The 122,399-nt window shown below is 41.3% G+C and overlaps 1 protein-coding gene and 1 pseudogene across 2 annotated transcripts; one reads left to right on the plus strand and one right to left on the minus strand.

The window, feature by feature from the left end:
- Window positions 1-35,782: 35,782 nt before the first annotated feature.
- On the minus strand, window positions 35,783-118,035 carry LPGAT1 (lysophosphatidylglycerol acyltransferase 1). Of its 2 annotated transcripts, XM_028125743.2 has the most exons (8): window positions 117,815-118,035; window positions 116,668-116,932; window positions 79,340-79,458; window positions 75,241-75,336; window positions 71,491-71,764; window positions 68,066-68,192; window positions 42,967-43,073; window positions 35,783-40,553 (listed from the first exon to the last, which is right to left on the minus strand). In XM_028125743.2, the coding sequence occupies exons 1-8, from the start codon at window positions 117,935-117,937 to the stop codon at window positions 40,402-40,404; spliced, it is 1,263 nt and encodes a 420-aa protein (XP_027981544.2). In that variant the 5' UTR covers window positions 117,938-118,035; the 3' UTR covers window positions 35,783-40,401. The 2 variants fall into 2 exon arrangements, with proteins under 2 accessions (XP_027981544.2, XP_087873330.1); XM_088017204.1 differs by lacking the exons at window positions 35,783-40,553; window positions 42,967-43,073 and adding an exon at window positions 53,457-53,647.
- On the plus strand, window positions 108,303-109,426 carry LOC114225904 (cyclin-dependent kinase 1 pseudogene; annotated as a pseudogene).
- Window positions 118,036-122,399: the final 4,364 nt, after the last annotated feature.

Raw genomic sequence — 122,399 nt, forward strand, 5'->3', positions numbered from 1 at the left:
GGGAGGAACAAATGAAGGGACAAACAAAAGAACAAAGCCATACCTCAATGCCCTCAGCTTCCCTTTTAATGTTACATGAAAGACCCACTAGAGGGCTGTAAATCACTGTATAGTAAATGAGGAGAGTCCATCATGCACACCCGTCCACCTGCAGGGGCCTGTCCTGACAGGAAACTGAGATTTGCATATTAACATTTCACACCTCAGACAAATGCTTTGTGTGTCTTCTTTCCACAATTCCCAGGAGCAATCTGAAGTCAGGGATTATGGAAATTCTTTAAAGGGCTTAATAAAGGTTTCTAGAAAGAAGAAAAAAAGGAGAGATCCTTTGTTTATAAAAATCAGAAGCTAAAATATGTTTCTGAAAAAATGTGCATGACATCGTATGTGCTGAGTAGATAACCATGTTCTAGAAAAAAAGAATGAGGTGTTATGGAGACTGGCCCTAATAGTGACACACTATTTCATATAAACAGAAGGGCAAGATGCAAGCTAAGAGACAGCTTTGGATTTAACATCAGTCAGCGAGGGAAGAATATGATGAGAAGCAGTTCATCTTTGAAAACCAAATAGTGTTTAGTTCTGAGCTCTACCACATTTCAAAGAGGGAGAGTGTATCCAAGGCTGACTTGTGTTCAATATAAACTTTCCGACAGAGAGCCATTCACAAATTTTACATGATTTTTCATGATACTTGTAAATTAAGGATATCCGTTATCTCTGAGAATATTGAGAATGTAAATTGGTAAAAAAGAATGTTAAAACTAATCTCAGATGCTGAAGCCATAACATGTTTCTAAAGGACTTCAGCAGCTTCTAGAGAGCACTCCCGATTCTCCTTTCAGGAGGCAGCAGAGTGAAAGTGTAGAAGCAGGGGGTTTGATGTCTAGAAGCCCCTTTCGGTTTTGCTGAGCTGTGTCTTCCAGGGAATCCGTTCCACCTCTCTGGGCCCTATAAAATGAGAGCGCGAAATTAGATGACCTTAAATGACCCTTCCAGCTCGACACGTTATGATTCTATCTCACTTTCCAGAACATTCACCGGAACTGCTGTCAGAGCCAGAACACTGGGCTATTGAGCTCTTGGTTTGACCCCAGGTGACAGTTTTTATTAAGTAGCTATGTCTGCATTAGATTTTGCAACATCCCCTCTCTTCTTTCTTTACCTTTACCAGCCATACTGATTGAACGACAGACACAGTGAGAGGCCCCCCTGGAAACGTGAGACAGGTGTAAATCAGCTATCCCTACGCAGTGTGATCATCACGCTCCAGAGAGCTTTCCCTAAATGTTCTGGGAGCCCAGGAGGAGGAGCCCGGATCTGGTGAGGATGGCAGGGAGTGCCAGTCAGGGCGAATGTTCCCAGAAAGGTGGCATTTGAACTACATCTAAAGGACGAGTGGGAATTATGAGGAAAGGAACTGTGGGTAAAAGCAGGGAGGTGAAGGATGGGCTGCAGGTGGTTATCTTGTGAAACAGGTGGTCAGACAGGTGAGCAGGATGACCCGAGGGCGGAGGCAGTTTTCTGCTGGCGTCCCCCGTGGAGGCTTTGAGCAGACGCTCATTACCAGAATGTGCTCTAGGAGGGTCACTCTGGGAACAGTGTGGGGAATGAACGTGGGGACGGGAATGCAGGTGGTAAAACCCAGGGGGTAACGATACCAACGGAACTGAAGGAGAGGCTGTGGGAACAGAGAAGATGGGGGGGTGCCCAGACCCGTCTGGGAGGTAGATCAGATGAGGCACAGCCATCAGTTGTGTGTACGTACGGGAGGAAAGAGGACAACTCCCAGCTTGAGTGACCAGACCGCTGGTGGTGTCCTCGCTGCAGGATGAGATGCCGGGGGAGGAGTGGGCGGCGGGGGGGGCGGACTGAGCTCATGTTCAGCCCGAGGGCATCTGGGGGAGCTGGCCAGTGGGCAGTCAGACATGAAGCTTCAGCAGAGTGGTCTGGGCTGGGGACAGAGAGCTGGAAGTAGGTGGTGACAGAAGCCAGGTGTGGGGATGAATATGCCCCGAGAGTGGCAGAGTGATAAGAGAAATGGTCAGGGAGCCTGGAGGGTATACTGGGCACGAGGAAGCAGAAGAGCCAGCGAAGGACACCAAGGAAAGTGACCAAAGAGGTAGGAAGCAATAGGGAAATAACTTGTAACCCAGCTTCCAACCCGGGAGATGGTTTTTAAAAGTGTGGGCATGGTCCAAAGTGCTGGATATTGCCGAAAGAGCAAATAAAGTTAGGGCAGAAATGAAAACACGGGATTTGGCCATTTGGAGAGCCTAGGTGACCCGCCTAGGAGCATTTTCTTTTTTTTTTTTTAATTTTTATTAGAGAGAGAAATAGTGGGGGGTGGAGGGGCAGAAGGAGAGGGAGAGAGAATCTTAAGCAGGCTCCACTCCCAGCACAGAGCCCAACGTGGGGCTCGACCCCATGACTCTGAGATCATGACCAGAGCCAAAAATCAAGAGTCAGATGCTCAACTGACTGAGCCACCCAGGCTCCCCGCCAGGAGCATTTTCAAGTGGAGTGGTGTAGAAGTGAGAAGGACCAGATGGTGAGGGCAGATAGAATGTGTGTGTGTGTGTGTGTGTGTGTGTGTGTGTGTGTGTGTGTGTGTGTGTGTGTGTGTGTCCATCCTGCAGGGCCCTGCCTTTCTGCCTGGCCCTGGCCCCAGAACGAGTGGCCTTCCGCCCTCCTTGCCCCACTCCCCTGACATCAGCCTGCAGCTCACAACAGGTCACCTCACGGAGATCATGGATCTTCACAGCATACACCTTCCCTGCTGGCCATGGATGAGGTTCCACGGTAAAGGCACAGACCACGACGAGCAGCACGCGCCCCCCCCCCCCACCACCCCGGAGGGCTCAGGAGGGGCAGCGTTGGCCTGCCTTTGCTCAGTGAGGAGGGTTCACAGGAAGTCAGAGGAGGAAATTTTGTTCTGACTTTCAGGGGAAAGAACCGAAAGTCTAGACACCAGCCTGGGTCTGTTCCACGGTCAAGGCGCATAATGAACTCCCACGCGCCTCCCGTCAGCAACCAAATTGAGTCTGGATTCAGTCCAGGAGAAAGAGTCCCCACACCCTTTTTTGTTGTTTCTCAGCACTCATTCTTTGGCCAAGCCTTGCAGGAGGGTAGCCTCCGTGCTGTAGCCTTTAGTCAGGGAGGACAACCCAGGGAAGATGCAGAAAGGAAAGCCTGCAGCCACAGGGCTCCCACGGTGACTGGTCACTGAGCTCGGGCCAGGCCCTGGGCCCGCACCCATCCCATCTTGCAACTGCCCATGGGGAATTCACAGATGAGGAACTGGAGGCGTAGAGACGTGAACTGACTGACTTAGGGTGGTGGGAGGCAGCTAAACCCCAGCTAAACCTAAACCCCAACTGGGGTCCAGCCACCAAGCGATCAGGATCTTGACAGCTAGTTTGTGTGGCTGGCCTGGTTTTGACCAGGTCGGAGTGGATTTAAAAAAAAAAAAAAAAGTCAAGGGCAACAATCCAATGTCTAGTGTAGGTTTTGTTTTAACAGGTCTGCCACGAGGCCTGGCTTCTGCCCACTGACCAGACCTTGCCACCCTTGCTGGAGCCCAGAGAGCTCACCTACTGCAGCAGTGGGACGTGGCGAGAACTGCTCCTGAGCCACATGGACCTGAGGCGGCCGCCCAGCCCCGCACGCACAAGTTGGGTGAAACGGCAGGCTGTTACCCACGGCCCCAGAGCCCCAGGCCCCTCCCCTGGAGAAAGGGGGCACAAGGCCTCCCTGGCGGGGTTTCACCCAGGGTTAGATGAGATCCTGGTTGTAGTGTCTGACCCGATGTGACCGTTCTGCTAACTGCTGAGGCTCCATGACAGGTTTGTTTTTTTTTTTAAGATTTTATTTATTTATTTGAGAGAGAGAGCACAAGCAGGGGAAGCGGCAGGCAGAGGGAGAAGCAGGCTCTCTGCTGAGCAGGGACCCTGATGCGGGCTCGACCCCAGAACCCCAAGACCATGACCTGAGCCGAAGGCACACCCTTCACTGACAGAGCCAGCCAGCCGCCCCCCTGCCAGGCATCTCTGCAACCTCCAGCCTGCCTGCCCTGGCCAGCATTTCGGGCCGCAAACTCTGCCCCAGATGACTCGGCTCCTTCACCTGCCCTCTGCCTTGCCTGCTCCCAGGTGGCACTCTGCCCCGGGCAGGTTCCCAACGTGACATTTGAGGGCATTTGAGGCAAGGGGAGCAAGGGGGAGGCACAGCTGTTTTCCAAGTGGTTTTAAATTCACTTCCCCATTGATGACAGCTGTAAACGCCTCCCGGGTGCCTGCCACCCTTCTTCTGCTGTGCTTTCTCTTTCATTTTCTTCTCTTCCCTCCTCACTACTTGTCCAGGGCAGACAGGGAGCCGAAGGGAGCTGAGGGGAGGAGAGGCCCTGGTCTGTGGCCCTTCAGAGCTGATTCCCTCCCTCACAGGCCTCAAATTTCAGAACTGGCCTCCCTCCAGTCTGAGACACGCTGCAGAGACCCCATTCTTCCTCTCTTATTTTTTCAGGAAACATCTGGAAACTCCTCTGGGGAGATCTGCCACATGGCCTCTAGTGAACTTTAGACTCTTGTATATTCTTCCAGAGCTCTTCATTTGTTGGATGTTATGAGAAATGACATATACATCTTTCTCCCAAATACATAATTTGAACCCAAAGCACAATGTTCTTAGAGAACCCAACATGTGAAATCAGAATTTACCACACAAGTAGTTTAGGGAAGGGGATTATTTGTGACACAAACCACTCAAGTACTTTGTGAAAGTACTTGCTACTGATTATTTTAAATGCCCGTCTTCTAGAGTGTTCTTAAGACATGGTTTCATTTGAAAGGTACTCTTTGCACTTTTGTTTTTTTCCTGGAGCAATTTTGTGGTGCACAGAGACAGGACCTAATTGGAGGAGGGTTTTTTTTTAAAAGATTTTTATTTATTTAGGGCGCCTGGGTGGCTCAGTTGTTAAACGACTGCCTTCGGCTCAGGTCATGATCCTGGACCCTGGATCAAGTCCCGCATCGGGCTCCCTGCTCAGCAGGGAGTCTGCTTCTCCCTCTGACCCTCCCTCCTCTCATGTGCTCTCTCTCTAATAAATAAATAAAATCTTAAAAAAAAAAAACATTTTTATTTATTTATTTAATTGACACACAGAGAGAGAGAGAGAGAGAGAGAGATAGCGTGAGAGGGAACACAAGCAGGGGGAGTGTGAGAGGGAGAAGCAGGCTTCTGGCTGAGCAGGGAGCCCGATGAGGGGCTCGATCCCAGGACCCTGGGATCATGACCTGAGCCGAAGGCAGTTGCTTAACTAACTGAGCCACCCAGGCACCCCTGGAGGATGGTTTGGTGACTGTCAATGTATTACTCTTCAGGCCTGTGCCCGGCTATTATGTCATCACGTTACCACCCTCACACTGCCCTCCACCCTGGACAGCAGTGGAGGGCCGTCCTGGAGCGTCTGGTGAACTGAGGCCACAGTTACACCTGTGGCATGACTGATGTGGCCCGTGGGGAGCCAGGAATGATCAAGGCCACTCATCCATGTCACACACTGGGCTACTCACTCTTCTTCACTCTTCACCACATACCCATAATTGGAAATGTTGGTTTATTCCCATTTTTCAGGAAAGAAAACTGAGGCTCAGAATGGTTAAGCCTAAGACCTCAGACCACCATCCCAGTTCTCATCTGAAGAAGAGAAAGCAGAAAGGTGCCCACTCACACTCCAGATTCTTGGAGGTCTGGCTCACTAATCTCTGAGAAAGCCTCCCACACCTCCCCCAGACCACTCAGAAACTATGTCACTCTTGCAAGCAGTCTGGTTAGAATGAGGGCCTATGGGGGGAACATGTCGGGGGGCAGCATGAGCCTGGTTCGTGGGAGCGCTGTCAGCCCGGGCGGCCACACATGGGCAGGCATTTGTGGGCACATGTTTGTGCACACAGCAGAAGGGGTGCGGCTGGGGACAAGGGTCGTTTCTAGAGATGGAAAAGCTGTAGCCTCCTCACGGCCTCACCACATAAAAATGGAAGCCAGACAAAACCTGAACGCCCGGCCCACAGCAAGTTCTGCCCTCAGCAGTGAGCCAGTGCGGGGGGACTCCCTGAGAGAGATGAGAAGGGCCGCCCTGGGCACTTGAGGCTGGGGCAGTAACAAGACAATTCAGCATCGCCTGTTTGCTTGGGGACCCCAGCTGAAGGCAGTGACCCCCCCCCATCCTGCAGTTTCATCTCTGCTCCCAGCCTCCAGCCATCCATGACATGAGAGGCCCAGCAGTGTGCTGGGTGGTAGGGGGGCCCTGGCCTGGGCTGGAGGCAAATAGGAGCAGGTAGCCAGGCAGGAAAGGGGGGCACCTAGAAGCACGTCAGGGGATGTAGGACCCCTGAGGAATCCAAGTCGTAGAGCGAGACCCAGTGACATCCCCACAGTGACACGTTAATGCAGAACCTGGATCGTTTCCATGTGTGGCAGAATTTTACCTGTGCTAATGATGAGGAAGGGGTTTGCTGTGCACATCATGAGAGCAAGATTATGGAGAAGGGGGTTCCATAATTCCCTTCAGCAGCTCTGCAACTTCCTAGGCCTGTTTCTTCCTTTGTGGGGGGAAAAAGGGTCCCCAGTACTTAAAATGTTCAAGGGCATCAAAAACAAGGCGTGACTAAGAAACTGCCAGTCTAGGGACCCTAAGGAGCCATGACAATGACAACTAATGTCATGTGGCATCCTGAATAAGATCCTGGAACAGAAAAAGGACATTAAGGTAAACAAACAAATAGACAAAAAACCCTACAGAAATCAGTATCAAGTATGGACTTCAGATAATAATGTAACAATATTAATTCATTCCTTGTGACGGACAAACCACACTCAAGAAACCTGTTAACAGTAAGGGAAACTGGGTATAGGGTATATGGGAATTCAATTTCTATAAAATGAAAATTCTTCAAACATAAAATATTTGTTAAAAAAAAAAGTCAACCTGCTCTCTAAGGTCTCTGAACTGAGAATTTTGTTCTCCTTGACCAAATGTGGATTTCCAACCCATCCAGTTTGGCAGCATTTTGGAACTTTCAATGACTAATAATGTGCTAATAACAAGTGGCTCATTAAAGGAAGTCCAGCAGGGGTCCTGCAGGTCCTTTCTGTCGCTGTCAGTGAAACTGTGCCCATAACACAGTGACCAGTGACCAGAATGTAGCTGCTCTTCTGGGCATTGACTGGGTGCCCACCGAGGCACCCCAACCCTGAAGACCAGGTATTATGATGATCTCTGCTTTACACACGAGGAAACCAAGGCTCTAGAGGTTCATTTGCCAAGGTCAGACCACCAGAAAATGCCAGGGCCAGCTTTGCCCTCAGTTCTGCCCAACTCTGAAGTTCATTTCCAAACCGCTGCTAGAGAAATAAAGCTGCATTGATCTTAACACATTTGGTAATTAAGAAGTCTCTCTGTACCCCAGCCCAAAGGGTACCGTTTCCAAAGCCACATACTCGGAGTTTTACTGTGTCCCCAAAATTACTGTCTGCAGTCTTTGTGGTAAGAGGCTTCTTGGAACAGCGAGGTCCCGGGTCTCCAGGGAACCTTCTGGACCCTCATGCCCCAGCTGACCCTGTGAAGGGGCAGGTAGACACTGACCCCCTTCCTGCCCAAATCACAGGGCATGGGGCAGGGTGGAGACAGGACCGAACCCACCAGTAATGGCCACTGACTGTGTGGCATTCTCCAGAAACCACCTGGGCAGGGAGGCCGGGGGGACTTACGTGCTGGGCCTCATCAGCGGCCATTGGCATGAGGGGAAGAAAGTGGCCCTATAAGAACTGGATACAGGCATTTTGTACAGATACACCAGCACACATCTGAATGTGATTTTTAATGATCTTGTAGCCTCTGACCACTGAGCCCAAATGACATCACGTGAAATCAACACCACCCGAAGCCGGCTCATGTGGGACTGGGAGCCCTCCCCCGTGCTCCGGCCTCACATGGTTCTCTCATCCCTGTTCCTTCCCTCTCCGGCTCAGAGCTCAGCCTTCAGCGCTCAACCCTGCTTCCCCGTGACCATGAGTTTAATCTGCCTTCCCTCAGTGCTTTGCCAGTGCTTTGCGCTGAACTCCACGTATAACATCTCGTTTGTGACTTTGTAAGCACTCTTGAGTCTTTTCCAGGAGCTCTCAAGGCTTCAGCTAAGCTACCTGTATGGGGACACAGGCTTTGGGTAGGGCATCCTGGCTTGCCTGGAGCTGACCCGGGTTGTGGAGCTGAAAGCCTCGCGTCCCAGAAAACCCCTCCGTCCCACGCAAATGGGGACAGTAGGTCACTGTGCACTCCAGCCTGCTCATAGCCAGAGCAGTGTTGTTTGTAAGCGGTACAGACCCTTGGGTGGGGTCCTCAGACAGCGACCACAGCATCCTCTGGGGCTTATTAGAAATGGAGACTCTCAGGCTGCACCCCAGCCCTGCCTTTAACACAGAGCTCAGGTGACTCCCGTGCAGGTTCAAGTAGGAAACAATGACTTCCAGCCTCGCTTTGCTCAGAAACACAATGTGGACAGCGTCTGCTTCTGAGGCTCCTTTTCCTGGGAGCCCCCGATTAGACCTGAGCCCAAGCTCTGGGAAGGCCAGGAAAGCGCTCGACCAATTTGAAACCATCCCAGCCATGAGCAGCTGGTCGGCGACAGCCCCTCAGGGAAGGCTCCCGTGGGGCCAGGAGGCCTGCAGGGCAGGGCAGCCGGCCTTTGTCCCTGAGAATGCAGGGGAGAGCAGAGGCAGAGGACTGGACTCCGCTCTAACTTAAATATGGAAGACAATGAATGCGTCAAAACGTTGGCACCTTAACTCTGTGTGATTAGCAGGAAGGTATTTGTGACGCCTCATGGCTGATCTCAATATCCTTTGGTTCTCAACTTAAGTGTTGATCAGAAACCCTATGGGGCTTGTTTTCTTAAAAACAAAAAGGCCAAGACCACCCCTGGGACCTCCTGCTTCAGGGTCTCTCGTGAGGGGCCAGGTTTCTGTGATCTGGGGAAGTCCCCCAGGTGGTTCTGAGGGGCATCCAGGGACCAGAACCCGCTAGAAGCTGAGCCTGCACCCCGCTCAGCCCCACCTTCTCTCTGCCATCCTTCCTGTCACCAGATGAGGGTGCCCTTCCCTCCCTCTAGAAAGCACTGAAGGGACGCCGGGACCCTCACCTATATGGGCCAGCACACACTCTTCTGGCGGGGGGGGGGGGGGGTGGGGAGGGTGGGAGAGAAGAAGTGGATGGTGAGAGACTAGACTCTGGAGAGTCCAAACCCTTGGGGTGCTTAGATGCACAGTGTCCAAAGACAGAAACCTTGACCCCAGGACTGAAAGGGTATCAGCAAACTCCTGCTTTCTGGGGACAGACATGCTCCTGAACATGCCCCAGGACCTGACTGACCCTTGAGCTGGGTTTTGAAGGTCAGGTAGGAGTTAGCCAGGGAGCTGAGGCCGGGGTGGTGGGTAGTGCCATAGGCATAGAGAACAGAGGGGCAGCCCTGGTGAGTGTGAAGATGCTACTCTAGCAAGAGGCTGAAGCGGGCCTTAAAAGTTCTTGAATCTTGGGAGTTATGCTCCATCCTGACGGTGACAGGGAGCTACTGAAGGGTTCTCAGCAGGAGGAAGGGGAGCGTCTTCAGATGTGCAGTGACACAGATCACCTCAGGGTCGGAGAAAGATTTGATGCCCAGAGGCAGGGCATCCAAAGAAGAGGTTACTGTGGGATCCAGAGCATTTGAAGGCCCCTAAACCAAGACAACAGCCATAGAGAGGAAAGGACACCCTCTGGTCATGTTTAGAAGATAGAACGACTGGGACAATGTGGCTTGAATGTGCGCAATAAATGGGAGGGAGGAGTGGAGACAGACGCCCAGGTTCCTGGATGCGCTACCTGGCGAATGACCGCGCCGCATGGACCGCCGCCGGAAGGAGGGGCGGCCTGTGGAGGAGCTCAGGCCCTCCCACCGGAGATGCCTTCGTGCAGTGGACAGACGATCTGGGGAGGAGAGGAATAGAGATCTGGAGTCAGCAGCCGGTAAATGACCGTGTGGCAGGCAGGGAGGGTGGGGTGGAAGGGGGGGTCCCGGGCAGGCGGACCCCAGCCACGCAGGATGTGTGGGAGGCAGCTGTCTACTTTCATGACTTTGGATTCTGTTGAACCCCAAACTGGCTAAATTCTGCCTACAGCCATGAAATTAGGAATGGTGCCAGGGGTCAAAAGCAGTTCTCCACTAAATTGTTTGTTTTATGTAATTATTGGTGGCTGGTTTCATTAGGAGTTGTTGGTAAAAGACTTAAAACTGCATTTACTGAGGCTGCTTGAATGAAAAAAGGAAATTACAAATACAGAAGCAAGTTAGAGGAGTCCCCCATTCCCCACGCCCTGTGCCATGATGGGCCTTTGCAGGAAGTGAAGAAAGGTCTGGAATGAGCGCACCTAAGGCCGGAGGAAAGGCCCAGAAGGGTAGCACTGCAGCTGCTCAGCTGGCCCCACGGGGTCCTTTCTTCCTGTGCCACACAGAAGAGGTGGCAGGGAGGAGGCGGTGTTGTAATTTGCACCCAGGACAGGAAGTGCCGGAAAGGGAAGTCTGCAATGCCAGCACGAGCCGTTTGTTCCTGCGGCCACTTTGGCTCTGGCCAGGGGTGCGGTGGGCAGGCTCACAAGGCAGCCTGCTGGGGGAGGACAGCCATCTCCAGCTGCACCTGTGGGGTGGGGCTCGCCCCCCCGGGCCCCCTGATCGCTCAGCCCTCAGCCCTTATCTATGCACCCCAGGGAGCAGGTGCACCTACGAAAGCATGCCTGGGTGTGAGCCTACGTCCACTGCTTGGGGCCAAGCACCTTGGGTTTTCCCACAGTCTCACTTTCACTCCTAACCTATGTTCTTTCCTCAGGGATTTAAAGGAGGAACCAACTCTGCTGACAACCAGATCTTAGACTTCCGCCTCCAGAGCTGGGGGACAATTTCTTGATTAAGCCGCCCGGTTAGTGGTATTTGTTAACGGCAGCCCCAGCAGCCTAATACACCTCTGTCCGGATGTCCGCATGGACGGGCCACACCAGGCGGCGCCTTTCATGCCTGTGAAGAGCTGACCTCTGTCGAGAAGGAAGAGGGGGCCGTTGCGGGTCCCAGAACAGTTTTTCTTCTCATGTATCTGTCCGGCTGACTTAACATTCCAGCTTCTCAGCAAGGCACGCTCACTCCTACTCCCCAGCCTGTCCCTGACTCTGAGTTTGTTCACTTATTCATTTGCTGGTCCACTGTCCGTTTGTTTATTTGGGCATTCCGTTCATTTTGCTTGTCTGCAGTCGGTGAGCCAGCCTGTTCTAGATGCTGGGCATGCTGTGGGGAAGGAGGCAGACAGAAGGCCTGTCCTCAGGGCACTTTCGTGGCAGTGGGAGGCCGGGACATGAGCAGTGTCAGCCAAGTGCTGTAGTTGCAATGACAGGAGCAAGGTGTCCAGGAGCAGCTCTCTGGCAGTCCTGATGTCCCAGCCAACCCTGACCCTGACCCCCCTGCTTCTATGTGAGCATAAAGATGGCTCAGGTGTGTATAAACAGCCTTCTCATGCTGCCAAGTGTTCTGCTAGTCATGAAAAGTTGTGCATCTTGAGTGTAGATGGGGACCTTGGTGTGTGCCTGCTCCCTCTGTGAGCCCCGTTTTTGGGAGAGGAACGAGGGACTCTCTGGCCCAGGTGGCATGGATGTGTGACACCCCCCGGGGCTGGATGTTCTAGATAAAGACCACAAGGTGACAACACCAGAGGGTCGTCAGAGACTCGGGATCTCTGCAGGAGGTTGGCGGTCACAGGTGTCATGCAGGGCAGGGAAACTCAAAGTGTGCCTCCTGGGATCACCAGTGCCACCTGGGACCTTTTGAGAGATACAAATTCAGGCTCCACCCCAGACCTACTGAATCTGGAACTCAGGGGTGGGGCTCCCCAGGAGTTGATGCACCTGGAAGTTGAGAAACACTGGGCCTGGGGACGAACATGGCTCTGGGGACAAACGGGTCCAGTTTGAGAATTGGCCTTCTGCTTACTGAGGTTTTGTTCTCTTATATTTAATAAGGGCATTAAAAAAAAAAAGCACCTAACTTCTCCCACTGACTTCTAAAGTTGTGAATAGTATATTAGATAATGCATGTGCGTTTGGGATCCAGTACAAAGACAGGAAACACTAGCTAGTTATTCTTTTATTATAATTATTATTCTATCTGCTTATGGAGAGCAGGCCTTCCTACCCAAAGCTTTGGAGCATCAGGAACTGGTTAGAAACCCTCAGCGTGACCCTAGCCCTCTCTCACAATGGCTGCCTGGCTGGCTCAGTGCTCTCTGCCACCCAGCAGAACTGGGGAGGCTGCCTCACTCAAGGCCCTAGTGGCCTGAGGGCTTACAAGCCAAGAGTTGTCCGGAATCTGGGCCCCAACTTGCTCCAGGAAGTCTGGCCTAAGATAAGGCAACACCATCATCACCCCACCAAGCTCAGGGCCTCTGCAGGATCCAAACAAGGAAGCCTGCTGGCATTTTGGGGAGGAGAAGTTCTGAGGGGAAGAAACAAGGTGATCAATAGGTATGTATATGAACTGGGGGTGGGGGGGGGTGGGGATGGCCATAAAGATTTCCTAGGAGCCCAGGCAGTCCAGAGCTCCAATACCAGGGAGGGCAGGAGTAGGGTCTTAGAGTTCCTGTTGTCTCACCGACGTCTTGATTAGGTCGTCCCTTTGAGCACCTTGATTTGTGACCCAGAGAGTGGGAGGTTGTTCAAAGCTGTAATACAGCTGCGTGCTTGAACCAGCTTTGCCACTGCTGGGGAATAGTTGCTCCGAGCAGTTCAGAAAGGCCAAGGGAGACGTGCACACTCAGCGAGCTCATGCCCAGAACGTGCGTTTCCTGCCCTGCCCTGCTCCTCCACCAGGAAGTTTACTGGGTGATGCTGGACGTGGGGGTGGGGGCAAGGCCTTAACACTCCCAGGCCTGCTCACGTGCCACAACAGAGCCAAAGACAGGCCGAGGTGGGGCCCACACACCTCGTCGGAGGATGGAGGCTTTTCCCTAGCTCCTTCCCACGATTCCCTGGGCGGTAATCCCGGTGTTGGACCAGCATGTCTGGGTCACGAAGAGGCTGGGATACAGTGGCCTCCCCTGAGGTCCAAGGGCTTTGGCCCTGTCTGCGCGGCTGACACCTTCCTGGTCTGCTCTCGACCTCGGCCTCCCTCTGCGGTGGGCTTTGATCCCTCTCCCAACCGTGACCCACCACAACCCCTGCCGAGATAACCAGCGACATTCCCCCGTTGGCTCTCCTGGCTTCCCCTCCGGGGCTCACCAAACAGGGTGAGAACACTAACACCCCAGCAAAAGACACGCCTTGCCACTGACAAATCAGAGAGAGGAAATAAAATGTTATATGTTCCTGACAAGCTTACGGTCAGATACATGTTTTCCTCCGCTCATCCTTGTTTTTATTATTTATATGTCTCTTGTATTATCTGGATTCTTAAAAACGATCTAAAGTTGTTTATGAAAAAGACATTTTTGGTGGTAATTTACTTCTTATCTCAAAGGGGGATGAAATGTGGGGAAGAAAATCAACGCCCAAGTTAGGGCACAGTCACGGCTAAGACACATGGAGAGGGATGGGGGTGGGGGGCGGTCTGTGCTGAGTTGACCATTGTGCCCATTCGGGTTCTTGACCCTCCTCTTGCTTTCCCATCCCTGCCCCCTTTTCCCCTGTTCCCTCCCCTAGAGAGGGGGGCAGATGCCACTTGGGGAGGGACATTTCTCTCCCTCTGCTCCTCAAAGGTAAGGGAAGAGCTAAGGGAAGCGCGTGTAGGGATCCGCTGGGTGATGTATGCGAAGGGTTCACACGGGGGCCGGCCACCTGAGGGCCCTGTGTCAGCTCTTACTATTACTAGTGTTTCATGTTGAGCAGGGTGGGAAGGCGCAGGTTAGAAGATGCACTTTTCAGAGAAAAGGGACAGAGGTGATAGGATAGGATGGGGAAGTGGGGGGGGGGGAGTTGTTCCAGGACTTTGGGAATCTATGCCCCAAGACAGAGGAATCCCTTAAGGCTCGTTGACCCGAACACCTGGGTCCCAGCAGAACTGCTGAGTCTGCCAATTATGTGGACTCTGATCATTTTGAATTTGTGATCATATATATACAGCAGGCTGGAATTTCTGAGTCTTTTACCTAGCAGAAGGGTGAGCTGAACTCAGATAGGTCGAGCGCAGGGGAGATTTTTGAATTTCTTAATGGAATAAACTACCTCCAAGCCCTGCAACAGGGTTGCTGGGAAGATGGTTGCAAATTGTCTTACCTTCCAGTTGAGTAGAACCTCAGAGCAATTTTTAAAAACGTATTCATAAAAAAAAGCCTTATGAAACTATAAGTGTAATTACATGTAATAAGCAACCGTATTTAATGGGAAAAAAAATCACATCCTTGAAAATCTGAGTATGGTCCCCCGTTACGTTGGGATATCACCATGGTGAAGCCCGGGGTCCTGGACTCTCTCCTCCTCATAGCACCACCCACCACCCCCCCATGACTTCAGGACAGCAACTGAGCAGAGCCCCCCAGTCCTGGGGAAAGATCCAGCTGCAGCTGAGCAGCAAAGACTAATGAAACAAAAACAAGGAGATTACTCCAAGGGGTTTTAACAGCATCTGTTGGACCAAATGTTTTCTGACGTTTGTCCCCATTCTCTCCGGATCTTGCTCCAAGGACTCTAATGACCTCATTCCCCACTGATTTGCCCTCCAGCCAGACTGCAGGCAAGCACGTGCAGTCTCTGGAGGCAGGGGCTGAGGAGTGGGGACAGGCTGCCTCCTGCCCTCAGGGTGTGTGGACGACTGGGAGTCAGCTAGCATGGTGCCTGGGGGTGAGGACTGCGGGAGCCCTCAGCCCCTTCCCCTTCCCTCCGTCCTCCATCGTCAGGCTGTGGTTGCACACCAATGCTGGGAGCACTGGAGATAGCGGTTCTTCCTCTCTGTTCTGTAGCTTTATCGGGTTTAAGTGACATACGATACACGGCTCACATTGGAAGTGTGCACTTTGAGAGGTCTGACATATGCGTACACCCGTGAAACCACTACCAGGAGACACAGATCCATCCTCCCTCCCCTCCGCACCCCTGTGCCCCTCCCAGGCAACCACGGATCTGCTTTTTGCTGCTATACCCAGCTGTAGAGCAGCTGGGTTATAGAATTTTATATAAACGGAAGGGTACATTATGTCCTTCTTCAGTCCAGACTCTTTCGCTCTGCATCTTTATTTTTTGAGATTCATCCCTGGTCATGTGTATCACTCATTCATTTCTTTTTAATTCTGTAATTTGTTTATCTATTCAAGTGTGGATGTGCATTTGTGTACAAGACTTTGTGTGGACAGATGCCTTCATTTCTTCTGGGTAAATAGCTAGGCGTGGAATAACTGGATGGTATGATAAGTGCATGTTTATTTAAGAACTTACCTCACTGTCTTCCAAAGTGGTTGTGCCATTTTATGTTCCCACCAGCAGCACGTGAGAATTCCTGTTGCTCTGCATTCTTGCCGACATTTGCTGCTGAGGGCCTTTAATTTTATACCTTCTAACAGACGTTCAGTACTATCTTGTGGTTTTGATTTGCATTTCCCTAACTAATGATTTTGAGCCTCTTTTCATGTGCTCATTTGCCATCTGTATACCTTCTTTGGTGGCTTGTCTCTTTGAATCTTTGTCTCTTTTTAAAATTGGGTTGTTTTTTATTATTGAGTTTTGAGAGTTTTTAAAAATATGTAACTAAACATGAGTCCTTTATCAGATATACACACCACAGTCTGTGACTCGCCTTTCTGTTCTCTCTTTTTTTTAATTTATTTTAATTTTTTTAAAAAGATTTTATTTCTTTATTTGACAGAGAGAGAGGTAGCGAGAGCAGGAACACAAGCAGGGGGAGTGGGAGAGGGAGAAGCAGGCTTCCCGCTGAGCAGGGAGCCTGATGCTGGGCTGGATCCCAGGATTCTGGGATCATGATCTGAGCGGAAGGCAGACGCTTAATGACTGAGCCACCCAGGCGCCCCAGCCTTTCTGTTCTCTTAACGGGGTCTTATGAAGAGCATAAGATTTCTTTCTAAGAAGTCTAATTTATCAATATTTACTTTTATGGATCGCGCATACGTGTCATGTCTAAGGAATCTTTCTTCACAGAAGGTCACAAGGCTTTTCTCTTACGAGTTCTTCCAGATATTTACAGATTTGGTTTTACATTTAGGTTTATGATCCGTTTTGAGTTAATTTTTATGTATGCTGAAAGGCACGAATCCAAGTTTATTTATTTGTGTATGTATATCCAACTGTTGCAGCCCCATTTGTTGAAAAGACTATTTTTTTTCTTCACTGAATTACCTTTGCACCTTTGTAGAAAATCAGTTATACATTTGTTTCCTAGGACTGCCTAATAACATACCACAAACCTGGGGGCTTAAAACCACAGGCGTTTATTCTCTCACAGTTCTGGAGGCCCGGAGTCTGAAATCAAGGTGTTGGCAGGAAGCACTCTCTCCAGAGCCTGTGGTAGCGAATTCTCTCTTACCTCTTCCAGCTTCTGGTGGCTCCAGACATTCCTTGGTTTGTGGCAGCATAACCCCAATCTCTACCTCTGTCTTTATCTGGTCTCCTCCCCAAGTATCTCTCAGGATCTTCCCCACTTCTTATAAGGATACCTGTCATTGGATTTAGGGCCAATCCTAAATCCAGGGTGTTCTCATCTTATGATCCTTAACTTAATTACACCTGCAGAGACCCTTTTTCCAAATAAGATCACATTCACAGGTTCCGGGTGGACATTTGCTTTGGGGAAGGGAGGAACACAAGTCAGCCCGCTACACGCATCTATGTGTGGGGCTATTTGGCTACTACCGTTTTATGGTAAGTTGTGAAGTCAAGTAGTGTTAGTCTTCCAACTTCGTTTTTTTTCAAAGTTGTTTTGGTTATTCTAGTTCCTTTGTATTTCCACATGAATTGTATTTATTTATTTATTTATTTTTGAGAGAGAGAGAGAGAGAGAGAGAGAGAGAAAGAGGGAGGGAGGGCAGGGGGAGAGGGACAGAGAGAATCTTAAGCAGGCTCCACGCCCAGCTTGGAGCCTGATGCGGGACTCGATCTCACAACCCTGAGATCACGACCTGAGCAGAAATGGAGAGTCAGATGCTCCACCGACTGAGCCACCGAGGTGCCCCTCCACATGAATTTTAGAATCAGCACGTCCATTTCTACCAAAATGAGTATTGGGATTTTTTTTTGAGATTGTGTTGAATCTATTTGGGGAGAATTAACGTCTTAACAATATGGTGTCTTCCAAACTATAAATGAGGTATGTTTCTCCATTTATTTAGATCTTTAATTTCTCTCATCAGTGTTTTGTAGTTTTCAGCATGAATGTCTTTCACATCTATGGTCACGTTTATCCCTTTTTCAGATATTTTGATACTATTGAAAAGGGTATTGTTATTTTAATATCAGTTCTGATTGTTCATAGCTAGCATATAGAAATGCAATTGATTTGCAGATATTTACCTGTATCTTGCAATCTTACTAAACTCACTTACTAGTTTAATGGCTTTTTCGTAGAGTTAACAATCAGATTTTCTTCATATCATCTGAGAGTAAAGACAGTTTTACTTTTTTCTTTCCAATAGGGATTTCTTTCCCTTGCCTTATGCATTGGCTGGAATCTCCAACACAATAACAATGTTGAGAGTGGATGGTCTGATGTGCACCCGACCTTAGGGAGAAGACATTCTGTTTTTCACCATGAAGTATGATGTTAGTTGTAGGTAGAGTGACCAATCATCCCAGTTTTCCCAGGACTGAGCGGTTTCATGGGCTGCACCACTCTCAGTGCTAAAACTGGGATATACCCAGGAATATCCTAGGACAATTGTCATCCTAATTGAGGGTTCTGGGCCAGTTTCAATGAAGATTTTTTCTTCTCATTCTGGGTTGTATTTTTCTGTTTCTTTGCATGCTTGGTAATTTTTTATTGGATGCCAGACATTGTGAATTTTACTTTGTTGGGTGCTAGATACTTTTTTATTCCGATAAATATTCTTGAATGGGTTCTGGGATGTAACAATTTTATCCTTTCATGCCTTTAACATTTGTTAGATAAGATGAAAGCAGTATTTCGTCTAGGGCTAATTATTTTCACTACTGCAGTAAGATCCTTCTGCGTACTCTACCCATAAATTATGAATGTTTCCAGTCTGACTGGTGGGAATAGGGAGTATTCCTGGCCCTGTGTGAGCTCTGGGTACTCTTCCCTTCATCCGTTTGGGTGGTTCTTTCCCGAACTGTGAGTAGTTTCCTTACGTTTGGGTCAGCGCTCTGCTTAAAACTTGGAGATTCCCAGGGTTCTTTCTCCATGCAACCCCCTCCTCCTCAGTATCCTCTTGTGTAGTGTAGCTGTCTGGGTCTCCCCAGACTTGCAGCTCCTTCTCCTCACTCACAAAATCTGCTGGGCTCTGCCTCAGTTTCCCTTCCCTGCATCATGGCTTAGAAATTCTCTCAAGGCAGTAAACTGAGGCAAACGTAGGGTTTGCTTGCTGTGTTTCCCACCTCTCAGGTGTCCTTGACCTTTGTTGCCCCACGTCCGTTCTTGGAAGCCATCATTTCCCGCATCCTTCCATCGGGCTAGGAGCTCCCAGAAGGTGGGGACTGTGCTTGCTTCATCAGGCTGGGTGCTCCTGGAGAGCAGCAAGACCTCTGCCTTCTTCCTTATCCCTCCTTCAAAGCATGTTTTAGCAGATAGTTAAGACCATGGCATTTTACTCATGGTTATTCCTTCCAGGTACATGTTTGCTTCCATGTGACACAGATTAAATTACAGTCCCTTGAGATTGCCCCTTCTTCTCTCAATGGTTCCTGAGACCACACATCCTTTAGGAAGTCTTCCTGGATGGAGTGAGATAGATGACAGGTCTCCTTGCCACACCATCTGCCCATGAGTTTATGAATCCTTTTCCCCTGGTTTGCCACTCTCCCTAGAGTGACTCCTAGAACTACTGTCCCCAATCCCCAATCTTGGGTTGCCCCAGGAAGGTTTTAATCAATCTTACCAGTTCTGTGGGAATATATGGGGGTTATAGTTGAAATGACATTAGGAAATATTGCTGGCCATATCCCATTCATGAAGAGTCACAGAGCATGTTAAGATTTTAAAGGCGCTGATAAATATTGTAGTAGAGGAAAATGTTTGCTTTGTTTACACATATTTTCTAAATGTATTTGATTCCAGTAACTTTTCTTTGATCTCAGAATCTCTCTGGACTATTTATTGTTCTTAGGAACATACTTAAAGGAACACTAACCCAAATCATCATGAACAAATGAGAGGTTCTCCTCTTCTGTGTCCATCTCTTCCTAGAGAACAGATGAATGTTTGTTAAGCAAATGATTCAAAGAAAGAATTTGAAATCATTCTCAACAGCCTGTTCGGATTTTATCCTTACAGAGCAGGCTGGTTTTCCATGGGATTCTCTGGAGCCTCACTCACAGAATGTTCAGTTGCCTCCTCTTATCCTGTGTTCTTTGAACCCGTTAGTCATTTGCTCCTATTTGGAACTGGTTTGGTGTCACATGAGTAAGGCTGGGGGCACAGACTGATAAGAACACAGATGAGAAGGGCAGGACCACACCATTGCACAACTTTAGGGGGCACCCTTCATGCCGGAATTTATGTGACGGGCACTCCTTCAGAGTCATGCAACACAGTAGCCCTACAAAAGGGTTTGAAAGTAGACTGTAGGCTTTCTCATTTCTAGATCTCCGAACATACCATTGTTTTGTGTGGAATGCTATTCTGCACATTCTCTTGTCAAAATCCTACTCCAGTCGTAGCTAAATGCCACTTCAATGAAACCATCCTGGGTTCCTCAGGGGGCATTAGTGTCTTCTTTCTCTGTACTCCCATGGTCTTACCAGAGTCTGCCTTTGAACATGATTAATTGTGTCCAGGCCTTCCTCCTTGACCAGAGTGTGCATTTCATGAAAACAGGGACTGTGTCTTACTCATTTCTGTATCCCTAGCTCTTAACACAGCACCCGGCCTGGCAGAAGCTGACAGATGGTTTAAGGGGCGAGTGAACAAATGAGCTGAGATTCCGTGGAAGCGCCAAAGATCAGACATCCTCAGCTCTTCTGGGAAAGTCTTTCGTGTAGCCTACACGAGTTCTTCAGGGGCTCAGGGCTGGCTGAGGAGGGAGAAGGGGGTCTGAGACATTAAGGTACGTGTATCAGTTCCGGACAAAGCCAGGGATGTGGTGAGACTCAGCTCAACATCCAGCCAGCTGTGTTGATGTTGTCATGTTCCTGGACATTAAAACCTGGTAGATTTTGTCCTCAATGTCCTCGCCTTCCAGCACACATGACTGGAGACATTCATGTGTGCACAGGGACAACTTAGGCAAACACAGGAATTATCACACGTGGCCACATCCACAGGGAGATATGCAGATGTGCACTTGGGTGGCTGGCCATAGAGATGCATGAGGCATGCAAGAACCCACATACATACACAGGCTCGGCAATCTTTGAGAGCCCAGAAACATAGTGAGTGTGATAACAGGTAGTTAAGGGTGGGGAAGTGAGAGCCCTGAGCAAACAGATGGGCTGTCTTTTGATAACCAAAGCCAAAGGAATCTTGGAAAGACTGAACACCGAACTCCTCCCCGCCTTCCCTTCCTCTCTTCCAGAGAGTTCTGGGACTTAAGGCAACAAGCCAGCAAGATCCTTCCAGCATTGCCTGTCCTGTAAGGAACCACAGTGTCTAATACGCAGTCGGTGGAACCAGCAAGCATCCAACTTGCTTGGACCCTTCCTGGCACAGCTCTGCACCGAATGGCAGGGAGGCCTCTGGGAAGGGGGCAACTTCAGCTAATCCCCTCCTCTGGGCCACGCCCCTGCAGTGGTCCAGCTAGATCCAGCCTCCACAATGGTGCTTACACATTGTCTGTGTCTTCCGGTTGCTGTCCTTACAGTCACAGTGCCTGTGTGTGCGGGTGGGTGGGTGGGTGGGTGCACGTGGTCTGTCTGGTCAGGAGCTCCCAACAGCTTCTCTCTCTTGAGCAAAGACCATGCCTCCCTGGGCTCCTCTAGAAGGCACTGCTTTCTCCTCAGCTGCATATGCTCTAAGGGCCCCAATTGAGTGTGGTTTCTGAGTTGGGCTATTGCACTCTCAACCCTCCAGATCATTTGGGCAATCCTGGCTGCAGAGGGCTTTTAACATGGGGCCCTGATGAGCCTCCAGACTTCAAGTTTCAATCTCTGGCAGGCTCAGAGACCACAGGCCGGGGAAGCAGTCCCCGGCACAATCCCAGCTGCAGCACCCAAAGGGCAGAGTCCTCTCGGGTTTCTTGGCATATCTGACTCACTAGGGAGTTGTTGAGAACCTGAGGTTTCCTCCATAATTTACATCTATGCTCCTCCTGTGACAGGATCACATGGCCCCAGACAAAGTCAGCAAACACGATCCCAGGGAACCTGATCTCCTGGGTCCAGTAACAACAACAAAGGGAACAATGCCAAGGATTGCTCTGAGCTCTGGCCAGCCCCTGGGAGGTCTGGACCCCGCTGGAGGCCAGTGACCTGATAGGGCCACTCAAACTCAGCAATGGCCTTACTTGCTGGGAGATGGAGGATAATTGAGAAAAAGGCAACCAGCTGCTCTGGGAGGCTCAGGGAGAAGATGGAGGCTTGGTTTTGCCCAACCCCACTAGCCTGTGGGGCTACAGAATGAGCCGTATGGTGGCATAGCTGCTCCATTCCCCACCCCATCTCTGTCCTTGTCTAAACTGAGTGTCTGCTGGGTCTTCTTGTCCCCTGTCCTCCCCTCTGTGCTCCAGGCCCATCCCCTCCCCTGGTTCCATGCCCAGGTTCTCCTATGTCCTCAGCCCTCTCTCTCCACTGGCTCCATTCCCTCAACATGTAAACACACTCACAACTTTGGAATCTCCCAATAAATCCCCCTTGCCCCTCCAGTCATCACCCTACTACTCTCCTTCCCTCCTTGGATAAGCCACTGGAGACAGACTGAGGGCCTTCCTCACTGCCTACTGCCCACAGCCCACTAGCCTCCACCTGTTCCACTGAAGCAGCACCCCCCCCCATGACTAATAAACCCACAAACACTCCTGGGCACCTGAATGTTCCACAGACAAGCTCTGAACTTGCTATTTGTTCATCAAAAGTTTTAAAAATACCTTCTTTGTGCCAGGAATGGAGGTATAATGTGAATACAATTAGGGCCAAGAAGCTTACGATTTGACAGTAAGCAGAAATATGAACCAAGCAGAACAGATCTGATTGCTGAGGGATACAATTGAAATATGCCCAGAAACTTATGGGAACCCAAGGGAAGTGCAGAGAACCAGGAAGGGAGGAGCTACTGGTCAGATGAAACTTTCTGGGGGAAATGGATTAGAACTGAGTTTTGAAGGATGTGTAAGAAGTGGATAGAAGAAATTGGGATTTAGGCTAGAGGAGTTTTTCATTTTTTTTTTTTTTTAAGGGGGGTGAGGGGCAGAGGGAGAGGGAGAGAGGGAATCTTAAGCAGGCTCCATGCTCAGCGCAGAGCCCAACGTGGGGCCCAATCTCATGACTCTGAGATCGTGACCTGAGCTGAAATCAAGAGTTGGATGCTTAACCCACTGAGCCACCCAGGTGCCCCTGAGTCTTTTGGTTTTAAAAGTGACAGGATGAGTTTAAGCAAGCCAGGGACAACTGGCTGAAGCTGGCCTTAGAGCTCACAAAGCATTCAGACTTGCTGCTCTCCTCACATCATCTCTGTTGTTTCTTCCTCTGTGTTGAACTCATTCTCTCCTAATCAGTTAAGCGTCCTTCATGTTTCAGGGGACAGGAGGACCAGGGCCACAGGAAATCCTAGGCTTATATCACCTCATTTGGTTGTCCCCAAAAGAAAAAAGAACGCTACCAGCACATATATATATATATATATATATATATATATATATATAAAATCCCAGAGGAGGGCTCTGATTGGCTCAGCTTGGGTCTTGTGCCCATCCTGGGCCAATCACAGAGGAACGGGATACCCTGCTTGACCAGGCCTAGCTCTCCTCCCCACCCCTGGGGCCAGTGGGCAGGATGCGATTGGTAGCTCGATCAGGACACCATGGAATGAGAAAGGAGAGGTAATCCAAAGGAGAGTGTACTGAGAACACAAACAACAGATGTTCGTAACAGAGCACTTTCTAGCCAGAGAGAATCACACATACAAAACTATACAACAGCCATGGAATGTGTCTCAGAATAACTAGGAGTTTTATATAGCTGTATTTAAGGACGAACTTAGGGGAGTGACAAGAAATAAGCTTAGAGGAGAAGAAAGAACTTGGAGGGCCATATGTGCTAAACAAGAGTTTGAATATTATCCTAAAAGCGATGGAGAATCTTTGGAAAATGTTATGTCAGATATTTGCACAATCAGATTCTTGTGTTTGAGAAGAAAAACCCTTTTGCCCGTAGACCTACTCTTTCCCTTTCTTCCCGATTTCAGTCAATGGCATCCCCGTTCCGCTAGTTCTGTGAGCTAGACATCTGAGGGCAACACTTGGGGTCATCTCCCTCAGTCAAGTCCTTCCTGGAGCTTCTCTCCCCGTTAGCCAGTCCTTTCCTTTCTGTGACACTGCCTTCATTCAGGCCTGGGTCTGTTCTTGCCGGGACTGCTGTGGTGGGTCCTGCTGATGTAGACCCAGGAGGGAGGTTTCCGTGGCACAGCCCAGGCTGGGTTAGACCTGGTTCTCTCTGCTTCCATGGTGCTCACGGCTCTCACAACATTCATGCCGTGGCACTCTGCGTGCCACCTGGCTCTGACCGTAAGCCTTCTACGTATGTGCTGTGAGGCCTCTGGAGCACGAGCCCTGTTTCTCAGTTCTTACCCCAGCAGCACAGAGAGGGTCCAATACACTTAGATGCTGGGTCAATGTCTGTTGATTAATGAAAAGACAGATAAATTAATGAACCCCACTTCCCGCCACTAAGAGATCAGGCAAACATAAAGGCACCGATGGCTGAAAAAAGACAAAGTTTTAAGGCCTTGGTGAAGCTCCCTGAAACAAGGGTGTTTGCCTCATCAACTTGCAATGGTCGTGTGCTTTCTCTCTATCCGTATAGGCTTCTTTCCAGTTTCCCTCTCTCTATCCAGCTCTCTACCTTGTCTAGCCCTGCATGATATGGAACTGAAATCTGTACTCTGTGTGTGTGTGTGTGTGTGTCTGTATGTGTGGGTATGTGTGTGTGTGCACAAAATGCTTTTTACTACCTGTTTTAATTTTTTTTCTTTCTTTTTTTTTAAAGATTTTTATTTAATTTTTAAAATTTTCTTAAGTAGGCTCCACACTGGGCATGGAGCCTACTTAAGAAAAATTTAAAAAATAAAAATTCACTACCCTGAGATCAAGACCTGAGCGGAGATCAAGAGTTCAATGTTCAGCCAACAGAGCCAACCAGGCGCACCACCTATTTTAATTCTTTTAAGTAAATAATTTCCATACTTCGGGACCTTATGATTAGTATCACTTCTTGAAACACATTTCACATCTGATCATGTGAAGAGTCTGAGTTTACCCCTGGGAGCTCTTAACTGAGGGCTGAATTATAAGGAAGGATTGCTCTGTGCACACCCCAGCTGGGAACCCACGGCCAGCCAACATCAGGGTCAGGGAAGCACACAGAGCAGCCCTTCCCAGCCCTCCCTGAGGCTCTTTGGCTCCTTGGTCCAGAACTCACCTTCTCAGGAAAAGCTTCTCAGACAGCCTGCCCCACTCCAGACACTCCTCTCTCTGGCCCCAGACTCATGGTCTTGTCTCTTCCTTGCTGGATCCGCTGTGCCTGCCCGCTCAGGAAGTCGGTTGGCCTCATGCTTTGGAAAGACTGCCAATCCTTGCTTTACACTTTCTCATCTTTCCTTCCCTCCATCTAGGAGTTTCGTGGGGGTGGTGGAGGAACAGGCTACCTCCTTCATCTATCCATCTCCCCACCTCTGTACTATCTGGTTCCAGCCTGGGCTCAGCCACCCAACCTAATGGCTCACAGGCGCTTGATGATCAGATTCTCTTTCATTCTCCCCTGAGACTCCTCGGGGAGGTGAGAAGAGGCTGCTGTCTGACCTGTCATTTTAGCTGCCTGGAGCATCTGTACGTGCCTCTGTTTGGCTTCAATTCTGGTCTCTCCCAGGTGGTGTGGAAAGTGTGCGTCGGCAAGAGTCAGAAACTCTGACTTAAACCATCAGACCTACCACCAATTAGCTCTGTGTCCTCGGGGATCATTTATGCCCCCTGGTCAGTCTGCTCATCCATTAGATAAGAGGGCACGATCATTCATCCTTTCGTCTTTTGTGATGACCGAGGAAGACAAGTGCTTATAAAGGGTGCGCAAATCGTAGGTTTCCTTCCGTGGCACACATTCCCAGTGTGATTTTACCCCTGGTGCTCCTGTCAGTGGAACACTAGATTACAAGTGGCTTCAACCATGAAGACATGCCTTGTCTCACACGTCAAGAAGCCTGGAGGGAATTCCAAGACTCAGCAGCTTGACAATGTCCAGGCTCTGGCTTAGCTTCTGTACGAGGCTCTTGGCTTTCTTCTTACTAGATGCCGTAGCTGGTCCTGGGCTCAGCCTCTTACGCCAATGGGTCGAAGCAGGAAGGTGTGGGCAACAGGGGGCCTTGCTGATAAGGAGAAGGGAAGAGACTCCCTTGTCTCTCTCTTTGTTTTTATCAAGGAGGAAGCGCTTTTCCAGAAGCCCCCAGTGGACTATCTCTGATTCTCTTGGCCAGGACTGGGTCACACGATGAAGCTGAGCAGTGGTACAGGCTAAGATTCTAAACCAAACATGGTTTGGCCATGGGGTCGGGAGGAGGGTCCCTCTGACACACAAGAGAAATTGGGGCTTAAGCAGCATGGCAGGTGGGGGGCCCGTCCTGCAGCCCCCGCCCTGTCCTCCCCACCTCATTCCAGGCTCTGCGTGTTGGGCCCTGCCTTGCTCTTCCTTTCTGGTTCCTGCTGTTCCCTCCAAAGACATCTTGCCATTTTTGTCTTCCTTTCCTGGTACTCAAAGTCCACTCCCTCCCCTCCTGACCCACCGTACCCCGTACCTTCATGCACCAAGCCCATCGCCATCATGGTGATAATGACCTGCGCCTCCCGCTAGTTAGAAGCTGAGTCTTTCTCTTTTTGTGCCGACTTTCTCAGATGATCTGGAAAACATTTCAGCATCTTCTAGCCCTAATGGCTGGATGTGTGCTGTGGAATCATATCAGAAAGTCTCCCCCCCGCCCCAGTAACAATCCCCAGCATTTACACGGTCCCAGAGCATTTCGCTCACCCTTGCACAGACCCACGTAATCTATCTTGACCCCCGTGGGAGCCCAGGAGGCAAACAGGCGGGCCAGCGTCATAACCACCTGTGTTGGATGAATCCCAGGAGGCTCCAGGAAATCAAGGAGCTTGCTCAAGGCCATGGGGCTCCTAGCAGCTGGGTCTAGAGCGGGGATTCCGGGCTCCGGCCCTGACTGAGGGCCTTTTCCATTGCACCGCAACTCCGAGACAACTCACAACCGGCCTGTTTAGATTCCAGACAAGCAGGAGTTTGCCAAGCTCACGAGTTCCAAACAACAAAGCCCCTGTGTGTGCCAGGAAGAGAGCGTAGGAATCAGGTCTAATGGGAAGCCAGGCACAGGGCGGCAAACAATGGTTTTTATATGTCACATCGACATCGAACTCCCTTGGTTTTGAAAATTTCACTCACAGACGTTTTATCTGATGTCTCAGCAGCCCTGTGAGGTGGAGACGGCAAGGCAGATGACCGCGGTACATGGGGAAATTGAGGAAATGCGACCTCGCTGGCTAGAAAGAAGCTGAGCTATGACCTCAGCCTGAGATTTCTATTTCCCAGGCCTGGATTCTCTCCGCTCACACATGAACACTAATCATAAACCCGCCCTTCTGCTCGCAGGTTCAGGGGTTCTGGGCTTGTCAACTTGTCAACTCATTTCTCAGAACAATGCAGAAGGCAGCTAGGGCCTAGAAAGTCGTTTCAGGGAAATGTGGCCAAGGGAAGAGGGCCTCGGGGAGGGAAGGAAGGGGTTGGCAAGAGGCTCAGAGCAGGCCTGCCGAGCCAGCAACCTTGGCTGAGCCCAGGCCAGCCTCAGGCAGGCAGCCAGGTGGAGTTTCAGAGAGCGTGTGTGCAGGAGGGGACAGAGGGGAGGGTGGCGGGGTCCCCAGGGTTCTCCGGTCAGCAGGGAAGCCTTACTCGGAAACTTTTCCTGGGCTTCGCGGCTCCTTCCCTAGAAAGCCTCTGGGGATCAGCCTCTCCCCTGAAGCCCTTCATCAGGGCCACAGCCAATCTCTGTGATGCCATCCGGGATGTGTCAACATGCTGCCCTAAGGAGAACAGAGCCTGTGTCCTTCCCCGCCCTCTCCCCTTTTCCAGCCCATTCAGGAAGCACGCTCCATCAGCAGCAACAGCTGACTGGCTCTAGCCTGCCCTGCCTTCTCCTGGGCTCTGGGCCTGGGGAAGACAGTAGCTCCAAGAACGAACAACTGCAGGCATTAAGGAGGAACCCAGAGACCCACGGGGGAACAATGCAAATGACTTTTTGTCCACAGATCTCATTGCCATCCCCTGCTCCCAGATTCCATTGAGAGCTGGTCCTTAGCTAAATCTCGTGGCCCACGTACAGACATGTTGGGGGTCCCTCCCTCTATTCCCTGGGCCCACTGTCTTTTCAGCTGCCCTGGTGGTAGCTGGCTCTGGTGTGCCCGGGACTTACGCTCACCTTGGGCACATCCTACCTGAAGCCCACTCCCTGAGTCTTTTTGCTTTTGGCCCTGGGGTTTCTCCAGTGCCAGGGGAGCCTCTCTCACCCACCACAGGGACTGCCCAGAAGTTTGGGGAAGTTAATGGCCACAGGGGCAGCCTCTAATCAATGGGGGAATAGGAGGTGATGCGTGAATGCCCACCTTCCTGCAGAACTGAGCTCCCACTGCCCACAATGGCAGCATTGATAATGCCAATATTCACTTTTCCTCGTCCCTTTTTCTTTCCTCTACGCGCTCTCAGATCCCGGACTCATTCTAAGAATCATGTTCCAAATAAACTATCTGCACCCAAAGCCTTATCTCAGGCTTTACTTTTGAGGGAACCCAAGTTGGGGCACCTGGGTAGCTCTGTCGGTTAAGCATCCGACTCTTGATTTAGGTTCAGGTCATGATCTCAGGGTCGTGAGCCCGAGCTCCACTTCAGGCTCCGCTGCTGGGTGTGGAGTCTGCTTGGGATTCTCTCTCTCCCTCTCCCGCTGCCCGCACCCCACCCCCGCTTGTGCATGCTCTCGCACGTTCTCAAAAACAAACAAAAAAGGAGGGAACCCAAACTAAGACACCTCTCACTTGGACGAGGTGTGTGATCATCTCGCCTACCTGGGCTGCTGTAGTTCCCAGCAACCTTGTCCCCTCCTAGATGGGCTCAGTGTGCTTTTACTAAGGGCGATAAAGGAGAAGAGGCTGCAGCCCGGTGATCCATTGACCTTCCTAGACCAGGTTCCCCTGCCACTGTACCCTTCTCTGAGCAATTGTACAGAAGCCCCCTAGAAAAAGCGTAAATCACAGCGGTTAAGAGACCAGACTCTGAGGCCAGACACCCTGCATCTGAATCCTGGCTCTGCCATCATTCGTGGGGTGATTTGGGGCAAGTCACCTAAGCTCTAGGTGTGATTTCATACATCTGCAAAATAGTGATAGTATCACCTACCTCGTGGGGTTGTCGTGAAGGTGGTGACGTGCTCAGAGTATTTCCTAGCACACGGGAGTGGTATGTGTGTTTGCTACTCTTACCTCCTCTTCCATAAGAGTCCCTTGTGCAGTGCCTTGGGAGGAGGAACAGAGCGGGGGCAGAGGCCCCCCAGTGGTCTGGCTCCTTCCCATTGCTCACTTCCTCCTTGGTGGCCCTGGTGGCAGGGCTGACTTCATAAACGTGTGACCTGCCCCTGTTTTAATGCTCTGTAGTTGCCATCTTGAAATTCTTAGAATTTTTGGACCAGGGGCTCTGCGTTTTCCTTTTGCCCTGGGTCCTACAAACTATGCAGCTGGTCCTGCCCGGTGGCTTAAATTGTGGGGAGAAGGCTCTGTGAATGATGAGAGCAAAATGAGCCCTGTCCTCTGGCCAAGCTGAGCTCATGCTTTCTTCCCCCCTCCAAGCGCGACAGAAGATGCAGGCACAGTGGCGCTTTCATCAGAGTCCTTGTGACGGACAATGAATGGCTCATGGCAGGGAAGGCAGTAGGGGCCAGCTGGTCCAACCCTCAGCCAGAGTTGGGTTCTCCCACCCACCCCTGGCACAGGCTCACCCAGCTTCTTTGTGAATTCTTTCAGTGACAAGAAAGGATCCGTTTCATTGTTGAATCTATTTGTAACTGCTGCTCATTCTTGTGGAGTGTTTCAAGTTCTCTGAACCCGTTCACGAGGATTATCTCACTGGGTTGTCACCAACCCCCTGTGTGACAGGCATTTTCTAAGGAGTAGAAATTGAGGAAATTATAACTTCCAGATTAGCAGCCCTTGCTGCCCACACTCAGCCTCCCCCTTCCTACTCTCAGCAATTGAAATCTCACTTCATCTAGGAAGTCCTTCAGCCTATCAAAAGAGAAGGAAGAACACCTGAATTCTTTGTACTAAATTATTTTTCCCCTGGGCTATGGGTAACAGAACACCTTCTTTTCAAATATGCTTTATTTTGAGTAACAGTCATGAGAAGCAGCCTTTTGATGAACTGAATCTTGAACCTCCCTCCCCTGCTGCCCACGAGACAAAAACACAACAACCTCAAACAGCCAACGGGTCAATCACACAAGAACACATACTTTTTAAAAAATGCCTGTCAAAGAAAGAAATAGAAGCTTCTAGAACCATGTGGTTTTGTGCCCCTCCTGATTGTGGAACTACGTCCATGGAGAAACTCCTGAGCACTTCACCAATGCCCTCCCATCCGGAGGGCAGCCACTTGAGGGAATGGTAGAGCAAGGAACTGTCTGAGTGTGGAGATCCCCAGTACCTGGGACCTGAGTGGGCAGGAAAGGCTGTCCTTGGCTCGCCATCTTCCTGGTGAGGTACAGGGTTGACCAGAAGAGCTGGAGCCCCAGGAGAAGCAGCCCCAATGGAGAAAGCCTCACCACAAGGACCTGCTGTTCGCTAACTGCACATACCTGTGCTACCAGATGTCTGTGACTGAGTGTGTGGCAGGTGTTCGTTGAAGGACACCCTGCTGCCTCTCACTTGCTCAGGGGACCCAGCGCTTTCCTATTTCCCCACAGCTTCTAAAAACAAAGGCTTTTTCCACTCATTTCCTTCTTGTCTGTAGTGTTCAGATTCTTGTACCCATGACGACCACTCCTCCCTACCCCCACCCAACAATAAATACCTTTCAAATGGGAAACCTATGGGGCATTCTGCTGGGGCTGGTCTCTCCGTGTTAGAATCCACTCTGTGTAGAATCTACCCCTGGGGTTAGACAGGTCACTACCCGTGGGGCTGGTAAGGTAGCCCTCTTGTTAATCCTTTCCTTTCTCTTTCGATAGTCAGTCTGAATCAGCTCTCCTCCTGACACACCAGGTTTCCCCATCATCCAGACACAACTCCAAGTTATTCCAATTACTATTCCTGATTGTATATGGAATAGACTCTGAAGGCTGAGTAATCAACCATTCCATTTCTCTGCCCCCAAGGAGAAAATGCTTTATAAATTCCACGTTCGTTAACTCATTCATTCAATCCCTTGCCTTTTGTAGTAACCCTTTTGGAAACCAAAGCCAGGTTACCTTCATTATAGGCCAGCCTAGGACTACTCTGAATTCTGTCATGCCTCGGCAGGCACAGATGCATCTCCATGAGTCATCCTTCATGTCAAGCTTCTTCCTGGACGACGGCTTCTAAATATCTCCAAATCTCCTCTAGGAGACCTGTTCCATAATCTCACCTTTGCCCTTCATCCTCTCCCTCATGGAATTGCTACTTCCTGCTGTTGATAACCTGAAGAAGTTCTGTGAATGTTGGCTGGACAACCTGATGGGTATCAGGCTGGGGCTCTTAGAAAAAGATCAGGCTTGCTGTCTGAGCTGCACTTTTAGAGGTTCCTCTGTAGTCGACCACAATACCTCAGTAACCATAAGCAGCATTTGATTCTACTCTGCCCACTTCCTTCATGGTACCTAAATTCTTAAGAATTGAGTACGTGGCACTTACAACTGGAACAGAAAATGTCAGCTCTCAAGATACAAGCTTCAGAGTCTTCTGCAACGAGAAAAGAAAACATTTTCAAAATTACTGTGGCTTCCTTCAGGATGCCTCCAGTGCAGGCTTTTATATTTGAGGATCATATGAATTATACATAGAGAACTATGGGCTGGTGGATAGCTTCCAACTACTAGAAATTATATTTCCCTCCCTTTTGATAATGAGTTCAAGGTCTTCACCACAAGTGACATCATGTCTCAGAGGCAAAAATAGGTTTCTACGAAGACTATGTAATGTCTTCTGTCTAGCAGATCCTATTTCCTCTTTATGCCCTGCTCTCCTTACCTTCCTAATTGGCTCTCGGACCTCAAAGCTCTTTGTTGCTGCTGTCGGGAGCCTTAAATAATTAGATATAGTCTGACTAGGGTGAGGTTAGGAGCTTGGCTAGGCTGACTACATTTCAGTTCACCTTAGAAACCCAAATGACCTAGGGCTCTGGAAAAATGGGATGGTGGGCATTGCAGTCTGGGGGGTAGTGATATAATTCTTATGAACGAAACAGGTCATTTGGACCTAAACACAGGTAGGTGTGGGAATAATTTACACACTCTGTTAAACTCAACTGGGGTGAGATAAAACAACCTCCTTTACTGAGTGTTCAATACAATGGGCTTCACAGAAAAGATCTCATCCAATACTGAAAAGAATTCTTTGAAAGTTTCCCATTTAGCACACAACAGAGTGAGGTTTAGAGGATAAAGACACTTATTAAAGGGGTTAAGATTCAAGCTCCCAGGCTGAGTCCCAGGTGTTGCTGCCCTTCTGCGGGCTCTTCTTGGACAGGCCCTGGAAGCCAGCAGTTGCCATGATGGAGGGACATTTGTGCACGAGAGGCAGTGGTGGCTCTGCGTTTACTACCTGCTGCCTGTCATACCTGGATTTCAGAAATGAAAGGAGCTGTTATGAGATTGACATCTCTCCCCGCTTCGGTCTGAAGTGAGGCATTCTCTTTCTCTTCTACTATATCGGGCAAAGATAAATACAAAATACGTTTCACTTCCACATCCCAAGAGATAAAAAGCATGGATTTCAGACTTTTTTTAGTGGCTAATTGTATCTCTGTAACAGCTGAGGGAACAGTTGTAAAAAAAAATTTTAAAACTCTAGGGCTTCGGAACTATTATGTAGACTTTGAAATTGAGGAAAAGGAAATTATAGTAGCTTTTAGTCCATCCCCCCTTTAAGAAGAATATTTAATCCTTTAGATTTAACTCTTAATTTACTCAAAACAGAAATCCAAACAGGCAATCTGTTGTTTTGGGGAAAACATTTGAATGGAAATTAAGAGCCTGGTTCTAGTCCCTGTAATTCTCTTAAGTAGCCATTTGATGCTACCAGCAAGGGACCAAAATTGCACCAGAATGAAATCCACCGTCTCAAAACAAGGTGTTTTCTAAAGTTCCTGCTCGCAAAGGGCCAATGAGTCATGCCTCAGTCGGTGCTGAAAATAATATAAAGACTACTCCCCAGCAAAACCTCAGTTCTTTTAGATATGTGTCCTTTTGATGAATGTGATTTATGTGAATGATTGATGGACCAACAGATCTAATCCTCCTCAGGTATTTGGAAATTCAAAATATTTCCGACTATTGAGATTATGGGCAAACTTGTAAAAGTACGAGAATTCTAGACCATCTAGGGTTGTTTATTCCAGTAACTGAGCTGCTCTTCAAACATGGCTCCCGCGGAGCCATGCCTCCCGGTAGTTACACTCTCTGTAGACCCTCCACGTAGAATCTGGACTGGCCCTGTGACTTTCTCCAAAGTGACATCGTGCCAGGACTGGGTCTAAGCCAAAAGAAGTCTGTCTCGGTTGGCTTTTCTTTTTGGTGCTTTTTGGAGCGCCAAGCTGCCACTGCTCTCCCTGTCCCACCCTGAATATATGAGAGTTCAATACATCCAATACAGACCGGCCCAGATACCTCATTTCCAATGTCATCCTTTGTCCTAATTGAAATGTGTACATTTCAGGGCAAGCTAAAAGCCCTATTGTGGGCTCTAGATGCCTTGATGAAAAGAGGTTCCTTGTCACCAATATTTTGAATTGTCCCTTTGTTTAGCATCCTGGAGATGCCTAATGGCTCAGAGGCATGCTTTTCTTCTGCCAAGAAGGCAGAGTATCTGAAATGGCAGGTGGGATCCTCCACAGGTGAGCCCTTAAGGCGGCAGTCTTAGGAGAGTTCTCACAGAGGTGGATTTCCTGAAGATTTACGGTGTTGGAATACCCCCTGGGGTCCTCATGTGTCAGGGGCGTGTGTACCTGCTTAGAGAGCAGCCTTTGCGCTCCCTTTGCCTTCTATCACTCCTGGGTTCCTCTTCCTAGTACTGTAAGCTCTTCTGATTTCTCCACTTCTAGGGCCCTACTTTCTTGTCCCTCAAATGTCTCATCAGCTGATCCTGATACAGTCTTAGTTCTAAGCGGTGAAAAACTGAAGATAAGACCCTTGTCAGGAAGTTTTGCACCAAAATGAAACACAGGCATGAAGATGCAGCAGTTGATAATTTTGTGAAGGACCCCAGCCCCATGATTTCTCAATGACACCACGAAGACAGCTGCTATAATCACAGGGATGGCCCAGTGCTCTCTTGCCCACAGTAAGTGAGTGGTAAGAACTTTACCACCATCTCTAGAGCAAATCTCACACCTAAAAAGGCAGAAAGTACTCCAAAGACAAGCAACAGAAACCTTCCAGGGGAAAACTCAGATACAAGCTTTGTGATACACTCATGTTTTCTAGCAAAAACCATTGTTCCATTTCTTCCTTTGTATAATGGGTTTGAGCATACCTAATTAAAAGTATTTTTCTGATGATGAAAAGAGCCTGGCTCTTCTCTGGTGGTTAGCCAACCCTCCTCCCTTCCATTCGTGTGTCGTTTATATGTGATCTGGATGATTGATGCTTAATATTTCTCATGCCTCTAAGAGTTAAGAACAAGGTTAAACAAGTCCTGAGAGGTAAAACTTTATTGATTTATGTATCAGCATGTTATGGTATGGTCACACCTGCTCATATAGCTGATTTTTTCTTATAGCCAAAAGAGGATTGTTTTCCTTTTAAAAATACATTTTTTTTCCCAGCAGGAAGAAACATTTTAAAAACAAACATTTTCTTATTAAGTGGAGATTTAAAACAATGGCTTCTTTCCCCCAACTCATGAGAAATAGGACTGGTCAGCGAGAGATCTCTGAGAGCTTCAAATATGCCTTCAGTCTTCTGCCCCCGATTTGTTCATCTTGGACAGAAACAACTTCTAGGGGGAAAAATGACAACCTCAACTCAAAACAGCAGCCTGAATCCAAACACAAGAAGAAGAGGTAGACTGAACTGTAACGCTTTAACTTACTTGGTAGACTGTATATTTTAATACATTTAAATTTTTTCAGTGGGATCAAACATATTCTACAATCTAAACAATAAATGTTTTAAATGCCCAAAACAAAATCTCAGAGAGGCTCATATAACAGTCTACTTCGCTTTGAGACCCCAAGGCACAGAACCAGCTTTAGAAACAGGCAAGGTTCCCATGCACTTCGGGGAAAGTTTGCTTTTGTCAAATTCTTCAAATCAAAAGCGTGCTCTGTAGGACAGGTGTTAATGCTTTCCCACCTTTTGAAGCCCTTGCAAGGGTCTTAGGAATTTCCTGAGAGCAGTGAGTAGCTTAACTGTGAGGAATTTATTCAGTCCTAACAGTGAAACAGAGAAGACAGGGCAGTGGTAGGCTAGAGATCGCTCTGACTGGCTCCTGACCCTAGAGCCGATGGTTACATTTTAGAATTTTGCCAGCACTTATTAAACAGCTGTTACTAAAATTATATAAGCTTATAATTAGCGCTGAAGCTCCAAGTGGTTTACTTTAATGAGTACAATTTGTACAAGGGTAGGAAATAGTTTACCAGTAGATCACATATCAGATTGAGTGACAATGAATTTTGAGAAATAGGTGAATTAGGATGTTATTCCATTTTTCAAATCATAGGTTGACTACAAGAGTTCAGCAAAATCAGTTAAAGCATCCTGGGAGAATCACTTGGCCATATGGAATGTAAAATAAAGTATATTTTATTATTATGTATTAAAATTGTGTTCTATATTCTTGCTATCAGGAAAATTTATAGCAAACCTATGTACATTTGAACACATTTTTTTTTTCCAGGAGAGCGGTCTGTTGAACATTTACCAGTATACCACCAGTATACCAGTATCTCCACCATACCATGGGGGAGAGTGGGGAAGGAGCAGATGAAAGGGTTTAAAACCAAAGAAGGAAGTACAATGTTCTTTCATTTGGCTTTTCAGTTTGCCCCCAGCATCCACCTGCTGTGGTGTGCTCCAAGTACATGTCCACAGATGTTCATGCCAAAATATCTCCAGAAACACACAAACACCCCATCCCCACCACTAAGAAGTAAAAGCACTTTGCTTGAAAAAAATCAACTTTATTTTTTCTAGGTTAAAAAAAAAAATAGAACCAGCTATTCATTTTTTGTTGTTGTTGTTGTTGTTGTTGAGAAAATGCTTCTTTTGGTGTTCACATCTAAATTTCTGAAAAGGTGATCTGGTTACTAAAAATAATCCCTTATGCATTCATAAACCAGATCCACATGTGACCAGCCCTTTACAAAAATTAATGACAGTTGCCACAGCCTTTACATTCATTCTGAGCATACATTACAACATGCAGATAACAAAGAAAGAAAAACAGGTCAACAAGCTGAAGTAAACATATGGCATCAGGAAAATTAAAACCCATCTGTATAAAATAAATACAACTTTGTAATAACTGTAAAGAAAACGAAGCACTTAATTCAACAATGGCAGGTCCATGTGTAACTGTTTCATTACCCAATCATGAGATAAGTTACTGTAAAATGCAGACCCCTCACATGTAAAGAGCTTGTGCATCAGTCCTGTGTTCAACAGTTCTACACAATAAAAATAAAGCCATTCAAAATATGTGTGCATACTTTGCAACTAGAATATACTTAAAATTTCTTTGCTCTTTCAACTGTTTTAAAAAATATTAAATGTAAAAATCCTCCAATGGAAATTTTGCAGAAAACCCCCTATTTTATCTTCCATATGGCTACAGTCCCCCTCCCCAGCAGTCCAGCACCCTCAGCTGATTCCCAGGGTCCAGTTCCTAACTGTTGAGGATCAATGCAAAATGACTGCAATAAAGCACTAACCAGCGACTGCTCCAGAGAGCCCCCGGCCCCTCTGTGATCTCGAAATGTCCAATGTAGGTGGTTTTGGTCCCAAACATATTAGTCTCCACCCCCTCATACAATAAACCAGTATACTTGCTGCTTTGGACTTGGCCTTTCATGTGAACAGACATAAGGTTCACAGCACTACGTGGCAAAAAAATAAGACTAATCAGTTTTATTCATCCTTGTGGACCAGAGCGGACCTGCTCGTGATGGTAACTCTGGAGTGAAATCCTGTGTAATGAAGAAAATAACTAACTCTTCCTATTTGGCAGTGCAAATAAAATTTCCTTAAATATCAAAAGAATCCAATAAGACTGTCCATGATTAAAGACTGCTATCTCTGATTATAACCAGATCCCGCTAGTTCAGAAGAGTCTTTAGGGAAGTGATTGTCAAAACATCACTAAAGACAAATCCACAAGAAGTGAGTAACATGAACAAAGAATGAAGAGGCATTCCTAACATCAATCCACACGATATTAACACGAGAATGATGTTCTGAGGTTTGTATTGGGTGATTTCACATCTCATTTTCATTAAAGGCTTGAGTATCATTGCAATACCGCCAACTCTTGATTATTCAGGGATTCCTTTCCTAGCCCATGGACTATTTAGGCTTTTGTGTTCCCTTTTTCTGAAGCTGTCTTCCCAAATCCTTTTACTACTCATTAACACAGTCATAAATATATAAGCAAGAGAAACTAATAAACAATTGAATTCATTGTTTTAAAATTAGCAAGCATCCTTAGAAGAACAAAAAAGTCTGATGAAAAAAAAACCCTCAAACTCATAAATACACATTAGATTTTTGGCTAACTATGACTTATCACTGGATTAATTTTCCAGCAATCCTTAGTTCCTTCACTGTGGAAAATTAATGGTTGATTGTATAATAATATGACAGATCTGAACTCAGAGCTATCGTTTTTAAAAAAGCTATTTAGATTCTCAACTAGCTTCTTTGCCTACCTGAAACGTCATTTTCCATTCTGTCATTTTTCTTTACCTTCCACGGTGTGTAGGTTTCTCCATCATATCTGTATTTCAACCCCAACGACAGTGTCTCACGTGAAGAGTGAACTGCCGGTGTAGTCACTTCCGTATGCACTGCACCTGCCCCGGGCCCATAGCCCAGCGGGTGCTCCATCACTGTGATGTGTTGGGACGAGGATCCAGCAGGGAGTTCTCAACCCTCTCTGCTGTAGGAATCTAGGCAGGTCAGCTGAAACCAAGAAGTGCTGAGATTCTACAAGCTACTGGTATAAAACTGGCACGGTTTTATTTTCCTCCCCCTTAACAAAATGTGTATTCCCTAAACCTCCTTTCATCTCACTTTGCAAAGAAAGTACAAATTTGGAATTTTTATTCACTTCTGTACAGTGGCATATTGCTGCTTCCCTGATTTGCCATAGAACACTGATTCTCTCTCCACCTTGCCTAGTGCAAGCCGCCGACCTCCAGTTACTAGTAAGGAGAGCGCTACTGATGCTCTCAAACAAGCCAGAAAGAGGACACATTGATTGAATAATCGGAAGGGGGCACGAAGATCAGTGACACATCTATTTACAACTCACAGCTCTGTTTTCAAAAGTGAACTCACGTATCTATTGGTATTTGTCACTCTACAGACTGTTGAAGTGACTCTGTGCTTGAAAAGTAAAGCGTCTTACAGAATAGATGGTTTAACGTGTACAGTATTTTAACAATATCACATTCCTTTGGAGCACAGTGATGGCAAAAGTGGCTCTGAACCGCATTTATGTATGCATGGATGCCTCTCTCTTTTTTCTTTTTGATAGGAGAACTGGCCACTCCTACCCGTGGCTTGCTTTAGCAATAAGGAAGAGGCCTATTTAGCTAGGACTGTGCATATCATATTTGACAGTGAGCACCTTCTCCCCAGATGGCTGACTAATCTCTCAAATGAACAATTTCAATTCAGCCTGTAATCTAGCAGCATTTGCTGGACCTCAAACAGAAGCATTGTTAAGCTTCTATCTGGCTTCCTATCATCATCCGTGCCTCTTAATCAAGATTGGTTTCACCTACTCACTGTCACTGTAAAACACCCAACAAAATGCTTAGATTTCAAAAAAAATTGCATCTTGTGACGACCCCAACCAAAGCACACACATTAGCACTGGCTTCTGCATTTTACCAGTAGCAGCATAATATGCAATGAGGTATTTCATTAACACATTATTCTCTTTCCTATGTGCATGGAATTAACCTGGAGATGAAGCTGCTGTGGGCTTGTATTTGGTGTTGCTTTACCTTTCCCACATAACTGGGAGAAAATTCACATCTTTTCAGTTTCTTTTTCTTTTTTTTTTTTTTTTTTTGGTTTATTTAAAAATAGAAAACATTAGCCTTTATTTTTATTTTCTGGCCTACTTCTCAAAATTTCCATTTGTAGGACTAGTGACAACAGGGGCATCTACAACGGTCATTATCACAGAAAACTGCCACTGACTTACTAGGATCTTCAGAGTCTTACAATCCCAAACCAAAACACCAACTCTGTCTCAACACTGGGAGGGCAGGTGAGGGACAGATGCAGTCCCAGCACTTTCTGAGGAGAGTCGGTTCTACTGTGAGGTAAATCACATGAACAGAGAGTGGAGGAAAGAAGTGTTCTCTAGAAATAGAAACGTGACTTTATCCTCTTTAAAAGCAATTGTAAGAGATTGGGAAGCCTTTTGTGTGGGTCCGTCTCCCGGTTATACCACCCTGACATGGGCAGCAACTCGAGGTGATGATGGAACATAGGTTTGGGGGTGCCCTGTGAGAACTTACCACATTTTAAGCCTTTGTCTGGCTCTAGCTCTTATTTTTCTAATAAAACCCCTATCTCACCTCAAACTGATCATTTAAATGTTTTACATTAATTTGTTCCAGCCACTCCCAAATACATTTGGCGCTAAAAGCCAAAATGGGCGGAACAAAGCCTCTGAGCTGGACAGAAGCCTCCGGTGGGTGTGGCGCTCTGTGCAGGGGGGGCGCCCAGGGACACACGCAGAGACGAGACAGCCTCTCAAGAATCCCACTCACTGATTATGCTTACATTTGTTTTCAGGCTATATTACTAATCCTTTGCTATATATGTATCTGATAAAAGTGCATTTGGTAGAAGACAATTATCAATCTATGATATGCCTCTATATATAGAGAGATATCAAGTGACACCCCCCCCCCATTTAAGGGAAAGCACTAGCACATGTAAACACGATGTTGGACTGAGCTAGCCTTTTTTAGGAACTCTAGTACCGGAACGTGTCCAGTGGACACTGCTTCTCCCCCATGGGTGTGCTTGACACTGGAGTGTCACTGCGAACCACAGGGGAACTGTCCTTGAGGGTGCCGCACAGCTCCCCTCGGGCTCCTAGTGACACAGCAAGAGTTGGTGGGAATGAGGGTGCTCTACAGCTCTATCCTACTTGAGACAGTATACTAGCTAAGAGGAACGGAGTCCAACTCTCTGAGCTTGAACTAGATTACCAAGTATATCTGGTGGCAACAGAATTTCTCTCGGATAGTCTTCTAGGATGATTTTATGACTTCCTCTTCTCCGAATGTGATGTTTGCTTAAGTGTGTGGTAGAGTGTATCTTTTTAAAACGTGAAAGGTCCTTAAAACATATTAGCAGGTCATTATATTACTGATCTTCATTTTAGTGGAGTTTTAAGATATCCCAAAGGGGGATAAATAATCCATCCATTGAATTTCCTTTGCTTTTTTTTATATTCTGATTTGCACATGTAAAATAATGCACACTTATGAAAGTCTGAACTCCTATGGTGACCTTGACAAGTCCAAGTCAATTCCTAAAACAGGCAATGGTAAAAATACTGGATGATGTTATACCACATATAGCCTGACAAAAATGCAAAAGACTGTATGAGAAATATCCACATATTGCTGAGGGTCATCTCCCTGGAAACAGCTTCCTTATGGCCCTTGGGTGGTGGAAAAGCCCCTAAAAGACAAGACAGAAGTATTAATTTTTTTACTGTGGTGGTAAGGTCTCCTGGAACAAAAAGTGAATATTAGTTTACTTAGAATTTTTGTTGTTTGTTTTTTAAAGCATCTTCTGTGACTTCCCATTGTTCCTGAAGAGACATCTCATTTGCAATACAATTTTCCAACTGCTGAGCCCTTTCCTGCCTCTGAACATTTGCGTTTATTCTTCCTGCCAGAGATGCCGCTCCTCATGTCAGCGAATGGCAGGCTCATCTGCATTCTTACAGTATCAGAAAAAATACCCCCCCCCCCCCCCCCCCGTCAGTCACACTCAGCTCTATGTTTATTTCCCTCTTGGCACTTTCCAGGATCTGTAATGATCCAGATCTAGCTTTTCTTTTTTCTACAGACTTATTTACTCTCTGTCTCCTTCTGGAATATAAGCTGCATGAGAGCAGGCACTCTGGCTTCCTTGTTTCCACTGTAACCCTAGAGATTTCTACAGTGGTCAGGACACAGGATGTGTGAAATTGATATGTGTGTGTGTGTATATACACACACACACACACACACACACACACACACACATACATTTTAAATATTTATTTATTTGACAGAGAGCAGGAGAGCGAGAGAAAGCACAAGCAAGCGGGGAGCAGCAGAGGGAGAGGGAGAAGCAGACTCCCCATGGAGCAGGGAGACTGATGCGGGGGCTCAATCCCAGGACCTGGACATCCTGGACCTGAGCTGAAGGCAGACGCTTAACCGACTGAGCCACCCAGGCGCCCCAAAATGGATTTTAAATAATTTCTGAAATGACATAACTAACACTAATTCCTCCATTTACAAGTTAAATGGTTTTGCCACAAAAAAAGTGGTGGTAGGTCACTGGTATTCTTTTCAAAAGGTAATATTATTTATGAAATATATCTTAGTAATTAAAAGGAGAAACACAAAGTAAACAGATGTCTTTAAATTCTTTTCTAGAAGGGAAAGAAAGACCACTTCAGAGCAATATTACCTCAGGTCATCTTGATAACACTTCAGCATTTCAAATAGTCTTTGTCCTTGCTGATAATCCTTTTGGGTAAGCTGATTCATGCGGGGATTTGCTTCTCACAAGCAATTTACAGAGAACACTTTCAAGTTTCAAGGTCTATTATACAAATGGCTTTCTTAAAAAGAGACTTCTATTATTGTTGTTACAATTTAGGCTAACTACCATCAAGCAAGAGATGAAGATTGAAAAAGAAGAGAGATCCTGTTGACTCTTAATTACCTCATGCCTTCTTAAGCATCTATCCTATTTTATCTTTAAAGAGATTTTGAGAGTAAGACCAAGGACTGCACATGGCAGAGAGGGGCATCCTGTTCAATGAGTCTTACTAAGAATTCTAGAGACACGCATAGCGTCCAACCCCTGTCATATGAGTATGCGCTAGTCCACAGCCCTGGGGTCAGAACGTTAGGATCAGGAAGGAATCCTGTTGTGGGTAATGTGAAAAAATCCTAAACACAAAAACAAAAGCGTTAAGGGTAATTAACAGTCTCAGCCTTTTCTCACCATTAGGCCTTGAACAGTCTGATTTAACATGAACGTTAATTCTGAACCAAAAAAATCTAAGTGGGAAGAAAATAGTACTTTCTGTTAATCTAAAATCTCACAGCCATCATCACACCTAAAACAACTTTCTCTTCCCCTTTTTCTTTTCCTATTGTAGGTTCCAGAGAACAAGCCTACAACACACGTAGTTATGTATGAAAGCACTTTGGTAACGCCTGGCATTCTACCAACGCTTATTTCCTCCTTTCCTAACTTCCTTTCTTTCTCCCTCCCTCCTCCTCCCTTCCTATGTCTGACTGCATTGCAGTTTTCACAGAAGGTACAGAATATTGAGTGTAGATAAGGGACCTTGAGGTAAATTGACTTTTTTCTCTCAAGGAGAAAAGTACAAGGTTGTATCTGTGAAAACTTAAAAAGTAAGCTTTAGCCCTGTATGTAAAGAAAGGAATAAGCATGTAAAAATGCAGTTCAGAATGATCTCAAATGACTGCAAGATGATGGTACTATTTAAACAATCACGTACAATGTCAAACCATAAATATTATTTGCTATTTCATAAAACAGCCCGTGTAATTGTACACGTACGACTGTACTCTTCTACATACTGTGTACTGTCTTGAATTTGTTCCATTTGTATAACATTTTACTCATCATGTGATCTTGCACACTGGCTGCTAAAGTAAGGGCCTGAATAAGTTTAACATTAACACTGTCCTTATGAATATTCTAAGCTGGAATTCTTAAATATAGAAATACTTTGATTCCTTTAGGGTATCTGAAGAATGGAAAAATGGTTATCTCCCCTAACGTACATCTTTGGAACTATCACCAACTTCAGAAACATATGTAATAGGATACTATGTACCTGTTTCATAAAAATGTGATAAGAGCGCCTCTTTTTCAACAAAACGTTGATAGAGCCAATCAGCAAGGCCATCCGTCTCCAGGGGTACATCTTTGATTGGAAAGATCCTATGAAGAGTTAGAAAAAAAGCAAAAACTACTTTAATTCAGAAATCAAAATCATTCAGAAGCACAATTTAGCTTTGGCGACTGAAAAGCTGAAGAAAGTTATGGAATCACCTGTGGCTTTTACAAGGGTTCATTTCTGCAGCTTCTCAGGTCATCTTGGTTTTTAAGAAATTGTTGATTATACAACAGAGTTCATTTACTCATTCATTCAAACATTTACCAGCCTATTACGTTAGGTACAAGTGCCAGATGATGGGAAAATATTAATACATTGCCCTGTATCTACAAATAATTATTGAGAAATAACTGTCTTCCCAAGCTTGTGGGTTTAAGAAGAAACTGTTCAGAACAGATGGAATTTTAAAATGCAGCTACTGGGATGTCTGAGTGGCTCAGTCCATTGAGCGTCTTGGTTTCAGGTCTGGCCAGGATCTCCCAGTGGGGAGATCGAGCCCCGGTTTGGGCTCCACGTTCAGCAGGGAGTCTGCTTTGCCGTTTGTGCGCATACAGCCTCTCTTTCTCTCTCAATTAAATAAATAAATCTTTAAAAAAAAGAATAAAATAAGATAAAATAAAGTAAGATAAAACAAAAAACAAAATAAAATAAAATGCAGCTACTTTAGGACACATTTAGAGTAGTTGGATGCTAAGCCAAATAATGCATCTTAGCAATGTTCTTTTGGAGGAAATGTCTGTGAACCAGACAGAATCTGCCTAAATTGGTGCCTAAATTGTATCAGAGAGAGAGGTTTCCTGAGCGGGGCCGCCTCTTTTTGGAGCGCGAATGTGCAGATTGTGCGAATGCGCCCCGACTCACCAGGAAATGGACCAGGATGATTAGTGATACACATCCGCTGGCCATGAGGGCAGAAAAGGGCAGCTCGAGTACATACTATGTATTTGCTGATGTTGAAGTTTCTTGTTTCCCAGTTTTGTGGGGGAGGTTTCTTAATTTTATAAAGGGAGACAGTTTTAAAAGCCTGCAAAAGGTTTGTATGCAAAAATAGCAGTCCCTGTCCCACTGCCCGTTGTTTACCTCTTTGAACCAAGGATCTTGATATTTATTGCCATGTTTCCTCTTCAGTTTTAGGGCCAATCTACTGACTTCCCACTATGGAAGATGAGGAGCAAGTGCCTTCTTCCCTTTCCCACCACACATTGATATCCTTCCCATCTTCCCAATGCAGTTGTATGGTAATTTTAATGAGCGGAGTACTAGACATTTACATTATTATAATCATGTATATATATTCAAAGCTAAGCCATGTAATAAATCAAGGCTACTCTTCCTTTCCTGCCCAATTTTTATTCTCCCTGAACTGAGCAGTTACATCATTTTCTCTGTACATATAACTAATTCAACCATAAGCTCTTTTTTTTTAAGATTTTATTTATTTGACAGAGAGACAGAGACACTGACAGAGGGAACACAAGCAGGGGGAGTGGGAGAAGGAGAAGCAGGCTTCCCGCGGAGCAGGGAGCCCGATGCGGGGCTCGATCCCAGGACCCTGGGATCATGACCTGAGCCAAAGGCAGACGCTTAACGACTGAGCCACCCAGGCACCCCACAACCATAAACTCTTGTCCGTCTAGAGTCAATTCTCTAGAGTGTGTCTGCAAACTCTTTCTTAAAGGGCCAGAGAGAACGTATTTGGACTGGGCAGGCTTTATGGTACCTGTGTCAACTATTCAACTCTGCTCTGTAGTGTGGAAGCAGCCTTAGACCATGTATAAATGCATGGGAATAGTTACGTTCAAATAACATTGTATTTAAACAACAGGCACTGAGCCAGGACTGACTTGGGCTCTAATCTCTTAAGGCGTTTGTGTGCATCAGACATTCTTTTAATTTCATCTTCCTGAACAAATTTCACCCACACTGTAGGATTTGTTGCCTGTAGTTTTCATCCTGCAAAGACCTCTTACTTTGTCCTGGTGATTCTCCTAAAATACATTTAATATTTCCTACATCTCATGTCTTCCTTTTTCTGTATTTACTCTGCATTTTGATGGAGCACATCCTCCAGCGATTTCTGGAGAAAGGGTACTTGAAATCTTGCCAATGTCTTTTCGGCCAAAGTCTTTTTTCTGTCCTCACACCTGGTTGATAATTTGACTAGATAGAGAATTCAGGGTTACAATTCATTTTCTTCCATCTCTGTCTTGGTGTCCTCCTTTCTAGGAGATTCTTATTTAATTTCTAAACTTTTTTTTAATGAATTTTTACTTCTTTTCTCATATTTTTAATTTCTAAGAGCAGTTTGAACGTTCCTTTTTTATTGTTTTATTGTTGTTTTTGTTACAATATTATAATATTGTTGTCTTATTGTTACAGTATCTTATCTCTATGAGAATTAGAATGGAAATTTTAAAACACGCATGAAAGTAGAGAAGAGGGTTAATGAACTATTAGGATTTTTGGCAGCTGTGCTTTCGCTGCATCATTCCTCCAAGTCACTTCCTTCTGTTTGTTTTAGTCTCCATATTTCACAGCAGAGGCCGATCAGATGACCAAGTTATCCGGTGAGTCTTTGTTGTTGACTCACATTTACCGACGGGATTAAGCAGCGGATTGAAGGCTCTCAGCCTGTGAGTGCCGTTTGTTGACTGGGAGCTACGCTGAGGATTATCTGGTTGGGCCATTTAAGTTGGTCTTTCCTCTTGAATTTGTCATTGCCGCAGAGGAAGATCCTCTAGTATCCTGCCCAGAGAATGAAGGCCTAGTTGTTGGCTTTCTGGTAGCAGAGTGAGACAGCAGGGCTGGGGGTCTAAGCACTCGGCACCCTGTCATCACTTAACTGTGCCGTTTTCATTATGGGACCTTTGCCTCAACTGTGCCAGGCGCCTCTGAGTCTAGAGAGTCTCTGGCTCCCTCTCCAGAGTAAGCCCCCAGTCCCCTGTCATGGCAGGGAATGAAGAATCCCCCAGCTGTGGGATGGTGGGTAGGGGTTCTGAGGATCTGAGTTCTTCAACAGATTTCAACCAGACCCAAGTGTAGCAACCCTTTCAACCCCTTTTCCATGGGCACTGATCCTGCCAGTTTTTCAGTTCTGTGGTATAAATCAGGTTGGCTCCTGGTTTTCCCTTGCTGGCTTAGGGTTCTGACTGCTCAGTCTGTTTTCCAACTTCCTGACTTTTGTTACTATTGCCTTTCCTATTGTTTTCCTCATTCTTGTGGGTTCATACTTTAAAGAAACCTCTTCAGTTTCATTCTACTAGAGTTTTGGAAGGGCATGAAAGTTGACATGAGTTCGGGCCACCACGTTCTTTAGGAAGCTGTCCTGTTATTTCTGAAAAGTCTAAGATGATTTTCTATCCTTGGCCAGTGTCTACTACCTGCCATTCTACAAAGGGGCTTATATTACTATTTCAAGTTTAGGCAAAATGTGTGTCAGTCACTTAGTAAGGATTTGAAAATTATAATGATGCATACCCATTATAAAAACATTAAACAGCTTCTACAGTTTATCAGTAGAACACAATGTCCAGACGAGTCAAGTAGTACAAAGGATTCCAAGTGACCAGAATGCCCATGCTCAGACTCCTTCAAAGGTGTCTTAAAAATTAGTCATGTAGCATGGTCATTTGCATACAAAACAATCAGAAGGAACATTATTTATGAATCGCATTATAATCAGATCCCTTTCTCTTGTTACTTAAACACTTAAATACCAGATTTGGGGTATTTTAACACTACAATGTAAGTATCCGTGAGCAGGAAAAAGAAGAGAGGAAACGAAGGAAAAGTACGGTGTGAAAAAAAATCTATTAAAAATCAATTTCAGGAAATCACAGTATTGATTAAAAATTCTGCTTTCAAAAATTTGAAAAGGATGAAAGGTAACCAAAATATAGTTTTATTTACACAGAAAGTAAGTTTCCCAATCTTAGTCACCTTTCTATTCCCCTAAGTATAGTACTACATTGCTCTAAGGCAGTAATATAGAAGTGTTCTGGTTTATTAAATATTTTAATGGGGTAGGAGATTCTAAGGTCCAGAAACTTCAAGTTTCAGCTTGCTACTATAAAATCCCCTACCAGAATGAGATTTTCTTTTGCTTTGAAAGAGCTAACCACAAAAAGAGGAATTAAAGAACGTCATGACTTTTAAAGAGAAAAAATACTTGAAATGCTTACACTACATAAAATCAACCCATAGGCTAGTATTTCTTAGCCCCTTTAATGCCTATCCTCCTAGGTAATTGGAAGATCTCTTTCAAACTAAAAATGTTTACCTCTGCATTCTCTCATGTTCCCATATGCCGCACTAAAGTGAGAGTGGGAGTTCATGGCTGAGATTCCCTTCCACAAACAGTAGAGTTTTTGTTTTTGTTTTTTTAATATGTGAAGAGTCTTTGCTTTTTAGGCATAATTAAAATAATCCCAGAAGGTAGTGTGGCATAATGATTAAGAGTACAGACCCTGGGACAGACTGCCTGAGGTTGAATTCTGGCTCTATGGCACTTGCTGACTATGTGACCCGGGGAAAATGGTTTAACCTTTGTACAACTTAGTTCCCTCATATGTAAAACAACTTACAAAGTTGTTATATGTGTATACTCCTGGGCAGAGGGTGGTGGCATAACTTGGCATCAGTAGTGATGGTGGTGGGTGTTAAATGGTAAGTACTGTTGTGCTTTCAAGCTTTCTGGGTTCAGCAACAGCTGTAGTGACTAGACTAGACCTGAAGTTGTTATAAGGGTTTGACAATCCATGACTATTTTCATATAGCATAACACTCTACACAGATAGTCTGGGTGGTGTGTGTATTTCTATACCAGTGAGGCAACAATGAAGCCAGCTTCAAGCCAGTCACATAAAAAGATAAATGTTGTTACCAAGTACTACAAAGGTGAATTCCTGACAGAGATTCTCAAGACTCTTAATATTAATACTGATATGATCAGAAGGGCAGAGACATGGAGACACAATTTCAAATGAGGAGGCCCAGGGCTATTTAAACAAGCTCGTCTTTCCATTCCTTCAAAGGGTAACTTCTACTCTTTGAATTACAAGGAACCCTCAACTTAGAAATAATATTCCAAGAATTTTATTTTCTCCTCTTTTTCCTCTCCCATTTTAACTAACAACGCAGATCCCTCTAGGGGAAAGTTACATAGGGTATACAAGCTCCTAAGGTTGTTTCCACAGACCACTTCACCTGCAGCAGATGGAATCCTACAGAATTTAGCCACTAGGCAAACATATTTCTATGGAAAAATGTTCTCAGTGTTCACCACACAACACTGAGCTCACATCTCATCTGTTCCATCTTTGTTCTTGGCTGCAAAAGGTCAAACTCCCTGTCTCAAGCCACCATCTTGACGTGGATTTGAAAGGGAGATGATTTTTTTTTTTTTTCCCAAGTCAGTTTGTGAAGTAGCTTTTCCAAGCCTCTTCCCTTGTGGGAGAAGTCTCTTCAGGTACCTAGTTGTATAAAACAGCCATTTATATTGTGAAGACGGCATGTCCATGCCCACCAAGCAATCTTCTAACCTTAATCTACAGGTAGGAAGATGAATTAACACAAATCATGACAATTTTGTTTTTACCTTTTCTATATTTACATCGTTGACCCCTTTTTCTTGTCACATTGCCTGACCAGGAGAAAACTGAATAGAAATGGTAGTAACGAGCTCCCTTATCCCTCATTTCTCGTCTTTCAGGGGGAAACATTCAATAGTTCACCATTAAGTATGATATTTACTGTAGGTTTTTTTTGTACATACCATTAATGCGATTAAAGAAATCCCCTTCTATTCCTGGTTTGCTAAGTATTTCTTTGTTATCATGAATGGGAGTTAACACTTTATCAATTTTTTCCATCTATTGACATGCTTATGTAATTTCTTTCTTTATTCTGATAATGTGATGAATTAAATTTGACTGATTTTGAATGTTAAACCAAACTTTCATTCGTGGAATAAATATTCTCAGTACATAATCTGATGTGTTTTTTATATATCGCTGGGTTAGTCTGGCATTTATAATCATGTAAGAGATTTGCCTGTAAATTTTCCTTTCTTGCAATATCCTTGGTTCACGTTTTGAGATCGAAGTTATGCTGGCCTCATAAAACAAGGTCAGAAATATCCCCTCTTTTCTATGCTCTGAAAGAATTGTACTTAATGTCCTTTGTTGTCTTTTTAATGACTATAGAATCTGTAGTAATGTCCCCTTTTTCATTCCTGACATTGGCAACACTGGCCTTCTTTTTTTCTTGATCAGGCTTGCCAGGAGTTGATCAATTTTACAGTGCTTTTAAAAAACACAATTTTTTGGTGTTATTCTTTCTACTGTGTATTTTCAATTTCAATAAACTCTCCTTTATGATTCCCTGCCTTTTTTTTTTTACTATCTTTGTATTTAATTTGCTTTTCTTTTTCCAACTTCTTGAGATAGACATTTAGATCACTCATTTTCAGTTTTTTTCTTTTCTCATAGTAGCTGTTTAAGGCTACAAATTTTCCTCTAAACACAGATTATGTTATATCCCATAAATTTTTATAGATTGTATTTTCCTTATCATTCTGTTAAAAAAATATTTTCTAATTTCATTGTAATCTCTTAATACACAGTAAACATGAAATTCCTCTTATTCCCTAATGATGGATAGTTTCTCATCTTTTGTTATTCTAAACAATGTGGCGATGAATAACATTATGCAAATGTCCACTCATATGGGTACAAGTATATCTACAGGATAAAATTCCAAAAGTGAAATTGCTAAGTCAAGATTAAATAAAGATTAGTAATTTTGAAAAATATTGCCAAATTGTCTTCACAAGGATTATACCAATTTACATTCCTGCTAGCAATTTTTGAGAATGCCTCTCATGGAAAGATTTTTTTTTTTTTAAGATTTATTTATTTTTAGAGAGAGAGAGAGAAAGAGAGAGCACGTGCACGCATAAGCAGAGACACGCAATCGGGGGCGGGGGGGCAGAGGGAGAGAGTATCTCAAGCAGACTCCCTGCTGAGTGTGGAATCCATGTGGGGTTCCATCTCACAACCCTGAGATCACAACCAGAACCAAAATCAAGAGTCCGATGCACAACAGAGTGAGCCACCCAGGCATCCCTCATGGAAAGTTTTTAAACTGGAGAATAACAAAGTCAGAGGCTCTGCTTCAGAGGATAGCTAGCCGAGTTTCACAATTGGGATATACAAATTTGGGGACATATTCTTGGGGATCCATCTATGAGTTCTCTTTAAGTATACAAAGATCTTGTGTTTTCATTTCAATATTAATCTTAAGAAAAATATTCTGAATTATACAAATAAACATCTTTTAAAAATTTTTTTAAATTTTTATTTTTATTATTTTTTATTTTTTTAAATAAATAAATTAAATTAAAATTATTATTTTTTTAAATAAAGAGAGAATACAAGCAGGGGGAGCTGTAGGGAGAGGGAGAAGCAGGCTCCTACTGAGCAGGGAGCCCAACACAGGGCTCGATCCCAGGACCCTGGGATCATGACCTGAGCTGAAGGCAGATGCTCAACTGAATGAGCCACCCAGGTGACCCAATTTTTTATTTTTTAAAAAAAATTTTTAAGTAGGCTCCACACTGGCCATGGAGCCCAATGTGGGGCTTAAATTCACAACCCTGAGATCAAGACCTGAGCTGAGATCAAGAGTCAGACACTTAACCAACTGAGCCACCCAGGCGCCCCCCTGATAAACATCTTTTAACTAAGTACCACCATGTGACTTAAGTGCCTATGTGTATAGTCACTTTGGCACAATGCAGTACTACTTTCAAAGGCTAAAAAAGTGAACAGGGCCATACCTGAGGGCAAAATCTATTCTTTTATCTCTTAAAATTTGAGATTTAGCTGTAACTCTCCCTGTGACTTATGATATCCATTAAAATAAGACAAGAGGTGAGTTCTGCTTTTCATAATTGCAGAGTAGTTCACAGGTAACTGTTACAGATTCTGGACAAAAGACAAAAAGTCATTAGTGGAATGCACTGGGGAGTGACTAAAAACAGGCAGATACTGGAGCAGAGTCCCAACATTGGGAAAACAGGAACGGCACTGGGTGAGGTTTCCATTTTTTCCAGCTTTTTACCTGAGGATAATTCCCAATTAGTGCCACACAGGAAGGCCTAAAATTTACATGGAAATATGCAGTCTAACTGGTTGAAGAATGAGAGGACAGAGATCAGGACGAGCATCGCAGTTGGAAAGACAGGAATCCCAGAGAGAAGCACACACAAAGGGGGAGTCACGACTTCAAATCTCTGGATGACCCCTGAACTATGTATGTACGGGGCAGACTCCGAGCAGGAGGAGGCCTCACAATCCATAGCCAGAACAGTTCCAGGTGCAAGAGAAGTATGCCCAGAGCTACGCAGGAAACAACTATTCAGGAAATTTAATCATGTCTTTCTTTTTGTTTCCTCCAAATTAGATATCCTTAAATAGTTGGATTTTCAGGAAAGTCCGTTAAACTTCATCCTGATACTAGAGGAATGTTTTAAAATTTAAAACTTAAGTTTAAAAATTGCATTTTACTTTTTAAGTGAATGGCATTACAAATTACTGACTTTTAACTTTTAGATAATTTAATACTGTCTTAACACAGCTTTGCAATATAGGTAGCACTCTTGAAACTACTCACCTCTACCACACTGAATAGCAGCCAAATGGTTTGGGGAATTATTTGCATTATTTTTGGACTTATAAACATATCCTGTTTCTGTAAATATAAAATCAAGCCTAATCAACCTAAGGATAACTTAGCAAGAGCCATACGGCTAAAGAACATCTTGAAATAATATTTAAAGCATCTTTATAAGGAGAAAAGTGACTAAAAATATGGCTGAATTAAACAGAGAAGGTTGGGTTTACCAACTGAACTCTTGAAAGAACATGGCGAGGTTGGCAAAGTATATATTGCTTTAAATGGGGGTGAGTGTGGGAATGGGGCTGTGTTTTAACAGAAAGCCTCCCCTACCATCTGCCTAGAATTGTTTGGACATTCTCTTGCCTTAGGAAACAGCCAGGAGGGCAGACCAAATGCTCCCTCAAGAGCAATCTACTTTTATTACTCTGTTTGATCACCATGGGATTAAAATATTAAAACAACTAATCCCCTAATATGGCAAAGTATCAAATGTACTCAATACCAGTCCTCTTGGAATCAAATAAAAGGAGTTCTTATGGGACATAAATAAATAAATAAACAAATGAATAAATAACAGAAATAAATCTTCCCAATACCAGTAGCTATCCAAATGAGAAACTAGCTTCTAATTTTCAAGAAACAAAAATTCTAATTATCAGTAATCCAGGATGTGCTCTTAAATACAGAGTATTCTACCAAAATCCACTGAATCAGATTTAAGAGCACTAGATAAATTACACTTGCAAAAAAAAGATATAAATAATGCTTAGCAGCTGCACCTCTATATATTTGAGTTAGAACATTTGAATTTTCATGCTACCAAGGATCCAAAATGCGAGCTAACAAACAACATGGCTAAACCCTCAGTTCACTTACGCCAACCAAAAGTAAAGGAATTAATAAGCATTGAGGAAAATTTTGAGATGAACAGTTCCTGCTTCCAAAAGCCTAATAATCTAGCAGAGGAAAAAGAAAAGTAAACAAATACTCTAAAACCAGAATATGGTAAATGTTGTATAAGGAGTTTAAAGAACTTCTGTGTAAGTTTAAAGGAAGGGGTGTGTGTGTCTACTTATAGCACAGGATACATGGAAATGGCATCATTTGAGTTGGCCTAAAAGAGTAAGTAGGATTTAAAAGTCTTTTTAGATAAAGTAACAAAATGCATATAGTTTTCAACAGTCAGAGTACTACAAGGTTGACAATGAAAAATAATAACCCTATTTTTTCCCCTCCTCAGACACCTGTTGCCCAGATACAACTCCCTTCAATTTTCTTTTGCTATTTACCTCCCTCGTGCTTAAAAACACGTAACTACCTCTACTTCTAGATTATCCAGTTTGAAATTTATTCATTGACTTGCTGCTGTGGAAGGTAAGGATTTGGGTCTCTTTCCCTTTGTTCTCTTCTCCTTCAGTTTCCTCCTTCTCTTCTCCTACAGTTAATACTTCCTCCTCAGGGCCAACTCTGTTCTTTGTAACTGTGCTTATTAGTTTCTGTTCTATTTATTTTCTTATGTGTCTGTTCCTTCTATCAGACTGTGCTGTACTCATCACCACATACCCAGTGTGTAAATCAGTGCCTAATCCTGCATGGGAACTCAAGTTTGCTGAACGGAATTAAAATGAAAGTCATCTGCCAGCGTAAAACTTTGGAGGTGCCATCTGTAGACAGCCATCGGTACCAATGGAATAGTAAGTGACATCACCAGGGTTAGTGTGATAAGAATAACTCAGAAATGCAGAAACTACTTGTCACCAAAAATAGATTTATGGACAAGAACAGACACTGTCAAATTTAACATATCGGAATATCTCCCAGCATTCAAGTCCCAGAAGTGTTGCTTTGAGCCACTGTCATGAGGTAAGCTGCTCAAGGCTTCATCCTCAGCATACCAAAATGTAGTATTTATAGCTTCCCCCTGGATCCACTAGCAAGGCTTAAAAAGAAAAAAAGAAAAAAAAAAGCCCACTTAGTTATCTGAAAATAGAATTCAGCAGCTCAGATAAAAGCTTTTACCCACTTCAGCACAGGGACAAACCAAGGCTCTAGGGCAGCAAACACAGGGTCAGAGAGAATTTCCAGTGCCTTTAACGTCACTGTAGACAGGGAGAAGGCAAGTAGCACCTTGGCCGCCGCTTCCTCTCACAGTCGGGGAAAGTTCAGCCTGGGACTGCTTCCCCTTGAGCCCTGCTCCTTGTGATCATCAAAACTGTAGTAAACCAACATGCCACGTATAAACTATGAGGGTTCAGACCTCAAATTTGCTTATTACATCGTTATTCGTGTTCTGTCTTTTGAGACATAGATGCTTAACAAATAAATGCTTGCTGACAGAACTGAACCGTCAAGTAAGCAAAACACAACACTGGAGTATCTGCTTAGGAGAATCACTAGTACACTTTCCCTGAGTCTAATGACTTTTAAAAATTTTTTGTTAAGATTATTTTTGGGGGGCAGTTAAAGGTTCACAGCAAAACCCAAAAGGCACACAGAATTCTCCCTATCTCCTTAATGACTTTTGAAAACTTTTTGAGATAACTTCATGCTCAAGAAAAGTTGTAAAAATAGTACAAAGAAGTCACATATATGCCTCACTCAGATTTCCCAAATACCAGTTTTCCCCGTATTTGCTTTACGCTACCATTCTTTCTCTCCATATAAGCATACATAACTTTCTGATATACATACGTATGATTTTTCAACTTTTGAGAGGAAGTTACGAAGAGTGTCCCCTAAGTACTTCCATGTGTATTTTCTAAATACAAGGACAGTTTCTAACATAACCATAGTCGAATGATCAAAATCAGGAAATTAACACGGACAGATACAATACTATTATCTAATCTATAATCTATAGACTTCATTCAAATCTTGCCAGTTGTTCCACTAATGTTTTTAACCAAGAAAAAAAGAAGGTTTCGTGCTTTAGGGAGAGGAATATAGCAGTAAAATAAATACTGATCGAAGATGGGACCGATATTAATAAAGGGAATATTAATAAGCAAATATACTCCAGGTAAAAGGTCATGAGGTATGAGCTAGGCTGTGGCATTTAGGTTTAAAAAAAAAGGGATAGAAAGAAACATTGCAGAGGTTTCCTTCATAGGAACTGGCAGCTGAATTTGAGAGAGAGAATTAAATTAAAAAGTGGAACAGTCAAAGGAACTCCAAAATTTTCATTCTGGGTGAGTGCAGAATGATGATAACATAAACTCCATTGGACAGCCAGGAGAAACAAGTTTGCATGAAGGAAAATGAGTTCAGTTTTAGAAATACTAGGCTTGCAGAAGCAACAGGCAATCCCAGTGGAGGAAACGAAGTGATGTGAGGGTCTGGAACTTGGGAGAAGGCCGGGGAACTTGAGCTACGTGTGTAGAGGAGCTGTTTCTGTTTACTCTTCTACTATGAACTCAACCTCCACAGACAAAAGAGGGCTAAAAACAGGATCCTGGAGAAGTCTATACTTAAGCAATCTGTCACGGAGTGTGTGTGTGTGTGTGTGTGTGTGTGTGTGTGTGTGTGTGTGTGTGTGTGTGTGTGTGTGTGTGTAAGATCCTGTATTAAAAGGTTAGACAAAAAGACCTAGCTAGCCCTGCCACTTCTCAGATTCAGTTCATGACTGCAAGTAACTAAAAGATAGTGATCATCAGAGTTATGCTTAACCATTATTCAATTAAAAATTAAACGCTAAGAATTTATTAGGGGGACATAATATTTCCAACAACACTAAATTAAGTTAGAAAACAAAGGGTAGTTTTTGAATACCAATGGCAGTCACCGTGATTGACCCTGAAGAGACCTGAAAGTGAAAAGGACATGGTGAGCCCCACAGGGCCAGGGAGGTGAGGAGAGAGCTCTTCATTTCCAAAGCTTATCATAGTTCTCCAAATCCTATTATGTCCAGATTCATGTACTGAAAATAGTTTAGTAAATTAGATTTGTAGGTTGTGGTCTTCGTTCTCAACTATGTCCCAGTACAAAATTTCTTCCATGTATAACTTTTTATAAATATTTGGAAATAAATGACATATGCTGGGGTGCCTGGGTGGCTCGGTTGCTTGGGTGTCCAACTCTTGATTTTGGCTCAGTTCATGATCTCAGGGTCCTAGGATGGAGCCCCGAGTCAGGCTCTGCACTTAGCAAGGAGTCTGCTGGTCCCTCTCCCTCCGCTCCTCCCTCTGCTCCTCCCCCTGCTCATTCTCTCTCTCTCTCTCTCTCTCTCTATATATATATATATATATAAAATAAATAAATATATAAATACAATCTTCAAAAAAAAGAAATGAAGTATGTCTTCTAAGTAGAGGATGATTTTCTCTCACTTGAAATGATGGTTCACCTCTTTCAAATTTCAGCTTCATTACAGAAACACAGAAATTCAACCCACAACTCAAACTTCGATTAAGACAACTTATTCAATGCCTCCAGCATCCTGAATGGTGTCAAACTAAAATGTTTTCTTTTCTTAAAGGAAAGGGGAAAAAAAACTGCCAGTGCAGAAAAGAAGAAATAACTTGTGGGTGGTGAACATTTATAAAAACAGCCAAGCACAACTAAAAACTTCAAGATTAAATTTAATGTCTAACTTTCCATTTTCCAACTAGAAGCTCTCAATCGTGACCGATAACTAAAACGTCCAGCCTTTTCCAGGGTAAAGCTCGGATACAGAGGCAAAGCAACAGAACACAAGAGGTGGTAAGGAAAGCAGACAGGAAGAGGAGAATTATTAGAAACAGCACAAGTAGGGGTGAAATGAACAATAATTCTAAGCAAGGATAGAGAAAAGCCCTAGCATAAGAAAAACTAAAGACAGGACACTGTTTTCTTCTGCTAGGAAAAAAGAAAGCCACTTTTAGCTCAAGAAGCAATCTTAGTACCTCACTCCCAGGTGGGCAATTCTGGGGCTGGGGCGGAGGGGGGTAAAGCTCTAAGCATGCATCATTAGTGCCTAAGTACATGTCACTCAGGTGGGAACTACTCTAGAGTTATTCACAGTTACTGGGAAAAGGTGACCTGAAATTTGGTCCCCATTAAGTTAAATAACTGATTTTCACTGCATTAATTTTTTTCTACTTTATTCCAGCTTTTACACCAAAAAGTATTATAGACATTTAAGCCTCTTAAAGTTCACTTTTAAATTACGGATGAAGCACTTGAATATGAAAATCTAGACTATATAACTTGAGCATTTCAATATGTTGGATTTAAAGGAGTAAAATCTATTTCGTGTCTATTAAATGGTATTTATCTTAAATGTGAATTTATTAAATTCTTAAAACTACCGATGAAAATGCTTTTGTTGCAATTATGCAAAGGATTATTAGGCCAAAATTCTAAATTCTGTGGGCAACAGCTTTTTTCGATTAGTTTTTAAGTTGAAGAATACATTCACGTTGTAAAAACGGTCAAAGCAAACCCAAACAAAACAAAATTAAACACCTCAAATAGTATAATGAGAAGATCTCTCCCCACCAGAGGCATTCACTGTCAACAGCTGAAGAGCAACTCTATGGCAGTCACTGTGCTATAGAGAACCAACGGTTCCAAACTACTTCATTTGTTCAACAGTCTGTCTGTGTTCCACTGATACGGGATACTTACTTAATCATACACAAGTCCCCAAAGAAGTCTGTATTTTTTAGTCTTTCCGTCGACCTGGTCCCTGCCCTCATACTACACTGTTTTAACTGCAGTAAACCTTGACATCTGGCAGGAAAAATGCCCCTGTCTCTTTCATCTTCAAACGATCTTCGCCGTATTCAATTATCTTTACTCTCCCAAATGAATTTTAGAACCATTTTGTCAAGTTTCCAGAAAAGCCCTCCTGGATATAATGTAATTGCAATTGTGTTAAATTTATAGATTAATTTGGGAGAACTGATGTCTTTGTAATTTTGAGTCTTCCCCTCTATGAGCACAGTCTCTCTTTCCATTTATTCAGGTCTTTTATGTTCTTTAAGGAAGCTTTATATTTTTTCTTCATACAAGTCTTACACATTTCTTGTTAAAGGTTTATTGCGAGGGGGGCGCCTGGGTGGCTCAGTCGTTAAGCGTCTGCCTTCGGCTCAGGTCATGATCCCAGGGTCTTGGGATCGAGCCCCACATTTGGCTCCCTGCTCGGCGGGAAGCCTGCTTCGCTTCTCCCTCTCCCACTCCTCCTGCTTGTGTTCCCTCTCTCACTGTGTCTCTCTCTGTCAAATAAATAAATAAAATCTTTTAAAAAAAAAAGGTTTATTGCGAGGTACTTTATAGTCTTGCTTCTGAGAATAGTATCTTTTTTAAAAAGCTGTATTTTCTATTTATTGTCAGGATAAGGGATACCACTGATTTTTCTGTAGTGATTTTATATCAAGCATTGGGTGTTATATGCAACTGATGAATTATTGAACTCTACATCTGAAACTCATGATGTAGTATATGTTGGCTAATTGAATTTAAATTAAAAAAAAAAATTGCTGAACTCTATAAATTGATGGTCAACTCAGGTTCTTGGGTTCTCTATGTAGACTATGGTGACGGTTAACTTTATATGTCAACTTGACTGGGCTAAGGAATGCCCAGATAGCTGGTAAACATTATTTCTAGGTATGTCTAGAAGAGATTAACATTGGAATCAATAGACTAAGTAAAGAGGATTGTCCCCACCAATGCAGGTGGACGTCATACAATCCGTTGAGGGCCTGAACAGAACAAGAAGCCTAAGAAGGGTGAATCTGCTCTCTCTGCTTGAGCTAAGACATGCATCTTCTCCTGACCTAGGGACATTAGTGCTTCTGCTTCTTGGCCTTTCGGACTTGATAGGGACTGGATCGATAACATCCTCCCCTTCCCTCCCATTTGCAGACCGTGGGACTTGGACCGAGTTGACCACTGGCTTTCCTGGTTCTTCAGCTTGCAGACCACAAACTATGGGGCTTCTCGGCCTCCATAATCACGAAAGGCAGTTCCTAAATTGAATCTCCTCTTACAGATTGCTCTGTATATCCTATCGGTTCTATTTCTCTGAAGAGAACCCTGACTAAAACAACCAACAGTCATCCCAGTGGATGATTTATAGTTCATTTTTCAATTAAGTTTAGAACGTTTCCAAACCTTTAGAGTTTGGGACACAGGGAAAAACCCTTTATAATGGCTCACGAAATAATACAAGACTATGGGCCTTCTTATACGATCACAAGGAGGGTTTTCAGACAAAACTGATCCTCATTATGCGTTATGTGCCAGAAGAGGCCTCAATTCTAAACTGAAATTCCTGACATCATTGTTTGTGGTTAAAAGGATCGAACAAGGAAGTATCATTTTTCCCTCAAAGCACAGGATATATTTGTTTTGAAATTTACTTTATTTATTTTTTAAGTAGGCTACATGCTTGGCGCAGAGCCTGACGTGGAGCTTGAACTCTCTGAGATCAAGACCTGAGCTAAGATCAAGAGTCTGATGCTTAACTGACTGAGCTACCCTGGTGCCCGTTTTGAGATTTTTAACTAAAACAGCATTCAGAAACTACCTCTGACAGACAACCAGGTATTATATGCCTCCTGATGGAAGCAAGCATCACCATTTGTGAAGTATTTCTTCACATGGAATCTGCAAATAAGAAGAAATGTAAGAGATATACTGACTAATTGCAATCTAACTGACACCAAACTGTTTTCCAAAAATCACTTATGAGATAATTCAGAAAATTTGATAACTGTTTATATATCTGATGGTATTAATGAACCGTTATTAATATTTTAGGTATGATAGTATGTAATTTTTTTACTCTTTTATTTTAGAGAATATGTAATGAAATATTTACAAATGAAATGATATGATATCTGAGACTTCCTTCAAAATAATCCAGCAGGATCTGGGAAACAGCACAGGGAAAACAGCATTCCCCATAAGAGTAAGATAGGTTCATGGGGCTGAATTTACAGGTTTGATATTTTCCATAATAAAAGTTTTAGAGGGAAAAACTACTTCTGAAATTATAGTCTCTACAACTTATAAAAACTTGTGACTTTTTAATTTTGTTCTTTTAGGAAGTAAGGAAAAAACAGAAAGGAAAACCAAAATGATATATTAATTACAAATATATTAGGTTTATGCATAAAATTACTAAAATATTATAGTTTTTAAGTGTTGGTCATCTTTCTCATAAATAATTTTTTCCCTCATCTCTTTGATAATCACTCTCCCTATTCAGATGTCATTTTAATAATACTCTACAAGCTAACATCAGAAATAACAGGTTAAAAATATCTATTATAAAAGAATCTAAAACATGGGGTGGAGGGAGCTATATGTAAGTACTAATATATTCAGCATGGTGTTTTAAAAGTCAAAAATAAAACCTGACAAGTCTATGGCTAATAAGGAAATGGGTCATTAAATGTATGCACAAGTAGGATTTTGGAAGGCCACAAAGATTTTGTAACAATATTTTAAAATACTTATAAAATTTGTAATCTGAACACCTAGTACATAGAAGTATGGGTATAATGTTCATGAAAATGCTATTATGGGATAAAGCAGAATATAAATAACTTTTATGCATATTATAGCTACAGCTACATTAAAAACAGATATAAGAATAATAAAAGGAAATATAAAGGAATTTTATGTGAGCATGCTGGAGGAGTGTTTACCCTCTATGAAATATTTTCCATAGCTGCATACTTCTATTTTTGAAAATAAACTTAACATTTTACAAAGTATATAATAAAGGACATCTAATAATGTTAAAGAAATGTAATCCTTTAACCCCCCAAATCTAAAATATTATCATTTCAACATGTCATCAAGAAAAATTCCTGCGATATTTTACAGTCCTTTTTCCTACTAGTTGTTGAAATCTGGTGTGTATTTTCCCTTTGCAAAACATCTCACAGCAGACTCGCCGCATTCCAGGTGCTCAACACCCACCTGTGGCGAGCGGCAGCTATACCTGGACAGGGCATGTGCACAGAGCGTACACTGTAGCCTTCATACGTTCTTAAGTACTGCATTTCTACTATATGCCAGCATTGCTCTGGGAACTGTCAACAAGACAGAGTATCTGCTCAAGGAGGTCACGTTCTAGATGGGGAAGATAGACAGCAATGAGCAAACCAGTAAGATTTCTAACCGTGACTGAATACCTAGATAAAGACGCTAGCTTCACCCTAATAAGTTTCACGGCAATGTATCTCACTATCAAGTTACAGGATTATCACACTCATCTCATAAATATGAAACCCGAGGCCTAAATAATGATGTAACATTTCAAACCTATCACATTTGCAACAGTTAAAGGTGATGACTTTGACATATTGGAAGAGGTGATCTCTTAATTACTGCTAATGAGATTGTAATCTGATGTCACCATTTCTAGGACTATTTGACTCTGTCCAGTAAAGGTGAAAATACATACACCCTATGATCTAGCACTTCCACGCTGGGCACACACGTACCCTACTTTACCTCTCACTTACTAGCATATGCTTAGTGAAACAGGTATAAAAATATTCATTGTGACATTGTTTATTATAAGAGCAAAAATACTGAGAAAACGGGTATCCAACAATAGAATGAACTGATAATGTGTGAATCATATCATGGGAACAGAACAGTTAAATAGTGTTAATAGTTCAAATGAATGAAAGGGAACCATAATGTAAAAATAAAAAGATCTAGAAAATAATGCAGAGTGGAAAAATACATGTTGTAAAATGATAAATCACCTATGATTACATACATTTTAAAAAACATACAGACCAACATTATATATTATAAATGTATCTGTACAATAAAAATATTAGGACAGGAAGGCCACACACCAAATTATGACCCTAGTGGCTTTGATGGTGGGAAAGAAGGGGATGGAACTGGGAGGGCAAATAATGGCAACTTAACTTCATAAGAAATGTCTTCTTTCTTTTATTAATAAAAAATCCTAAAGCAAATATGTTAAAATGTCAACATCTGTCCATTCTTGCTAGTGAGCATATTTTCTTTTTTTTTAAGATTTTATTTTTAAGTCATCTCTACACCCAGTGTGGGGCTCAACATGCTCTACCTAATGAGCCAGCCAGGCACCAGTGGTGAGCATATTTTCTTAAAAAATATTAGTTAAAAAATCCTTTTCTGATAAATCCCTCCCTCCGAAATTGAAAGTAAGTTCTTGCTCAAAGTCCCTAGTTAAATGCCTTCTCCAAAGTCACCAAAATTCCAATCAAATAAGACATGAAAGCAGCACCTCTACCTTTCATAATCTATTTATGCTACTACCTACACTCAAGGTTATATCTTTTTTAAAGATTTTTAAAAAGAAAAATATAAGCTACTTCTGCCCAAGAGGGCATTTTCTCCAACTCACTGTCCTAATTTGGAGTGAAGCAGACATTTAGATTAAGGACACTGATTACTTTTGCTTTTATCCTTATAAACATTCTATCCCTGTAGTTAAAATCTAATCACGTTTAATTTTCCTATTAAGTCCTTAACAGCAGCATGCCGTGCCCATTACTCCTTTAATAGGAAGAAGCTGTCTTCCAGTGTGACAGTAATAACATAAAAGGGAAAGTGGGAGGAAAGAGTTGTTCGCTCAAGTATTTGTTTCTTATAATTAAGGCTTAGTTCCTTTTTTAAAACAAGCATTACTTTTGAAAAAGATCAATAATGTGGTTGTATGCATACTAATAAAAAATATCCCCCTAGTTACATACATAACTAGTTACATACAATACATAATATTGGGAAGTAAGGAATAAGAAAGGACATCTTTCCTTTCTTTTTTTTTTAAAGATTTTATTTATTCAAGAGAGAGAGCGCACATGCGCACAAGTGGGGGGTAGGGGCAGAGGGAGAGGGAGAAGCAGACTCCCCGCTGAGCTAGGAGCCAGACACGGGGCTCCATCCCAGGACCTGGAGATCATGACCTGAGCCGAAGACAGACCCTTATCCATCGGATCCACCCAGGCACCCCAAAAGGACATCTTTTCTCTTAAAATAATAAGTGGTCTAAGATTAATCTGTGGGGAATGCTAATTTACTAACATTGGATTTATCAATAATCCATACATACTTTATGTATCTTACTAATAGTACTTTGTATTTATAAGGTGCTTTGTGGTTTTTAAAACATTTTTTTTATCAGTATATCATTTGGTGCTCAAACAATGCATTCATTGAAGCTGCAACCTCTAGCCAGAAAGGTCCTCAGATGGGCTGCCTGAAGAGCTATGCATTGGGTTTACTTAGCAAAATGGTCTGGGTACTGAACTACCACTTACTGCAAGTTTCCTAAGGAATAAGCTCCAAACATTTGCCTTAAAAGTTTGACTTTTGACAGGTAACAACACTATCTATTTGTAAGGTACAATCTAGTATATAACCATGTCACAAATGTTTACTTTCTCATTTATGTGGTATTTTAGAAAAGTATTTTACAGCATATAGTAACATATATATTAAGGGTTTTAGGGTTTTCTCTTCCAGAAATCCTAAAAATCAACATATTAACCCAAGAAGTAAGAAGTGAACGGACAATGCTGAAAACTGCTATTGGAAAATAAAAAAAGTTTCTCTCAGAACATTTAAAATAAGCTATTGCATTCTTATGCTTTTTTCCTAAGCATCAGTACAGAAACTTAAAATCTAGAAGAATATTCTGCTGCACATTCTGGTAATCTAGATAGTCTTTTCTTATTTAAATAAAGACCAAATGTTTTCTAAGCATTTAGTTTTACTGACACATTATACCTGGAGTCACTCTATAGGGAAAAATGCCTTAAAAAAAAAGTTTTATTTATTTAAGTAATCTCTACACCCAATGTGGGGCTTGAAGTCATGACCCGAGATCAAGAGTCACATGCCCCTATGACTGAGCCAGCCAGGTGCCCCCCAAAATGTCTTTTTTGCTCAGAAATCTCCATACACCTGTCACAGTATGTTCCAATGAGGTATACAGAACAGGGAGTGGAATTTACCTGGCAGCCTTGACAATAATTTCCAAGAAGAGAAACGTATTAAAAAAATAAAAAATGGCCCAACTACAGATTGTTAAATAATGTTGAAGGATGACAATTATATTGTTCCCCAAGTACACTCTGATGTTCAAGAATGTTACGGTGTTCTAAGAGTACCCCAGAGGCTCAGAGGTGTCACACGGGAAAGGCCAGTTACTGCCCTCCATGAAATTTACCTAAAATATGGTTAAAGTACTTCATATATACAGAAACTTAGCACAGATTTAGTACTTTTGAACTGTTAAATTTTTCCTTAAACTGTTTATATTTTCAACTTGGGGTTTCCCTTAGAATTATGTTTCATTTCATTACTACCACCTCCAAATTTGCTTTGGTTTGACCTAAAATGGTCATTCAAGTGGTACTAGTGTTCTAGAATTTATATATATTAGGTATTTTCATAAGCTTCTACTAGCTGTATTATTTCTTTTAAAATAGAGAAATTAAAAAACATGCAGTATTCTAAGTGGGATCTGATAAATGCTAAGCAGAATGGAATAATTAATTTTTGACTCTGACATGTATACTCTAGCTTATACTGAAAAAAACTAGCAACAGTACCAACTTGCCCAGCTACACCATAATCACCAGGTAATCATTTCAATTAAATTCTCCAAGAATGAGGGGGTGCTTTATTGAAAAAAAAAAAAAAGTCAGCTTGGGCTAAGAAGAAAACAAATACTTTCTAAATAATATGAAACAAAATTGTACCATGTGGCTTAATAGAAAGGTTCTGGATAAATTATGCTTAATTGCAGGAAAAAAATACATTCATTAATAATTATTAAAATCTGGGCGCCTGGGTGGCTCAGATGGTTAAGCGTCTGCCTTCGGCTCAGGTCATGATCCCAGCGTCCTGGGATCGAGTCCCGCATCAGGCTCCTTGCTCAGCAGGGAGTCTGCTTCTCTCTCTCCCTCTGCCTGCCACTCCCCCTGCTTGTTCTCTCTCTGTCTCTCTCACAAAGGAATAAATAAAATCTTTAAAAATAATAATAATTATTAAAATCTGCCTATGGATGAAGATAAGGCAACATTAAGCCAAACTACTATTTTTCAGTGAACTTGACAGTTTCCTGAACACTTTTTCCTTTCTCTCTGGGCACCCACTCCCCACTTTAACCAGTCAATGCTGCTTAGTTTTTCTTGCCAGCCTCCCACATTAAAAGAGAAAGAGACTTGACCTCAGTTATTTATATTTTTCACATTTGTGTATATATGATTTCCAATGTTGCATTTAAAATCTCTTATTCTAATTGGAAACATCTCATCCTTGTTTAAAGCTTTAAAAATACAACCAAACAACTGGAGAGTTTGAACAAAAACCAATCTCTCTGAGAACAGGAAAAAAAAAATGGGTAAGGAGTACCACGTTTGTTTAAATTTATTTTAATTTCAATGGTGTTATTCCTACCAGGAAAAATCCAAGGTTTATTCTGGAATTGAGAAAACTGGAGGTAGGAGGAAGCTCCCCCAAACCCCAACCAAACCACAAAACAATCCTTTTTTTCCTATCTCCCAGGGTGTACAGATGGCCTAGAACAATACAGGAGGAGACCTACTCAACATGAGGGTGATAGAGATTTATCCCTGGTTGCTGCCACGGTCATGGCCCATATCGCTTCTCACGAGCTTCTTGCAAACCCTCAAAACGATACTGTTAACAAGACACCTCTTTCTCTCTGGCCCCTTTCATTTCCCCTCCCTTTCCCATCTGAACACAAGTCCTTCCCTTTTCTTAACACTGGTTAGACAATAAACTCTTTTTATTAAGTATCTTTAAAGAACAGCTTATCTCTTTACCTGTCTCGAGACTCCTAGGATGTGTGTATGTGAGTATGTATGTATAAATAAATAACTGGGCATAATGTGTACTATAGTTAATATTTTAGGATATGATTCTACATCATGATTTAATCTCTGCTAATCTAATATTTTAGAATTCTCTTTACTATTTCTATGTATGATAATAAAGTTTCCATAATCAAACATATTTTTTGGGGCACCTGGGTGGCTCAGTCGGTTGGGTCATGATCCTGGGGCTCTGGGATTGAGCCCTGCATCGGGCTCCCTGCTCCGCGGGGAGCCTGCTTCTCCCTCTCCCCACCCCTCAGACTCTTTCTCACTATCTCTCTTTCTCTCAAATGAATATATTCTTAAAAGAAAAACAAAAAAAAAAAACCAATTTCTCAGAAGTTTCAATTTTATCAGTAGAAGTATTTTTCTGTATCAAGCTAACCATTCCACATCTTTTATCTACTATTTGGTTTGGATCTCTAAATCAGGAATCTTTAATCTTTTTATAAATCCTTAATCTGTTTTGAGACTAGATCGAAAGCTGTGAAACTTCTCTGCAGAGAACTGCAGACGTACACAATATTTTGCACAGAGATTGGGTTAAAAATTCTCTGAGGTCAGACGGCAGCTGCACTTGTGCTGAGCATAATGCACAGAGAAGCTGAATCACTGTTTGGACCCTGAGGCCAACCGGGCACTGTGTGTCCACCACACTCAAATAAAAAAATGTTTTAAATTAAAGTAACATCTGATTTTGAGGGCAAAAAAAAAAAAAAATTCTCAGGTTTATCCAGGTTAAGAACCCCTGCTTCAAGTGAATTTAAAGACCTTGAACTTACTCCTGTTAAAATAATTTTGCGAAAAATGGACACTGCTTCAATTTCTTAGATCCCTTTTTTTAAATTTTTTATTGTTATCTTAGATCCCTTATGATTCATTTTTTTATCTATAAACTAAAACTGTTTTCTTTTTGTTGGTTAAAAAAGAAAGGGTCAACTACAATAGAATGCCTATATAATTAATGTTTTCTTCCTTATCTCAGTTCCTTTTGGGTATGATGTGCTAGGAAGATCTACATATATCCAATGCAAATACAATCTACATGTATCTAAAACTTATAACCAAGAGTCAGTTATTTTGGGTTCGGGCACCAGAATTGAGTTTCATTTATAGATTACAATTTAAAAATTTACTGAAGGCTAGATAAGCTTCATATATATGAAAATAAAACTGTTCCTGGAGAAATTCTGTCAGGGCCTAGCATACTGCCTTATATGCAGTAAGTGCTTAGTAAGTAAAATGGACAACATACGTGGAATGGAGTCAGTGCGGTCACACATGAACTTCACCATTTAGCAATATAAGTCACATAGTGGAATCAACTGTAATTTTATAGTCATCACTTCCATACCAAAAACCTAAATTGTAATATTTAAGTTTTAAAACTTCAGTTTCAAATTATTCCAATGTTGTACTTTTATTTGTAAAACTATGATGGTTTATACATATGAAAACATGTACCTATTTACTCTCAATGAGTATGTAATTTGAGTAGTTTTCCTCTTGAATTGAGGGCTTTTGTGGCAATTGTGAACTTCTGGGGGACCAACTGCTCACTTTGTTGCTTGTTTTTTTAAATTAACATATAATGTATTAGTTGTTTCAGGGGTACAGGTCTGTGATTCATCAGTCTTACACAACACTCACTTTGTAACTGAGTTGCCAGGAGCTGAGCTCTTTGACCAGGAAACAGAGTAAAAGATAAATGGCTTATAAAGTGGTCAAATCTATCCAGGCTTCATCAGCATCGTGCTTTAATATAAAAACCTTTTAAAAAAGCACATCTAGGGGTGCCTGGGTGGCTCAGTCATTAAGCATTTGCCTTCGGCCCAGGTCACGATCCCAGGATCCTGGGATCGAGCCCCGCATCGGGCTCCCTGCTCAGCGGGGAGCCTGCTTCTTCCTCTCCCACTCCCCCTGCTTGTGTTCCCTCTCTCGCTGTGTCTCTCTCTGTCAAATAAATAAATAAAATCTTTAAAAATAAATAATTAATTAATTAAAAAAGCAATCTACATTAAAAAGTCTCAAGAAGCTGGTACAGAATATTCAATAAATGTTTTTGCTGTTTCATGCAAATGATATATTAAAATGTTAAATATTAAAACATTAAAAATTTTAAAGTGTTAAGTTTTAGCTAAATTCTCAATTTAATCATTTAGAATATCTTATGTGACTTAATGATTTAAAAACAAATTCCATTTCTATTAATACAAATCTGCTTAGCCCAAATGAGTATATATTTATGCTTGATGTTTGCCTCTAATTACTTTTGCTCTGAGTGTCAGGCAATCAAGTAATCACAGTGCCTCCAGAATGCCATTTTTAGAGACTTTTATCACTCAGTGAAAATAACTACTTCAAATGATATTTTCATATTAAAAAGTCAGCATAAGAATGATTTTGAGCCAACTATTTTCACTATTGACTAAAACGTGAATATTAATACACTGTCCTGAGATAGTACTTTATGTTGGGTATGTGCTGGATTACTAACCCAAAATTCTTACCTGTAATGTACATGTGTGACTGTTGGTTTCCTATACCCAAGGATCCAGGTTTGAATATCTATGGGTTCAGCTTTGGGATAAGCTATAGTTGTATCTATCATCCACTGGAGGCCTTTTGATTTGCTCTCTGAGGACAAAGCAAAAAACAACTTAAAATTGGATCAATTTTTATATTATATACAACAAATAATATAGTATAAGTAAAGCATATTGCTGTATCTTCCGCTTTATGAAAACAGGATGAACTTTGGTGTCACTGTTTTATATGATATCAAGCATTTCCTAATATGAAATTGCTGAATCTCAAACAAATGAACAACTAACAGAGCACTATTATTTATTGGATGTGCACCATTCAAGCATTCAATACAACAGTGCACTGTCAAGGTCTAATTTATATTTTATCACTCAAAAGTCAGAAGCTAAAGTATCACATCACAAAAGTAAAAAAACAGACCTCAAAATAAAACAAATCCATTCACCAAATACAATACAATACAATGCAAACACCAAGATTTGTGATACTTGGAAGACATTAATAAATACTGGAATAAGGCCCCAAATTAAGCATTTTATTGACACAGGATTATCAGTTGCTGTTCTTATTTAACACAAAGAAAAAGCTCCTCCCATTTTAGCTCTATACAAATAAAACAGTAAAACTGTCCACTCTTTGGTAGGTACGACAGGTAATTACTATTATAAGAGGCTGTGGGAAAGCTCTGTTTACTTCGGTTGTTGGCACGCTGCTTTTATTCCCAGCATGGAGTACAAAGTTGAACAAGAATTGAGAGGGGAATCCACAGAGAGAATGCTCATAGCCAGTCTTGGGTGACAGTCTGCCCTTTGTTTGAAGTATTTAAGAGAGCTCTAAAAAAATAAAACTTATTCTCAAACATAAGTCTAAATGTGCACTAACAAACAATGATACTTTACTTTTGTACATCAAGTAACTAAAAAGTGACCTTAAGCTTTAAAAAATTTTAGAAATATTCTGAAGGGGAAAAATACTCATAGAAATAAGTAAAAAAAAATTTAAATAACTTATTGCTAAAGGAACAGAGTTTATGTAAAGAAACATTTTAACAAGCTATCAGTGATGTACATGCTGAAATGTTTAGGAGTAAAGTATACTGATGTCTGCAACTTACTTTGATTGCATTAAAAAAACAAACAAGATGGACTAATGGATTGATAGAAGGATGGAAAAAGATACAATAAAGCAAATACAGTAAAATGTTAATTATAGAATCTAGTTGGTCAGCTAATGGATATTAACTGTAAAATTCTTTCAACTTTTTATGTATGCTTGAAAATTTTTATAATAAAAATTATTGGGAAAAATCACCAGAGTTCAGTTTAATATCTATTAAATCACACAATAAACAAAAAATACTAACCCTTTTAAACCCTTTTAAAGTTAATCAGACACAATTTTGATATATATATGGATTATATATATATGTGTATATATATATATATATTTTTTTAAGTAGGTTCCACACTCAGCGTGGAGCCCAATGTGGGGCCCAAACTCACGACCCTGAGATCAAGACCTGAGCCAAGATCAAGTCAGATGCTCAACCAACTGAGCCACCTGGGTGCCCCAGTATATGGATCATATATTAAAACAGAGATGAAGGCATATTTGTATGGAACAGAACACTAAATAGTAAATATGAACGCTAGAGAAAATAAAATACAAAATACCAAAACAGAGAAGAAAATGGTAAAATACAAGTGAAACTAGTTTTAGGGTATGTAACTTTCTAGAATTTCTTATAACTATTCCTAAGCCCCTAGAATAAAAACTCTTAACCAAGGTAAGATAAATAATAAGTTACTTTGCTTTTATTATAAAAAGAAATTGTTTTTCTCTGAGAGAAAAAACATTTTCTTCATGATTGTGTGATCAATATCACAACAGCCCCTACCCTTGCGATCTAGAACACCACAGGGTATTATTGACTGGGCAAAACTGTTTAAAAAAACAGCAGTCTTTATTAGTGCAACTAATCCTATTTGGAAGATCTTTGCCTTCAAGCTTTGGCTTGGCTGACATTGCCACGGTGTCTGTCTGAAGCTATTCTGAATTTTCCTTTTCTATTAAAAGACTCTTTCAATTTGTCTTTTTAATAGATGATGAAAGATTAAGAGAGCTGACTGCCAAGTGGCTGCTTAAAAAAAAAAAAAAGAAAGAAAGGAAAACTCAGTGCAGTCCTACAGGCATTATCTCTATGTCTGGTCCTAACCATCATTAAAAACACATATTTCTGAGGGCCGATCATTTCCATTTTTATTTTATCTAAAGAATATATTTTTTTAAATAGCAAAATACTACTAAGGAAACAGGCCTAGTGAGTTTCTTTCAGTCTTTTAATTTATCATTTATCACCCAATTTCACAGTGTCTCAGATAAACTTCAAAAGAGTCTTCATGCTATTGGCACAATTCTGCAAACCTTCACAGTTCACCAGGCTATCTCCAAAACAGTTGCATCTTTGAGTATGGTTTGCTTTTTCCTGGCTGTAAAAGTAATACATACTCATTATTTAAAAAAAAAAAATCAGAAGTATTCAGAAATGGGGGGAGATAGATCATCCATAATGTTACCACTCAGAGAGGCAATCGCTGCTGACATTTGGGATCTTTCCTTTCACTCATTTTCCACTGCTTATTGTTGACATATTTGAGCTCACAATGGTTTCACAAGAGTTGTATGTTCTCCCCCTCCATGAAAATGATAGAGCATAAGCACTTTCCAGGCCATAAAAACTCTCTATGAACATCATTTGTAATGACTGTGTTGTACTGTGTTGGATGGATATTTGATAATTACTTGTCTGTTCTCCCTTCTGGCTATTTCCAATTTTTTGCTATTAAAAATAATTGTGAAAATAATGATGAATAAATAAATAGATAAATAAATAAAAATAATGCTGTGATAAACCTCTTTACCATGTATGTCTTATTATTTCCTTTTGGTAAGTATTATTTGTAGTGGAATAATGGAGTCATTTATCAACACCTGAAGGCTCTTAATAAACACTGTCAAACTGCACTAAGTTCATACTCTGTATTAAAAGCAAACCAAAAATCTTTCTAAATTTGATAAATGAAAAAAATATACATTATTACAATTTGCATTTGCATACCTATGATTAGTTTTTCAAATTAGCGATTTCTATTCCTGTACCTCTAAGCTAGCAATTCCACTGCTAGGAATCTATACTACAGACTATACTATTGTTAAGCATGAACTAACTTCTGTAAAATAGAAACATTAAAAATTAAATTTGCATCTTCTCCCTATTATTTCTGTTTGACAAAAATTATAAATATAAAAAAGAACAATGATGTTATCTTTTGGAACTCCAGATAATCCGGAGTTCCGACAAAAGAAAAAGTGCTAAAAGCCATCATACTTAATTCTTTAGCATCTCCTCCTGCGGGACTTCCATTTTCCTGTCGTGCGACAAGTGCGCTCAAGATAATGTTTGTTGCTCCAATCCTTGGCAGAGTGACATGTGTAAGAAATGGCAAGTTATTTTTTTTGGCAAATGCTTGACTTGTTTCTCGCCTCTTCCTGAGGAAGCCCCCTTCTGGAAACAAAACAATCCATTTTCGATCTCTGTTCCTATAATTCTCTTCTAGGTGCTTTTTGAGAAGAAGAAGCTGCTGGTCACGATGAGATTTTCCCTGAGAAGGCAGACACACATATAATAAGAATAGGCACATTTTAAATTAAAATGCCATAAAATTAAATAGAAATAACAGCTTCTAAAGTAAATCCCACTCAGAGACTAGAAGAGCAATTTCCCCCCATGTACTTCCCCCTTTGACCACAGTGGTGAAAAGAAGTGATTAGCATTTACATGACATTAGCACTCCAGAAGCAAAAAAAAAAAAAAAAAAAAATTGCTCTAATTGCCCCTGAGAGTTTACTCGTTCATCAGTTCAGTGACTATTGAAGCCTTGCACTGGAACCTCAGAAGAAAGTTGAGTACTGAGTGCATACTACTTGGCAGGCACTGTCCTACACGCTGGAGATAGAAAAGTAGGTAAGAGATCCTCATGGAGCTTACCTGAGTGGAAAAGATAGAAAACTAAGAAGTGTAAATTCAGAGAGTGATGTGTTAGGAAGAAAAAGAGTAGGAGGATAGAGGAGGTCAACGAGGTCAGGGAGAACAGCCCCAGTGAGCTGGTAATGGGAGGGAACCAGTCAAGTGGAAAGGAGAGGCAGAGCTCTCCAGGTGACAAGAACAGAAAGGACAAAGGCCCTGAGATGGATGTTCCAAGAGCAGTACCAAGGCTAGTGTGGCTGATGTGTAAGGAGTGAGGAAGACAGTGGTAGGAGAGGAAATTGCAGAGAGAGGTGGGGGACAGAGAGGAAAGGCCTTGAACTTGGTAAGTAGTTTGGGATGAGAAGTCAATGGGTGGTTCTGAACAAGGGACGGTCATGCTCTTATTTACATTAAAAAAAAAAAAAATCTGCTGGCTCCAGTGACAGATTCCAGCAGGTAAGTCAGGAGACTATTTTAATTCCAGGCAAGGGGATGTGATGAGATCTGACTATGGTGTACTGATGAGAAGTGGATACGTTCAGGAGAGTCTGAAAGGAGAGCAAACAGGCCATTCTAATGGACTGGACCTTAGTGTGAGGGAAAGAGAAGAAAGGGGATGACTTGGAGACTGAAAGAGGAATCCAGAAAAATTTGTAGGAAAGCCCAAAACCCACAAATATTACAAAGGTTCTTCCTTTCAGTATAGTCGATTCACTAATAATTTTCCAGCCAACACAATTATAGAAGGCCCCAAAATAATTTGTATGCATTCAGTCTTTAAATTATTCCAATGCAAAACAAGTAAGACATTTTCTTATTTTACTGAATTGAATTGATCATGATTAAGCTTTATTTATTAAGTTCCCAAGACTGCATGTAAAATATTTTTATATTCTTGGAAATATCTAGTAGTGAAGTCCAAGAGACTTTCTTTAAAAATAATACTTTTTCAGGCGCCTGGGTGGCTCAGTTGGTTAAGCGACTGCCTTCAGCTCAGGTCATGATCCTGGAGTCCTGGGATCGAGTCCCACATCGGGATCCCTGCTCAGCAGGGAGTCTGCTTCTCCCTCTGACCCTCCCCCCATCATGTGCTCTCTCTCTCTCTCTCTCTCAAATAAATAAATAAAATCTTAAAAAAAATAAAAATAATACTTTTTCCCTCATACTTTCTCCCCTCCCCCCATGTTACAGACTTTTATTACTATCTATCAGGGGGAAAAGAGGTTGCTCTTTAGAAATGAACTTGCAATATTTCTGATAATTTTGAAATACAATCTTTAAGTATGTAAAACTTTACATTGCAATAAAAAGGAAAATGTTTCGGATTGTATTATTTTCTACACTTATCTCCTCAAAGTACACTGATCATTTAGTATAATTTAGTGATGCCTGAGGATCATCAACAGGGTCAATTGTTATAACTGTGATAATTTCCTCAGACTCTCATGTTGGAGAGGGCTCTGCATTCCCCTAGACTGCTAAGGTGCAATGGTTGCTTCTGCTTCTTCCCCTCCAGTGGTACTCAAAGTATTATGCTAATTTCCTTGTTAAGTTATTCTGATCACTGTTTATTTTGTCTCAAGCTTGTGGCCAATCCCCATTGCCACTTTCTCCTGAGGTTCCAGTGCAATGCTTTCATTCATCTTTCTGCTCAGAAGAACTAAGAGTGTTTCCAGAAGAAACTAGATCATTGCACAGCATGTGAAAAACAATGTTCTGTACATAAAAGTGTCTGGAGTAAAGTATATGTGTTTTGTGACACCTACAGACACCTTAGAGGTTTCTCTATACACCCAGCTTATTTCTGAATTTGTGGTTCTCAGATGAGGACTAATCAGATTCATCAGTTATTTATTAAGTACTTGTATGTGCAAGGCTGAAGCTGCTAAATATATAAATATCAGATAAGTGTGGCATTACCATATGTAAAAACTCTTGTGTATCATATTTCAGTTTTTGAGAAAATCAAGCATGTGATACTAGTAGCATACCAGGGAAATACCATAATGTAGTGCTGACTTGATAAGAGGGTATGATTCTTCCTCCTACACTAACTAAACTTATCCCTAATGCTTGGGAACCATTCTCAATCTACTTTTCTCTTATCAAACTCATACTTATTCTTCTCTAAAGTTTTTCTGAGTTCATAAAAATCTGATGGAGTCACTTTTCCTACTATGAATTCCCAAAATACATTCTTCTGCCTTCCTTCCTTCCTTTTTTTTTTTCTTTCCTTCCTTCCTTCCTCTTTCTTTCTTCCTTTCCTTTTCTATCTACCTTTCTATCTACCTACCTATCTACCCACCTACTGGCAATTTAGATACCTTCTCTATCATGTAACAGTGACTTGTCAATAAAAATAATAGTGAAAATACAGATGATGATGATAGTGGTAATCATGATAAAAATGATGACGAAGGAAGCAGGCAGGCACTGTTCTGAGTGTATTATTTCATTTAACTCCTACCCTATGAGGGCAGTACCTCTTATTCTCATCTGAAAAATCAGAAAACTTGGAAAGCTTAAATAACTTGCCTGATTCACATAGCTAAGAAGCAGAAGAGCTGAGAATGTGGCAGGTGCTTGATAAACCTTTACTAAACATTGTACTGTTTAGATGGGATGAGGAGGGTGGAGATTAGAATATATGCAATGTCACCATTTTACTGCTTGAGCATATAAATGTTGAAATTCAGATTGAAATAAATGTTTCAGAGAACAAAGATTCAGAGGAAGAGCTCCCTGAGATACTAGAGCTCTCTCTATTATATAATATATATATATATATGATATATATATATATAAACATAGGCATACCAATATGCCTATGTTTATAATAAAGGATCACAGGGCGCCTGGGTGGCTCAGTTGGTTAAGCGACTGCCTTCGGCTCAGGTCATGATCCTGGAGTCCCAGGATCGAGTCCCGCATCGGGCTCCCTGCTCAGCGGGGAGTCTGCTTCTCCCTCTGACCCTCTTCGCTCTTGTGCTCTCTGGCTCTCATTCTCTCTCTCTCAAATAAATAAATAAAATCTTTAAAAATATATATATATATAATAAAGGATCACTTTGATCAGGCTTTCACTGTGAAAAAGGAATGCTCATTACTCACCTGTCTTATAAAGAAGTCTCCGTGAATTAGAGAAACAATTCCAAAGTTTGTGTACTTAAAAATATGATCCATCAACCACATCATTTGAGCAACAACCTAAAATATTTAAAAGCAAGAAATAATTACACGTTAAGTAGAAGAAACCTGCTATAGTCTAGCCAGGGCTCTAAGTTTTAAATATAACCATCTAAGCATCCTCTTAATTAACCTAAATATTTTAAATCTGGTGTTTATTTCTACAATTAAAGCACAAAGTCTCCATGAAAAATTACTGGTCTCGATTCCAAGTCTTGAAATCCCAGGTCTGAGGGATATATATTGCTGTGCAAAAAATAAAACTGAATTAACTTCTTAAATTTGGACTTAAGGATTCCAAGTTCTACCCTAAACAAAGTCTCTGGTAATTCTTATATAACTTGTAAAATTATTTTGAAACAATAAAATGAAGTCATCAAATGAGGGCTATAAGTTTAATTAATAAGCACTAAAGCTTTATAAAATGTGACTTTACTTTAAGGGCTAAAATATTTAAAATTATAAATTATAAATGTATAAATATAAAACTATAAAATTTTATAAAAGTACAAAAATGTCCAAAATAAAAGAACATTCAAAATTCATTTCATAGAATGATTTATGCATTAGATTATGTTAAGAATATTTGTTAGTTTATGCAAGGCCATACTCTTTGCCAGCATAAAAATATTTATAGCACCTCAGTTCTTAAACACAGAAATAGTATCCCTTGCTGATAAAAAAAAAAAGTAATACTCATTTCACAGCAAAAGACTTTATTTCAAACAAATTTCAAAATTAAAAGTAAGTGTAAATAAGGGTCTAATTAATAAACTAGTTAATTGTTCCTCCCTGCTGAGGAAATGGCATTCCTCATTATAATCCTTAAATAAATTCATTAAAAGCTACAGCCTCAATTAAGAATGCAATAGAGCTCTACTTTGGTTTCTATGGGAATAACACATGTAAACTTCATCTCGAAGCACCAAATTATATGAACTTACATATTAGGAAAAAAATAAGCACTGACATCGCTGGTGCTTTTACAAAAACATTATAAAAGCTGACAAATAATATAACATTAAAGCTTCTGCCTTAATTTTTCAGCATCACTATATAAGTCAACTACACAACTCCTACCCCATCAGCCTTACTATGTTAAATCCCTTTAAAAAATAAAAATACATGCCCAGTGAAGAAGTGATTTCCTAAGGCAATTAATACAGAATAAAATGATTGCCAACATCTCATTTTTCAGTCTTGTTTTGCTTTGTAATGATGACTACTTTGTTTAAATAAATTGAGATTTGAACTAAATGGAATTTGCTGCAAAGTGTCCCAAGGAACAAAACAAAAAGCAAGTTGCTTCAACCTATAAAATACTTGAGCTTTATACACAGTATGAAGTTTAGTGGCAATTTATTGGTTTCTGGGTTTAAAATACCAACACTAAAGCCACTAGTTTTTATGTTTAACCTTACATTTACAGTGGATTTATCTCTTCAGTTAGAAGGGTCACCTAAAACAAATCCATTCGTAAGATAGCCAAGCTATCTTCTGAGATTTGTATGCATAATTCTGTCCCAACTTATTTTAGGGGAAATGTTACAAGTCAATAAATGTTTATTATATGTCTAATACAGTTCTTTTGACAGAAATAAAAATTCTTAGTTTTATCATTTGTCATAAAAGGGCATGACTCAATTCACAGATACTTATTTAAAAGGTACCCGCACATTTGGAAAATACAATGAATCCTTTGTTTCATATTCCTCAAAAGAGGGCCAGTAAACACCAGCTGCCTGAAGCAACTCTCAGTGTTTCATAGGTCTGTCACTCAGAGCTCTGTTAGGTAATTCCAAGAAACAGAATTGGCCCACATCAATTAGTCTTTATCTGGAAGCATGGGTTTTCTACGTATCAAAAAATCTAGAGAGGCTTACATGAAGGACTACGTTCTTTATATCCTTCTGAAAGTATAGTTAAGTCAATGGTTCTCCTGTTTAGAAATCTGTAAGGACAATCTGGGTTGTCACGAAGGGTAGGTAGGGCGTGCTACCAGCATTTAGTGGGTAGCAGTCAGGTATGGAAAACAGCCAGCAACGCCCAGGACAGTTCAGGAAAACAGTGTTGTCCTACCAATGGGCCAATGGGACCCCCGCTAACACTGAAGGGTGCTACAAGAAGTCCCCTGAATTCCAAAAGCTATGTTACACTCACATATCGCCATTAAACTAATATTTTTTAATTGGCCCACAATTTAGCATTAGCCTTCTTTCTTCGAATGTACCCACGGAGTATGCAATAAGTCAAGTAAACATTCTTACTGGTAAATATAAATTAATATTGCCCTGTACATATTAGGCAGGAGGGAGAGATTACGATGCTTCCAGCTTTATATTTCTAAATTACTCCTTTATGAAAAAAGATAAAAAAAATTCAAGATTTCAAATTATTCATTAATATCAGATCATAATAAAAATGTTTCATATAACTCATCTGAAAATAAAAACAAAATTACTCTGGACAGAAAAATGAACCTAAGTCAAACTAACAGAAATCTTTTTACAAAAGGAAACAAACAAGGCAGATTTTCTTTTGTCCACACAATTGGTGAATTTCAGATTACCTAATATTCTAGTTAATAGAGTTATCATCCATGCCAAACTCGGGTGAGAGTGATTAAGTTAGGCGTAATTATACTGACCACTGTAATCATTCTTTGAAATTCAAAAACCAATTAAGGACACTGTAAACCCTCAGAAAAATCACTATGAATGTAATGACCATATCAGTAAGAATAAAAAATGTTAATTGGGGATTCTCTTTGATGAAAACCAAATAAACTAGGCTTTACAAAATTTTAACATCATCACAAGTAATAAATATTATTATAAGCGCAAATACATTTATACAGTGATATCCTTTTAACAGTTCAAGATTCTGAATATAAGAAAGGATTGAATTTATTCCACATTCCAGCAAGATTATGCCTCTGCTTTTCAGATAAACATGAAAAACAGATTCTACAATAGTTAAGCATATTTTACTTTACTCTCACCTCCTTTTCTGACCCCTAACCCTGACCTACTGAATCAAAATCTCTAGGAACTAAACATACCAGGCTTAGTTTGCTCTGGTGTTCTGGCCAAGACTGTTTCACTAAGGAAGAAGGCCCTTGCTTCACCACTCTAACTAGGCCAAGTTTATGTCCTTTCCCCTCTACAAAGTTTTCTATACCTATCATACATGGGGAGCTCACCCTCCACTAAATACCTTTCATTTTGCAGTTAAGTACTGTTCACTATACTTTCCTTCCACCAATGCTGGACTGTTAGCTCCTTTGAGAGGACACTGTCTTACAGGATGGTGTTCAATCCTTACAGTCACTGACCATGAATATGAAGCACTTAATAAACATCTATGGGTTTGTTTTTTACTATTAGGATAAATACTAATTCCATTAATTTATACACTTTCTATTTAGTTTTCTATGAACACAACCTCTTTAACTTCTAAGGTGATAATTCTCTTAATGCTAATTTATTACTTATTACTTTAATGTTAATTTATAAATTTATTATATATAGCCTAGTAACACTTAATAAAATGGGCCTAATATCTTTCCTTTCAATTTGCTTTATAAAGGAAATCCAAAATATTTATGTTTTTTTTCTTCTAAAGATCCCCAAGATTATCTAGTTCATTGACCAACTAGACTCTTCTATCTTAAACAATACTGTTTTTTGTGTCTGTTTTTCAAACCAGTGACCCACCACTTCACCTCAAGACAGCCCCCAATCTGAACATCTTAACTCTGATTTTGCCTCAATTACTTTTTTAAAAATAGCTCTAGGAGATATCATCCACATTATTTTCCAGTTACTTGTTTGAAAGTCTCCACATTCCTGTCCTGGAGTTGGAATTATGCTTAGAATTATATATATATTTTTTTTAAGTTTTCTCAATTTTCAGGAAAAGTAGAGATATTACAGTTTACATTCCAAACCGCAGTAAGATGCTTGAATAGATTCTTCATTAACCTCCCCCTCCTGCTGTCTACGTCTGCCTTCAGGATGCTTACCAGTCCTTTGTCCTGGAGGCACATCATCAGAGTGCATACATCTCCTGTTGCCTGATGATTGACCAACATTACTGCTTCATCTTGTGAAACTGCTTTAATATCGTCCCCCCATTCCATCACTGGAAGAACAAAAAAACTGTCACTTTAGAGATTCTACATTACTAGAAACCTTATATTAGACAAACTGGTGTACATCCATGATGATAGATCACTTAGCTAAAACTTTGAAAGTCCGAACTAAGTTTACTTCCAATAAGTATCAGGCTGTCAATCTAACATCGTATAAAGCCCCCAAATATCCATTAAAATGTAAAAATGGTCATCCTTTGATCTAGAAGTTCTACTTCTTAGAATTTATCCTGCAGAAACATTTGTCCAAATAGGCAAAGATAGATGCATAAAGGATGTTTACTGGAACTTAAATATTCACCAATAGGGGAGTAGATAAGAAAGTTATGATATAATGGAAGAGTACAAATCCACTGAAAGAATAGAGAGTATCTCTATACACTAACGCAAAAAGGACTTCTTATCAAGGAAATAAAGCAAATCACAAAACAATATATATAGCATGATTCCACCTTTTTAAAGAAGGAATAAAATTTGTCATGTAATACAATAAAAAAAGTCTAGGGGAATGAATTCTGAACTATTGATATTGATCATGATTAGGACAAGGTTTCCAGAGCTCCTCAAATTCTACCTTATAATAAAATGTGAAAATATTACAAATATATGCAAGTATTTTCACTTTTAAATAAGAAAACTAATAAAGATGTTACACTTATTAAGAACCTCCAGACGAAAAGTCATTGTACCAGAACCTATATGTACACTCGAAGGAAAACACTGGTTATCTCTATGTAGTTATGCCTCATTTTACAGTAAATCTACTTCACAGAAAAAAGATAATTGAGCATCAGTTTTGAACATCAGGATTCTACAAGACAAAGCTTCCAGGGTTCCTCAAATCTCTGATATGAATTATGAGAGGCTGATTATACATTAGTATTCACTCCTCTCACGCACGGCTAAAGGCAAAGAAGTCAACCCGCCTGCCTGTAAGAGTTCTGGATGCAATAGGCATGGGGAGATGTGGAGCTCACCTGCTCTGCCTCCTCCAGCCTCCCTCCTTCTCCAGCCACCCTCCACTGTCACCCCAACATAGGGGAGCTCCTCATAAGAGTTCACGTGAGAAAACGGGTCTGCTAATTGTTTCTTTCTGTTAAAACCCATTTAAGCAAGGTATCTATTTATTGATTTTAAAGACCTTAAAATTTGTATTAAGGAGGGCACCTGGGTGGCTCAGATGGTTAAGCATCTGCCTTCGGCTCAGGTCATGATCCCGGGGTCCTGGGATCGAGTCCCGCATCGGGCTCCCTGCTGGGTGGGGAGCCTGCTTCTCCCTCTGCCTCTGACTCTCATGAATAAATAAATAAATAAAACATTTAAAAAAAACAAAAGAGACCATCTTCATAAAAAAAAAAAATTTGTATTAAGGAAATTTTCAGCTGGGCTAAACATAGTCTTAAGTTGTGGGACCGCTTTGCAAAGTGAGGTATTCTAATCATTACCAACACTCAAATGTTATCCAACACTCAAATGGCTTATACTGTATGGGAAAATTTTTATTTTAGTTTTTTTAAATGAACGCAGCATAAAACTACACTAAAGGGATGTCAAATAATCCTTAAATAGAGGTAGAACACTGGGAGAGAACCCAGCCCAGCCCCTTGAAAAAGGCAGCAGCACCAACTTTCCTTCCAGTGGCCTTTCCTTCCCCAAGTTCCCAACTCAGCTCAGCTGACAAGCTAACTACTGAAACATATTTAAACAGCTGCTGTATCATACATTGCTGTGGGGAGTATGAATTGGTACAATTTGGGAAGTCAGTCTGGCAATATATATCAAAACTGAGAAATGCAGAAATCTTTTTATCCAGAAATTCTACTTCTAGGAATTCAACTTACAGATATTTATGTGCAGACTGACACATATGCAAAACTAGTTATCACAGCCTTATTTGTAAGAGCAAAGAGGAAGGGGCACCTGGGTGGCACAGTTGGTTAAGTGACCAACTCTTGGTTTTGGCTCAGGTCATGATCTCATGGTCTTGAGGTCGAGCCTTGTGTCAGGCTCTAGGCCCAGCTTGGAGTCTGCTTAAGATCCTCTTTCCCTTTCACTCTGCCCCTTCCTCCCTTTCATGCTCTTTCTCTCTAAAACAAATAAATAAATCTTAGGAAAAAAAAAAAAAGGAGGAAAGAGGAAAACAACTCAAAAGGGAGACTAGTTCAAATTCATAGAAATTGAAAAACAGTGATGGTTTCCAGGAGAGGGAATTGGGAAGGTGCTATCCAATTAGTAGAGAGTTTCAGTTTTGCAAGATGAGAAGTTCTGGAGATTGGTTACACAATAATGTGAATATACTTAACAGTGCTGAACTGTACACTTAAAAATGGTTAAGATGAGGGATGCCTGGGTGGCTCAGTCAGTTGAGTGACTGACTGAGATATATTATATTTTTTGAGAAAGAGAGCAAGGCTGAAGTGGGGCTTGATCTCATGACCCTGAGATCTTGATTTGAGCTGAAATCAAGATCTCATGACCCTGAGATATTGATCTGAGCGGAAATCAAGAGTTGGATGCTTAACCGACTGAGTCACCCAGGTGCCCCTCCCTCCATCATTTTTAAAACCCAACTGGTGGCATCCCTGACACACTGTTCTGCATTTTGCTGTTGTTACTTATAGTATATTGTTCCATACTGGTATACAAATTATATGATTACATAATATTCCTTTACATAGATATATTATAATTTAACTAGTCTCCCTTTTTAATTCTTAATTGTGATGAAATATACATAACACAAAATTTATCATCTTAACCATTTTTTTAAAGATTTTTAAAAAATTTATTTGAGAGAGAGTGCACATGAATGGGGGAGGGGCAAAGGAAGAGGAAGAGAGAGAATCTCAAGCAGACTCCACACCAGCACGGAGCCCCACGGAGCGGGTGGTGCGAGGGCACTGGGCACTGGGCGTGGAGACTGCTTAAGATTCCCTCCCTCCCAGGGTGCCTGGGTGGCTGAGTCAATTAAGTGGCTACCTTCAGCTCAGGTCATAATCCTGGGGTCCTGGGATCGAGCCCCCAATTGGGCTTCCCTGCTCAGCAGGGAGTCTGCTTCTCCCTATGCCCCTCCACTCACTCATGCGTGCTCTCTCTCTCAAATAAAATGTTTTAAAAAAAAAATTCTCTCCCTTCCTCTCCCTCTGCCCCTCCCCCCACCCCACTCATACCCTTTCTCAAAAAATACAATAAAGTAAAAAGAATGGAGGGAGATATATTTGCTAAATAAAAATTCCCCCATTGTGCCTCTGTTGACAATCCTTCAACAGAGACAGAAAGACACACACACACACACACACACACACACACACACACACACACACTATTCTTTCATTAATTCATTCCTCATTCAGTAAGCCAGCACCAGGCACTATTAGGTGTTGTGGATATAAAATGAAAAAATCAGTTGCATTTCTATACACTAAAAATGAGACAGAAGAAAGAGCAACTAAGGACTTGATCCCATTTACAATTGTACCAAAAACCATAAGATACCTACGAATAAACCTAACCAAAGAAGCAAAGGATCTGTACTCAGAAAACTATAGAACACTCATGAAAGAAATTGAGGAAGACGCAAAGAAATGGAAAAACATTCCATGCTCATGGACTGAAAGAACAGATATTAAAATGTCTATGCTACCTAGAGCAATCTATACATTCAATGCAATCCCTATCAAAATACCATCAATTTTTTTTCCACAGAGCTGGAACAAATAATCCTAAATTTGTATGGAACCAGAAAAGATCCCGAATAGCCAGAGGAATGTTAAAAAAGAAAACCAAAGCTGGTAGCATCACAATCCAGACTTTAAGCTCTATTACAAAGCTGTAATCATCAAGACAGTATGGTGGTACTGGCATAAAAACAGACATGTAGATCAACGGGACAGAATAGAAAACCCAGAAATGGACCCTCAGCTCTATGGTCAACTAATCTTCGACAAAGTGGGAAAGAATATCTAATGCAAAAAAGACAGTCTCTTCAACAAATGGTATTGGGAAAACTGGACAGCCACATGCAGAAGAATGAAACTGGACCATTTCCTTATACCATACACAAAGATATGCTCAAAATGGATGAAAGACCTAAATGTGAGACAGGAATCCATCAAAATCCTAGAGGAGAACACAGGCAGCAACCTCTGTGACCTTGGCCGCAGCAACTTCTTGCTAGACACGTCTCCAAAAGCAAGGGAAACAAAGACAAAAATGAACTATTGTGACTTCATCAAGATAAAAAGCTTTTACACAGCAAAGGAAACAGTTGACAAAACCAAAAGACAATCCACAGAATGGGAGAAGATATTTGCAAATGTCTTATCAGGTAAAGGGCTAGTATCCAAAGTCTAAGAACTTATCAAACTCAACACCAAAGAACAAATAACCCAATCAAGAAATAGGCAGATGACATGGGCAGACAGGTCTCCAAAGAAGACATACAGATGGCCAACAGACACATGAAAAAGTTCTCAACATCACTTGGCATCAGGGAAATACAAATCAAAACCTTAATGAGATACCACCTCACACCAGTCAGAATGGCTAAAATTAACAAGTCAGGAAACGACAGATGTTGGCAGGGATGTGGAGAAAGGGGAACCTTCCTACACTGTTGGTGGGAATGCAAGCTGGTGCAGCCACTCTGGAAAACAGTATGGAGGTTCCTCAAGAAGTTAAAAATAGAGCTACCCTATGACCCAGCAATTGCACTACTGGGCATTTACCCCAAAGATATAAATGTAGTGATCCAAAGGGCACCTGAACCCCAATGTTTATAGCAGCAATGTCCACAATAGCCAAACTATGGAGGGAGCCCAGATGTCCACTGACAGATGAATGGATAAAGAAGATGTGGTATATATACATTACTCAGTCATCAAAAAAATGAAATCTTGCCATTTGTAACAACATGGATGGAACTAGAGGGTATTATGCTAAGCAAAATAAGTTAATCAGAGAAAGACAATTATCATATGATCTCACTCATATGTGGAATCTAAGAAACAAAAGAGAGGAGCATAGGGGAAGAGAGGAAAAAATAAAATGAAATCAGAGAGGGAGACAAATGATAAGAGACTCTTAATCATAGGAAACAAACTGAGGATTGCTGAAGGGATAGGGTAACTGGGAGATGGACATTAAGGAGGGCATGTGATGTAATGAGCACGGGGTATTATTTAAGACAGATGAATCACTGACCTCTACTTCTGAAACTAATAATACATTGTATGTTAATTAATTGAATTTAAATTTTAAAAAGGGAAAAAAGGAAAATAAAATAAAAAGATCAAAAGTATTATTCTAATAGCAGTTAAAACATTCAAAAGTCTAGGTTGGTTCTATAAATATTGAGCTATTAAGAGGTAATGTGGAAAGTCTTCTGGCTCCACATCTATATAAACAGAGGTTTCATAACCAAATATTCCTTTAATGCAATTTCTGCCACATGAATGGAAAATGCTAGATACCTAGGTCTATGTAGCGGGAAAATAAGTTTTTTTTACATAAAATGTATCCTACCTATTTGCTTTATACAGGGTAGATAAATCCAGTGTGTTGGCTTAAATCTCTTAAATTGAATTTAGAACCCTTTGAAATGGTTTGAATAGTGTCCCCCCGCAACCAAATTTACATCCATCCAAAATCTGTAAATGGGACCTTATTTGAAAACAGGGTCTCTGCAGAGATAATCAATTTAAGATGAGGTCTTACTGGATTAGGGTGGGCCCTACATCCAAGCCCAATATGATGGGTGTCCTTTAGGAAGAGGGAAATGTGGACAGAGAGATTCACAGGGAGAATGCCATGGGACAACAGCGGTGGGGACTGGAGTGACAGGTCTGTAAGCCAAGGACTGAGGACAACCACCAGAAGCAGTAAGAGGCAAGGAAGGATCCTCCCCTAGAGCTTTCCGAGAGAGAATGGCCATGCCCATACCTTGATTTTAGACTTCAAACCTCCAGAACTATGACAGAATAAACTTCTCTTGTTTGAAGCCACCCTGTTTGTGGTACTCTGTTATATTACAGCAGCCCCCTGAAACTCATATACCCCACCCACCTCAACTTTCCCCATCCCTTTTCTCTCTTTCCTATTCTATTCCCCCCCAAATTATAGTTTTTTTCTGATCAAATATAGGAAAAGAATGGCACTGTACTTTAAACATCTAGAACATTTTGTAATAGACATCTGACGTTATGTATTATAAATGGCTCTTAGTGTTCATTTCTATAATCCTTTCAGGGTATAATCACTAAGAGTTAATTCAATATATATTTTATCTCTCAGCCATAACTTAGCCAAAATTTATTTTCAAACTAAGTGTCAATTTACTAAGACTCACATGGCATACTGAATCAAACAAGTGAAGGTAGTTCAATCAAATTTTTATTAAAAAATTATCCTGATGTAGCAATAAAGTCACGTTGAATTTTGTAAAATCTCAATTTTATTCAATAAATTTAGTTTCCAATATTTATGGTATTCTTTTATCATACTTTTACCATACCACTACATTCTTCAAAGATCACTGTTAGAAAGTCATATGATAAACAAAATCAAGATAAAAATGCTTGTAGAGAAAAGGCATTTATTTTATGTATGAAGTAGGTATGTTCCTCAGTTCATACCTTGCTTTCCCAGAACCTGTTAGTATAATAATGGAGCCAATATCCCAACCAAGGAATAGAATTATTTGCATGTTAAAGAACAGAAGCTCTGGATGCCTGCCAGTTCTTACACTGGACTGGACTGGAGAACAAATATATTAACACACTGTTCTATGAAATGAATTCTCAAAAAAGAAAGAGGTCAGGTCCACTATTTCCAAAGAGAACGAAGGACAACTGAATAAAATCTGAAAGAAAACTTCTCTGGTTCTAACTGAATTTTTAAAATTCTTGTTAAAAACCAAAGCCAAAGATTATCACCTACCACACACACACACACACACACTTTTTTCTCTCTTTCTAACATATCATCAATAAACCTCCCCCAAAAGTTATAGACTAGTATTGATCGAGACAGTTCACATCTAAAAGAGAAAATAAAAGCAATATGAACCCATCAGAGATTCCTTAAAAACAGTGACGATAAGGCCATTATACTGACTCACAAAACAGAATTATGTGGGGAAGGAAGGTTGCTTAATATATGACCACAAGAGCTCACCTTTCTAAGTTCAAAAAAAATTATGCCTGAAAGTTCATGCCACAAACTGTTTTACCATTCAATGCTTCATTTTTCTTATTTATAAAATATGGATATTATTAATGCTGCTCAAATATAGAGTGAAAATGAGTGCTATATAATTGATAGAAGCACAGAAGTCCTGGGTAACTGGATTACATGGCAGTTGAAGTCACTTTTGGAATCACTATTAAGTTAGAGAGTCATATTTCTACTGTGTCATGTAAGGTCAGGTATTCTAAGATGAATAGTCAAGACTAAAGAGTGACTCCTCCCCACCAAAAAAAGTGAAAGAATTTCACATACCTCAAGAACTGTGGCTATTACTAGCCCATAGTGGAGGCAGACTGGGTCCATCCAAAGTTAGGGGACAGCAGAGCAAATGGGGCAAGATAGAAGGGGACGAGGATATTAATTAAAGGTGGCCGTGAGAAAGCAGGTACTTATTAATGGAGGGGAAGCTGGCTGGTGAGGAAGAAGCAAGCAAGGGGGAGATTAACTAAAAGAAACTGGAGAGAGGGCTACTCTAATAGAGATACTCGATCCATCCCCTACCTCCACCCTTACCCATCCTATTCAAACTCCCAGAAGCAGGGCCCAGACATTTAGGAAAAGCTCCCTATTCCACTTCTAGGTATTTATCTGAAGAAAAGAAAAACACTAACTGGAAAAGACATGTGACCTCCATGCTCACTGCAGCAGTTTATACATTAACCAAGATATGGAAACAACCTGTGCTCATCAATGAATGAATGGATAAAGAAAACACACACACACACACACACACACACACATGCACACACACACACACAAACATGGAGGAATATTATTCAGCCATAAAAAAAAAGTGAAGTCTTGCCATTTGCAACAATATGGATAGACCTTGAGGGTTTTATGCTAAGTAAAATAAGTCAGAGAAAGACAAATACTGTATGATCTTTTTTATATGTGGAATCTTTTTAAAAAGCAAGCAAACAAACATCAAGCTCATAGACACAGAAAACAGACTGGTGGTTGCCAGAGGGCTGTGGGAGTGGGGAGGGTGAATGGGTGAACTGTTTTTGTTTGTTTTGTTTTTCAGTTTAAATAAATTGTTAAATTTTTTTTAAAAAACCATAGTCATGTGTTATTACCAGATACCCCAAAAAAGCCCTTAATGTGAAAGACAGAAAATAGAAAAATAAAGGACCTGGAGGAAACAAACACATGAAAAAGAAAACTTCAAAAGAGACCAGCATTAATACACTGAGGTAAGAGATGATGATGACGATGATGGCAATATAACCATGAGATAAAAACAAGATGCTTAAAAAAAAAAAAAAAAAAGGAACACTTAGAGAAGAAAAATGAACTGTTGGAAATCACCATGTTAGTAAAAATAAAAATCTTAATAGAAAGATTGGGAGATAAAGTTGGGGAAATCTTCTGGAAGGTAGATAAAGAGTTGAAAAACAGGAGAGAAAAGATTTGAACATGAGAGGGCCATTCCACAAAGTCTAACATTCAAATAATAGAAGTTCCAGAAAAAAGAACAGAGGAAAAGAAGTCAAAGAAATAATTAACATCTAAAGATGTAAATTTCCAGATTGACAGGGAACATTCAATAACCAGTACAGTGGATGAAAATACCCACATCAAGGCATACATACTCACAAAGTTTCAGAACAATGCAGCCAAAGAGAAGATGCTACAAATGTTCAGAAAGAAAAAAATAGGAAACAAAGGTAAGGAATCAGATTGGCTTTGGACAATAGCTACAGAAAGTTAAAAGATGGCAGAGTTACGGTTTCAAAATCCTGAAAAGGAACTATTTCCAACCTGGAATTCTCTACCCAAACTATTCATCAGTTGTGACAGTAGAAAAAATATTTTCAGGTGTGCAACATCTCAAAAAACAAACCTCTTGTTTGCAGGAAGCTGGATATGTGCTTGCCAAATAAGGGGAAAAACCAAGAAAGAGAAAACTATGATATAAGAAACTGGGAATGCAAATCCAGAGACAGGCAAAAGGAATTCCCAGGAAGACAGGAAAGGGAGGTCCCAGGATGTGAGCTGCACACTAGACATACTGGATAACCAGTCCAAATTGGAGTAAGTTAGGGATTTTCCAGAGAAACTGTCCAAAAAGATGAAATTGACAGAATAGCATCTGAATGACTTGAGAACTCTAAAACTGACAAGAAGTTTGGGGTTGAATTAGTGATCATTTCAGAGAAAAGTAAGCAAAGGAAAAACAAAACAAAAAACAAAAAAACAAAATTTACTAACTCTAGGGAAAACACTGTGTAGGAAAGTAAAAGTAAACACAATTTTAGTATATGGCTCAGCTATGAACAAATTATATCTTCATAATTTTAAAAATCTCTGAATATTGATATAATAAAAAATATAATAAAAAAATACAACCTAGAAAGATTACTTTTTAAGGTATTACTTAAAAATAGGATGAAGGTTAACTTTTTCTAAAAAATGTATAATTTCTGAATATAAAATAATGTATGTAATTCTAGTGAATTAAAATAATACTAAACAACCCAGAAAAGAAAATCACCCAAAATTCCACTATCCAGAGATAAGAAGACACTATTAAAAATTTTGTAGTATATCTTCCAATGATTTTTCTATGTGTATAAAGATAAATTTTCAAGCCAAAAAGCAATGATACTTAACATACTGTGTTATACCATTTGAAGTTTAATATATCAAATTGTTATCATCAAATATGCTTCTACCTTATTTTTAATGCTATAATACTTTATTACATATAAGTCCTATAGCTTAGTTAATTCCCTAATGCTGGGTACTGGCTATTTATTACAGAAAGTGCTAGAAAAATAAGTACACAAACAAAGAACTATGGGGTTTCTGATCTAAAAACTATGGTAACTTTCTTAAAACAAAGAGTAAAAATGTTTCTATTTACAAATGTTAAGTTACCAAAACAAGTAAGTTAAAAGCACAAAAATGTATTTTAGGAAGTAATGGAACTGCTGTATATCTTGATTGTGATGCTGGTTATATAACTGCATATGTCTGTCAAAAACTCATAGACTATAAACTACAAGGGGTAAATTTTACTGTATGCAAATTATACCACAATAAACCTGACTGAAAAACACATGCACAAATTTAGAAGACATGACTTTCTAATATGTTCTTTTTTTTTTTTTTTAAGATTTTATTTATTTATTCATGAGAGAGGGAGAGAGAGAGAGAGAGAAGCAGAGGGAGAAGCAGGCTCCCAAGGAGCAGGGAGCCCAATGCGGGACTCGATCCCAGGACCCCGGGATCATGACCTGAGCCGAAGGCAGACGCTTAACCATCTGAGCCACCTAGGCGCCCTCTAATATGTTCTTTGAGTCAGTGAAAAAACTCACAGAAATCTAAAAACTTTGATGGATGTAAATAAGTTCTAAATGGATAACAGAGTTCCAAAGAATCAAAAGAGCAGAAACCAATGAAACCTTAGATAAAATAGAAAACAAAGAGAATCAATGAAACCAAAAGAAGCTCTTTAAGAAAATCAATACAATTTATAAACCTCTAGCAAAACTAACCAAAAAAACACCCCAAATTATCAATGTCAGGAGTGAAAGGACATCACTACACATATCACAAAGATTAAAAAAATTAAAGGTATATTATGAGCAATTTTACAAACATAAATTTGACAATTTGAGTGAAAGGACCAATTCCTTGAAAACCACAAACTAACAAACTCATCAAAGATTAAATAACCTGAATAGTATATAACTCTATTAAGGAAATTGATTATATAGTCAAAAATTTCCAGCCCAGGTGGTATCACTGGCATATTCTACTAAACATTTAGAAAGAGAACACCAATTTTAAACAATCTCTTCTAGAAAACAGAAGAGAATACTTCCAAGTTTATTTTTTATTTTATGAGACCAGCATTACTCTGATATCAAAACCAGAAAAATACAAAAGAAAACTACAGATTAATATCCATTAAAATCCTCAACAAATATTAGCAAGTGGACTCCAACAGTATACACCACAACCAAGTAAGAGTTATCACAGGAATGCAAGGTTGGTTCAATATTACAAATCAATCAAAGTAATCCACCATGTTAACAGTCTAAATAAGAAAAACCGTGTGATCATATTGCTATGGTCTGAACAGCTGTGTCCCCCTAAAATCCATATGTTGAAATCCTAACCCTCAAAGGTGATGCTACTTAGTCAATGGGGTCTCTGGGAGGTAATTAGGTCATGAGGGTGTGGCCTCATGAGTGGGATTACTGTTCTCATAAAAGAGATCCGCCAGAGATCCCCAGCCCATTCCACCATGTGAGGGCAGAGTGAGAAGGCCAAGAAAGATGGAGAGAGCCCTCACTAGAAGGTGACCATGCTGGCACCTTGATCTTGGACCTCCCACTCTCCAGAACTATAAGTGATAAATTTCTGTTGTTTATAAGCCACCCAACTTGTGATATTTTGTTATAGCAGCCTGAATGGACTAAGACATATGAATTGATGCACAAAAATATTTAACAAATTTCAATATCCATTCATAATAAAAAAACTCTTAGTAAACTAAGAATAGAAAGGAACTTCTTCAATGTAACAAAGTGTTTCTACACCAAACCTATAGCTAACATAATATTTAGTAGTAATTATATATTAATGCCTCCCCCATAAGATTCAGAACAAGGCAAGGATATCAAATTTCCTTTATTTCATAATATTCTGGAAGTTCAATAATGCAAGGAAAAAAAAGACATATAGGTTGGAAAGGGAGCTAAAACTGTTCATATTCCAATGGCATGAATATCTATGTAGACTATCCCAACTAATCTACAAAAAGCTCTCATTATTCAAGGGGCATATGTACCCTGATTTTTATAGCAGCATTAGCAACAATAGCCAAAATATGGAAAGAGCCCAAATGTCCATCAATTGATGAATGGATAAAGAAGATATGGTGTGTGTGTGTGTGTGTGTGTATATGTATATATATATATATATATATATATGATGGAATATTACTCAGCCATCAAAGAGAGTGAAATTTTGCCATCCAATGACGTGGATGGAACTAGAGTGTATTATGCTAAGTGAAATAAGTCAGTCAGAGAAAGACAAAGACTATATATTTTACTCATGTGGAATTTAAGAAAGAAAATAGATGAAGATATGGGAAGAAAAAAAAAGAGGAAAGCAAAGCATAAGAGACTAACTATTGAGAATAGACTAAAGGTTGATGGAGGAAGGTGGGTGGACGATGGGCTAAATGGGTGATGAGTATTAAGGAGGGCACTTGCTATGATGAACACTGGGTGTTATATGTAAGTGATGAATCACTAAATTCTACTCCTGAAACCAATATGACACTATATGTTAACTAACTGGAATTTAAATAAAAATTTGAAACAAAACAAAAAAACTCTCATTATTAATGTGAGTTTAATAAAGTTGAAGGATATAAAGTCAACACACAAAATATCAATCTTTTTTTATACTAGAAATGAACAAGAGGAAATCAAAAAATGTTTAAATCCTATTTACAATAGTTCAAAAAATATACTCAGATATAAATGTAAAACACATAGATGGGATCTGTATGCTAAAAACTCTAAAACATTGATGGAAGAGATCACAGAAGGCCAAAATGAAATGAATATCATGTTTGTGGACTGAAAGATTCAACAAAGTAAAGAGCTAATTCTCCCACAATTTAATCTACAAATATAATGTAATTCCAATCGATACTACAGGAAATTTTTCAGATACAGATAATAGATTCTAAAATTTATAAAGAAAGGCCAACAAACTAGAATAGCCAAAATAACTTTGAAAAAGAAGAATAAAGTTGGAGGAATCACACTACCCGATTTAAAAACTCACTATAAAGCTACAGTAATCAAAATGGTGTGGTACTGGTGAAGGACAGACACAAAGATCAACAGAACAGAAAGAGAGGCTAAAAATAGACCACACAAATATGGCTAAGCAAGTTTTGACAAAGGTGCAAAGTCAATCCCATGGAGGAAAACAAAATAGTCTTTTCAACAAACAAAATTACAAAAATATGAAATCTCAACCCATACCTTATAGAACTAATTCAAAATGGATCAGAGAGCTAAATGTAAAACTTACAACTACAAAACTTCTAAGAAAACTTAGAACATCCATGACCTGGGGCTAAGCATGTCTTAGACATGACAGAAAAAGCACAATCCATAAAAGAAAAAAAATCAGTAAATTGGACTTCATCAAAATTTAAACCTTTTGCTCAGCAAAAGATATGTTAAGGGGATAAAAAGACTGGGGGAAAATATATACAATCACATAGCCAACAAAGGATTTGTATCTTTGTATCCAGAATATATAAAGAACTTTAAAAACTCAGCAGTAACATAACAAGCCACCCAATTAAAACTAGGCAAAAAACTTGGATACTTCACCAAAGAGGATATAAGGATGACAAATGACTATGACAACATGTTCAACCATCATTAGTGATTAGGGAAATACAAATTAAAACCATATGAGCAACCAGTAAACACTTATTAGAATGACTAAACTTAAAAATACTGAGAATACCAAGTTTTGGCAAGGATGCAAAAAAATTGGAACTTGGAGATACTGCTGATGGGAATGTGGAAAGGTGAGCCATTCTGGAAACAGTTTGGCAGTTTCCCATAAAATTAAAAATACACTTACCATATGACACAGGAATATGGGTATTTACCTAGAGCAAGGATCAGCAAACGTTTTCTGTAAAGGGCCAGCCAGTAAATACTTTAAGCTTTGCAGGCCACATATGTCTCTGCTGCATATTCTTTTTTTGTTGTTGATTTTTACAAACATTTACAAATGTAAAAGCCACTCTTAGCTCATAGGGCCATATAAAAACAGAAAAATGTGGCCCATGGGGCATAGTTTGTTTTCTCCTATTCCAGACAAAGGGGAACTTACAGAACACAGAAACCTGTACATGAATATTTATACTGGCTTTATTCATAATGGCTAAAAACTGGAAACAACCCAAAAGTCCTTTAACAGCTGAATGGATATAAACTGTGGTACATCCATTCAATGGACTACTACTCAGCAAAAGAAAAGAACATTCTAATGATACATGCAACAACTTGGGTGACTTTCAAAAGTATGCTGAGAGAAAGAGGTCCATCTCAAAAGGTTCCATTTATATGACATTCTCAAAAAGACAAAATTATAGTGAAAGAGAACAGATCAGGGGTTGCCAGGGGGCTAGAGGCAGGGGGCAAATGTGATTACCAAGGATAATGCTTATTGCAGCATGGCAGATCTACAAATGATTTTTGCTCTGGTTTTTCTCCTTTCTTTATATTGTTCTGCTTCTCCACATTTTTGGCATTTGACTTATTACTTTTATAATTCAGGGAGTTCTCCCCTCCCCCCAGAACAAAGTAATAATGAAAGATTTTACTAATGTACTACATTCTTACTTGTTTCTTAAATGTCCATTTTCTCACATTCACCAACAACCTCTCCCCCAAAGTAGCCTGGGCCAAATTTATTTTTTTAAACCACTGAGAACTGAAGTAGCTAAGATTTACATCTTAGGTTTCTTTTGCTAGTATGTTCCAATAAAAGTACTTCTTTACTCTTTGCAAAGTCCTCAATTTGCTCAGTTTGTTTTCCCAACCTTTTAAATAGCTTCTTTCATTTACCTACAGAACACTATACTAAATTCAGAGATCAGAATTTAAATCAAAGGTACTTTAATTTGATTCTACTGGGACAGTTTAAGCAACAGAAATCAGTAGTATCTGCCTCAGGTTCCTGAAATGAGTAAGTGGAAGAAGGGAAATTCACACTTCTAAAGATTACACCAAATTGCCAGGAAATAAGTGTGCAATGTAGGTACTTCTTTGCTTTGCTACTAGAGCTTTAAATAGCCTTAGAATCTGACCATTAAAAATGGTAGGGGTTTGGGGCACCTGGGTGGCTCAGTCATTAGGCGTCTGTGTTCGGCTCAGGTCGTGATCCCAGGGTTCTGGGATCAAGCCCTGCACTGGGCTCTCTGCTCAGCGGGGAGCCTGCTTCTCCCTCTCCTACTCCCCCTGCTTGTGTTCCTTCTCTCGCTTTGTCTCTGTCAAATAAATAAAATTTTTAAAAATGGTAGGGGTTTTGATTTTAATGAAGTTTAGAATTAGAAATGAATTTAGAGATATGTGAATCCAAATTCCTCCCTTCACAGATATTTTATATCAAATACAAGAAACAGAACTCTGAGGCTGCTTCTTACCTGACCGAATTAGTCGTAAAGAAAAACAAACAGATGATAATATAATTAATTTACATCACCTCCTGCTCACTATCCCCCAAAGCACTTATTGCTGTATTCATTCATTCAACTATTTTATTCTCTTCATAGAGAAACAGGGTTCTAACACTGTGGGGGACATGAAAGTTTACTGGGACGCCATCCCAAAGAAATTAACTCATGGAAGTCAACTATAGGAGCTTGGCAGGTAGAAAAAAGAGAGAAAGCACAAGGTAAGGGAAATGAGAAATGAAAGAAACTGAAACAGAGAACATTTTAAATAGCACAGGCAATTCTGCCTGCCTTCCCAGCCCCCAGATATATGCCCTGGAGTAAGCCTGAGACCAGAATCATGACTCTGCTGTTCCTTGTCATTTTCACCTCTCGTGTGCCTGGCGTCGTGCCAGCATCTCACTCACCAGCATCTCAATGAGCTGTATTTTAGTTTTTTAAAAGATATATTTTCTCCCATCTGAAACTTAAACTTTCCAACTGATGTAACATGATCCCTGCCCGCAAGCTGTTTGCTCACTTATTGAGAATAAAAGACACACTGGGGAATAATGCATCATCTATGAAAATACGTACCACAGGCGGTAGGAGAAGAAGAAATTGTTGTGAGCTAACACATTAAGGGAGGAGACACCAAAGACATGGGGGAACAGGGCCTGCGTGGACACCTTCTGGAACAGATAGCTGGGACTGGGAACAATGAAAAATAAGGCTATTATCTGTAAATACGAGGTCAGGTGACAGAGACACTTTTAAAAGTCAAATAATAGAATTTAGGCCAGGAAATATAAAATTCCTTTTTTGTCACCAAGCAGGTGACAAAAGTGAGGGAAGTGGCATCCTCTCTGAGAGGAGGAAGCAGTGGGATTGTGTTAAAACAGACAGTGCATGCCCCACCCTGAAAGAGGGCAACTCCTGCCCAGCCCCAGTCTCTTGCTGATATCTGGGAGCATGGACCCAGATTACCATATCCTCCAACTTTCTAAGTGTAACTGGAAATGCGAGCATTTTTAGGAAAGTTAAAGAAAGAGGACATTAACCCTGGAGGAAGTTTCCTCCTGAGCAAACAGGAAGGAATGGAATCCAAACAAAGGGACATTCTGCACTGTAACTGGAAGAATAAAGGAAAGGAATACCAAAAGGTAAGACTGCACAGCAGGCTTGGGCCAGTTCACTAGAGCACCAGAATTTTGAATATTATCTTATAAACCCCAAAAAGCCCGCAGGGAAAAGGAACTGGCAGTATGCTGGATGGAGGGAAGGAATGAAAGGCTGGTGGGGATGGAGGAGAGTAGTTGTTTGTTAAATGAGGGGTGTTGTTTTAGGATGAGAATGTCTGTAGTATCTTTATATCCTAGAAGACAAGGGCAAAGATAGAAGGAGACAGTAATTAGTGAGAAGTGAGAGAGAGGGGATATTAGCTTTGGATAAGAGACTATCTCTGGATGAATGAGGGTGTGAAGAAATTGGGAAGGGGGATAAAGAAAAGGGGAAGAGTCTGCAGAGCCACCCACCAAACCCATGGCAAAGAGGCAATGAGTTAAAAACTGACCTAGGAGCGAGAACTGCTCAGAAAGTTATCACATCTATAGATATCCTAAGTGGTGCTGAGCTAGACAAAATTGGGGATGCCCCTGAAAAATGAAAGAGAAGAAAGCAGATACAAGCACTCACACCAGCCAAGCGCCCAAGAGGTCTTTAGCAAAGAAATCCAGAGTTGGAGCTAATATAGCCTCTGGTTTAAGGCTTGACCATATTCCCAAACTTTGAAATCTAGGATAGCTAAAGAAGAAAGCAATATCAACCGAGAAATTAATTATCCGACATATTAGTAAAATTTGCCAATTTTGAAAAGCTTTCATTCATATTCTCTCAGTTGCTACAGCAGCCCCATAAGGCAGACAAGCCAGGTGTCAGTCTTACTTAAAGCTAAGGATCCAAGAAGATACTGAACAAGGTAATGCCATAAGTAAGCACTATAAATCCAACTGAAATCCAGGTCTGCTGGCCCCTGAAACTGAAGCATAGACAGCCCCTGTCTACTGAGATTACTAAGCATTCAACTAAAAGGGAGGTGTGCTGTGTTTTCATGGTAGAATGAAAACAGCTTGGGTAGAAGACCTTCCTTCAAAGACCAGCGCTGTCCCTTGCGAGCTCTGTCATCCACACTGGACAAATTACTTAGCTTCCACCAGTCTTCATGTTCTCATGTACTTAATGGCACTGATATGAACTCCCTCTGAGAGCTGGTTTCAGTATTTAATACGAAGCCACGTGAAAGCACTTGCTAGAAGGCCTGGCACATCAGGTACTTCAGGTAAGCTTCTCTTCTCACTGGAGGCATTACCAGTTACACATGCTTTGCCCAGAAGTTAGTCTCCTTGCTGCAGAATTCAGTTAAAAAGCTTGGGGAGAGCTCTTCTTTTAACAGTTATATCTTATCAGAAGATAAAGCGTTCCTAAAGGGAGCAGAGAAACTAACGCAAAAAGCGAACGGTAAGTTGAAGAATCTAAGGTCACGAGAAGACATCATTTCAAGATCAGTAGTAAAAGGTTGATGAATGGAAGAACATGACATAGAGAATAGGGGGTAATAACTAGAATACATTGTAGGCAAAGGTGCTTCTCACTGATCAAGTTCAAACCTGAAGTCAATGGAGTCCATATGCAGACTTCAGAGAGTTGTGAACTCCTTGAAACTGTAAAACTGTGAGCATGTGCAAAGGTGCTGTGGTAAGCCCCCAAATGCCCCCCCACCCCCCCCAAGGTATCCATGTCACTAGAACCTGTGAATGTTACTCTGTAGGGTAGAAGATGTGATTAAATTAAGGATCTTGAGAGGAGCTTACCCTGGATTATCAGATGGCCCTAAATCAATGACAAATGTCCTTTGTTAACAGACACACAGAGAATAGACATAGAGGAGGCAGCAATGTGTCCCAGAGGCAGAGATTGGAGTGATACAGCCACAGGCCCAGGAATGCCTAGAGCTACCAGAAGCTCGAAGAGGCAATGAATGGCACCTAGTGCCTCTGCAGGGAGTGCGGCCCTGCTGACACCTTGATTTGAACTTGTGGCCTCCAGAAATGTGAACAAATAAATTTCTGTTATCTTACACGCTTCTGAATTAATCTGCTAATGGCAGTCATAGGAAATTAATAAAGGTGCAGTTTTGGGGGGGGGGAGGCATAACTTTCATTAGATTCTAAGAGCAGTTCTTAGAACCCCAAAAGGTAAAAGAATTATTGCTGTAGGGGATAGAGCAAAACTATCTATAAACAAAGGAACTAGAAATTTTGTAAAAACCTGCAGAACAAGTCACTACTTGGAAAAGGTCCCACAGTCCATAAATGTTGAAATAAGAAAATAATAAGCTGTCCTCTGGCATCTAATCCAATATCCATTTCATTAGCTCTTGGGAGTTTAACCTTACAAATGCATCAAAAGGCAGTGATTCCCAAACAACCATACAGTTTATTAAAAATATAGGTTCCCAGGTTCCATCCCAATGTACTGACTCAGAATGTCCAGGACAGAGGAAAACATACATACATAAAGCTCCTCTGATAATTTAGATGTGCAGACAAATTTGAGAATGACTACTCTAAGGCAGAGGTCAGTAAACTTTTTCTGTAAAGGGTCAGACAGTAATTTTAGGCTATATAGGCCAAGAGGCAAAGTTGAGTATATTACATAGCTATTTACATGACAAATTTGTTTTCCAACATATTTCTATACCTTTTTAATGGACAAAATTCAAAATATAAAGCTGAATACAACTTTTTGCAATATGGGTCCACTAATGAGAAGAATGGTATTCTTTCTTGGGAGGGATAACATCTCACTTAATTAGGGTTCGCAGTGTTTCCTATCATCAGGTTGATTGTAAATGGTCATCTGTAAAAACGAGGAGCTGGAGATTTACACACACACACACACACACACACACGCAAACAACAACAAAAAAACAAAAACAGGCAATGGGCTGGATGTGGCCCCCCCACACACACACACACGCAAACAACAAAAAAACAAAAACAGGCAATGGGCTGGATTTGGCCCAGGTGCTGTGGCTTGGCCAACCACTACAGAAAGATAAAAGGAAGAACTATAACCCCTGCCCTTAAGCAACTGACAAATTAGTTGAAGAGACAGGAAGAGCAAAAGTAAAGCAACAGTGAAATATGTGAAGTGGAAACGTGAATGCTTTATGTCGTAGGGCAGTATGTCCTGTTTCAAGCATGAATAGTCTTTTTTTCATGTCAATAAATACGGCAGATATCTATACAGTAGTTCTTTTATCATTGAGTGAAAATATCCATCACAAAAAGCAACAACAAAACACCTATAATGCTTTTAAGGGATTTATTAATTAAAACAGCAGCTACATATATTTGAAAAAGATTAACACATATTTACAAGACATATTATTTATTCATCCACAGATGGTACTTAATGTGTACATGGATTCTCACCTTGAGAGAACTCTGGAGCACTGCAGCCCAAAGGTTAGGAACCACAATTACAGAGCAGAGGCCAAAGAGGCTCAGACAGAAAGGCACAGTGGAAGCTAGACTAGTGGGTGGAGTAGTGGGATTGTAGCGGTGTGCAGAGGGGGGCAAGGGATCCAAGGAGAGCAAGAGCACCTGGTTCCGGGGATCCCAAACAGACCAGCTGCGGCCACTGGCCACTGACAAAACCCAAAGGCAGAGAAATGAGTGGTGGTGAAATAAGAAACAAATGTATTTCAGTGAGGCCAACACTGAGAAGGCAGTGGACTAGCGTCTCAAAGGCCGTCTCCAAAATGCTGAAAATACCTCTGGTTTCTGCAAGGAAAATACAGGGCAAAGTTGGGTGGGTAACGAGCAGATAGGCAGTGAAGGTTAAATTGATCATCCTCTTGGGGTCAATCGCGGATGGGGTCTCGCTGGCCCAGGGCTGTCCTTGTTGCTTGAGGGGTGGTTCTGGTCCCCATCAGGGGATCCTTTGCCCTCAGGATCTTCCACCTAAGCCAAGAGACAAGCTGGAAAGAAGAACCCAACTAAAAAGTTTAAGGTCAAAATGGAAGCAGCTCAAGTCCTCTTTCAGGATGTCATGAGTTTAGATGAGTAGGTAGAAATTTTCAAGGAAACTGAAGAACAGATTTGAGGGTGTTAAAACACACACACACACACACACACACACACACACCCCACAGGCCCCAAAGGGATGTCACTTAGACCGAGTTCCCAAACCAGTACTTAATATGTAATCTAACTGTAGTTCCAACCTCCCCCAGAAATGTCATCTTAACCTGGTCAGCCAGGCAATTTTTCAATCCACACCAGTGAGTCTGCCACTTGGGTCCTCTCCATCCCCCAAAGAAAGATGAGGTAATCTGTATAAGACATCTTGCCTTAAAAAAAAAAAAAAAAAAAAAAGACACCTTGCCTTCTCCCCAGAAAGTGGCTTTGCCTGGAACAATCCTTTTCTTTTGCTAATAGCTTTCTTGCCCCTCACCTTCCATAAAATCCTTCAATTTTTGTACATATCCTGGGAACACCTCTCTGCTTGCTAGATGGGGTGCTGCCTGATTCACAAATTGTTTAATAAGGTCAATTAGATCTTCAAATTTGAATTTTGTTATAATATCAGGGCACAGGAAGAATATCAATGAGAGAATGCAGAGGGGCAGGGAGAGCAGCCTTCGTAAATAAGAATTCAGAACAGAATCAAACTATGCGGGCACTGTATCGCTGCCTGTCTCTGCCACCAGAGCCAACATCTAAGTGCTTTCCACGAAATGTATCGAACTCTGCTAAGTGTTGCTGCATTCAATCTCCTCTAAGAATAGTTCCCTAAATATTTGAGTCGTGTAAGTAAATGACCAGGGTTTCATCATGTACTACTCTAAGTGGTTCAAAATCTAGACTTTTCCATCTCAAAAATTTAAGGAGAAAAAAAAAAACCTGAAAAGCTTTCTCTTGACCCAATTTCTCTCTTGCACCTATCACCCTCCATTCTTTCAGAGCCAAACTTCTGGGAAGTCATACGTTCACATTTCCATTTGACCTCCTCCCATTCATCATTCACCTCCAATGCACTCCAATCCAGTTTCCACTTCTACCACCTCGAAGAAACTGCTCTTGCCAAATGCAGTAGAAGACTAATAAATCAGCTCTCATCTTACAAAACATAAACTGTCAGCAGCAATCCTCCAGCCCCTCCCTTGAAACACTGTTGACTTCTGCCACCACACTCCTGGGGCAGGCATTCCTTCTACTCCTCTAGCCGTTCTCAGAAGCTCCACCATCCCACTCTCCCCCACCTCAAATGTCGGCATTTCCTCAGTCTGATCCTGGGCCTCTGATCCCTTGGTACTTACAGGCCCTTACAATCTCCATGGGTGATTTCCTCCAGCCCCGGGCTTTAAATACCTACCGTGGGTAACTTCCCAATTTATCTTCCTAGCTCAGTTTCTCCTCTGAGTTCTGGACGGTGTATCCGTGTTTATTGCCGAGCTTCACTTAGATGCTTCTCATCCACGCTAAAGTTTTCTCTTTCCTTTCAACATTGCCTCCTCTCTGAGCTTCCCTATCTACCCAGCAGCTCACACCGAAACCTCATGGTCATCCCTGTCACCTGCCCTTCTACGCATCCTCTATGTCCCAGGACTCAAAAAGTCCTGACTGTCTTCCTCCTATAAAAGTCTCCATCAGTTCACTTCTTTCCACCTCTACTGCCATCAGCTAGAAAGGTAACTGTCACCTTACCTGGATAAACTGAGAATCTTCCCGAGAGCAGCCCCTGCATACCCTCACTCGAATCCATTTCCACAAAGCAGGAAGAGTATAGAATTATAGATATGAGTCTGATTCCATCATTCTCTGACTTAAAATCCTTCAACTATTTCCTCTTAGGATAAATTTCAAAATCCTTAACAGGCCCTACAAGACCTCAATGGATTTGGCTTCCTCAGCTCTCCTCCATCCCCCAACCCTGTTCCTCTCCTCCTCATTCACTGCCTACTGCAGCCAACCTGGCGCCCCCTTTGTTCCTCAAACATGACCAACCCTTTTCATCCTCTGAACATGCTACCCCTCCTCCAGCATCACCTAGCCAACTCCTATCTACTCCTCAGCTGTCTCACGTTCTCAAGGAAGCCATTCCTCCCTGAAACCACTTGTCCCCAGATTCGGCCCTCTGTTACTTACTCTCCTAGCCCCTACACTTGTTCTTTGCAGCCCTTTTCCCAGTTGTGATCATGTGGTTGTCATGTGACTCCTGTCGTCTCCCGCATGAAATGTCAACCGCAGAAGAACAGGAGCTGTGCTCTTTTATTTGCCACTGTCCCCCCACCGCCAGCATAGTGCCTGGCAGAGTTGGCACTCAAATAGTCCGTATCAGAATAGGTGGTTGAATTAATTAGAAGATAGTTAAACGTAAATTGCTTTGAAGATTTCATAATTTACAAACATAAATGTTAGTTAATATTTTAGTTGGACTATAGCTTAAATTACTAATGATAAATTATTTTTATTGATTGATTAAAGCAGAACTGTATTGAGCTATATACTATTAGCTAAGCTTGAGTATCCTCAAATGTATTTCTCAGACTATAAAAGCTAACCGTGTTAGCTTTTATTCATTTAGACATACCTTTCCCCAGAGGTTAACAGAGTTGTTTTCCTAGGCATTAATATAATCATAATCATAATCATAATAATGATGATACTATTAAGTTCTTTATAGAATACAAAACACCATGCTATTCACTTTACATTTAGGCTTCACAAGAGATAAACATAACCTCCCTTTTTACCAATGATGAAATGGAGGCTCAGATAGATAACTACCTCAAAGTTACACAATTAGCAAGTGGCGGTGGCAAGAACCAAACTCATATTACTCAGAAGTCAATGCTTTTTTTCTAATATATCATGCTATCTCTAACATCACACTTACTTAGCAATATCTATTACCTGTTTAAAATACATCTGTATATAAGTATCTGAGGTTTAAAATGGCTTTAAATGATTATATCAGTTTTGAAATGACTGCTGGGGGGGAAATGGGTAAAACAGGTGAAGGAGATTAAAGTATATTTATCATGATAGCCACTGAATAATGTATAGAATTTGTTGAATCATTATATTATACACCTGAAACTAATATAATTTATGTTAATTATACTTCAATAAAAAATTAAAATAAGTAAAAATAAAATGACTGCCCACCTCAGTCTCTCACATACAAAAAGCAATTTTATTCTACCCATAAAAACAGCCCGCAATTCTTACTCAAACGACACCCTTGTTCTTTATCCATGTAATCTATATTTTATTCTACAAAATAAATTTGGCTTCCAGTTAATTTTATTCTCTGCAAAGAACTCAATTAACCTTAAAAAAATGGAACCACATATTAAGGGAAAATGTGCATACTGATCTTCATTTTTCAGAAAACTTTTCACAGTGCACTTTGGAAACATAGGTGACAGCAAACTCAACTATTCCCAAAACCATCTATCAAAAATAAAAACCATGCCAAAACTCCTTTTGGTTGGAATTAATCTAGATCACACTCTCTGGCACAGTATCTTACAGATTAGTAACTTTGCTAACTGGCAGTAGGTAGTCGATAAATATTTGATTGATCTATCACACAAGATACTTCTACAACTAATGTCATATTTTCTTGAGAGAACAAACTGGAAATAATTATTCCTTATAACCATATTTCTAAGACAACTACTAGTCAAACACATAACTACAAAGCATCTCCTCTGTAAAGAGGTAAGAGGGGGTCCCTTAACCCAAATATGAATATTAATTCATATTGATTCCCATTAATCCCAGCTGACTTTCAACAAGGGTTCCAAAACCACTCAATGTGGAAAGAACAGTCTTTTCAACAAACAATGCTAGGACAACTGGCTGTCCACATGTAAAAGAATGAAGTGTGGACCCTTATGTTACACCATATAGAAAAATTAACTCAAAATGGATCAAAAACCTAAGTATAAATGCTAAACTCAAAAGAAAATATAGGTGACAATCTTCATGATACTGAATTGGGCAATAGTTTCTTAGATCTGACACCGAAAAGTGTCATCCAGTGAAATCAATCAATGAAAAAATAGGTAGGTGTAGTATACAGAATATAGAAAGAAACTTAAAACTCAACAATAAGAAGACAAATAACCTAATTTTAAAAAATGGGCAAAGGATCTGAATAGACATTTCTCCAAAGATTTACAAATGGCTAATGAAGAAATAAAAAAATGCTCAACATCATTAATCGTTAGAGAAATGCAAATCTAAACCATAATGAGCTACCACTTCACATCCACTAGGATGGCCAAATTAAAAGAACAACAAAAGTCTACGGGGTGCCTGGGTGGCTCAGTTGGTTGGGCGACTGCCTTCGGCTCGGGTTATGATCCTGGAGTCCCGGGATCGAGTCCCGCATCGGGTTCCCTGCTCAGCGAGGATCCTGCTTCTCCCTCTGACCCTCCCCCCCTCATGTACTCTCTCTCTCTCTCATTCTCGCTCTCTCAAATAAAACAAATAAATCTTTAAAAAAAATATTAAAAAAAAGAACAACAAAAGTCTAGACAATAGTAAGTCTTAGTGAGAAAGCAAAGATACTGGAACTCTTCTACGTTGCTGGTGGGAATGTACAATGGGACAGCTGCTATGGAAAACAATTTGGCAGTTCCTCAAAAATTTAACACAGAATTATCATGTGACCCAGCAATTTGACTCTTAGGTCCTAGAGAATTGAAAACATATGTTCACACAAAAACTTGCACATGAATGTTCATAGCATTATTCACAATACCTAAAATGTGGGAACAACCCAAATGTGCATCAACTGATGAATGTATAAACAAAATGTGTTCTATCCATACAATGGAGTATTATTCAGCCATACACAGGAATGAAGTACTGATACCTGCTACAATATGGGTGACATTTTAATATAGTGAATTTTATGGTATGTGAATTATACTTCAATTTAAATATATATTATATATTCTTAACACTAAATCTATACTGATCATAGTTTAGTCTTCTGATGATTCAGAAACATCTTGATGTGTTTAAATTTACAGATGTTTTTTCCCTTAAAATGCCAAATAATGCAAGCTTCAAATTAATAGCATATGCAAAATACATCTTATGTACATGATTCATAAGGTTTCTTAAAGTTTAATGAGAAGAAAAAAAGTCTGGAAAAAGTGTTATGTTAGCAAACTTCATCAGATCTATTAAACCATAAGAAAAAGTATAACCTCACAACTAAAATTTATGCATGCTTTTTACAATACTAGTTTTGTACTATAATTTAAAGATACAGAAATCAACTGGGCTTGCTTTGTTTTTTTGTATTTCAAAACATGAAAAGCAAAGAGAAGCAACTAATTTTAATAATGTAGATTTTATGGGGCACCTGGGTGGCTCAATTGATTGAGCGGCAGACTCTTGGTTTCAGCTCAGGTCATGATCTCATGGGTGGTGAGATGGAGCCGGGCTCCATGCTCAGCGGGGAGTCTGCTTGACTCCTCTGCCCCCGCCCCCACTTGCTCTCTCTAAAATAAATAAATCTTAAAAAAATAACCTAGATTTTATATGATTAAAATCAGAAGACATGAAATTTCTACTAATTAACAAGTGTACAACAGTGGAACTATTTCACCAAGTTGGTAATATAGTACATGAAATTTGAAAAACCTTGTGACCACGTTCTTAGTAATGGCACTTCATTTCTCAGTTCCTATCAAAGATTTTTTTTTTTTATTTGGCAGAGAAAGATACAGCGAGAGAGGGAACACAAGCAGGGGGAGTGGGAGAGGGAGAAGCAGGCTTCCCGTGGAGCAGGAAGCCTGATGCGGGGCTCAGTCCCAGGACCCTGGGATCAATACCTGAGCCGAAGGCAGATGCCCAACGATGAGCCACCCAGGCGCCCCAAACTCAGTTTTTAATGGTAGAGCTCATGAGCTTATAGGCACTGGTAAGGCAACTATCATATGCCTAACAGAAATACACCAGTAACTGTTATTTGAGTTTTTTAAAATGAACATCACCTATGCCTCTGGGGTCTAGGCAAGTAATGTAAATGAGCAAAGCAGGCCCACAGTAAGACAAGGAAGCAGTGGGGTATCTCTGGTGAACTAGAGGTCAGAGGATCCCTCTGAAGGAGGTGGCCATCACTTAACTCCAGCAAACTTCTGCCAGACAGGAATGAGGGCCCAGCAGAGCCAGAATTCTAATTTCTCAAGGAAGTTTTGGTTTTATTTTTTATGTTCTGTGAAATCTCCCTAATTCTGAAATGTTGGCATCTAATCAAAAAAAAGCTGAAATAGTGCAAAGGCCAAATCAAGCACATCAGTGGCTGAATATGGCCACTAGTTTGCAAACTCTGAAAAGAAACTCTTAAAACTAGTTTATAACAAATAAACTATAAATACAGTATATTTAATATATAATATACTTCATATATAACTAAGATATATTATACATATGCTGAATATATTTAATTATGTGTAATATACTATAACTGTATTTATCAAAGTCTGGGGGGGCATTGGTCACCCTTCAAGTTTTCAAGATGATCCACAGACCAGATTGTAGAGACTAGTATTGAGATTACATTTCATACATACTCCTTACTGAAGTACCAAAGGTCACTCACTTCCATTCATTTTGGTGACACTTTTTTTACTGTAGCCAAGTGGAAACAGAGTGGATGTCTTAACTAGACTCTACTGACAAGCAGTCCAAGAATCAAAACAGTTTGGGAACCTCTACAAGAAAAAAAAAATGGGGGAGGCTATTTTTTGCTTTTGGACCGACCTTAAAGAAAAATCAGGGGAGTGTCTGCCTGGCTCAGGCAGAGGGGTATGGGACTCTTGATCTTGGGACTGTGAGTTTGAGCCCCACATGGGTGTAGAGATTACTAAAAAAAAAAAAAGAAAAAGAAAAAAGGAAATGAATTAGGTGGTAAAACTGGTCTCCAGTTTATAATAATCAACTAGTAGTACAGCAGAATGGTGACAGAGCTATCTGAATTATAAATACATAGTTAAATAAAAATCTTGTGTTGTACTTTCTGATATGAACCTGGACACGAATCTTCCTAAAAAATACACACAGCAACAAGAAGAGAAAAAAAAAACAACTTTACAAAACTCCTTTTTTTTTAGCAAACCTGAGAGAAAAACAAAAACATAAAAACTCCAGAATACATGAAATCAGGGCTAAGACCAAATAAGGCTGATATCAGAAAGAATCTATGATGGGAGTGGAGAGCCGAGACAGAATGTGGCACGTGATGAGGATTGCCCTGTAGTGGCAGATCTCCAAAAACAACAGTAAAAATGCACTTCTTTAAGGAGAGGGGTTTACACTGGCATGGGTCCCTCTAGTCACAGCTGCAAAGGAAGGAGTGGGAAGTCCAGAAGTGGTAGCAGAAAGCCACCTAGGCTCAGTCTGGCTTGGAGAAGCAGAGGACCTGTGGCAACACAGAGAAGCACACCCAGGTGCCACATGTAAAAAGATTTTCTCTGAGGCAGAAATCTGAAATCTACCCTGGCCCTCCTACCCATACCTCCTACAAATAGCTGACTGAGAAAAATCCAATTCGTTAAAGTACAAAAAATAAAAAGGTAACTGGCACAGCATTCACTTAGAGATACCATAAGAAAAATGGCAGAAATGAGCAGCATAGTGTACCAACTCTAGAAGAATGCTCATTAGAAAAATATTACGATAAGATAAAAATTATAACTAAATATTCTTGCATGAATGTAAGAAAATCAGTAAAGTCACTACCACTATGAAGCCAACCACAAAGCATAAATGTAAGAGCTCAAGGAAGAAATGTCTAGACAAGAGGAATAGTGAAAGCATGAACTGGTAGAACTCAAGAAAGAAACAGAAGAATACACAAAACCATCACAGAAATGAAGAAGAAACTGAAATGAGAACAAAGAGAAGAGACATTGCAGAAGACACAGTAAGAGACATTAAAGACAAACACACACTACATGAAAAAGTGTTTAAAGTGAGTAAAGAGAAAATGACAGATTGAAAAAAGATACACAAAGGGAGATCCAAACATAAAATTAGGGTCACCAAAAGAGAAAACCAAAATAAGCAAATGAAATAAATATTTAAAGATATAATTAAAGAAAACTTCCCTGAAATAAAAAGATTTAAAGCTACATAATAAAAGGGCACACATGTGCCAGCTTATCCTATACAGGCATATCCTAGTAAAATTACTAAATATTAGAGAGAAAGAAACCTTTGGGCAGATAGGAAAAAAAGATCAAATCATTTATATGGGAAAAAATATATGGGAAAGCTGGCTCTCGGAAGTTGAGACAAGAGCGACGCCGCCGCTTTCGTCGCGGGATAATAAGCCGGGTAGAGTTGCTGAGGATCTACCAAATCTGCTGATTAACTATGGAAGATTATACCAAAATAGAGAAAATTGGAGAAGGTACCTATGGAGTTGTATATAAGGGTAGACACAAAACTACAGGTCAAGTGGTAACCATGAAGAAAATCAGACTAGAAAGTGAAGAGGAAGGGGTTCCTAGTACTGCAATTCGGGAAATTTCTCTATTAAAAGAACTTCGTCATCCAAATATAGTCAGTCTTCAAGATGTGCTTATGCAAGATTCCAGGTTATATCTCATCTTTGAATTCCTTTCCATGGATCTCAAGAAATACTTAGATTCCATCCCTCCTGGTCAGTTCATGGATTCTTCACTTGTTAAGAGTTATTTGTACCAAATCCTACAAGGGATTGTGTTTTGCCACTTCAGAAGAGTTCTGCACAGAGACTTAAAACCTCAAAATCTATTGATTGATGACAAAGGAACAATTAAACTGGCTGATTTTGGCCTTGCCAGAGCTTTTGGAATACCTATTAGAGTATACACACATGAGGTGGTAACACTCTGGTATAGATCGCCAGAAGTATTGCTGGGGTCAGCTCGCTACTCAACTCCAGTTGACATTTGGAGTATAGGCACCATATTTGTAGAATTAGCAACCAAGAAACCACTTTTCCATGGGGATTCAGAAATCGATCAACTCTTCAGAATTTTCAGAGCTTTGGGCACTCCCAATAATGAAGTGTGGCCAGAAGTGGAATCTTTACAGGACTATAAGAATACATTTCCCAAGTGGAAACCAGGAAGCCTGGCATCCCATGTTAAAAACTTGGATGAAAATGGCCTGGATCTGCTCTCGAAAATGTTAGTCTATGATCCTGCCAAACGAATTTCTGGCAAAATGGCACTGAATCATCCATATTTTAATGATTTGGACAATCAGATTAAGAAGATATAGCTTTCTGACAAAGAGTTTCCACGTATCAAGAACAGATAGTTATATTTTTACTGCTAACTTTGTCTGTTTTTGTTTTGTGTATTTTTCTTTTCTTTGTTGTAAACTTAAGCTGTACTTCATCTTCTGATTTCAAAAGTGTAACTTAAAAATGTAAATATTGTTCCATATGAATTTAAATATAATTCTGTATATGTTTATAGAAAAAAAAATATATGGGCTTCACACATCTTTGCAGCAACATTTAATGTCAGAAGACATTTGTATACACCCATAATACTCAAGGAAAAGGTGAACCAAGGATTTTATTATCTGCTAAGCTGTCCTTCAAATGTAAGGCAACAAAGAAAGGAAGTTTTAAACATGTTTGTTAAGAATAATATTCCCATATCATTCCCATTATTCTTTATGGAGAAATTACTAGCGAATGAACTTCAGCCAACCAAAGAATGACTGGGAAAAACTGCAAAAGTGCTTGGGTGAGCATTATACATATATTTAACTGAAGAATTAGGACTAAAACAGAAGGAGATAAGGGTGATAAATAGAACATAAATATTATAGGCCTTGACAATGTATAAATGCAAATGATAAAAAATTGGGACAAAGAGAGCAGAAAGTATAATAAGCTTACTGATTACCTTGATATAATAGCTGGGAGTCAATGGATAGTCTTAAAGCTCACATATTAAGTACTAGAAGTACAAGCATACATAATATTACAAATGCAAATACTATTGTGAATAAATACTACTGATATTGACTAAGATTGGGTGATGGAGAAGGAAAAGGGGAAGAGAGAAGAGAAGATTTAAACAGAATTTTACCTCTGTTCCTTGAAAAGAAGTAAGAGTTACTATCAACAGAGAACTAAGAACAACATATAAAGCAACAAGACTAAAATACAAACCTACCTAAATATCATAAAATACAAAACAAACCTAAAATACAAACCTAAATATCACAACAAAACAGCAAGGAAAAGCAGACAAGACAGTGAAAGACAGACCTAAAACAGAAAACATAAGGGGTGCCTGGGTGGTTCAGTCGTTAAGCGTCTGCCTTTGGCTCAGGTCATGGTCCCAGGGTCCTGGGATCAAGCCCCGCATCGGGCTCCCCGCTCAGAGGGGAGCCTGCTTCTCCCTCTCCCACTCCCCCTGCTTGTGTTCCCTCTCTCGCTGTGTCTCTCTCTGTGTCAAATAAATAAATAAAATCTTAAAACAAACAAACAAACAAAGAAACAGAAAACATAAAATAAAATGCCAGAGCCCAGATAAAGCATATCTGACATATGAATAAATGCAAATGGATTCAACTCATATGAAAACAAAGAGCTTTACAAATTTACTCATAAAGCGCCTGGGTGGTTCAGTTGGTTAAGCGTCTGCCTTCGGCTCGGGTCATGTTCCTAGGGTCCTGGGATTGAGTCCCACGCCAGGCTCCCTGCTGAGCAGGGAGTCTGCTTCTCCCTCTCCCTCTGCCCCTCCGCTCCACTCGTGCTCTCTCTCTCAAATAAGTAAATAATAAAAATTAAAATTAAACAGATGTTCTAAAAAAGGAAACCAAATTTACTCATAAAGCAAAACCTAACTCCATGTTAATTACTAGACATACATCTAAATCAAAGTAATTTTGAAAGTTTGAAAACGAAAGGATGGGCAAAGAAATATCAGGCAAACATAAAAAGAAAGTAGGAAGCATTTTACTCAGCTCTTTTTGACTCCAGAGTCTATGGTCATGACCACTACAAACACTGCAAATAGTGCTTCATGTGTTTCTGTAATAGCGCATATGGATATGTGTGCATGAACGAGTATACTTCGTATACTAAATAAACTACTCAATTATATATGATCTTTTGAAATAAGACCAGATATCAAATTTAGAGTACTACCAGATTGCTGAGTTTAAAGTATTTAATAATATTTACATTTAATGGTATTCCATATAAAAATCAAAATGCTGTACTGAAAACTCCTTGCCTGGATTCATGTCCATGATGTTGTGGACCTAACATCATGCAGTAACTCCTCACTCTGATGGCAATCTATTGTGAAGCACTCAAGAACTAAAATTCCAGTTGAACTGTTGTTTTCTGTAAGGGTAGAGATTCAAGGAAGTGGTATTTCGTCAAATTTACAGAACTACAAATATTTCCCTTGAAGCAACAATTTTTCCTAATCTCCTGCAGAAACCCCTAGCTATGACATTGTTTTCAGGTGCTGCAGTTTTGGAAAGAGATTTCATGCCTCAGAAACAAAAGAGCATACGGGTAGGGAAGATTAAGAGACTCTAGGAATATTATATAAAGGTCAATAATGACTACCTGTGGCAACATCAATTCAGTGCTTAGGGAGAAGTAACTGTGACCCTCGGTGTTTGAATTTCAACACCAATTACAAAAGGAAGATATTCTTACACCAACCTGGTAAGACTGTTGTGAGCATTTAGTGCCTGAAAAAGTCAGGAGGGCCTGGCTTATACTTAGCTAATATTACCATCACAAGGATACAGATTTTAAACTGACGCATTATGCAAGTCTTTTAAATCTATTGTAATTACTGATTATCCAGTTAGCCCCACAGAGAAATATCTCCCTAATGGGGGGGGGGAGAAGGCATTTAAAGCCACTCAGTCCCTAAATTCCCTATTCCCTGTCTGCTACCACCTACCACCAATGGGAGATCAGGAGCCCTTCCTCTTTAATCCCACGGTACATCTCCGTTAGAGCATTCTACCAGGATGTTTTCGTTGTTGGTGCACTGTCTTCCCCACCAAGGCTTCTGTGAACTCCTTAAAGTCAGCCACTATGTCTTGTGCATCTCAGCACCTCCACAACACCTGTTCCCACACATAATAGAAGCTCAATAAAGGTGTGTTAGATTAACAAATGTGATACTGTAGGAAATGGATATATATGCACATGTGTGAAAAACGTCATCCAGTTCAGGGTCTGTGTTCTGTAGACTGCAATGTCCTTGCTCTCTGATGTTTCAGGAAGGTACACCTCAGCTGGGACCAAGAAAGAAAAAAGGAATCATTCAAGAAATACCTAAAGGGCCCTCTGTGAGCTTCAGGCAACAAACTAGGCTCTAGGGTTATAAAGACCACATCTTTATCTGTAAAGAGCTCGCAGCCCTGTAGGCACCTAGCTGGTAAGGATCTCACCCCCCACCAGGGAGCAGAGATGTTAAAGCCAGATGAAGCCATGCGACTCCCAGTTCTAAACTGCAGTGCTCTTTCCACTAGAACAATGCCTTTCAAATGTTGAGAGGGCTCAGAGTAAAAAATACATTCTGTAGCACTCCCCAGTACCGATACACACACTTCTGATTTTTTCATCTTCACTCTATTCTATTTCACTTTTTTTTAAATGTTCAGCCTGACACACTAAATTGGCTTATGACTCAAAGGTGGAAAAATACTGCTCTAGGAGATATATTCTTAAAGCTTTCTCCAGAATTTCAACATCTGATATAATTCCTAATAGTTTTTCTCACACAATGAATTTGTACCCCAGCAAAAAAAGTAAAACACTATCAGAGAATCAAATAACCTTCAAAGACCAACAGAGTCCTGACAGCTGCCACTTGGGGAATGAGAGGAAGCTAAACCTATCTCTGTCGGCTTTCCCTAAAGCCACCAACCTAAGAAAGAGAGCATTTGCTAGGCAAAAACAACCTGGTGGCAAGCCTCTCGACACCCCAGCTCCCTTCCAGTCAGACTATGGCCGAAAAGACTCTTATCCTTTATCGAAATTCTGGAGCTTCTACTTACAATCAATTTTTTAAAATGATTTTGTGTAAGAGACTTTAATTAAATATGTTTGGATGGGGAACAATGAATTTATTAAGGTAAGTGAATGAAAATCAAAATGAACTATTTTAAAAACATTTTGTTCAAAAAAAATCTCTCGGGGTGCCTGGGTGGCTCAGTTGGTTAAGCATCTGCCTTCGGCTCAGGTCATGATCCCAGAGTCCTGGGATCAAGCCCCACATGGGGCTCCCTGCTCAGCAGGGAGTCTGCTTCTCCCTCTCCCTCTGCCTGCCACTCTGCCTACCTGTGCTCTCTCTTTCTCTGTTAAATAAATAAATAAAAATCTTTAAATTAAAAAAAAAAATCTCTCTCTGCAATATGCCAGTCTTCACTTCAGTTGAGGGGAGAGAAGTGTAATGATTTATCCCAGATCTGAATAAAACATGCAGAAATGGATCATTAGTTAAGTTAGTACCTCTTCTGGTTTGCTCTTGAAATATTAGGGCAAAGGCAGTACACAAATTTTCCTCAACATGAGATGTGTGTACAGCACTTTCCATGAAAGGAAATGTGGTAGTAGCAATCATTACTACCTAGTAGTAGCAAGCTAGGGATGAAAACCCCAATGTCCCCAGAGTTCTTTCAAGAAATGCGTTCCCCTGGAAAGTCACAAACAGGCAGAAAGACCAGAAAAGCCCTTTCTCTGTGTTCTGTGTCCATAGGCAGTACTCCAGCTCTGAAAACACAAACTAAGTACAAAAATGTTCATTCAAGGTCTTGGGCTGACTAGCCTCACCATTCGCCATCCAAGAAGCAAGTCTGAGTTTAAAGGACTCATTTTTGTGACATTTGCCTCAAATTAAAAGACAATTTTATAAAACTTAATAAATCTTCCTGTCTTCCCAAAAGAAAAGTGTTTAGAACTGAGTTTAGAAAAATATCCTCTCTATAGAGATAAAATGTATTTTCCTATGAAAAAGGAGAAAGGCATACTATTTATCAGATTTGCCCAACAGAACTTTCTGTGGTGATGCAAGTGTTGCGTGTCTGTACTCTCTGGTACAGTAGCCACTAGCCACCCAGTACTGAGCACTTGAAAGGTGGCTGGTGTGACTGAGAAAGTGTATTTTAAATTTTATTTCATTTTAATTAATTTAAATTAAAATAGCCACATTCGGCTAAGTATCTCCCATATGGGGGCCTGTAGGTTAGAGAATCAACGTAAGCAGCAGAGCTGGCTAACTGGTCTTAGACTTAAATATCACAATTGAAAAAATGATATTCAATACCAATATTCAATTGTCAGCTTCCCAATTAACATTTAATTAATTAATATTTAAGTTTTCTTCAGAAGTGGTTTTTCAACAGTTTGGCAATTTTTATTCCAAAACATGAACATCCCAGATCTGCTGAGCAGAATTCCTTTGGCAATGTTCAATTTTCCATCTGTGAAACTTAAGCACAGGGGAAGGAAAAAACTGAAACCCACCTTCCTCTTGAACAAAGGGAAGAAATGGAACACATACTCCAGACCAAAGGCTAATATAACCTCCTAGACTCACGGGTACATCTGCTCATCAGCCCCTACTTGTGTTGCTTCTTTAACCCAGTTGTGGCTTTCCACAAAAGTCATTTCTACATTTGTTTGACCTCTAGATTGCATTCCCTTGTGATCAGGCCAGGACCAGACCCTCTCAAAGTATTCCACCTATATGAAAACCATTTAAAACATAAACACTAAAATATTCTGTATTTTAAATGGTCAGAATGGAGTAGCCTGAAGAGAACAGATGCTTCAGAAAGACTAAAATACGCAGATCACGCCAAGACCACTTTCCAAGCAGGTGGCAAAAGAAACTGCGAAGTTCCATAGTCAGCAAGGGAAAGACAACGCAAGAAAATATGCTCAGAAATGCGTTGCGGCCATGCTGTGGCCAAAGGATAACTAACTTTAACTTCAAGCAGCACCACTGCACTCAGTATAATCTCAAGGTCAATGCTGAATGTTGTTCAGCTTCTCATCATGCTAACGCCTATACACAAACCACACACACAAGCACAAACATTTCACTAATTTCATTGTGTTTAAGTAGCATGAACTTGTAGAACTTTATCTAAAAATACTATGAGTTGATTTAAAACCAGCAAGAGTATATTACGTGCAGAGCAAAGTCACTAGTACCACATACCATATTTGGTGACACTTAAACTATACAGAGCAAAGCAATTCTAAGACAGCAGTGTAACTCAGGTAAGAATTCAGCATCATAGATGAGAACTTCCTTTGTTTTCTCTACCACTACTACTACTACCACAAAGGTCCTAAAAAAGGACTAGAAGCTCACCTACTATTATCCAAAGAGCATCGGATCTCAATGAGACCCAGACAGGGAAGCAATGCATACACTATCCCGGGAGCTTTGGGTCTTACAGAATAATACATAGCTTTGCCAGAAGGAAAAAATGCTTCATCTGGGGCAACTGAGAGCACTCTGACCTGCAAGAGTCTGTTAGACTCCATAAAACCTATGTTTTGTCAGTCCTTTTCTTGTGTGTATGGATAAAATCTACAAGATGCAGCCTGGGCAGGAAAGAAGAAGACAGAGAATTTAAAATGGGGAACTGCCGTGCTGTTTGACCCTGAGAGCACCCTCGTACCCACCTCATTCTTCCAAGCTATGAACTAGACTCCACTGACCACAGAATCTGCCGCATGATCTCTAAGGAAGCTATCAATTATAAAATTCCATGATAAAAGCCTCAATGTCTAAGACAAGTACTAGAACCTCAATGCTTTTTTTTTCATCATCTCAATTTTAGGGGAAAAAAGTCAAATAAATGTAATAAGACAGAATTTTCACAGCAGAGGCCCAAGTTCTCAAAGCGCAGAAAGCTTATAAACAGAAAATAAAAATAAACACTACTTCTCATTTAGTTCTTTAAAAGTCCGCTTCAGAATAGCATTACTCCTGCTCCCCAAAATGCAATTTAAAGGCAGAAATATAAATCTACTTAAAGACACCCAGAATATAAATTAACAAAGATAAAACTTAATTCTTATATTTAATAGTCTAATAGTGATTTATGAGATTAAAATATAGATTCTAGTAAACAAAAGAAACATACGTAACAGAAAAGAAAGCCATGTTTTGCTTGGCTCAAAGTGTTAACACAGTACAATACCACATTAAATGAAAAAACTTACTAAACTATCTTAGCACAAATATGGCTCAGTCCTTCTTCTCAATTCTTAATGTATTTGTGGGCTAAGTATGTTATTTCATTTTATAAGCCCTCAGGTCCTATATAACCCATGCCTATTCCTCTAGGTGAGTTTTGGAGGACTGGTTTTGATAAATATCAAGCACATTAAAGACATTATTTAAGAAATTTATCAGTATATAACTATGAAATTATACATCTGAAAATATCATCCTTCCTAAATTGGGATTCTGAAAAAAAACTCAAAAGAATTGTTTTCTATCTATTTTTTTTTAAGAGCCAAAGCAGCCAAGCACCTTCAACCCAAAGTGTAATATATATTTAATCATGGCTCCTGACTTAAGCATAACATTACAAATTGTTTCATACGCGTTAAACAAAAGTGCTCACACTCTTACCTGTATATCCAGCATACCATCCCCAGGAAGCCACCATTCCTAAAAGCCATTTATACATGATTCCTTCAATATACCAGAACCGCTTACTGTCCAGCAGTCGAAGGGGCTGAAGTATAATTACATAGCAGATGTAGGATGAAATAGCAACCAGGTTGTTGGCGACCATGAAGGCAAATCTCATCAAGGCTTTCACCAGGATCCAGCCCAGCCACGGAGCCTCTTCCAAAGTCACAGCCATGCTCACACTGGCGTCCGTCCTGTCTTTCTGAGGTGAAAGAAAAATTCATTTAAAAAGGAAAATGGATTACACACATCCAGATAGTCACCAACATAGAAATCGCCTCCAGCACAAAAACACCAGAAAAACCGAGAGGGTCTAAGCTTTCCCGGTGTAGTACCTCGGTGATCTCTCCGGGAAATTCCAGAGGGGGACAGAGAGCGAGGGAGGAGGAGCCGCACAAGGTCAAGGGAGCTGTTCACAGAGGCACAGGGTATGTCATAATATATTTAGCAAATGATTATACTATTCCCACTAACTAATCAGCGGCTGTCCCCGCACCGCGCCTCACTGCAGTCTGCTGTGTGGACTTTCAGGAAGAAAAACAGAGCCACTCGCTTCAGACACCCTCAGTCTCTCCAAACTGACGACACGAGTGGAAGAAGGCTGTTGCAGGGACCCGATCCCATTTCCCAGCTATGAGAACCTGGGTACCCGCACCACCACCATTCCTGCACATCGATCGTGCCTTAGAAAGATCTCTCGCATTAGCAAAAAGAGTTATGCTAACAGTGTTCATTTGCGGCAAAGGGGTTTTTGTCTCCACCCCCCCCCCAGCTTTTTTTAGGGGAAAAAGGACAGGGGCCTAGAAAAGAGGGCAGAAAGGTGAGAGGAAGAAAGTGGGGGCTAACACGGCGAGAGGAGAAAGGACGGGAGTAGGGGGAGGGGAGCAAAAGCCAGAAGGAGGTGAAGGCACCGGGGCCACGGATGAAGAGAACGAAGTCCCCGGGCAGAGGGCAGGCGAGCGAGGGTGATGGAAGAAGCGCGAAGGAAGAGGCGACGGCAGCGCTCGGCGGGGCGCCCGCAGCGGTTTCCGCGGCCCCGGCGAAGGGGTCGCGGCGGCAGGGGCGGCCCGCGCGCGGGGCTCACCTCGGCGGGCGCGGAAGGCGGGCGGTGGAGCGCGGGGGCGAGCGGGGCCGGGGGCTGGCGGCCCGGGGCGCGGTGTTGCGCGGCGGCGGCGGCGGGTGTCCCCGGCCGAGGAGTCGCGGTCATGGACGCGGCGGCGGCCGAGGCGCGGCGCGAGCGGGCGCGCGGGCGCCCTACTCCCCTCGCGGCTGCCTGCGGACAGAGGGACGGCGGGGACTCAGAGGCCGGACCTGTCACCGGGGCGGGTCCGGGGAGGCGGGCGGATGCCCCGCGCCCCCGCCTCCTCCTCGGGGCCTACCGCGCCCTCGTCCCTCATGCCGCCGCCGCCGCCGCCGCCGCCGCCTCCTCCCCGGGCCGCACGACGACGACACCCCTTCCCCGCCCCCTCCGCGCCTCTTCGGGCCCGGCGCCGCCGCAGCCCCGGGCCTGCGCCCGCCGAGCCAGAGGTTACCTCGGGCTGGCCGGGCCCCGGCCCAGGCTGTGGGAGCCAGAGGAGCCGGAAGAATGCATGGCCGGCGGCGGGGCCGGCGGAAGGAGGCGGCGGCGGGGCCCGGCCTCGCTCCGGCTGCGGCGCGGCTCGCGCCCGGTCCCCGGCGGCGCCGAGACTCGCTCCCCGGGGCCCGGCCGCGTTCGCCGGGGTGCCGCGGAGGGGCGGCGGGAGGAAGCGGCGGGAGCCGAGACTGCGGCGGAGCCGCCCCCAGAGCGCCCTCTAATGAAGGCGCCGCGGCCGCCGCCCGCGTCCCGGAGCCCGCTGGTCCGTGGGGTCAGGCCCCTGGGGCTGCCTGGTCCCTAGGCCGGCGGGACGTCGCCGAGCCCATTTCCCAGGAAGAGGGCGGCTCAGAAAGGTCTGGTAGTGAGCAGCAAGCCTTACACCACACGAGGAGGGCTGCGGTCCAAACTGAGAGCCCCTTTTCAGCCAACACAGCCGGTTCTCATTGTTAGGACCCTCCCTCCTCTGACAAACCGATTAGTGCCCAAACTGGGAAGCTGTCTCCTTGAAGGCTGGATGTCCTCTTTTCTTTCCTAATGAAACCCAGTTGCTCTCACGGCTTCTCTTCTGAACCTCCCCAGAGTATTAAGGTCTAGAGTTTAAAATCAATTCATTTTAAGTGCCAGAATTCTTTCTGGAGAGCTCCCAGAACATTAATGAAAATTCCGATTCCCCATCCATGTCCCCATCCCCATTCCCCTAAAGAAAAAAAAGAATCCAATGGGAATGGGTGGTCCACACAGACACTGACATTTAGGTAGTCGAGAAGGGAGAAGCACTTAGGCAGCGCCTGCCATTAAGTGCTCAAAAAATGGTGGCCATAGGGTTCCCTGGACAGTCCGGCTCACTCCTGGACACTGGAGCTAAATTCTGTTTCAAATGCTGGACCGCCATGAGGAGCATAGACAAATAACCCAACGACCTGCCCACGTGAACATTCTCAAATGGCCTACCTCCATTTCAGTTTTTGTAAAAACCCCATAAAATCTTATATCTCTTAATCAAATTTGTAAATGGGGGTTGGGGGCAGTTTTTACAGGTCCCTAGTGAACTGCCATGTTTAAATCAGAATGCCACCTATTCTGTCTATTTTGAAGATATTTGTTACTGTGTTTGCTTTGGACTCTCAACTATTTAACTATTTCTCTCTCTCTCTCTCTCTCTTTAATTCCCTCGTTGGTCCACAGGTGAAAGAAAGAGAATTCACTTTTATGCCATATGAAAGAATACTTTCTATTCCCATCCCCTCTGGCGATGAGGAAATGCATGAAAGCACAGAGCCTGGCTGAAACGATTAGATTTCTTTCCATTTATTATTAATTTGTTTTTATTTGTAGATGTTATTTATTTCTTTCACTAATGTTATATTTTAACTGTGTGGGGCACAAAAAGGCACAGGCCCTAGCAGAGAACTTTCCATATAATTTCAACTAATATATAGCAATAGAAAAGTTATATATGCCTTTTCTAGTCCTCTGTATTTTCTCTGAGAATTTAGGTACCAAGGTAATAGCATTTTTAAATAAATTTCATGAGAGAAACAATATATGTACAGTAGATTATTGTTCAAAAGATGCCATCATATTCTTTTTTTAAATTCGAGTATAGTTAACATAAAATGTTGTACCAGTCATAGGTGCACAATATAATGATTCAACAATTCTATACATTACTCATCACAATAAGTATATTCTTAGTCCCCTTCACCTATTTCACCCATCCTTCCACCCACCTCCTGTCAGGAACCCCCAGTTTGTTCTCTATAGTTAAGAATCTATTTCTTGGTTTATATTTTTTTCTTTGTTCCTTTGTTTTGTTTTTTAAATTCCACCTATGAGTGAAATCATACGGTGTTTGTCTTTCTCTGACTGATTTATTTCACTTAGCACTATAACCTCTAGATCCATCCATGTTGTTGCAAATGGTAAGATTTCATTCTTTTTTATAGCTGAGTAATATTCCTCTGTGTGTGTGTGTGTGTGTGTGTGTGTGTGTGTACCACATCTTCTTTATCCATTCATCTGCAGATGGACACTTGGGTTTCTTCCATATCTTGACTATTATAAACAATGCTGCAATAAACATGGGGGTGCATGTATCTTTTTGAATTAGTGTCTTTGTTTTCTCTGGGTAAATACCTAGTAGTGGAATTGCTGAATCATATGGTAGTTCTGTTTTTAGTTTTTTGAGGAACTGTTTTCCACTGTGGCTCCACCAGCTTGCATTCCCATCAACAATGTGCAAGAGTCCCTTTTTCTCCACATCCTCACCAACACCTGTTATTTCTTATGTTTTTATGTTAGCCATTCTGAGAGGTGTGAAGTGATACCTCATTGTTTTGATTTGCATTTCCCTGATGATTCGTGATGTTGAGCGTCTTTTCATGTATCTATGGACATCTGGATGTCTTCTTTGGAAAAATGCTCATTTTTTAATTGGATTGTTTGTTTTCTTGGTGTTGAGTTGTATAGGTTCTTTATATAACATTATATTTTTAAGTGAGTAAGACAGGTAAGGCACATGGATTCTATTTGATCTATCCCCTTCAGGATTCCTCCACATGCTGGTAAACACTGGCTGACAGAGAGAACATACAGTGGGATTTATACCCGGCTCCTGGATCAGTGAGCATCTGCCAGAGCACCAGATATACCAGCACTTGCCTGAGATGTAATTAGTACTAGCCAGCCAGGCCCAGAGAAGGGCCAGAGGTTGAGCAGGACCTTCCACAGTGGGTCTCAAACGTTAGCGTGCAAAACACTACTCGGGATGTCTATTGAAAAGATAGATTTTTCTCATACCAGAACATTTTAGTACTCTCAGAGGAGCCTGGAAGCCTGCTTTTTAAAGAAATAGCATAGGTAATTCTGATGTGGGTAGTATACAGAGCTTGCTTTAAGAAAACCTGACCTAGAAGTATCCTGAGATAATCACATTCTTTCCTAGACCCTTCCTAATTTTAAATTATTTGATCATATCTGTTCTCATCTGTAGTAGTCAGCTTTGACTGCTGTAACAATGTACCACAGACTGGGTGGCTTAAACAACAGAAATTTATTTTCTCACAGTTCTGGAGGCTAGGTGGTTGAGAGCAAGGTGTCGGCAGGGCCACGCTCTCTCTGGAGGCTCTAAGGAAGTTCCTTCCCAGGAAGGTTGTTTTCTCCTCAGGCCTCTTTCTCTAGCTTGCAGATGGCCGCCCACTCCCTATGGCTTAACATGGTTGATGCTGTGTGTGCATGTGTCTGATGTCTGTCTCTTTCTGTGTATCTTCATCTCTTCTTACAAGGATACTAGTCACATTAGATGAGGGCCCACCCTCAGGACTCCCATTTTAACTTAATTACCTCTGTAAAGGCCCTGTCTCCAAATGCAGTCCCATTCTGAGGTACTGAGGGTTAGGGCTTCGATATATGAACTTTAGCGGGACACAGTTCAGCCATAACATCATCCTCCTGTTTACACTGCAGAATCTGCTATTTAAGTAGCTCCTTGTGGAAGGGATGTGGAAGCCCCAGCTTTGATTATTTCAGCTGTTCTCTTGACTGGCTCCTATCTCATTAGACTTCTCTTGAAGTTAAGCAAACAAAGCAATACACCATATTCCAAGTGTAGATATGCCCTGGTCTTTTGTTTTGTTTTGGTTGGTTGCCCAGGGCAAATGAAGGGGCTTATCTTTTTAACTTTCTTGACCACTGTGGCACGTTCAGTTTCAAGACAATTCAATATTGGGGCACCTGGGTGGCTCGGTCGGTTGAGCGGCCAGCTCTTGATTTCTGCTTAGGTTGTGACCTCAGGGTCGTGGGTTCGAGCCCTTTGACAGGCTCCATGCTCAGCGGGGAAGCTGCTGGGGATTCTCTCTCTGCCCCTATCCCTGCTGGCTCTCTCTCTCTCAATTAATAAATAAATAAATCTTTAAAAAAAAAAAGACTATTCAGTACCTACAATGGATAAGAATCTGCGTTTGAGCTGACTTCAGGGAACAATTTCAGATGATGCTAAATTTATAGTATTTCAAAGTTCATCTTAGATATAAAATATATATCTATATAAACTTTTTTTGCCCTGCCACCTTTCAACCCACTTAGGTACCCTCCTGAG

This window comes from Eumetopias jubatus, unplaced genomic scaffold (genome assembly GCF_037043125.1).
Source record: "Eumetopias jubatus isolate StellerSeaLion01/CBP00866 unplaced genomic scaffold, mEumJub1_p1.0 scaffold_12, whole genome shotgun sequence".
In the NCBI taxonomy this organism is placed as follows: domain Eukaryota; kingdom Metazoa; phylum Chordata; class Mammalia; order Carnivora; family Otariidae; genus Eumetopias; species Eumetopias jubatus.

Excerpts from the sequence above, each read along its gene's own strand:
- LPGAT1 (XM_028125743.2), bottom strand. The coding sequence starts at position 117,937 with ATGACCGCGACTCCTCGGCCGGGGACACCCGCCGCCGCCGCCGCGCAA. Across the intron at positions 79,459-116,667 it reads ATGGTATGCTGGATATACAG|TGATGGAATGGGGGGACGAT; the intron begins GTAAGAGTGTGA and ends TTGTTCTTCCAG. Across the intron at positions 71,765-75,240 it reads GAGACTTCTTTATAAGACAG|GGAAAATCTCATCGTGACCA; the intron begins GTGAGTAATGAG and ends CTGCCTTCTCAG.